This window comes from Rhipicephalus sanguineus, chromosome 1 (genome assembly GCF_013339695.2).
Source record: "Rhipicephalus sanguineus isolate Rsan-2018 chromosome 1, BIME_Rsan_1.4, whole genome shotgun sequence".
Lineage (NCBI taxonomy): Eukaryota > Metazoa > Arthropoda > Arachnida > Ixodida > Ixodidae > Rhipicephalus > Rhipicephalus sanguineus.
The window spans coordinates 229,880,973-230,025,151 of NC_051176.1; the positions used below are offsets into that span (position 1 = coordinate 229,880,973).

The window sequence follows — 144,179 nt, forward strand, 5'->3', positions numbered from 1 at the left end:
TCACTATCTCCTCTCGCAGATGCGCACAGCCCCGGGCGCGATAAGGTCGTCGCCATTCCGCTGGCATCGGATGCCCGGTCTGACCAGGCTCGACGCTTCTTCCCAGGGACGGCTGGCGAGAACGCGCCAGCAGACTGCTGGAAGTTCACAGCCCCGACAAACACAAAGTTTTACAACACGACCGCGGGCGTTCTTATTGCGACCGGAACAGCAAGAGTATTGCCTCGAGGTTGCGCGCGCCACCACGTATTAATGTAAAAAAAAAAAGTGAAATGGCCTCTGTATAGAGGCCATTTTAGATTCCAACGACATTCTTTTTTTTTTCCCTATGTATCCTTCCGGAATCGCAACAACAAATGTCAGATGCCGCAAGCGGTAAGAAACGTCCTGCTCAGGACACACAGGGTGTTATACACCACGCGGCATGCAGCGCGTCGAGAACGCGGCTGATACGATGATTCTAACCTGTTGGAATCTGTTAAAACCCGTTTTCACATGCGGCCGCTGGTATGCGACTATATTATGGTGCTCCGAGTAGCACATACAGTTGCACAGGCTTTACCACGCGCCCAGAAATACTCATGGCTCCGAGTTGGAAATTCAAGGCCAACGTGCATGAAACTGCGCATGCGATGTCGATAATCGATTGAAAGACGTGACGAAATGGTTTGAGGAGTTGTCATTTTTTTTGCTATGTTTCCAGGTGTGGGATGGCGGTTGACATCTTCCGTCGTTAACAGCTTTACAGCGCCGGAGGCATAGGCGGTGCTGGCACTTTGTTACGAAAGAAGTAAAATTGAGTTTGCCGAAGAGAGCCCTAAATTTGAGGAAGTTCTTCTAAGAGGCCTAAATGTCAGATACATATGTAGGCTTCGGCCTGTTCTCGTCCTGCAAGTTTATGACATCTGGTGTACGTCATCTGGTGTACGACACCTGGTGCAGACGGTTTGAGCAAGCTGAACGCACCTGTTCGCAAACAGGGACCGTGTTAAAAAAAAAGAAAAAGAAAGGCCTTTGTTTTTAAATAATTTGTTCTGAAGAAGAAGTTTCAGGCAGTCGTGATGCTGGATATAACATGAGCCAAAGCGGCAGGGCAATGGCAATGCGCACTTACGAACTAACTGAATTCGGCTGCATGATGGCTAGTTCGAATACCTGCTTACCACGCCCTGCAGGAGTTAATTTAGCGCTCCTCGAGTTGCTCCTTACACAATCGATTCATAATTGGCTCTTTCAATATAGGGTGAGAGATTAATACCCCAACTACTGGAAGTAGCAAAGAATCATCCTCGAATGTAAGGCGCACTTCAATATCAGCGAACAAAAACCTCGGACCAAACCAATAAAACTTTATTTCGCAGGTGTTCCTTGCCGCGACAGTTTCTGAGAGTTTTTACGAGGCATAGAGCGCGTATAGCTAACAGAGATCGTCGTCTAACACAAGCAATCATCCACCTCCCTCGATCTCTCCTGTAACGCCGGATATAATTGGAGTTCACAGCAGTCACACATCACGCAAAAACGTTCTAACCAGGACAACATTCGGTCACATCCTCCAGTGAGAGGTCACCCCAAAAGTCCTACTCAACTTTTCGCATAAAAATGTCTATCGAACGACTATCTGGGCCGTTTTCTTATATGTGTTACTTTCATCCGGTTTACAGGTTGTTTCAACAAATGCGTCCGAAAATCCCCCAAAACAAGGGAAATGGAATGCTTGCTCGCTGCCTTCATGATTACTTTTTCTGTTGCGGCAGACACCTTAAGGTGGCTAGCGACATCGATGAAAACTGCAATTAAAGAAACTAAATTAACTAGCTTTATAACTAGTGGAGGCAGGCGGTCTGGTCAAATGGGAGAAATGAATAGATCTGAACGCAAAAAGACGGGACACAAGAAGACAAGACGGCTGAACGAGCGCTCGTTCAGTCGTCTTCTTGTGTCCCGCCTTTTCGCTCTCCAAATCTCTTCCATACTATCAACCAACTCGCCCAGCAAAGCACTTTGTTATGGGAGAAATGAAGTCTTTTCCTGCGAAGAACCTATTGCCGCTTTGAGACTTCCAGTCGGCATAAGAACTGGCTAACCTCCCTGCCCTTCCGTCTTTCTATTCTTCCTCCTCTTCCTCCTCCTAAGTGGCGGCAGGTAATTTTAGCACAGGAACAGTTTTGATGCTCTGTACACATAAGTATCAAGCTCTTTCTCATGGAGCATATGCCGATATTTGAGTGTCGAAGTAATAATTTCCGTTGTCCATATGCAAAAGTACGCGACTTGGTCGTATGGCTATGTATGTGTACTTGGTGCTTAAAGAGACACTAAAGAGAAACAATGAATCAATTTAGATCGATAAATTGTGCTCTGAGAACTCTAATGTCGTTAATTTCGCCATCATAGGTTTATTAATAGAGGAGAAAATCAAGTTCAAAGCTTCATTTTTAAATTTCGCGCCGAAATCTCCCCGCGTGACGCCACGGATTTCAAAGTGTATTTATCGTATTTTGGCAGCATTGGCTCAACGAAATCACCCCAAACTTGGTATGTTAAGTCTATGGCCCCCTCAGAAAACAATGTACTTCATTTTTACCGATTAGGAACTACGTAGACCCTAGTAGGCGCCGTCAAAACATGTGACGTCACGGCGAATGGTGCGGAAACTTCCAAGGTAGCGTCGCCACCCACATTTTGTTTTTGCGCGTTTTCTCGCTTACTAAGCGTCTTCTAGGAGCAAGCGTGGTGTTTTTGGTATCGTGAAAGAGTATTTTACTAATATGAGAAAAATCGTTTTGCTCTTTACTGTCCCTCTAATTCATTGAATTTCGCAGCGCTCAGGACTTTTGGCATATGTAATAAACCTTAATATTTTGGCTTAGTGTATTAATGGCTGCGCGTAATTAAACAAACAATATGCAAAAGATTATTTCAGCTTTCTTTCCACACAGCAAGGTAATTGACCCCTCCTTATAGCGTTTTCCCTTCTTGCTGCTATAGTCTAGGCGTTTGAGAATCTGAAACAAAAAGAAATATATCGCTATATCATTAATATGACATCAACTGGCCATTAAAGAGAACGGCGCGAGAAGTTACTATACAGAGCCGCTTTTCGTAATGCAGTCACGTCCAACGGTTAGCCAGAGGTGAATTTCAGGCTATACAACTGGTGGGCCCGCGGCGCAGACGAGACAAATTATGCGATAAATTAGGGCCCTCGAATTGGCTAGAAAGTAGCTCCGCGGACAACGCGCAGGCAAGCCTCGCGGATGCCGTGCGTGCTGCCTCGATTAATCTTGCTTGTCCGGAAATTGCATGGCCGCCCGTGTGGCGGACGCTCGCAGCGGATCCGCGCCTGAGGCCGGGACACCGACGCAGCAACGTCGTCCAACTGCTCTAGTGCAGGTCAAGGGTTCGGGCGTTGCGTATGCAAATAGCCGAGGCACCTGGCTTCATTATACACACGGCAGCACTCGGCTTCATTCCCTTGGCGACAGACAAGAGGGCGGCGGGAAGCGCCAATTAGAATCGGAGCGAGCGGCCGACGAGCGCAAAAGGGCAGACACCAGCTAAGTGGGCCCTAATCGCATCTCGGCTCGCCCCCCGAGACAGGTGTTTCTGCGCCGAGCACAGCAGGCAGGCTCGCCCGTCCGTCTCGCTCTTGTCTTTTGCATAGCTGTCTGGCATGTTCGGCGCATTATTCATTGCTGCCGCCGACTGGTGAAAGCTCCTGGCGAATCTTGATAGCCGCCGGTAGCCACACCACCTGCTTTTATAGGCCGCTCATGGGGCTCGTCGCGGAGGCTTTCGAACGTCGCTGCGCTGACCGGGATCACTGCCGAGCTGGGCTTGGCAGAAAGATGTGACGCAACAATGCCAAAAAGGAGGGGGGGGGTCTATGGCACGCCCGTTAACATCAGCAGCACGTCGATCGATTTACCAATCCAACGGTGTCGTTGCGTATATGTTACGCTCTGAGGTTATGCGACTGAATCGAAACGCTATCACTATGAATGGACATTGGAGAAAGCGCGGGATATTCCTCTTTCGGTTCTTCTTCACAGAGCTTACAACGTAAATATGAGAATATGGATACATGACAAACGATATACCCACGCGAGTTTTCCAGAAAAAAAGCTTCGATGTCGAACAAAGCTTAACAAGGCTTCGCACTAGTGGTGCCAAGCCTGAAGGAACAGCGGAGCTGGACGGCCTTCCTTGTTTGTCTCTATTTTTCTCTTTCTTTCTCTTTCTCCCTGCTTTTTCTATCTCGTTTTTGTCTCTTTTCCTTTCTATTTCTTTCTTTCTCTGTCTATTTTCTTACTCTCTCTTTCTCGCTCTTTATATATTATTGTCTTTCTTCTTTCTCCCTTCCTGTAGTAGGATTGATAGGCGGGCGAGTTGGAACTTATCCATCTTTGCGCAGCGCACGAAATTGACAAGGACACAAGAGAAGAGGACGGGACAAGCGCTGATCTTCAACTGAAAGATTTTATTTGAAAAGACAAATATATATATACAGAAACACACGTGCCACGCAAGATTACACTCGATCAATGAAACGGATTTCTTGCTCCGATAATGAGACTGATGGCTGACTTATACAAACACTATCGCACTTAGCCATTTGGTACGCCTCTGAAATCTCACGTGTGCGTTGATTATGATGGCGAGTGATGATGGACGTTTGCTCAAAGGAAGGCATGCACCCGCAATCCCGGCAGTGGCTGGCGAGGTGAGACGAAACACCCCCCTTCAAAGAATTCGCATGCTCGCGCAGCCGAACATTTATACATCTGGCAGTCTGTCCGATGTAGACAGACCCGCAGGTACAAGGAATCTTATATACCACCCCTTCTGAACACGCGGTGTACTTCTTAACATGTCTGATTGAACAGGCATTATCACCTGCCCTTGCAACCCCATTTGCGCGTCTTTCAATCTTGCCACACAGGCTGCCCAATTTGATGCCACCCGAAAAAACAACATCAACCTCATACTGACCCGCAAGTTTCTTTAATCTATGCGAAATGGAATGTACATACGGAATCACAGCAAACCGTTTTCGGTCGCATTGTGAAGTTGGTATCTGGTTGTCAGATTGCACATTAGATTTTATTCTGTTTAGCAAACGCTCAGAGGTAGTTGCCAGAAAAGAAGTGGGGAAGCCGGCTGCCATTAGCCGATCACACTGATTCTGGAAGCTTTCGTCTATGGTATGATGACATGATTTTGAGATGGCCGAGAACAAACAGGAGGTGGCAATACCGTTTTTTACAAGTTTTGAATGGGCCGATGTGAAGTTTAGGAGGGGCTTCACCGATCGTGGAGCGTAAATCCAACAAACATGCTCACTTTTAAATCGCACATTTAGGTCAAGAAACTGGAGTTCATTTTTATGGTTGGGAACTTCGCATGTGAAAACAAGACCATTCCCCCTTTCCCTAAATGCTTTGAGAATGTTGACCATACCATGGGTGCCGCCCTCGCTTTCCATGAAGACTAAGTAATCATCTACATACCTAAATATATGTGTGCCCCAACCCTCGAAATCTCGCTCGAGATCGCGGTCTATCCTACTCAACAAAATATCACTGAGAACAGGGGCAACTCTTGAGCCTATGCAGACACCCGAGGCCTGAACAAACGAATCCCCTTGCCATGATACAAATGTAGAATCAAGATAGAAACGGAGAAGTTCAAGAAAACTTTGCACTGATATACCACATTTATCAACCAACCGCGTCTCGTCATTTAGTTCAGTTATGGTTTCCTTAACACACTGCAACAGAAAATTACGCGGTAAAGAATAAAACAAGTCTTGGATATCAACACTGAAGGCAGTCATTTTTTTGTTCTTACTGCCCAGGAAATCAACAACCTTTTGCGAGTTGCTAACCAAGAACGGATCTACAACAGTTAACGAGCTTAGGTGGGTCTGTAGATAGCCCGAGATAACATGCTGCCATGAGCCATGCTCCGACACGATTGCCCGAAAAGGAATTTCAGGTTTGTGTGTCTTGGCAGTGAAGAAATTAAAAAAACTTCCTCGCAATTCAAAAAAACTTCAAACCAGTCGCCTGCAAGCCGGGATCTGTCAAAAAGCAGGCACTTGCTTTGTTGTCGGAACTCAAGCTTGAACGGCTGCGGTCCGTGGTGAAGAATTCCAAAAGCCTGCACTTGCAGGTTTTCTTCACCGCCAAGACACACAAACCTGAAATTCCTTTTCGGGCAATCGTCGGAGCATGGCTCATGGCAGCATGTTATCTCGGGCTATCTACAGACCCACCTAAGCTCGTTAACTGTTGTAGATCCGTTCTTGGTTAGCAACTCGCAAAAGGTTGTTGATTTCCTGGGCAGTAAGAACAAAAAAATGACTGCCTTCAGTGTTGATATCCAAGACTTGTTTTATTCTTTACCGCATAATTTTCTGTTGCAGTGTGTTAAGGAAACCATAACTGAACTAAATGACGAGACGCGGTTGGTTGATAAATGTGGTATATCAGTGCAAAGTTTTCTTGAACTTCTCCGTTTCTATCTTGATTCTACATTTGTATCATGGCAAGGGGATTCGTTTGTTCAGGCCTCGGGTGTCTGCATAGGCTCAAGAGTTGCCCCTGTTCTCAGTGATGTTTTGTTGAGTAGGATAGACCGCGATCTCGAGCGAGATTTCGAGGGTTGGGGCACACATATATTTAGGTATGTAGATGATTACTTAGTCTTCATGGAAAGCGAGGGCGGCACCCATGGTATGGTCAACATTCTCAAAGCATTTAGGGAAAGGGGGAATGGTCTTGTTTTCACGTGCGAAGTTCCCAACCATAAAAATGAACTCCAGTTTCTTGACCTAAATGTGCGATTTAAAAGTGAGCATGTTTGTTGGATTTACGCTCCACGATCGGTGAAGCCCCTCCTAAACTTCACATCGGCCCATTCAAAACTTGTAAAAAACGGTATTGCCACCTCCTGTTTGTTCTCGGCCATCTCAAAATCATGTCATCATACCATAGACGAAAGCTTCCAGAATCAGTGTGATCGGCTAATGGCAGCCGGCTTCCCCACTTCTTTTCTGGCAACTACCTCTGAGCGTTTGCTAAAGAGAATAAAATCTAATGCGCAATCTGACAACCAGATACCAACTTCACAATGCGACCGAAAACGGTTTGCTGTGATTCCGTATGTACATTCCATTTCGCATAGATTAAAGAAACTTGCGGGTCAGTATGAGGTTGATGTTATTTTTTCGGGTGGCATCAAATTGGGCAGCCTGTGTGGCAAGATTGAAAGACGCGCAAATGGGGTTGCAAGGGCAGGTGATAATGCCTGCTCAATCAGACATGTTAAGAAGTACACCGCGTGTTCAGAAGGGGTGGTATATAAGATTCCTTGTACCTGCGGGTCTGTCTACATCGGACAGACTGCCAGATGTATAAATGTTCGGCTGCGCGAGCATGCGAATTCTTTGAAGGGGGGTGTTTCGTCTCACCTCGCCAGCCACTGCCGGGATTGCGGGTGCATGCCTTCCTTTGAGCAAACGTCCATCATCACTCGCCATCATAATCAACGCACACGTGAGATTTCAGAGGCGTACCACATGGCTAAGTGCGATAGTGTTTGTATAAGTCAGCCATCAGTCTCATTATCGGAGCAAGAAATCCGTTTCATTGATCGAGTGTAATCTTGCGTGGCACGTGTGTTTCTGTATATATATATTTGTCTTTTCAAATAAAATCTTTCAGTTGAAGATCAGCGCTTGTCCCGTCCTCTTCTCTTGTGTCCTTGTCAATTTCGTGCGCTGCGCAAAGATGGATAACTCCCTTCCTATTTCTTTCTATCTCTCTTTGATTCTTTCTCTTTCTGGCTTCCTTTCTCTTCCTGTCTTCCCTTTCTTTCTGTGCTACGCTTTACTCTCTCCCCTCCTCACACTCACTTCCCTTTCCCACCACCTTGCTACACTATACTCTACCTAGGCTACGTTACCCTCTGCTAGCGTGCCTGAATAGCCGAGTGGTTGCGATCCTCGCCTTCGGATCGTGGGTTCGAATCCTGCCTCGTCAAGAAATTTTTTTCGCCAAGAATTTCTCTCTTACTCTTTCTTTCTCTCTCTCTCTCTCTCTGTACTCGTTATCTCACCCATCAGAGTTATGAAAATCGTGCGCAGGACAAATCGGCGCACGTGTTCTGTGGACGAAGCAGAAGATGAAGAGGACGAAGAGAGAGCGTGGCGATTCATAATGATGATAATTTGTGTTCACAGATTACAGACTGACGCTCGGCTGAAACAGCTCCGCTGTTAAAATGCGCGGTTCGGTGCTCGAACCCAGGACCAACACCTTTCCGGGGCGGGGCAGAAAAGGCGGGAAAGGTATTGGTCCCGGGTGCACTTTCTTTCCGAGGAACCTGCATGGGCTCCCTTCGCAGTCTTGTCGTCGTCGGGTGGGCGACAGTGTTTTTTTTTTTCCTTTGAGAGAGCGGGACACGTATTCACGAGGTCTTTTTACGTTACAAATGCTCGTAAGAGAAAACATCAACCAGTCCTCATATATATTGTTAGTGAAGCCGACTGGCCAATGGCAGTGAACATTTACGAACGAAAAGCTTTGCGAATTCGGCTGCCGGTTGTGTATCACGGTTTATTGAGGGTTTTCCTTTGGACCCATACGCAACATTGACTATAAAATTGTGGCGTAGTTATCACGAGACGGAGTGTCTGTTTTCACGTCTACATTTAGAGTCGTTACGCATCCATGCGACAACAAATGCGATAAACCGGACGCAGGGCAATATTCCAGAGATATATACAGTTGCGCACACACTTGGGGCCACCCAGCGTATAAACAGCCCGACCTGTTTTGCTTCTTTAGAGAGTTTTAGACTTAGCTCCATAGAGTAACGCGAAGACTATATTATTAGAAAAACCACAATATACGATTCTGAAAGGTGCCGGTATACTAAATGCATGACATAAAATTAGACAGCACTCCAGTCTCCCTTATATTTTCATTTTCTATGTTGTTGTCGTTGTTGTTTATGATCTCGGGATAGCTGCCAATAATTATAATTCTTGCCAAACGTCCCTATATCCCCCCATTTACTAAGGAAGAAAGATCTCTCTTGAAGTGAGCATCATTCTCAATGACGTATGCTGTCGGGCTAGTTGGTGCATAGCTGGTTAGAAAATCGTTGGCGCAAAACAAGAACGTGAACGAAGAAGTAACACGGACAAGCGCACAACATTCCTAGAAAATACGAACTGCGGCGTCAAAAAAAAAATATATAATAATAATAACTTGCGTGTGATCTACCGTTACGTGCATTTATGATCATAGCTTTTGGAGTCTTTGTTCAGTGTCACCGTGTATGTACTTGTACCTTTATGCATGTGTTTTTCTCTCTCTATATTTTTTTTCTGCAGTTATGTGTTCACTTTATGCCAGAATCAGCAGCCTGGCAAACTCAACCCACAGGGGGATACTAACAGTAGCCGGCGTGTGCTGCAGAGTGCTTCTTTCGGTTCCATCGCACAGACAGTCAGCCAGAAAAGTCCGTCTGGTTAGACACTCTCCTGGCGAAGCACCTGCACATATATAGCATACATACTACGCCCTATAGTAACGCGACGACCGGTATATGAAATAATAGGCGTAGGATGCGCCGCATTCACAAACTTGCTAACTCTCACACGCAAAATGGGTAGGATTTTATAAGAAAGTTGAGGCCAGTGTCTTTCAGGAAGAAGCACCTTCGTAGCGTGAGACGCACACGCAGACGACGGTGGTCAACCGCGGTCAAGTATGTTTCAGGTCACGTGTGGTGCTGTGGAACGAGTGGACGCGCAAACGTGGTTGGGTGGCTCATGGGTGGCTCCCGTTCACCGGGGGGAGAGGCAGGCTGTGGACGTCACATGACCGGGCGGCATAATCAACTTGCGCGTAGTGTCTTTTCTGTCTTAATAATAATTGTCGGGGTTTTACGTGCCAAAACCACGATACGATTATGAGAGACACCAAAAAGGAGGGCTCCGAAATTTTTTTTTCTTCTTTTTCTACTCGCTCGTTTACAAGTATAAACCCAAACGGCGTCGCGTTAAACTGTCGTCGGCGTTCCTAGAAATCTACCTCACTCTGAAGGAAAGCTGTTCTGCGTGTATACAGAATGCTGCCCCGAGGCCACGTTCACGGAAGCGTGACCCAAATTGCTGCTTTAACGCGCTCTTATGCTTAGGTGATCGGGTAATTGTCGCCCGCTGTGCCTTTCTTCGCGCTGTCACAAAAGCTCACATTTCAGACAGCTAGTTCACCCAAAAACTGTTCAGTGCCCTCATGCTGCTGAGTAAATGACCTAAGTATTCGGGACATTGTCATATGCAGCGCGCGTTAACAATGTCCTCACCAAAATTATCAACCTATATATGGAGGCACCTTGAGGTCGTTTCTTTAATTGTTGTTTCAGTGGTGCAATCCCTGTAGATTTCACGTCGTCACTGACGCTGGCGGGCTTGTTTATGTCCGCAGAAATTATAATTTTTTCTCATGTCAGAGTCGCATCTTGCAAGTCTGCGGCTGAGGGCACTTAGCTGGGCTCGTTTTAAGCTTATATATTTGCATTCGGTCTATGGCGATCCAACCAAGCATCCACACATTGGTCAGCGTGCCTGCAAGTCGGGTTTCACCGTATTCGCCTTTACCGGAGTCGCATACAAACCGCTGGAAGCGATGAATATGCATATATCAAACTTTTAATGCATTCTTAGCCTGCTTCCTCCACTTGGGCGTGCGGCTGCTGTCTGATATATAGCCCTTTTAAGGTCGCTCTTGTTTGCGAAACAAAAACAAAAATATTATATCCCAGTGATAAAAAATGAGAACGCGCGCTCCTGCATAGCGCAGAGCGAAGGTTGAAGTTTTACGCCTGAAAAACACGTCTATACATGTAATGGTTATTTAAAATCATTAAATATGATGAAGCCCACTTAGACTGCGTTAGGGATTCAAGATTGGCTTCACGGGAGGTTGGGTTCAGCGAAGCATTCTTGGTTCATCCGAAGGTGGAGGCGTGCAACTGCATTGATGAGGTTGTCATTCTTTGCCTGCGGTGTATCGCTGGTTGCTTGAATGCCAATCGCATTAATGTTTGCAGTAGTCGTAAAATGAGCTCCGTCGGCATTTTTTTTGGTCGCGCTCTTATCAGCATTGAGCTGCATTACTATAAAGTAGAACTTTTACTATGGCTGCATTGTCTCTTGAATGTATCCTCGTTCAGAAGTACTGACCGAACCCTATGCTGCTTAGCTAGCTGAATGTCTGGCTGAACTGCATTCAGCTGAACAAGTATTCGGCACATTTACTGACGTAAGGCAGCGCTTTTCGGCGCAGTATAAGATCACTGAAATTATTAGCGCACTGTCAGCCAAATCTGGTTCTATATCAGGACCGTATAGGTCTTGGAAGCTGCAACAAAGCGCGTCCACTGGTTCATTGATAAGTCAGTTAAAGAAGCAACGTGTGCCTCGCGAATGCAAGCGTCACCGTGTGAAGTAAGCTGTTCGCGCAATGAGAAACACGGCTCCGTCCCGCTCGCTGCGAAGAAGCGCGCACAACGACCTCCTTGACAGCGTCCCTCGCGACGGGCACAAAGAACACGTGAGAAATGAACCAACGGACGCTCGAAGCGCTGGCAGCTGAAGAAGCAACAGTCACACGTGATAAACGACCTCCAGGCATCATGCTCCGTCGTCGGCCCCCAGCGCAGAGTCGTCCGCCGGAGGCACATGTGTGTGACGAAAGGGTTGAGCCTGGCGCCCAGATTCGGCGTCCGTGGCTCGACGCCGTTCCCACGAAATCAACCTCGGCGGCATAAGCTTCTTTGCGATGAATCGTAACAACGCTGAACATCGAGATCAAGCAGAAAGAGGAAAGGAAGGCGTCTCCCCCCCTCAACAGCCTGGCCGCCTTTCCCCGCACCACTTTCCCGACATGGTCCCTTAAACGATCGAAATATGCGCGGCATAAAGGAGCCTCACCTGTTTGCCGCGCAAGAGTTTCATCTTGAAAGCCGCACTCCAATAAGCGCGGCTGTCTTTTTTTTTAATGCAGTTTCTGAAAAACGGCGCTCGCATCGTTTTTTATTTATTTATTTTTTTTCGCGCGTGCAATAGCGTACGTTGCTGCTCCTGTGCATGCGTTTAAAAATGCTCTCCCCGTCGCTCATTTTCTGTATGTGTGCGTCACTTTGGGCCAGCGCGAGGGGTTCGGCAACCTTGACCCCGCGCCGACGCTGTGGCAGCGAACGAAGGCGCATCGCCCCGAGCGCCATCTGCCGAAAGAAATAGCTGGCCCCAACCCCACCCAGCTAGCTTACACGCCGCCCATCTGAGACACTCGAATAAGTAAATGAACAAGGCGCACCGCGCTGCCGCGAAGGGGTTCTGCTTTTGAACGGCACGCCGGATTCCCATCGGCGTCTCCCACGAAAGGTGACGAAGAAGACAAAAAAGCACCGAGCAAGAAAAGGTGGAATAAAGCGCCCGCTCTCTCGCAAGGGAGGGCTCTGCATAGAACGTCGTAAGTGTGAGAAGCAAAAGCAAACAACAGACGCAAACGGGAAAGAAAGGCGTACCTGCAACGAAAGCTCCGCGACCCCTCCCGGCCCGGGTTCTCACACAAACCCCAGCAATGATGCAAGGATGCTCTCGTGAGCGCATGCAAAGAAATGGGGAGTGGGCCAAGAAATGATGCCGCCATTCGCTTACTGCGGACAGGAATGGGATAGTTGGGTGAGGGGGAGAGAGAAAGACGAAGGTGGACTATATATTCCACTTGTGCCTACAGGACAGGCCGTAGCTCCAACGGCCGGTGCGCATGGATGCTTGGAATTTCACGACGCTCGCATCGCCGTATTTTCGCGACGACTAGGGAAGTGGCAGCGCAGTGCCTCGCATTTTCCCCACTGACTCTCTGTCCCTTCTTTCCTGCAGCAAGCTTCTCTACAAGCGTGACGCATTAAAAACTGCTATTTTTTGCCATCTGACTCAACAGAAATTTCATCGCACGAGCTCTCCGTGACTTCCTGGAAGCGGAAACCGTTATACGTACAAAGTGGCGCATTTGACGGATCAGCCGTCGACATAAAAAGACAAGCTTTGACGAGCATACAGGCAGGCATACGGGAAAGAGCGCAATTACTCACGGAGGAAGCAAGGTGAATCGGAAGGCAAGCGCAGATAAATAAAAATCAGCGTAAAAGGCATACGTAACATGAGTGGGCATCTGTGCAGTGACCCTTCGCTATACTTACAATTCCCATATAAGAAACGGTACTTGATAAGGTACTCGTTCTAGCAGTTTTATTTATCTAATCCTGGATGTCAGAAAGAAGAGCAGAATTCTGATTCTCGCACCTCTATCCGGCGGCTTACACGGGCACATCGGGCCATTCGGCGAGGGCTAATTAGCTAAATAATAGAGAACATGTGTAGTAAGAAAGGTGACCAAGGTGACAAAATTGCGAAAGGCGACAACGAGTTTTGATTAATTGCATTCAAAATATTTGTCAAAGGGGCCCTGCAACACTTTTCCAAGTAATCATCGAATGGCTTTAGTGAAGTAGTTTATTGCCTCAAGAATCGACTGCCGCCATCTTTTTTTAGAATCCGTCGAGTACGAGCGGAGTTACAGGAATTTGTCGCACGCTTCAAGCGTTTTCTCTCTCCTTTCGTACTAGCGAGCGCTCTGAAAGCTACGCAGGAGGGGGGAAGGGTGCTGACAATGGGCAAGAAGCTACATCCGTTTGTCAGCGCGCGTCATGACCTTGAGCACTTTATTTTCCTTTTTCTTTCTTCGAACACACGGCTTACTTTAAGTGCGATCGCGAGCGAGCGCGCGGGCAAGTGGCGGCATCCCACGGCGCCCACAGTAACTATGCAGCTCACGATGCTCAAATAAACCAATGACCGTGGACTTTGTGTTTATAGCGTGGTCATTTGGGTTTATCGCATCATTTGTCGAGAGAAGAGCGGGCGATTTCTAGCTGACTCTGAGAATCAGTTGTAAGTTCCAGGCCGCGTGCTGCGCTATAAGGTTTGGCTCACATGTTCTCGGGAGCCTCGACTACCGATTGGCAGCGTTTTCTGAGCCCGCTGAAAAAGTGTTGCAGGGCCCCTTTATAGCTCGAGGCCAGCCTGATGCAGCATTTCTTCACAATATATTACGTATATAGGAACAGACGTAATATCACGCCCAAGCAGCTCGAGACAGGTGTACCGGCACTGCTGAGCTTCGTCGCACGCGCTAGTCCATAAGACGACCAAGGTAACACTTCCTGTCGGTCTGTGCAGACGAGGCAGCTCAGCCCATGATCATGCTTTAAAAATGAGCCTTCTAGAGCGTTTGTCTCTGCATAGGTTCGGTCAGAATAACTGTTGACAAGTCTTTTGCGTGGCCTATGCACCTGCATCCACACACAACCGATGCGCTACAGTAGCAGCGCGCTGCCTTTACGCTAGAAGCCGCTCAGCGATGGCCGGCAGTGAAGGGACTTTAGCTGGCAGCAGTTCTGTGGGTTCTAGGGCACAGGTGAAGTAAAATTGTGGATCGCATCACATCCGACTGCGATACACCTCGGCGTGACTTCGGATGAGTGTTGTCAGCTGCCGCTGGCCCCTACGCCACACCTACGTCAGAGGACAAAGCCATCTGCCGCATGCCCTGCCCTGCCTTGCCCTGCCCCGCCACGCCACGCCCTGTCCTGTCCTGCCGTCCTAGCCTTGCCCCACGTCCCTGCCCGGCTGCCAAACCACCTGCTTGCACGGTCTACCAGCCCTGCCCTAACTATCCGCCTGCCTGCCAGCACTTCCCGACTATCCCTATACCCTCTGTACCTACATGCCTGCCTTCCTGCCCCCTACACTTCTCTACCCGGCCTGCCTGCACTTCCTACCTACCCTGCCAACTCTGCCTGCCTGCCAGCACTGCATGCCTCCGTGTCACTTCTTGTGTTCGTCTCGTTCGCGCGTTATTAGATGCGAAGTATCTTAAGGCCGAGCTCAATCCGGTGGTGTGCGGCGTGACCACCCTTACTGCACATGCGCATACCCTCTCCACTCACCCTCTCCCCTTCCCCTCTCCACTTTCCCTCTCCCCTTCCTCTCAATCTAAATTCGGGTACGTTTCAATGTCATTTGACAAGTTGTCTCGCACTGCGTATTGATCGGTCTTCTCAGCGGGCAAATGCCGCTGCTTCTGTTTCTTTATTCAGCGCATTCGTGTCGTTCGGTGCTCACACAAAACGTTAGCAAATGCGATGCCTGTTTTCAATGCTCCTTAATTATCGTTCCCTTTGCATTCCAGTGAACTTGCCGCTCTCTGTCATCAACAAAGTCATAGACCAAAGCTTCACCACTTCGAGATTGCTGGTGGAAGAAGAACCAGTCTACGAGACCGAGCATGTAGCAGCATGCGACGCCTAGAAAAAGGAAGAAAATACAGTAACGTTTGCCGGACTTGTTCTGCAAACGTCGGCTGTGAACTAGGACCCACATGAACTTGAAATAGCGGTGAATAAAATAGAAGTTATTGCAGCAACCAGCAGCCGCAAAACAGGATAGTAATTATTTGGCGTGTACCCCAGCAATTTTGGCAGCAGTGTCGTGTCCAACGCCAACAGGGTGGCATCTTTTCCACGTAAATAAATAAGGCTCCAAGAAAATAGATCGGGTTGGCCGGTGGGCCGATCACGGAGGCAATGCAAAATTTATGTAGCTTATGAAGCAATGCATGCCTCATCAAATGGGAAGGTTGCCCATCGGCGGCGTCAACACAAGTGATGCAAAAAATAATCGTCACGTGATGGTGCCACCATATGACGTCATCATGACGTCACAGATCGCCAAAATATGTAGCGTCATTATGACGTCACATAATGTGACGTCACATGATGACGCATTCATACGTCATGGTCGCTTTGCATTGCCTCCGTGATCGGTCACGGGGGCCGTGCAAAACCGCGTTAGGTGCAGAACGCTTTTGGAGGGGGGCGCGGGAGAATCAGTACATCGACTGACAAGAAGAAGATGGCTTTCGCCTTCTAGTCATCTTTAACGAATGCATAAGGGACCCTGTGAGTTTTTTTGTTTTTTTTTAAATTTAACGTATCTAAACAATGACTTGCGCATCTGCAGCCGATTTTGTGGACGCTGAGCACGGGGTCGACGATCAAGAGGTTGCATTGGAGGGTTCTGAGATGGCATCGCACGTGGTAAAAGGTAGCGCTTTTACCATCCTGTGGCAGATAAGCATCATTTGCCGGCGGGAAGCGCGCGCGAGCCATCGTCTCAGTGCGCGCTGTCTGCTACTCACCGAACATCGAAGGCCCGACGCAGTAACAAGTCTTCGTCGCGGAAGAGCTTGTTGCACACAAGACTCGTAGCAGATGGCTACTTGCCGGTTCTTAGCTTTACAACCGATGCTTCACGCTGTTTCTTGTCCCGCGGGTGCAGGCTGACACTGGGCTCCTTTGCGTAAGCGCGGCACTGCGGCACCGAGCGGTAGAGCCCCATGTTCGTCGCCTTCGGAGGCAGCCACTCGATTACAATGGTTTCAATTGAGTAGAAAATGAGAGAAAACTTCCGAATTTGAACAGACCGCAGCGCATGTGGGACTTGAAACTCGTTTTCAAAGCACGCGGCAGCGCTCCACAAGCAGCCGACGCGGCCGCTGAGACCACGTGATCCTGCCAAGCACGTCACGCCGACGGTGGCGCCGGTATTTCCAGTGGTGGGCCTCGAGGCCAATAGCAACTAACTCGAAAGAACAAGTTCACGAGAGAGCGATAAAACCAGTGGTGATGTATTAAATCAACACGCTTCGAAGTAGACCTTTTGGAAAGTAGCTGATATGACTGAGCTAAGATGAATGTAGTGTCGAGAGAGGAGGCCGTGTCGAGCGCATCTTATATAGGAGCGGTCAAAGTTGCTGGAACGTTTACAACGGCTCAAAAGAGGCAACGGACACGCGTGGGTTTGACCGTGCAAAGAAAAGAGAGGAAAGATACGTCGACACGAACGCAATTACGACTGATTCTTGTGACAAGAGGAAATCGGGTTGGCATGACAGCAGGTGAAAAGATAGTGTCGAAGAAAGTTTTAAACACAAAGACGCTGAAGGGGTAACGTGCGACTTCTACCAAATATTCGTGGAAGAAAATAGAAAGAGCAACCGCATGATGAATGGTACACATCTCACAATAAAAGTAGGCACACACAGGGCGCATCACCCTGTGTGTGTCTTTTTCTTTTGCCCTTTTGTCTAGTCCCTCGCAGCGCGAATACGCCATGAAGTCAATCCTCAAGCGCACGCATATATGTTTTTTGGGTGTTTTATTTTGTTTCTTTTTACAATACGGACATTTTTAAAGATCGCCTGTAACGGTTAACACATTGTAGTCCTTCAGCTCGATTAGTACGAGTGGCAGATATTAATTGCGCCACAAATCCAGATACATAATTGTCTAATTAACAAGACTATTAATTAGGGTTATACTTCTCTACTTTGCGGTGCATATTGCAATTGACGCATTGTAGCCGCTCAGCTTGCAAGGCACATACAAATGACATGAAATCTGGGGGTGGCTTAGGCATGCATATATGCACTGTCAAACTTGTTGTAAGGGTGCAATGCTGTTCCAGTTAATTTTTTTCGCAAAACCTTGTTTGCGCACTGAAGCACGAAAGTTACTGAAACGCCCTTGTATTTTGTCGGCCACTTTGGGATTGAATATATCTAAACTATAGTGTCATCTTCAAAATTCGTTTGAAGTGAATACGCCTTGCGAATTCACGGGCTACAATTCGTAAACTGTAACAAGTACATTAAAGTTATTAATAAACGTTAATTATTTATTCTATAATTAGCCCGTTTGTGTTTGTATTTCTCATGTAACGACCGCAATTATGCTATCTGTCACATGATTTTTTTTCAATTATCTATTGTTAAAAAAATACGTGTTATAGGTGTAAATTCAGATTCTAAAAAACACACTTGTTTCAAGTTTTCGGCCGAGAATCTTCGAGATAAAGTTGCGTTTCTCAACATGCATGGATTTGCTGAAATATCGATAGAGTTTCTAGTAGCGCTTATCTTCGTTCCACTGTACACACACACACACACACACACACACACACACACACACACGCACACACACACACACATATATATATATATATATATATATATATGTGTGTGTGTGTGTGTTGTAGCGGCGCCCTCGTCTGCGTTTCGCAACATGTGACAATATGCATATCCATACTCTTATACCATCGAAGCTTCTTTCTAGGAATCAAGGGGCCCTCATTTGTGCCAGTAGCGTAAAACGTGCGTTCAAGCGTCTGTTTGTTCATTATATTGTTTCACGCAAGTTCGAATGTACTTCAATGCTTCAGTAAGACTTAACTTCTATAGTAGCTGTGTGTTTTGGGTACGGTGCGTAAATTTTCAACAACTGCACGTCCACCACAAAGGAATACGAGCAGCGCTGCCGCCGCCTGGTGATGCTAAAAGGAACTTGCTTCTGCGCGGCCAAACGGAACACGTTTGAAAGCGGTGCGCGAGGCCTTCGTAGCCAGAATCAAGGCGCTTTGGCGACCGGTAGTGATGTTTTGGCTTGTTGAAGTAAGATTACAGCAAAATCATTCAGGCGAACAGGTTCTAATATATTTGAAGTGCAGGTTTAGTAGTACAGGGGGTAATTAAATATTATTCAATTAAACTCTATGCATACACAGGTCCAGCAATCTGGGACATCGACAACTGCGGCAAAGTCGACCCTAAGGGGAAGCACTCGGCGTAATGGGGAGCGTTCTTTAAAAATTGATTACTCAGGAATGCCTTATTTTTCGCAAATTGCACTTAAAGGGACACTAAACAGCAAAACGATTTTTCTCGCATTAGTAAAGTAGTGTTCCACGATACCAAAAACACCACGCTTGCTGCGAGAAGACACTTAATAAGCGAGAAAACGCGCAAAAAGAAAATACAGGTGGCGACGCCACCTTGGAATTCCCGCACCATTTGCCGTGACGTCACATATTTTTGACGGCGCCTGCTTGGCCCTACGTAGTTCCTAATCGGTTAAATCGAAGTACATTGTCCTCTGAGGGGGCCAGAGACTTGACATAACGAGTTTGTGGAAATTTCGTCGAGCCAGTGGCGCCAAAATACGTTAAATGCTCTTTGAAACCGTTTACGTCACGAATTACAAAGTTCGGAGCGAAATTCGAAAATGAAACTTATTTGAACTTGGTTTTCTCCTCTAATAATAAACCTATGGTGGTGAAATAAACTACACAAGAGTTATCCGAGCACACTTTATCAATCTAAACCAATTCATTGTTGTCCCTTTAAGGCACTTAACACTGACAACGTTCTTATGCTGTACATCGCGATTAGTTTTTATTCGCCGGCTGGATTATTTTCCCGAGACACTTTCGTGGATCCATTGAAAATGCATGTGGTGAGTTTTCAAAAGTTAATTGTAGTGCAACGATCATTTATTCGCTAATCGCACTCTAGTGCCGTGTACAGTAGGGCAACCTTTCTATGTGCTTGCAATTTGGTATGATTGCACTGGCTGGAATTTTTTCCCGAAGAGTTTTTCTAAAGCCTACTGCGGAAAAGCAGCCCTACAGGGATAAAAAAATTGCCTGTCGCTAAATCGACGAGAAAGTGCATGTTGGTCACGTTAAAACTCAGGAAAAGTCTACAAATGTGATGCACATTAACACGCTGGCGTATAGGAAATTGGTAATAGTAATAAATCATAATAAACAATCTATTTATTTGATATTTATGGGGGCAAGCTCTTAGTGTATCTTAGTGTATAGTATAGATGTATAGTATAGATGGTATTTCAAGGTATACAGTTACGATAAGACGATAGATCAAATTTCATATAATGGATTTCTATTGTTCATTGGTATCGATGATTACTAATAAAGGTTAATTATCATCAATCAATTATGTACAACCTAGTGTTCAGTGGTGTAAAACGAAAAGTATCCGAAATGGCAATGTAGCTTTTTAATAATAACACAGATATTTATATTTATTTAGTAATCATGGCCATCCTCATCATATCTATCTATCTATCTATCTATCTATCTATCTATCTATCTATCTATCTATCTATCTATCTATCTATCTATCTATCTATCTATCTATCTATCTATCTATCTATCTATCTATCTATCTATCTATCTATCTATCTATCTATCTATCTATCTATCTATCTATCAAGCCGCCAAGACTTTGTGCTCTCCTGGCCGTTTCGTTAATCGGATGTATACCAAAATTGGTGTGGCATCACATGATTGCATGACGAACATACATGACAGGTCATAAGATGAAAATCATGACATGCATATCATGAACGGTATGATTTACATGCCACGGTCTTAGTCCTCTCGCTGTCGTTTCGTTAATTTAATGTATACCAAAATTGGTAAGGTGTGACAAGAGTGTATGAGGAACATAATTGACTGGTCGTAACGCGCAAGTCATGACATGCATGTCATGTACAGCATGATTTACAAGACACGGTGGTGGGGCGCTCGCGGCAGTGTCATTAAATGGATATATGCCAAAATTGGTATGGCGTGGCATGACTGTATGACGAACATAAATGACAGGTCTTAACAAATGTACGGCATGTCTTACATGCCACGCTCATGGTGTGTTCGTCAGCTTGATATATATTAAAAATGATATTGCGCGACGTGACTGTACGACGAACATAAATGACAAGTATTAACATAAAAATTATGACATGTATGCCATGTATGGCAAGATTTACATGCCACACTCATGGTATGCTCACGCCGGTTTCATTCACTGGATATATATAAAATTTGATATGGCGTGACATGACTGTAAGAGGAACATAAATGATAGGTGTTAGCATGCAAATTATGACACGCATGTTATGTACGGCACAGTGGCGTAGCCAGGAATTTTGTTCGGGGGGGCTCACGTTGCAGCGCGACCTCCTCATTGAATTTTTAGAACGACTATGTATATGAATAAGATTTATTTATTTATTTATTTATTTATTTATTTATTTATTTATTTATTTATTTATTTATTTATTTATTTATTAAATGCGAAGCATTTCTTAGCGAACTTCTGCGAGTTTGAGCGTATCTATCTATCTATCTATCTATCTAGCCGCCTACGACTTCGTGCTCTCCTGGCCGTTTAGTTAATCAGATGTATACCAAAATTGGTATGGAATAACATGACCGTATTACGAACATAAATGACAGGTCATAACATGAAAATCATGACATGCATGTCATGAACAGCATGATTTACAATCCACGGCCTTGGGGCTCTTGCGGCCATTCCGTTAATTTCATATATACCAAAACTGGTATGACGTGAAAAGAGTTCATGGCGAACATAATGACAGGTCCTAACGTGCAAATCATTACACGCATGTCATGTGCGGCATGATTTACATGACATGGTCTCGGGGCGCTCGCGGCCGTTTAAATGAATGGATATATACGAAAACTGGTATGACGAGACATTTCGACATGACGAACATAACTGACACATGGTAACATGAAAATCATGACACTTGTGTCATGCACGTCATGATTTACATGCCACGCTCATGACGCACTCGCGGCCGTTTCGCTAGGTTGATACACACCAAAATTGGTATTGCGCGATGTGACTGTATGAAGAACATGAATAACAGGTGGTAACATGAAAACCATGACATGCATGTCATGATTTACATGCCACGCTCATGGTGCACTCGCGGACGTTTCACTAGCTTGATATACACCAAAATTGGTATTGTGCGATGTGACTGTATGACGAACGTAAATGACAGGTCCTAGCATGCGAATTACGTTATGCATGTCATGTACGGTATGATTTCCATGACACTGTTATGGTGCGCTTCCGGCCGTTTAGATAACTGGATATATACCAAAATTGGTATGGCATGACAGGAGTGCGTGATGAACATATTTGACCGGTCATGCAGTGTATATACCAGAATATACGTTTCATTGGCATGGTATATATCACATTGTGCATGCACGCGTACATGGCAAACATGCGATATATGGTGAACTAGATGCCATGGCATGAATGATTTCATTCGGCTCAAAAATAAACAAAGCGATGTATGCAGCTCTTTGCTGGCTGCTTCGCATTACATCGATTCCCACAGTGCGTGGGATCTGCCGGATTTTTTATTTATTATTTATTTATTTATTTATTTATTTATTTATTTATTTATTTATTTATTTATTTATTTATTTATTTATTATATCCTCAAAGGTCCCGTATGGGACTTTACATGAGGGGTGGGCGTCATAAAATGGCGGTATCGATGAAGGTGTATGTTAGGATGTGGTTGAGTCTGCTTACTGGATGGCATTTTTGAAGCGCGCAAAATCGCGGATGACTGCTGCTTCGTTCGGAAGGTCATTCCAGTCTCGGGCGGTGCGCAAAAAGAAGGACTGCTGAAATGAGGTGGTGTGGGCACGTGGCGGAATCACAGCATTCGGATGACTTGTGCGATGACCTCGATGGACCGGCTGGATGAGGTGGTTGTCGCGCGGGGTTGAATAAAAGAATCTGTGAAAAAGGCAGAGACCTGCAATACGACGACGAAGAGGGAGGGTAGAAAGATTTAACTGGGATTTGAGGGCGGAGACGCTCGAGTAGCGGGAATAATCTGAAACAATGAATCTGGTTGCTCTGTTCTGTACTAACTCAAGTATTTCGATATGATTAGTTTGGTGGGGGCCAAAGACAGCAGATGCATACTCAAGTTTTGGTCTGACAATGGTTTTATAAGCGAGTAGTTTAACGGAAGGTGGTGCCATGGAAAGGTTACGGCGTATGTACCCGAGAGCGCGGTTAGCGGAGTGAATTATGTGATTTATATGGTCGCCCCAAGATAGGTCACTCGAAAGATGGACACCCAGGTATTTAATCGAGTCAGTAGCAGCTATATGACAGTTGTTGATTGTGTAAGTAGTCGGCGTGTGGTTTCGGCGACGATGGAAAGAAATTAGTAATGTTTTTTTCGCATTAAGGGACATCAACCAGGTGGTACACCACTGCTGAATACGTGAGAGGTCATGCTGTAGAGGGGAGACATCGGTGGGGTTATTTATAGCGCGGTAGAGGACACAATCATCAGCAAAAAATCCGGCAGATCCCACGCACTGTGGGAATCGATGTAATGCGAAGCAGCCAGCAAAGAGCTGCCTACATATGCGAAGCAGCCAGCAAAGAGCTGCCTACATCGCTTTGTTTATTTTTGAGCCGAATGAAATCATTCATGCCATGGCATCTAGTTCACCATATATCGCATGTTTGCCATGCACGCGTGCATGCACAATGTGATATATACCATGCCAATGAAACGTATATTCTGGTATATACATTGCATGACCGGTCAATTATGTTCATCACGCACTCCTGTCATGCCATACCAATTTTGGTATATATCCAGTTATCTAAACGGCCGGAAGCGCACCATAACAGTGTCATGGAAATCATACCGTACATGACATGCATAACGTAATTCGCATGCTAGGACCTGTCATTTACGTTCGTCATACAGTCACATCGCACAATACCAATTTTGGTGTATATCAAGCTAGTGAAACGTCCGCGAGTGCACCATGAGCGTGGCATGTAAATCATGACATGCATGTCATGGTTTTCATGTTACCACCTGTTACTCATATTCTTGATACAGTCACATCGCGCAATACCAATTTTGGTGCATATCAATCTAGCGAAACGGCCGCGAGCGCACCATGAGCGTGCCATGTAAATCATGTCGTACATGACACGCGTGTCATGATTTTCATGTTACCACCTCTAATTTACGTTCGTCATACAGTCGCGTCGTGCAATACCAATTTTGGTGTATATCGAGCCCGCGAAACGGCCGCGAATGCACCATGATCGTGGCATGTAAATCATGACATACACGACATGCATGTCATGGTTTTCATGTTACCACCTGTTATTAATGTTCTTCATACAGTCACACCGCGCAATACCAATTTTGGTGTATATCAACCTAGCGAAACGGCCGCGAGTGCGTCATGAGCGTGGCATGTAAATTATGTCATGCATGACACGCGTGTCATGATTTTCATGTTACTACCTCTAATTTACGTTCGTCATACAGTCACGTCGCGCAATATCAATTTTGGTGTATATCAAGCCAGCGAAACGGCCGCGAATGCACCATGAGCGTGGCATGTAAATCATGACATACATGACATGCATATCATGGTTTTCATGTTACCACCTGTTATTCATGTTCTTCATGCTGTCACATCGCACAATACCAACTTTGGTGTATATCAAGCCAGCGAAACGGCCGCGAATGCACCATGAGCGTGGCATGTAAATCATGACATACATGACATGCATGTCATGGTTTTCATGTTACCACCTGTTATTCATGTTCTTCATACAGTCACATCGCGCAATACCAATTTTGGTGTGTATCAACCTAGCGAAACGGCCGCGAGTGCGTCATGAGCGTGGCATGTAAATCATGACGTGCATGACACAAGTGTCATGATTTTCATGTTACCATGTGTCAGTTATGTTCGTCATGTCGAAATGTCTCGTCATACCAGTTTTCGTATATATCCATTCATTTAAACGGCCGCGAGCGCCCCGAGACCATGTCATGTAAATCATGCCGCACATGACATGCGTGTAATGATTTGCACGTTAGGACCTGTCATTATGTTCGCCATGAACTCTTTTCACGTCATACCAGTTTTGGTATATATGAAATTAACGGAATGGCCGCAAGAGCCCCAAGGCCGTGGATTGTAAATCATGCTGTTCATGACATGCATGTCATGATTTTCATGTTATGACCTGTCATTTATGTTCGTAATACGGTCATGTTATTCCATACCAATTTTGATATACATCCGATTAACGAAACGGCCAGGAGAGCACGAAGTCGTAGGCGGCTAGATAGATAGATACGCTCAAACTCGCAGAAGTTCGCTAAGAAATGCTTCGCATTTAAAAGACGGATGTTAGATTCAACGGAAAGCGGAATATCGTTAATGTATATTAGGAATATAAGAGGCCCTAGGACGGTACCCTGGGGCACGCCGGACAAGACACGGGAGAGGTCGGAGGAGTGATCATTAACATGCACGAATTGTTTACGGTTTGTTAGGAATGCTTTAATCCAGTTAAAAACATGCCGATGAAGGTTTAGACGCGAGGTTTTTAGAAGGAGACGGGAGTGGGGTACCTTATCGAAGGCTTTTTCGAAATCTAAGAACAGTGTGTCAATTGGGATGTTACAGTCCATATGAAGGTGAATGTCGTGCAGGAATAATGTTAGTTGGGTCTCGCATGAGTGATCTTTACGAAATCCATGTTGGTTTGGGTGAAAGAAGTTTACGGATGATAAAAATGTAGCAACATGAGAAAAGATGACGTGTTTCATGATCTTTGAACAAACACGTGAGCGAGATTGGTCGGTAATTACCTGCAAATGAGCGGTCACCTTTCTTGGCGACCGGAATGACCTTTCCATTTCTCCAGTCTAATGGGACTTCACCTGTGTCGAGTGACTGCTGAAAAATGATTGACAATATGGAACTGCATACATGTTTTGTATTATTCAGAATTTTGGCGTTTATGCCATCTATACCGCATGACGAAGAGTTCTTTAATTGGTTAATAACTTTTACAAAGCAAAATGCGGAAAATCAGGAAGTTCGTTGTTAGGTTCGTTAGTAAAGACGGGACAAAATGCAGAGTTGACGGATGGAACGTCGCAATCGGCAACGGGGGATCCAGAAGTGTCACAAAGAGAGACTATGGTTTTGTCGTCCGGTTTCATAATTTTCCAAAAAAAGGCGTGGGTATGTACATGTATTACCATGCACATACATTGTCACTGGTATTACCATTAACATGTTATACTAGTGACAATTTGTATTAGATGTTGCAAATCACTTCTTGAATGCTGCCCTCTGTTAAGAACGAGTAAGAAATGTGTTTTTTTCGTAAAAATATTATGTTGGCATGCCCGCAAAATCTTTCCAGGAATAACTGTCTTCAACCATTTCAATATTTTTTTTCTGTGTGTAACAGGTACGGCAAATATCACGTAAACTTCGAAACTGCATCAGTTTTGAACTGAAGAAGCGCCTGATAACAAAAAAAAAAATGAACTCCACAAAATAACCAGGACGAGATCAAATATTTTAATGTAGATTGTTTACGCAAAATGTTCATCTTTTTGCACAAATGATGCGGCCAGAGAAAACAAGAATGGGAAAGTACGCCTCGAATATGGGCAAAACATAAGTCACCGGAAACAGTGCGCAGTATGCTTACGCAAAACTTCACAAATGTACATTTAAATATGCAATCAATAAACGGAACTAAGCAATGATCACTATACATAATGCCCAACTGATATGTCCTTGGGCCATGCTGCTGTCTCGGACGCACCATGTGGACAGAACTATAAAGGAAGAGCGCAGAAATAACGAAAGAAACTATTTCAAAACTGTTTTAAAAGTGCGAACCACTATTGTGCACTCAATATAAAAGGAAGGTTGCCGCTTATAGTTTAAAAAGCAATGAAGAACAAAAACGACAAATGAAAGTAACAAACAATGCTGCTAGTACGGCTTCGCAATAGTTGAATTTGTTTGGTAACGCCGCGTATGCCGACCTCTCAGTGAACAAGGTGAAGCTGTCGATTGGCTGGTAATGTCCACCTGATGCTCGTATTCTTATGTTCATATTAGGTCACAGTGTTAACTGCTAAAAGGTACAAAATCCTCACGGCTTTAAAAGGTGGTGAACAATAATATTGAGTCAGAATTACGGGCTCATTGACCTGAACTCTGGAACAGCAGTGCCTTTTCCTTTCGTTTGCGCTGATTTTTGTCCTGCTCGGTATCAAAGGACAACGTTGACCCGGCGAGGTAGCTTAGCGAAACGGTCAATGACTTCCGACACGCTGATGTCGACATTTCTGTGGGCGTACAGAAGTGCCTGGCCAACCATGCGTTCCTCAGACATCGTGGAGCGTAAGTAGTTCTTAAGTAACCTCATGCTTGAAAACGTTCTCTCTGCGCTGGCTGTGGTCACTGGAAGGGTGACTAGAATCCGGAGTAGCTTGTACACAATCGCATAGAACCTGCTGTCGCAATGAGAGAGGGAATCGGTTCCAGTACCGGGGCGCTGGTTTGCTGCTTTGTTCGCCCACTTTGTCCACCATAGTCGCAGTTCTCCAAAACCAGCCCTCGTTTCGACGTCATGCCCAAAAACGGTCAGGAGATTTTCTGCTCCTTTCTCCCGATCATCTTGCATTGGTGGTATTGCGGATGGTACAATTATTGAAAAGTCCTTTAGAAGTGCCCTGTGCTTTTCGAACCGTTGGTTTAACTGGGCTAGTACGTGGTCCATGAACGGAATGAACAGGGTTCTGCGAAAATATTCTTCCGCGCTTTCGAATGCATTGCTCACAAGGTTTTGCTTCCGGACACCGGCTCGACGGCTGGTGATCTCCATATTCAGTTTTTCTGCCAATACCTGCACTTGTGCAAATATTTTTGAGAATGAAGCATTCGTGTTCTTGCGGTCACTTTCAATTGTCTGCTGTACCACTTCTATGTCGTCAACGGCAGCGCTCATGTCGATACTCCTCGTCTGCAGCTTCTTGGACAGTGGCAAAGTAAGTGCTAACACGTGCTCCGCCACATGCAGGCTTACAAGGAACGCTGGTGACAAGAGTGCCAACATTAGACTGTTTGCCTGCACTGGACTTTCGCCATTTTCGTTAAACTTAATCTCCTCTAGTGCTGCGCTCAAAGAGGCTCACAAATGAAAGCACTGCATCGTGCTTCTCGGCCCAGCTCGTTTCGCATAGTCCCAAAAGGTGCTGCCTTGTAGACTCAGGACAGCTCAAACTTATCATTTTTCCCAAAACGTGTGAGCGGCTAGAAGATTTACAGAAAAAGACTGACGTCGCCTTCAGAGCCCCAAAACAGTTTCGGATGTCTGTGATGGAGCATGCCGCACACACAACTGCGCAGTGAGTACATAGAGTGCGGCTGGATGTTTCTCATGAACAGCAGCTTGAACACCATTCGTTTTGCCGGCCATCGAACTTGCACCATCGTAGCCTTGACCACAGAGATGCTGCATGTTAATTCCCATTTCTATAAGAAACCTTATGATGGTGTCGGCGAGGGCCCGGCCATTTGGTCGTGAATTGGCACAAAGCCTATAAGAACACTTCTTCGATTCCGTTCGCATCCTTATTAAGGTACCTTGCACAAACAGTAAGCTGCTTGATACCAGCAACATCCGTCGTTTCGTCAGTAAGTACGGAGAAGCAGCCTGCAGCGTTTACTTTTGCGACTAGGCTTTCCTTGATGATTGCAGCAGAGATTTCTATAATGTGGTTTTGTACATCTGGACTAAAATATGAGGCCTTATTTGGGCAATTTTCCAAATGCTTTTTTAGATCTGTGTCGCCACAATCCGTGCGCATGCGAAGCAGCTCTCTGAAGTTGCTGTATTTGTAGAGGAGGCTGTGCTCGAATCCATGGGACCACTGTCTCTACGTCCACGGAGAGCCACACCTTACCGCCCGCAAAAGAGAACTGTCTCAACAATAGGCTGTAAATTCCTTCGGGCCTCTCTTATTTGAATTTGCCTGCCATGGTCCAGTTGATCAACAACACTGGGCACACATCCTGAGAAGGTTTGAAGAAAACTATCGGCTACCAGATGAGCGTCAGTGTGATATTTAGTGACTTCATGTGCACCGAAGACTTCGAGGGCGTGCTTCCACTTTTGAAATGGCTTGGATACGAGGGCCTTAGTGCGCGGATGTTGGCCCTTGCCAATCTCACTTCTGCTAAAAAGGACACACACTCGGCAAAACGCACCCTCTCGAAGCGCTGAGTAGCTAAGCCATCGGTACCTTCCCAGCCAAGCCACGTAAACCTTCGTTTCTGCTTAAAATCGTTCATAGACTTAAACATATAGCATGGCAGAGGAATTCAAGGAGTAGCTAGCAGTTGATGTTTTGTGTCATCATCCACTTTTGAGCCATCTGTGTAGAGCCCGGTATCAAACTTGCTTCTGCTAGCATTTTGAGGGTCAGAAAAAGATAAATAATTCAACAAATGATAATCAGGCTGAAGCCCAATAAATCCCACCACCCGGGTGACGCCGCTGGTTGATGGTGTATGAGAGCACAAAAAATTTCGGGAAGGGGGGGGGGGGGCTGAAGCGCCATAACCCCCCCCCCCTGGCTACGCCCCTGGTACGGCATGACTTATATGCCACGCTCATCGTGCGCTCGCGGCCGTTTCGCTAGCTTGATATATACCGAAATCGGTATTGCGCGGCGTGACTGTATGATGAGCTTACGTGACAAGTAATATCATAAAAATCACGACATGTATGCCTTATACGGCATGATTTACATGCCACGCTCATGGTGTACTCACGGCCGTTTCAATCACTGGATATATACCAATATTGATGTCGCATGACATGACTGTATAAAGAACATAAACGACAGGTCCTAATATGCAAATTATGACATGCATATCATGTACGCCATGACTTTCATGCCGCGCTTATGATGCACCTGACGAATGTACCGCCCGTCGAAACATCAGCCAATTACTGGTATGAGGCCCTTACTAAGGCGAAAGCCTTAGATGTCTCATCAAACGCGAAAATTGACCGCCGGCGTCTTCGAGATTTGTGACATGTGACGATACTTCGCGAGACCGGCGTCGGCGTCGAAGGATGCAAAAAAAGTAATATAAGTGGGTCCAGAGTCACGTGATACTCATGTGAATATGCGTGTGGACTTGCGTGTCTGTATGTGTACGTGCAGTCGGCGTACCAAAAGTCACATAGTGAATTTACAGCGCGAAAAACGAGAGACAAAAGAAGAAATACTACACAGGACAAGCGCTGTAAATTCACTAGCTGTAAATTCACTATGAACGCTTACCAACTAGCCCGGCTTAGCACTCTTTCAAAAGTCACATGACCTCAGTATAACATGACGTCATCATGAGTCACAGATCGCCAGATTTTGAGACGTCGTAGTGGCGACATCGAAGGACACCGTCGCTTGGTCAAGGCAGGCCGATCACGGAAGCTCTGCAAAACCTTGTGAGGAGCAGAAAGCTTGCAATGCTTCCGATCCTGGAGGCATGTGCAAAACCACCTTAAAGGGAAGCTGAAGTGGTTTTAGAATTCGGTAAAACTTTGTTGTTAACAAGGACCAACATTATTGTCGACGATGGCGTGACTTTTTTCCGCTGCTGTGGCAGCAGGAGCTCTAAAATACACAAAAGAAAAGTTCTTGCTCCGCCCACGCGAACGCGCCGAAAGTGTGGGCGGCGTGAAAACGAACTAACCGGAACTACCTCATGGTCGATAGCTTTGGCGGAGCCGCGCAGCACTGCCCTTTCTTCAACCGTGGCCTACGTGACTAGTTCCGGCTGCGAGCGTTAATGGAACTGATCGCAAGGTCATGCTTTAACAGTTATGATGTTACCGATGACAAGCACGCCGAAGATGACGTCACCGCGTTCACTCAGCATCTCAAGAAGCCCTGCGGTTTCAGCCGCTGTTTTTTTTTTTTGCCAATAAATGCTATTTGCGTTCACTTCTGTGAATGCTTACATTGGTTTTCGAATTCAGCAGGGATCAAACTATGATTACACACTCTAAAGTCATTTTTTTAAGTGCTTCAGCTTCCCTTTAAGTTCGGAAAGCAATTTAATGTGGCGGGGGAAAGGAGGATCAGCATGTCGACTGAGAAGAAAAAGAACAAGAAAATGGCTTTCGCCTTCGAGTCGTCTTAGGCGATCGCGTAAGGGTCCCTCCGAGTTTATCCTGTTCGGACAACCTCTATAGCATATCTATTCGGTGGCTTCGACTACGGTGTCCCTCATTGTCACAAGTTCAGTCATGCGATACTACCAATAAGCATTTCACAAAATTCAGAGGGCAGTACTCACATTTATTAGCCCGAAGTTGCCGACATGGGTAACTGGGGGGGCAAAAAGATACGACCCGTTGAACACAACCACGCATATATGCTTCGTCGTTAATGCGGGGGTGTCACGCACCAAGCTTCGTCGAAACTAAGCTTGTGAATGTTCTATGACAAGCATAACTTAGTTATGAGCATAGCATGCACGCGTGAACTGCAGATTACGGATGCTATTGCTTCGCGATGAGGTATTACAGACATCACGGCGGATGTTTATCCCGCCCCTCTAATCTTGCTTCCGCTCCCTAGGCTGCCTTCTGGCACTGCTGTTGCACGTGAAATGTTTCAATGCAGTGCATTTTACTTCGCCGGATACGAGTGAAGCAATTTATTCTCATGGTATCAGTGATTTAACGCGATAGCGTTAAAGAGCCCGTTTCGCAGAAATTCCGGTGTCGGCGTCGGTGACGGCGCTGCTGGTTGTGAGCGAAAAATCATCATCTTGTCCGTGACCGAAAAATCGAGAGAGACGCAAATAAAATGATAATAAAAAAAATTACGCCATATCCACGAAGTGAACGATGTTAGAGGAGCTTGCTCGGATATGATCGGGTGAACCATGAATCCTCCGTACAAATTCCTCTATCTTCTTATGGGTGATTCCACGAGAGATCGAACATGCCTGTCCGGTCGCATTTTTTGTTTTGCCCGGGTTTTTTATATGTTATGTGGGCACATTCAAAGTGCACGGAACTGAAAATTTTATTTCCAAGAGACGCTCCCAGCGCGCCAAAAAAATATTTGAAGGTGGCGGCGCGGGCCTCCTGTTTTTGCTCACTGCAATGTTTTGGGATTTCACGGCCGAATTTAGCGCGAACTATAAATGATGTGTCGAAAATTTTTTTTGCTGGTTTTAATACGCATTACTGTGAATTACATCCATGCTTTTTTATGCCGTCCTCAAAAACAAAAAAAATGTAAAAAAAAATGGCAAACACGGCCGAAATCAAAAAAGGGTTCTAAGTTCGAGGCGCCTTGGCGCCTTTGCTACTTCAAACAGAAACTTGAAAACAATGTCAACTATAGAAAAGAGCCCTTGCAACGTTTATATGGAATTTCATTTTCCTACGGGCAGCGCAAAAGAAGAAGAAAATAGTTAAAGAAGCGAGTTTTTTTCAAAAAAGTACATTTTCAAAAAATAAAATAAAATAAAAACTCCGGTCTCAATTTTGAATACAATTTTTTATCGAAGAGCGCTTATGTCAGTGAACACACGGTTTTAATATCATATGTCCTCATTTGCTTTGTTTACGAGATATAACTGGCCAAAATGACCCTTGCTGTGTGTGCTCACTTCAGTGCGACTGATGGTTGTTATTAGCTTGCATTGTACGTAAATCCCAGTTTTAATTATTCTGCTGCAGCAAAACCTTGCTCTAGTGGCTTTTCGTCAAGAAAAATGTGTTCTCAGATTTTATTTGTGCCTAGCGTGTGCAAAAGTGGGCTGCTGCCGCCCTCTAAATGGCTAACGTCTAAACAGTTTGCAGCCTACAACCATCGCCTACAATCATCAGAGTAAAGATGGGCGGACCTGTTCAAGATGTCAATCGCATCTTCTTCCTGAAGGAATGCCTGGTCTACCTCATCGCGGTTAGATGTAGACAGGTTTTCCTTGAGGAGCGTAAAGCAATGCAAGCAGACTTCGGAAGTGTCGCGAAGATCCTCAGCCTATGACAGTAGCTTCTGGAGGTAGGCAACAACAAAAAGAGCAAAGAAAAAAAATTGCGCAACGAAAACGTTTTCCTCAGCAATCTTCTTTTTGTGAACGCGTAAATAATCGGCACAGAACAATCGAACGTAGTCATGGGCCGCGCGCATCGCGTGTAGTGAACAGCTAGACATAGAGCAAGTCGAAACGTTTATACTGAACGGCGCCGCACAAATTATCTCACATCTGCGCAGCTGTCATGAGTGCCTTTCCAGAACTGCTCACGGTTTAACATTTTATGGCTATAAGGGTGTCTAACCGCTTTGGGCTGTAATATTAATTTGTAGGCCACACTCATTGTCAAAACTAAGGGTAATGTCGGTCTGCATGGCGCCACCAATGACCTCTGCTGTCCTCGACGTGGGAAAGCACTTTAGTAAAGTGGCAACAAAACATCGTAGATTGGGCAGCCTCGGCCACTCATGGCTTAATCATGCCGTACCTCACGTTTTCTGGCTGTTGAAACGCTGAGGTAAGGTCGAGATGATAAAGGAAGACGTCATCTGCGACGCTGAAAACATGTGATAGCGGGAAGTGAAATAAACGGCTCCGAAATCATTGAGCTAACTTCTTACAAATGTTGTTTAGGCACAGTGTGCGTCGAATGGGGAAGATGGTTAGAGCGTACAATGCACGCAATGGAAGGGAAGCAAGCATGCAGTGAGAAAATTACTGCATAACAGCGCGCCTGCTGATTGTGGCATTTAGTTACAGATTAATTAGCCTTCGCTGCACGCAGATGCTTTATTCTGTGTGCAAGGAGAGTCTTGACAAAGTGACCTAAACCATGTGTTCGCGGAGTCTCGCGTGCTTCTGATTAGCCAATACCGGCGGGGTATAAGTTGAGGTTGTAAGCTGCAAACTGCGTACGCGTTAGGCCTTTAGAGAGCGGCAGCAGCCCACCCCCGCACACGCTAGACACAATTAAAGTTTGAGAATACATTTTTCTTGACGACAAGACACCACAGCAAAGTTTTACTGCAGGAAAATAATTAAAACTAGATTTACGTGCAATGCAAGCTGATGACGCACACACAACAAGGGTAATTTTGGCCCGTTAAATCTCGTGAACAAAGCAAATGAGGACATACATATTAACATGGTGTTTTCACTGACATAAGCGCTCTTCGACAAAAAAATGTCGTCAAAATTGAGGCCTGAGTTTTTTCTTTATGTTTTGAAAATGTACTTTTTTGAAAAAAACTCGCTTCTTTAACTATTTTCTTCTTATTTTACGCTGCCTGTAGGAAAACGATCTTCCGCATAAATGTTGCAAAGGCTCCTTGAAATATTTGACACTGTTTTGAAGTTTCTGTGTGAAATAGGAAAGGCGCCAAGGCGCATCAAACTTAGCAAACTTTGTTGATTTGGACCGGGTTTGCCATTTTTTTTACATTTCTTTTGTTTTTGAGGACGGCATAAAACAGCATGGATGTAATTCACAGTAATGCGTATTAAAACCAGCAAAAAAAATTTTCGACACACCATTTATAGTTCGCGCTAAATTCGGCCGTGAAATCCGAAAACATTGCAGTGAGCAAAAACAGGAGGCCCGCGCCGTCACCTTCAAATATTTTTTTGGCGCGCTGGGAGCGTTTCTTGGAAATAAAATTTTCAGTTCCGTGCACTTTGAATGTGCCCACATAACATATAAAAAACCCAGGCAAAACAAAAATTGCGACCAGACAGGCATGTTCGATCTCTCGTGGAATCACCCAACGTGACCACGTTGTTAGATATATACACATTATATGCACAATGTTTATTAATTTACATTTTGATGCACTATATACACACTTACATTTTGATGGACTATATACACAATTTACACTTTGATGAACCATGTATACATTATATACACAAGTCTTCTGCTTCGCGGTCTCTCACCGCAGGGTATTGGCGGTGAGCCCCCACTCTGAGGCTGCCTTGCGAGCTCTCACCCTCGCTGCCTTCGCTTGTTCGGTGTTCATGCTGAGTAGCAGTAGCGAAGTGCGCGCCGTGAACAAGCGCTGTATAGAGTGCCTCGATGCGCGCGCCCCCGCTTAGAGTGGTGTCAGCTTTTGAAAGGGCAGATGCCGCCTCCTCGGCCTTGGCGGCAGCGTGGCCGCCATTTTGAACCCCGCGCCCGGTCACTTGTGCGTGGCGCGCGCGCTGTTTTTAGGTCGGTGCTCGTTTCCCTCCAGTTTTTATGCAATCGCTACCGTCACCATGACCGGGTGTTGCGTGCCGCAGTGCACCAATCATTCCTGAAACGCTGGGACCTGTATCGTTTTAGAAGATACGCGGTTTCTTTGGACAGTAAAAATCAAACGTTACAAGCGGCATCCGAAGAACACATTATGCACTGGCAGCGTAAGTTTCCCGCCGGTATTTCGAATGCACATGCAAGGATAAATTCTGCCGGTGTTAACCTTGCGTAATAAATGGACAGACTGATATCGGCTACATGCTTAAAATGCTTTGGTTCACGTGTGCATGAATCCTGCATTTTTCTTCGCAAACATTCTTTACTGCACTTGGTTGGTCCTTATCTGCCTTTGATTTTTGCTTTCGCTATTTTTGCGATTTAAAATGTATCGTGGAATATATTATGCGTGTTTGTCTGCAGATCAGATCCTTCTTTTTTCCTAATAATTATTATTTGTGAGAATTTACGTCCCAAGAACCCCGATATTATTATGAGAGGCGCCGTATATAGTGGAAAGCTCCCGAAATTTTGACCATATGTTGTACTTCAACGTACACCTAAATCTAAGTACGTGGGCCTCTGTCATTTCACCTCCATCGAAATGTGGCCGCTGCGGCCGGGATTCGATCCCGCAACCTTCGGGTCACCAGTCAAGCGCCATAACTAAAAGCACGCCGGGTTCTTGTTTTTTATATTCCTTTCCGTGTTTCAAGTACGCCTTCTGTGCTGCACATGTATGTATGTGTGCAGTTAAATGTTTTTTATCCTTCCCTGTTTCTGTGTTTCAAGGTTACATTTTTGCCCTGTCCTAAATAATTACGCAGTGCCTGTTTTTTTTAATCATTTACGATCACTTTGAATCGACCAGTGACAGTTGTGTTTTATTGTGTAATTTGAGTCTTATTTGTGTAATTGCTTCTGTCAGCGCAGCTTTAATGCACACAAATAAATGGCCGGTACACTGGATATTAACGCGCGCACGCACGCACGCACGCACGCACGCACGCACACACACGCACACACACACACACACACACACACACATTCAGTATTTTATTTCTTTGAGCAAGCATAATTTATTTATTAATAATGTAAGCCCTGAAGGCTCATACAGGGATGCGCATACAAACAGTTCTCGCGAAGCGTCTATACAAAGAAGACGCATGAAAACAACAAGAAGACGGGGAAGCATTGTGTACAGCAGACACGCCATGTCAGTAAAAAAATACAAGAAACAAAGTCAAGTTGTACAATGAGTACGTCATGGAAAACCAGTTAATGAAATAAAAACTCACAGGCTCCCTTATGCGTTCGCTTAAGACGGCTCGAAAGCGAAAGCCATCTTCTTCTCAGTTTTTTGCGCCCAAAGCGCGGTTTTGCATTGCCTCCAAGATCGGAGGCACCTCACCTAGTTGTGCACTGCCTCCGTGATCTGCCCACTTTTGACCAAGCTACGATGTCATGTGATAACGTCATCATATGACGTCACGTCAAAATTTGCGAAGCCGTGATGACGTCATATGGTGACGTCATCACGTGGCGATAATTTTTTGCATCCCTCGTCCCCGACGTCGTGGTATGCTGACGCCGTAGACGCGGGACGCCGACGGTGAAATTTCGCGTTTGATGAGGCATTTAAGGCTTTCGCCTTAAAAAATACGTCCTCGACTACTGACCCGAAAGTCACGGGTTCGATCCCGGCCGCGGCGGTTGCATTTAGGTGGAGGCGAAATGCTAGAGGCCCGTGTACTGTGCGATGTCAGTGCAGGTTAATGAACACCAGTTGGTCAAAATTCATGCAGCCCTCCACTACGGCGTGCCTCATAATCATATCATGGTTCTGGCAAGTAAAACCCCAGATTTTATTATGAATAAAATAGACAAATAAACGACGCCGTGCATATGCCGCACAAAGTGTAAAACAGTATTGGAAACACTCAATAATTTGGGCATGCGAGAAAACCTGCAGATACAGAGAAAGAAACTGCAGATACAAAAAGAAGAAGGAAAAACGCACTGATACTGCGCGCATGCAAAGTTTTACGGCATACTACTCAACAACGTATTCATCGTTTCGATAAGGACTCAAGGTGCAACTTGAGTGCCGATACAGTAGCGGTTACAGATTAAGAGCAAGAAATGTCAGCAATAATAATGATAAAGAAGCTTTCGTTTCATTTTAGCAGGATATTCGCACCATACTGACCCTCGGCCCTTTGTTCAATATATGTATGATGCCATTTATAATAAACGAGTAAATTGTTTGCAAACTTAGCAAAATGAGCCACCTTAATCGCGCTTAGGTAGCTTCGCAACACTTAATTGTGTGTATTCAGATACATATACTGCTGCTGCTGACACGTATACAAATACTTTAAACGATTATTTGTGTATTTGGAATGCAGAGCTTACGAGAAAATTAAGTAAGGCTTTAGAGTTTTTCGTTTCCGGCGTAAGGAAGAGGATTCGTTTTCAACATAACAGTCTACGTCTACATCCAATGCATAAGACATGCACAGGCCGTCAGCTTACATGAATTACATGCTTCCTTAATAAACATTTAGGCAAGAACAGCAATAAAAGCTGCCCAAGCTTCAAAAAAGAAAAGAAAAAGAGAAAGCTTACTAGCGTGCACTTATTTCCGGACGTATCCGCTCACCGCAAGCGCTTTGTGTAGCGCTTTTCGCATGCTGCCGAGCTGCGGCGGGATTCGCAATGGCGGCCGTCGTAGCAGACGACGCGCCTGTCCTCACCCTCAGCGGAGCGCGCGGGCATCAAGGCACCCTAGCGCTGTATATGGGCGCGGCCCTCTAGCGGTCACCTATCTAACTATAGCACGCGCCGAGTGTGCAGCGGAGTGTGCGACGACGCCTTAGCGGCGGCGCGCTTGAACCACCGGAGGTAGAGTGCCTTGATGCCCGCGCACTCCGCGCTCTAGCCAATCGAGTTTTTAAGCCGCCCCTATAGCTGCTGCTGCGTGTTACAAGCCGGGGATTCGGGACGTTTGACGCGTTAGCCGAGATGCACAGCAATATTGTTATTTTATTTGATGTGATTTATTCACGTGCGACGACGAGTGTATACCCGGTTACTCGAATGTTCCATGGAACACCACACATAGAATGCTACTGGAACAGGATATCAACTTTAATAGCGAAGCTGTTTAAGCTCGGAGCAAGGACGGTGTCGTAGACAGAAAACTCGGCGGGTATGCACCACAGAAAGCGGTCCTTCTAGAAAACTCTATGCTTCTCAGTACAATCTTTTTAGCGAAGGCAGATAGGGCTATCGAAAAAAAACCTTTTTGGCATAGCAGCTAAGGTTTTCCAACATGTAGACGTAGATAAACGACATTTCAACAGCAAAATTATTGAAATTATACTGAAGGTGTTCAGGGACCAAGATAAGCGACTTACCTTCACGTGTGACGACACCCAAGGACGACACTGCACAGCAGCGTGTCGGAACGGAACGAAAACCGAAAACGAAAAACGAAAAAAAAAAACGGTACCTTTGACCGGAACGAAAACGTAACTGAAACTTTATATATTATTTCGTTCCGGAGTGAAACCGAAATTGTTTCAATCGTTTTTTCGGTTCACGAGAAAACTTCGCAATCCGGAACAACTGAGCTCGTGCAATATGAGCATATCTCAGGGTACAGTATTAGTGGGTACCTCAGGCAGGAATTCCAAAGCAAAGATATGTTGAAATTGTGCGAAAAATGAGAACAGTGGCAACCATAGATGTTTATATTAACGCAAGTGGACTTTTGCGCGCCTGTCACGCAGGCCAAAGTGGAGAGGGCATTGTCGGCGCTGAAGTTTGTTACAGCTGATTTTGGCGCCAGAGTTGTCCGCTGCCGTCGGTGTCCGTGACCGCTATCGCGTGAAATAAGAAAAAAAAATTGAATGAGAAACAAATTTCTAGGATGGGATGGGATTTTAACGTGCGCTCTCTGCGTGGCAGTCGGGTCTTCCACCATAGTGCCACGCTGGTGCTTGTAACTCCTTCGCAAAAATACTCTATACAGGCGTCATGTCGGACAAGGAATCGTGTTAACATATGTAATATAGCGTAGCAGAAGAGCAAAATAACAACCAGTCATCACAGAATGCTAATAGCGCACAGTGTGCGGTTTAATGCTTCCCACTGCAGAGTTGCGGAGTTGCACCCCAGAATTGAAATGACTCCGAAATCATTCCACATTTTCAGAACCCGGAATGGAATGGGGACAACGCTTTGAGGAATGGAATGGGAATGGAATTAAGCGCCTTCTGCGCGCAATGTAATGGGAATGAAATAACGTCTTTTTCCGAAAATAGAGCACCTTTTCGTCTACATGCTGTTTTTCAAACTCCAAACGTTAGTAAGTCAGAGCCTCGAATTTAACAATAAAGCAGTATTTTTAAAATGGCTTGGCTGATTACAAGCACGGTACATTTATAAGCTACGCGCCTACTACAAACCGAGGCATAAGTTACAAACAAATGCACTACCCAGCAGTGTACAAACAAATGCATTATCCCAGCAGATACTGAAGGGAGAAGCATACTACCGCTGCGCGTTGGTTCGTACTGAACCCCCCCACGCACACACACGAAAGTGGCGGATACTCTATGCACAGTCTGATCTTTATCACATGAGCAGTTTGGTACCTGACACACGTAAATAACCTTTGTGACAAGGAAGACACTGCATACCTGCGCACAGGCGAACACAGAAAGTTCTCCTCACCCCATCCATGCTTGCGAGGCGCTCGACAAACGTCAGTGCTGACAAGCTGTGCGGCCCAGTGTTCCGTATTCGATGTAAAGGCCCAAGGTGCCAGAGAGGTACACTGTTCCAACTAATACCAGCAGATCTAGAGGGTTTTGTTCCCCATTAACCAAAGCTTAATTTTCTCCATATTCACGAACACTCCAGACGTGTAGCAAAACTGCTTAGTCTTCTTGAATACTACTTTTTTCATCATAAAAATACGCTATACCGTCATTGTAGCATTAAAACATTTGAGCTTAAACATTATTAAAACATCACCATTCCTTCAAACATGCTGACCATGCAAATACTATAGGTAGCGGAAGAACTGACCCTATGGGACTTAGTAGGGTGGTTGCATGAGATGTGTCACCAAGCTACTATCCCTCGACCTTGGTAACGTGTTTTGCCTACTTTTGCAGTTCTTAATGCGTCTGGTAGCATCAGCTTTATGGGGCGTTCATTCTTAACTCGATAAAACTATCAAAATGCCTTTCCTACGTTGAGGAATTACAGGAATGTAATTGAACTACCCGGCCATTCCGGGAGTGGGAATAGGCTAAGTTTTTTTTTTCATTCCGAGAAATTGAGAGGAATGGAACTGCGGCAAGTCCTAATTCCCCGGAATGGAACTGGAATGGTATGGAGGCTCCCATTCTGCAACACTGCTTCCCACCCACTGCAAAGTGCTCAGCCATAATTCTTCATCATCATCAGCCACAGGTCAAGGTGCTTATGCCTTACAGATGTGTAGCGAGTACAACGATTCTCCGAAAAATTACGAAAGATTGTATAGTGGGAACTTCTCTACTTCAGAAAAATTACGATGATTTATAGCGTAGTGGGCACCTTGCATGTGTACTTGTATTAGTTGCCCCAAGAGACTTTACAATGGACTCTACAAAGTCCACTCTTCCAGCTTTCGCTGTGACTGTGCCGCGTGTTCCGCGCAGGCCTGGCGATCCTTTTATCAGAACAGCGGTCTCGGACATCAGAGAATATACTCAATGACGTGCTGCTTCTGAGATCGTGCTCACTCCCTTGACACAAAGCACTGAGCCCACTAAAAACGTATTTATCTTTTGAGAAAATAAATACTATGACTTTAAAATTAATACTGCTTTGTGCAAGTAGGAATTCGTGGTACAGTTACTTCCGCTCCTCTGAAGAACATGTATTACCCTTGTCCCACTTTCCTAAGAGAAGGGCAAGTAACTACATCACAAATCCAATGTTTTTTATGATTACCTTAACTTCAAATTTTTGCATAAAAAACCATTATGAACCGTTACGGAACATTTTTTTTTCGTTCCGGAACAGAAACGGAACGGAACTTTTTGCGGTGGAACGAAACTAAAACCGAAACGAAAAACATTCCGTTCCGACACCCTGCTGTACAGTACCTGGACCTTTAATCATAGGCGTGCGCACGGAAGGAGGGGGGGTGAGAACAGGGGGGGGGGGGCAGTCCCTCCTAATCACCTGGGGGGGGGGGGGGAAAGGTCTGCCCCATATACGTTTACTCAGTGGACTCAGTCGGTCATGGCTACGCAGGTTTTTGACAATAATGGTGCCCGAAGGCCCCTAATGTTTCATTGCAAGTGCTGTTTACTTCCCAGCGTCATTCCCGGAAAGCCAGGGACCAAAGGCAGGACATCGTGAAAAGCATGTCATCGCTTCATTTTCATTTTTGTCGGGAATGAAAGCCAGGGACCAAAGGCAGGACATCGTGAAAAGCACGTCATCGCTTCATTTTCATTTTTGTCGGGAATGAAAGCCAGGGACCAAAGGCAGGACATCGTGAAAAGCATGTCATCGCTTCATTTTCATTTTTGTCGGGAATGAAGCCAGGGACCAAAGGCAGGACATCGTGAAAAGCACGTCATCGCTTCATTATCATTTTTGTCGGGAATGAAAGCCAGGGACCAAAGGCAGGACATCGTGAAAAGCATGTCATCGCTTCATTTTCATTTTTGTCGGGAATGAAAGCCAGGGACCAAAGGCAGGACATCGTGAAAAGCACGTCATCGCTTCATTTTCATTTTTGTCGGGAATGAAAGCCAGGGACCAAAGGCAGGACATCGTGAAAAGCATGTCATCGCTTCATTTTCATTTTTGTCGGGAATGAAAGCCAGGGACCAAAGGCAGGACATCGTGAAAAGCACGTCATCGCTTCATTTTCATTTTTGTCGGGAATGAAAGCCAGGGACCAAAGGCAGGACATCGTGAAAAGCATGTCATCCCTTCATTTTCATTTTTGTAGCGTTAGGTATACACTGGCCTAGCCGAGCCAGTTTCGCGCGGCTCCTCAAGAGCCGTGCTGCGCATGCACGAGGATCAGTGATGTCACACATCTGGCGCATCGGAGCCAGCACCTCCCGCGCACGACTCGCTGTCTCCGGTCTGCGCTTTCCTGAGGAGTGACGTCGTAGCCGAGGTATAGACATACTGGCGCCGGCGCGCGCGCAGCTATTCGCCTTCGCTGTGCAGTCGCCGTCTGACACTGCGCTGGAGCCGCTTGAAAGCGCCTCTGACTAGCGTTTGCCAGTGTGGTTTAGCCATGGAGAAGGAGAGCGCAAATGCTGCTCAACGGCGCAGAAGAGCGGAGAAGCTTAACTCATCGGATCCCGAAGAAGTAGCCTGGCAAAATAAATATACATGTGCCACATAATATGGATACCATGCGTGTGTGATTGAAGCAGCAGTAAGCATGATAATCAAGCTAATCCTAGACAATCAGGAAAGCTAACAACAATCAGCTGAACCTTTGCTAACGCTACGTTATCCTGGCATAGCCGAGCTAAGCCACTGCAATACTTTTCATCCATTGTGAAGCATGTTGTCTGTTGGACTCGACCAAAGGGTAGAGGGTGGGGGGCGCTGCGAAGAAACTTTGACCCCCCCCCCCCCCGATGGGGAACCCTGCGCACGCATATGCGTTAAGTTTCAGTTTATTTATTTTCGTAAAAAACATACATGCTTATTACATAAGTATACAGAAGAAGGCCAGGAGCACTTGGCTAAAGGGGGACCTCCATGTGTGCTAATGTACTAGTGTGTGTTATATGTACTCGTTTATGTACGTCTCAACTGACGTTTAGCCCCCCCCCCCCCCTGCTAAGGTACACTAACAGTATAAACCAAAATCGGCAAAAGCGTTGCTTATCTAATATTGGTCTGACCGTTCTAAGCAGCTCAAAAACGGTATCGTAAGTTCGTGTGTGAATCGTAGCGTCCATGAACAAGAAAGACTGCGAGAGTCAGATTACACTGACGCAGCGATAGTGACAACCAGAGAAACAGTGCTGGAAATTGTAAGAGCGGATGGGAAATTAGAGCTCACAGGAAAAAGCGACAGTAGGCAGTTTTAGAATAGGGTACGCAAAGCTTTGCGTTAGCGTTTGTCGCCTCTGCGCATGCGTCGTACGCTGTCCTCTTGGGAACCACGTTAAGTGACGAACATAGCGTATCGTACCCAACGAACGCTTTCTCTGCGTACCCTATTCTAAAACCGCCGAACAGACCGTTTGCAGAGACATCCCTATATTCCTAACGTGTCCCACCGATTTAAGAAAGTGGAGGCACGGCACAATGGAAATGTTTTTGTTTTTTTCTGCCATGAGCAAGCTAAAGCAAATTTGGACAAGAATTCAATCTCGCAAAAAAAAAAAAAAGGAAGAATAGAAAGCACGAGGGAATGCACCACGAAACGTGGCCTTCAGCTTGTGTCTTGTGTCAAGAGGGTTTAGTGCACCAGATCATTTTACTTGTGGGAAAGTTTACGAGGACGAGACTGGCCGATTTTTGAACATTAGACTGCGCTAGCGCCATATTTTACTTAAAGGGCCCCTCACCAGGTGACATAACGAATTTTAGTTAGACATTGCAAGTTGTTGCGAGCCCAATAAGGAGCATTATGCCACAAGAATTTTTCTAATCGGTCCGTTAGAAGCCGAGAAAAACAATAATTTGTAGCGGTGCGAAACCATGATGCGAGGAGGCGCGCTGCAAACCCTTGCCGCTAGCCCCGTGTAGCCTTCGCAAGCCAAATCCCTTCCCTGCCCTCCTCGGCACGCGAGCAGGAGGATCATATAACGCCTACGCATGAACACGTCATGCGCACACAATGTCACGAGCGCATGACGTGCCCGAACCAGCCCGAGCCCCCGAGACGCGAGCGGTGTTGTGGCGGCGTTCTTTGCGCTTCATCTCTGCAAGTTATGCCGAATGCGCCCTCGCCGATTACTTGGCTTACAACCTATTACTAAGCACGAAAGCTCAGTTGTACGGACGCGAGACTAGCAGTGTGCCACATGAACATCTAGTTAGACGTGGGAGGATAAGTGAGCCTAATGAGCGCTGGAACGCGGTGGAAAATTAGTTTCGTTGTAAGGGGTGGCGTCTGCACGATGCGCAAAGCGCGAGAACACGAACGCGTGCGAAACGGAGGTAGATTAGTCTCGAATCTCGCTGCGATTCGCAGTAAAAATTAAAAAAGACAACGCACACATTCCGTTTGTGTGTTTTATTATTACTCTCAAGTTTTATATTCATCTATTCAAGCAACAAATTACACAAACCATACGTCGTGTCAAACATTTGTCGCAGTGTCACGTGCTACTGTTGGCGACGTCAGAGCACAGTCGTCTACGTAGAGGACCGACGTCACAGCACTACCATCTACGTAGGGCCATTCTCTCATGTACGTCATCCCCTCATTCTCTGGGCGCGCGGCCGCGAGAAGGGCAAGCAGCGTTCAGCTTGAAATTTGACCCATTTCTGCGGCGCGTAGCGTTGCAAATTTTGGCAGACGTGATCGTGAACGCTTAGTGTATACATTGCACTCGCCAGCTCAAAATTGTCAAACCTGGTGAGGGGCCCTTTAAAATATAAGTGGTCCGTCATCCAATTTAGCTTTGCATTGCCGGCAGTGTGGTGGTAAGCCTCTGCTGGAGCAAACGACTGTTCTATACCGCCACAAGGAACAATTATCATGTGAGATAACAAAAGCTGGCTGTGTCCAGATAAGAACGAACACGAGCTTTTGGTCACCGTTCCCGATATTGATGAAATTTGCTCTAGGCGCAACTTATACACCCAAAGCAATGATTTCGCAGTTAATTGGCGAAAAAAAAATTCGTGCGCTTAAAATTATATAAAAATTCTGGCCACAAAAAACACTTTTTCGCCAGTTTTGCCATTTCTAAACTTCAATCGCACCGAGTGAAAAAAAAAAAAAGCGGTGCACTCCTTGGTCACAATATTTATTCCTATCAAAGGAAGAAGTGAAATTCAACCTTATGCTTCATATATACATTCTGTCTCAACACTTTTGAGGGACAAAATCACTAACATAATAATCTGCGCAAAATATTTGTATTTCAGAAATCTATGGCTCTGGACAAGTTAAAGACATGATATTACTCGGTACATATTGACTTCGATGCCTGAGCTTTCTTTTCTTAAAAAAAAAAAAGAACTTACCTCAAGTGCTACATCAGCAAGAAACAGTGGAGCAGCGGTTCTCTTGTGTTTCCCTTGTGATTTTCTGAGACGTCTTGTGATTTTTGTAGGTGCGTGTGTGCGCTTTCGTTATTTGTAGATTATAGATGCACGGGAAAAGGACGTGTGACAGCCCCTGCCACGCGCCCTCCTGCTACAGTCACTTTAGGCCCTGTTCACGCTCGAGCCGCCTTTCCCCGCTTCACTGTGCGACTACCACTTCGTCGGTTATGATGATGATGATGATGATTTGATGTTCCCTTTTTAACGGACGGGTGTAGTGGCACTGGCAACCGAGGCAGTTACGCCATCTATGGGTGTATCTGGGAACCGACTTTTGCGGCACGACTCTAGGCCCTATTCATGCTCGAGCCGCGCCCTTCCCCGTATCACTGTGCGACTACCGCTTCGTCGGTTGATGATGATGATGATGATGATTTGATGCTGTTCCCTTCTTAACGGACGGGTGTAGTGGCACCCTGGCAACCGAGGCAGTTACGCCATCTACGGGTGTATCTGGGAACCAGTTTTTTGTGGGACGACTCTAGGCCCTACTCACGCTTAAAGTCCCTAGATTTTTCCCTGTTCTTTCTTAAGTACCGACAACCATTGAAGCGCCGTCAACGAATCTCATTGGCTAACGCTCGTTTTCGGTAGCCATGTTCTTCCTAACGCTTTTCCAGCACCCTGTCAAACGCGATCCCCCATTCACTAATGACAGGGGGTTGATGGGAGGAGAAAGGCGCGTCGCGTTAGCATATTGTCCGCTGAAAGATACGTGGCTAATGTACTTAGATGCGCATGGCTTTGTAAATCTTCCAAGTTAGGAAGAAAATGGCGTCGAACGCCAGCTGCGCGTGAAAGAGGGCCGGGAAAGGAGGCAGTTGTCGGTACTTAAGTAAAAAGGAAAAATCTAGGGACTTTACTCACGCTCGAGCCGCCCTTCCCCGTTTCATTGTGCGGCTACCGCTTCGTCCGCGACCGAAGCAGTTACGCCATCTCTGGGTGTATCTGGGAACCGGTTTTTTCGTGACGACTCTAGGCCCTATTCACGCTCGAGCCGCCCTTCCCCGTCTCACTGTGCGACTACCGCTTCGTCGGTTGATGATGATGATGATTTGATGCTGTTCCCTTCTTAACGGACGGGTGTAGTGGCACCCTGGCAACCTAGAGTCACTGGAAAATTTTTCCAGTGACTCTATGGCAACCGAGGCAGTTACGCCATCTATGAGTGTATCTGGGAACCAGTTTTTGCGGGACGACTCTACCGGGGGGTCCAAGAGGCCCTGGTGGCCCGCGCAAGGACCGGGGCGCAAGCCAATGGGATCCCGGACTAGGGACTCCACCCATTCAGCAATATGTATAATAAAGTTTTTCATCATCATCATCATCTAGGCCCTACTCACGCTCGAGCCGCCCTTCCCCGTTTCATTGTGCGGCTACCGCTTCGTCCGCGACCGAAGCAGTTACGCCATCTGTGGGTGTATCTGGGAACCGTTTTTTGCGGGACGACTCTGGGCCCTATTCACGCTTGAGCCGCCCTTCCCCGCCTCACTGTGCGACTACCGCTTCGTCGGTTGATGATTATGATGATGATTTGATGCTGTTCCCTCTTTAACGGACGGGTGTAGTGGCGCCCTGACAACGGAGGCAGTTACGCCATCTACGGGTGTATCTGGGAACCGGTTTGTGCGGGACGACTCTAGGCCCTATTCACGCTCGAGCCGCCCTTCCCCGTTTCATTGTGTGGCTAGCGCTTCGTCCGCGACCAATGAAGTTACGCCATCTATGGGTGCATCTGGGAACCGGAGCGTGACATGCGACGCGGGCACTGATCTGTCGTCAGGCCCAGCGCTAAAACAGCTCCGTTGTTAAAATTTCGCAGTTTTCACGCCCATCGTTATACTTCAAGATTGTGCTGAAACGTGTGGCTTGCCAAAAACGCCGAAGTTTGAATATAGTTTTCTCAGAAGGAAAGGTCATTTTTAATCATCTTTTAAAATCTCTCTGCTTGAATTCAGTGACGCTGTCTACGATTCTGCGTTAAAAAAAAGAAAACGTTGCATTCTTTGAATTTAGTTGAGCTAATGCGGCCAAAATACGAAATAAGACTGTGAAATTCGTGACGTCACCTGCGGAGATTGTGGCGCTAGATTTGAGACTTTGACTTTGATTTGCTCTCGTATTAATAAACATATATGAAGGTTAAATTAACGGCAGCGGAGTTCTCAGAGTATAATTTATCGGTTAAACTGATTCATTGTTTCAAGAAACGCCATGGCGAATCATCAGGCTATATTCAGTGAATGAGGTTTAAAAACGACTCGATTTATTCAAAAATGTGTCTAATATTTTTTACTCCCACTGATGCACTGTGCTAATGTCGTTAAAGGCCAACTCCGGCGATTTTTTGGCCATGTCAAAGTAATGGTGCTTTTATGTTCCTGAGACGCTCCTGTTACGGGCCCGATAGCAGAAATACACGGCAAATTGGAGAATAATTTTAAATAAGGAAAAAAGCGCAACGCCGAAACCGAAACCCAACCGAGTGTACTGTCTACGTATGACGTAGACGTTGTTACGAACGAACCGGAAGTCGTGCAAGGCATGCCGGTCACGCCGGCGCGGAGTATGAAAACTGTGACAGCCGGGACGACCAGCGAAGCGCCGGCCAAACCAACGCTGTCTGTCGCCTTGTGCACAGCAGACGCTCGCTGTAGCGGCCTAAGCGCCGAAGTTAGCGGTGCCCTCGGCTGCGTCACTTCCGCCGCCTTGCCAACACCGACGTCACAGACGCAATGTTGCCAATAATTGTGGGAAGCCAGGAGGGCGTTTGCAGACAATCTTTAAAATTCATTTGCAAACAATCTGCGCATGTCTCAAGCCTGTAATTTGGCATAAATGACGGAAACGTGCAAAGGAACGTACCCAGCGAATTTCACTGAGATCCATCGACCTCGAAAAATCGCCGGAGTTGGCCTTTAAGCTGTTGGTACTTGAGTTTAACGGCGCTCCGCACGTACGTTGCTTCCTTATCATCGCATTTGATGGAACTGTAGACGCTAAATCGACAATTCCCTTTTGTCGTCCTGTTTGTGTTTTGCTGCGTACTGAGGCTATTATCATGTGCTCTTCAAAGTTTCTTTGCCTATAGCTACAGCCGCCGAACATTTTTTTTATTAATCCGTGTTTTCTTTTGCGGTCAATACATCGACAGAGAAGGAAAAGAAGATGGCTTTCGCCTTCTAGTCGTATTAGGCGAATGCATAAGGGACCCTGTGAGTTCTTTTTTTTTTTTTTCTGCGAACATGTTCGTATAGTTCCTGCATAATGACGAGTGCGCCGAGAGGCTGGTTGATGCATCGAAAAGTACTGTCGTAGCGGCTTCAGTACTAAGCAGTGTTGCGGAATGGGCGCCTCCATTCCATTCCAATTCCATTCCGGGGAATTATAACTTGCCGCAATTCCATTCCTTTCAATTCCTCGGAATGAAAAAACTTAGCCCATTCCCACTCCGGGAATGGCCGTGCAGTCCAATTCTATTCCTGTAATTCCTCAACGTAGGGAATCTTGATAGTTTTATCGAGCCCCATAAAGCTGGTGTCATCAGATGCATTAAGAACTGCAAAAGCACGCACAACACGTTACCGAGGTCGAGGGGCAGTAGCTTGGTGACATATATCTCGTGCAGTACAACTTTTACTATTTCCCATAGGGGCCGTTCTCCCGCTACCTATAGTATTTGCATGGTCAGCATGTTTGAACGAATGGTGATGTTTTAATATTGTTTAAGCTTAAATGTGTTAATGCTAAAATGACGACATAGCGTATTTTTTTGCTGACGAAAGTAGTGTTCAAGAAGACTAGGCGGTTTTGCCACGCGTCTGGAGCGGTCGTGAATATGGAGAAAACCAAGATGTGATTTATGAGGAACAAAACCCTCTAGATCTGCTTGTATTGGTTGGAACAGTGCACCGATCGGGCACCTTGTGCCTTTGCATCGAATACGGAACACTGGGCCGCACTGCTCGTCAGCACTCACGCCTGTCAAGCGCGATGCGGTACGCGCGCTTCGGCGCATGTGACGGACTTGTGCCCTACCAGTGGAGTGGATTGCTCGCCGATGGACACCTCTCGTGCTCTCGTTCTTCACACTGCCGGTCGGTAAGCTTACCCTATTCTTGCCGAGTGTTTGCGCCGCCGATCGGCGTGAGTCGCGACGCGGGGACGCGGTCCTTCGAGCGTACCATACGCCAGTGTTCTGTGACTGAGTGCGTGCAGTGCATCTGCATTTTCCCATTTTCCCCTGACAGCCCCCTTTTTTTTCACTGTTTTTTTTATTATCCCCGCTGTCAGGGAGCCACCCCAGCCGCGCAGCACCGCGCCGTGTGTACCGTGCGCGTAACATTACCGTGAACACTAGCTCGCACTTGTGCGATACTCGGGCGTTTGTTTTTGAGGTGCCACGCGTTTTTTTTTTTAACACTGTTTTTTTATATTCCGTGGCATTTCTGTTCGCCTGAGCTTCGCGAGAACTTGTCTAGTGCAGTGACTGAACCTTTGAGCAGCAGAGCGCCATGAGTGCTATGCGCGCATCCGACAGCCCGGCCGCCGAACCGCAGTTTTCGGCGCCCTCCAAGCCTGCCCCACGCGCCGGGCATCGCCGTTCGCACAGCCTGACAACAAACAGTCTCGTGCGGCACACCCTGCAAGTCACCCCAGAACAGCAGGCATACGTCAATGGGCTCATAGACAAGTGGGAAGCCAAGAATCCCCCCAAGCCCTTCAAGCCCTTCGAACTTCCCGCGGAGTTCGCAGTTCGCTTCAGCGCTCTATCCAACGCTGCTGCTGAACCACTGCTACCTCAGCGAGACGACCCTGGAGCTCCCGAACGAGCCGGCCCCTCGGAGGAGCACCGAAGCGTCGCACTGCCCCCCACCAACAGGGAAGAGCAGATGGACTCAACTGCTTCTCGCAAGCGCAGCCGCGAGGAGGTCAGCAGCGACGACGAGGAGGACGGACCTCGCAAGCAGTCGGCCACCTCTCCTGCCGATCCCGCGCCTTCCGACGAGGACAACGACCCCACACAGTGCACTGAGGAGACAGGGACAGAGGCCACAACACCTGCGAGCCTCGACGAAGCTGCCGCTGCTACAGTGACCTCCTCGGCGGCCCAAACTACTTCGGCGATCCCCTCCCCCGCCCTCTTCCCGTCAGGAGACACGCTGGTGGCCGATGCTGCTGGCCAGGGCAGCGGTAGCCCTCCTCCCGCTCCTGCGGCAGCTGAGACGCCGACAACCCCTCTCGATTCACTCTCGGCTGAAGCAGAGGCCATGGACGAGGCTACAGTTGACAACTGCACGCAGGAAACAACTCGGAAGACCACCCCAGCGACCGCAATGGCCTTTCTGAGGTCCCCAACGACAGGAGAACAGCCAGCATCCCGCAAGAGGAAGAAGGGCAGGAAGACAGCTCGGAAACAGCACACCCCTGCTGCTCCCCTGAGCACCTCGGCTGTCTCTTCCTCTGCGGGACCAAGTGCCCCTCCTGCTGATCCTGTCACCACTGGGAGACCACCAGCCCTGACCCCTGCGGTTACCAGCCCCCCTGAGAGCCAGCCAGACGAGGTGAGCTTCCAGGAGGTGAAGTCAAAGGCTGCACTGCGGCGCGCCAGGAAAATCACCACCGCTGCCCTGCCGGTGGACCCTGCTGTCGTGGGGACAGTGCTGTTCCGGCCCTCTGCTCCTGGCGGCTCATTTCGCGGCACTCCACGCCTGAGTATCGCGCAGGCGCTCCCATCGCACCCGGGTGTTGCTGACATCCGGGTGAATCACCACCGCAACATCGTGGCGGTGGACGCGACCTCTCAGGAGTGCCTCACTCTGCTCCTGGCCCTCACGGAGCTGCGGGGCATACCGGTCACTGCCAGGGAGCCCGCGGACCGCCACACCAGCATGGGGTTCATTCATGGCGTGGATGGAGACCCTGCAGAGGACACCCTGCTTCCTGGCCTCCAGTCTGCTGTTCCCGTGCTAGCAGCCACCAGGGAGGGCCACACGGTCACGCTGCGTTTTGGGGGCCCAGTTCCGCCGGAGCGGGTGGCGCTCTTCCGCGTACGCTACCCCGTGCGGCCAGCCAGGCCCCGACCGCTGCAGTGCAAGCAGTGTGGGCGGTATGGCCACGTACGGGAGGCGTGCCGCTGGCCGGACAGCTGCATCCGCTGCGGCCGGACCCACACAGCTGACGCGGACTGCCAGCGGCCCCGGTGCGTCAACTCTGGCGGCCCCCACTCGGCTGACACCCCACACTGTCCCAGGTGGCAGGAACAACGCCAGGTGGCCTCCATCATGGCGTCCTCCACCACTGCCCTCTCTAGGCGACTGGTTGCAGCGGCAGTGCGGGAGGAGACCAGGGAGGCTCGCACATATGCGAGTGCTGTGAAGGGGCACACCCTTCCTGCCCGGCCTGTTCCTGCTCCCCGCAACCGCCGTAAACCACCCCCTGTGGACCTGACTGCTGCAGCCGCCTTGGAGGCCCCACCTGCTGATGCTGCTCCCACGGCCCAGCCTGCTGTTGCTGCTGCTCTCGCAACACCCCCTACTGGGGCCACTGCTCCTGAGGCCCAGGCTGCTGTGGACCACGTCACCCAGATCGTCACTAGTCTGCTACTCACCCTGCAGGATGCGGAAGCCAAGCTTCCACACGATCACCCCTTCCGAGCCATCTGCCAGCTGGCAGCGGCCTTGCAGCAGCCCACGAGCCACCATGGCTAGTCCTCCTGCCAGGGCCCACCTCCGCCGCTGCCCGAGCATTCTACAGTGGAATGTAAACTCGCTGCGGGGGCGGAGAGACGATTTCTCCCTGCATCTCCAGCGGGAGGGCTTCGACGTGCTGGCTTTGCAGGAGGTCTACGCCCAGGCTGAGGAGGTGCGCCTGCCGGGGTACGTGGGCTACAGCAGCAGGACCAGGTGCACCCTGGATGCCTGCCACGCTGCCCCCTGCCTGGATGACTGCCACCCGCAGGGTACAGCCCGGTGCGCCGTCTACGTGAAGCGTGAGCTCCTACAGGCTGAGGTTCCGGTGGCCGACCTGGTCGGTGGTCCCTTCGAGTGCTGTGCCGTCCGTGTACGCCTCGAGGGGGGAGACACCACTGTGGCCAGTGTGTACGTCCGGCCAAACCAGCCTTGGGACCCCAGGTGCCTTCGGCAGCTGGCGAACAGGCTGGGGAAGGAGTTCGTGCTTTGCGGGGACGTCAACGCGCATCACCCGGCATGGGGCAGCCACCGGACCTGCCCAAGGGGCAGGGCACTCAGGGACACCTTGCAGCAGCTGGGCCTGCAGATTCTGAACACAGGGGTCAGTACTTTCATCCGTGGTGGGGGCCGGGCAGTCCAATCGGCCATCGACATCAGCGCCGCCACGGAGGGATGCCGCTACTCGTGGGCGCCGGCTCCGGACACCTGGGGTTCGGACCACCTGCCCCTCCTGCTGTCCCCCTTCCGAGGCAAGGCCCCCAGGGATCGGGAATACCAGGTGGTGGACTGGCGAGCCTACCGGCAGCTATTCAAGGAGGACACGAGTGGCAGGGACCTTATGCAGTTGGTGGTCGACAGCGCCAGGGCAGCAACCGTCGTCACCAAGGTCTCACAGGGGCAGCCCGTTCCGGACATCAGGCACCTGGCACTGAGGGCGGCGCGGCGGCGTGCAGAACGGCAGGCCTTGAGCAAGGGCCTATCCGAACTCTGAACCTGTTTCCGGAGGGTCGACGCCGTCTGCAGTCGCCACGCTCGCAGGCGCAGGAAGCAGGGATGGGTGAGCGTCTGCGTCACCATCGACAGCTCAAAGGATGGAGCCCGTGCCTGGCGCCTGCTGAAGTGCCTGCTGATGGTGCCCAGGGCTTACAACCAGGTGCTGTCCGTGGCTGTCCTCCTTGCCATTCCGGCCTCCGAGCTGGCCGAACGTCTGGCCGACCAGTTCGCCAGCAGACAGGTCGCCCAGCTAGCCACAACACCTCCTCCAGCCGCTCTCCCGTGTCCAGCCTCCTGCCATCATCCCGGATGGGTGGTTGCACAGGTCCAGGAACTGTGCAACGAACCCATCCGGATGCACGAGCTCGTGGCAGCCCTCGATCGATGCAAGCGACGCAGCGCCCCAGGAGCAGACGGCATTACCTTCCAAATGCTCCGCAACCTGGAGGAAGGAGGGCGTCAACGTCTCCTGGGGCTCTACAACGACGTCTGGAATACCGGGGAGCTCCCGGAGTCCTGGCGAACTGCGGTGGTGGCACCCATCCTGAAGCCCCGGAGGAAGGCCACGGCGCTCTCCTCATACAGGCCAGTATCGCTCACCTCAGCAGCGTGCAAGGTGCTGGAGAAGGTGGCACTGGAGAGAATGCAGTGGATCGCCGACCAACTGGATTTCTTCCCGGAGCAACAGACTGGCTTCAGGAGACACCGGTGCACTGCCGACTCCATTGCAGACGTCGTCGCCACCCTGGAGGATGCCAAGAGCTGCGGGGACGTGGCAATGCTGCTGCTGCTGGACGTGGAGAGCGCCTTCGACGGTCTCCCGCACGTTGTCGTCGAGGCGGCCATGGACCGGCTTGGCATCAGCGGGTGCCTCCGAGGCTTCGTGTGCGCCTTCCTGTCCGGGAGGACCTTCTGCGTCCGTGTTGGAGGGGTGACCAGCCAGCCTAGGGACATCACTACCGGTGTCCCACAAGGTTCTGTGCTAAGTCCATTTCTCTTCAACATGGCGCTGGCAGGACTTCCTGCCTCCCTCCCGACAGACACCAGGTTCCCGGCCCGCTGCTCCGTCTACGCTGATGACGTGGCACTGTGGGCAAGGGGACCAAGGCGGTCCATTCCTGCCATCAGGAGGTCACTGCAGGCAGCCCTGGATGCAGTGATCTCCTTCCTCGGAGGCATCGGCCTCAAAGTCTCTGCCACCAAGACCGAGGCCCTGCTGATCCATCCACTCGCTGCGGCACGGGTCTACGTGAAGCCACTGAGGGTCGGCAACCGCAGTCTCCCCTGGAGAAAGGAGGTGAGGTACCTGGGCCTCACTGTCGACCACCGGCTCACCTGGATCCCCGCTGCGAAGGCCGCCGCCACCAAGGTCCGACGAGTTCAAGGGGCCATCGGCAAACTTCAGCAGCGTGGCCGTGGATGCTCCACGAAGTGGGCGCTGCGGCTCAACCAGGCCGCGGCGTCCTCCGTGCTGCTGTATGCCCTGCCGCTGGTGAACCTGACGCCAGCCAGGAGATCCCTGCTGGAGGGACTGCACAGAGGAGCCGTGAGGACCATCCTAGGGCTCCCCAGGTGCTCCCCTGTTGCAGCGACGCTTGCCGAGGCGAGAGAGTGGCCCCTGACGCTACGCATGCTCCAGCGAGCGTTGGGGCACATCGACCGCCTCCACCGTGCCGCGGACGGTGCAGCCCTTCTGGAACGCTTGCGCAGCCTGCCAGGATCCAGGATGGGAGGCCTCCTCCCACTGTACCACCAGATGGTACCGGATCCACCAGCCCCTGTTGCCTCTCCGCCGCCACACCACCGGCCCCCTGAGGTGCACCTCCACCTGGCCGGGGCAACGAAGCGACGAACTCCTGCAGCAGCACTGCAGCAGGCAGCCTCCTGCAAGCTCCAGGAGCACTAGAGGGTCGGCTGCAGGTCTTCACGGATGGATCCGTGATGCCAGATGGGACTGCAGCGGCGGCTTGCGTCGTCCCTGCGCGGACCAGCAGCAGGCAGTGTAAGCTGCCTTTTCCGGCCAGTTCAACGGCGGCAGAGCTGGCCGGACTCCACCTGGCAGCTGACCTACTGGCAGAGGACATCCCATCAGAGCCTGTCGCCGTCCTCTGTGATAGCAAGGCAGCACTACAGATCCTGGCCAACCATCGAGACACCGGACTGACCGGAAGCCTCCCGGCGGCCAAGTACCGTGCCCTTGCTGCATCTGGTGCGTCCGTCTCCTTCCACTGGCTGCCCTCCCATGTGGGCATCGCTGGTAACGAGGAGGCAGACGCGCTTGCCAAGGCAGCACACCAGCCTGGCACCCCCATCACCCGGGCCGTCGCGGCTAGGGACTACACGCAGGCCCGTCTCAAGAAGCTCCTGGTCACGGTCCACCCAGACTCAAGGGTGGCCAGTGGACGAGGGCCAAAGCTGCTACCAGAGACGGGCCTCACCAGGAGAGATAGGTCTGCCCTGCTGTGCCTGCGGACCGGCTGTGTGTGGACCGCTGCCCGCCGACATGCGAAGGGTCTCTGCGCCTCCCCAGCCTGCAGCCGCTGCGGCGATCCTGAGACCCTCGAGCACCTCCTCTGTGCCTGTCCTGGCTTGGCACAGGAACGCTCGAGGGTCACTACGGCCTACCGGAGCCAGGGCCTACCTGCCTTCACACTCGAACACCTGCACTTCCCGTCGCGTCCCCACCTGCCAGCACTCCGGAGCCTGGTGGAGTTCCTGGACGAGACGGGAATAGCCGCCTACAGATGAGCCGGGAACTTGCCGCCCCTGCCCTTGCTGCCGTCTTCCCTGCTGCTCCGGCCACGGCGAACGAGACACAATCACATCCTACACACCACTATCCTCTTTCATTTCCCTTCCCCCCTCCCCCCAGACGCTGCGCCGTGCTCCCGACTGGGTTGCAGAAATAAGCGTCTCTTCCTCTACATAACCACAAACAACAACATTTCTTGTCGCAAAGGTTATTTACGTGTGTCAGGTACTAAACTGCTCGTGAGATAAATATCAGGCTGTGCATAGAGTATTCGCCATATTCGTGTGGGGGTATCGATGGGAACCAACGCGCAGGGATAATTGATCCCACCCCGGAGCAGTGGGAGTGCGGGCTGACCAGCTCTCGGCTCGAGACTCAGGAACGCCTGATCTCCAGGGCTAGAGCAGCAGCGGTCGCTCGCAGCTTTCTGAACTTAGAAGATGCCACCCACCTTTATTTTATTTTTATCAACTCAAACAAACGTTTCTACAACAACAACACGTCCGGCAAATGGTCACTAGCCTTTGGCAATCACGTCGTCATAAAAAGTGCCTAGGTGTGCTCGTGGTTCTTAAATGCTGCAATGAAGGTTGCAAACAGTGCAAGGTGCAAAAAGAAGCTTTATTTTGGTTTTATTCATCGTGCGTATTTCCGCACGACGGATACCAACAGCATAGAGCCGCGGTTACGCGAAGAATAGAGCAACACAGTCTATATAAGGACAGCATTGTTGTAGGCGCGTGGCCTATAAATGTACCGTGCTTGCAATCAGCCGAGCCATTTTTTTAAATACTGCTTTACTGTTAAATTTGAGGCTCTGACTTACTAATGTTTGAAGTTTGAAAAACAGCGCGTAAACGAAAACGTGCTCTATTTTCGGAAAAAGACGTAATTCCATTCCCATTCCATTCCGTGCAAAATGCGATTAATTCCATTCCCATTCCATTCCTCCAAGCATTTCCCCATTCCATTCCCATTCCATTCCGGGGTCTTGAAAATGTGGAATGATTCCGGAGTGGCAACTCCGCAACACTGGTACTAAGATAACTTTTTTTTTTAGTTGACTGCCTTTAAGCGCTTATCCCTTCTTGTGAAGCTTCATCCCCTCACAGGCTTCAGGAGCAAATGTGGAGGGGGGGAGCCGAAGACGTGAGGTGTGACAATGGGCTGGAGGAATGCACCCATGTTGTGTTGGGGCTTCAAAGCATTGGAACTCGACTAGTGACTACAGGAATGTACCTCACCTGGACGATCTTTGGATATCAGCGGAGTTTTTGTTTTCTTTCTTTTCTCTTTTTTCTTTTATTCAGGAAACACGTGTGTTTCGTAGGCCAAAGTATGTGCACGTGGGGTGTTGACGATTTTTTTTTCTTTTTTTATTTTTTTCTTTTTTCAAGAAACACGTGTTATTCTTATGTCAGTCAAAGTATGTGCACAAGCGTATTCGCGACTTTCGTAGGCCAAAGTATGCGCACGTGCGGTGTTGACGTTTTTTTTTTTTTCTCTCTCTCTCTCAAGAAACACGTCTTATTTATTCTTATGTCAGTCAAAGTATGTGCACAAGCGTATTCGCGACTTATTTCGGCAAATTTCTTACCTCTCTCCTTTTTTTTTTCTTTTCTTCTTTTTTTTCTTTTTTTTCTTTCTTTCTTCTGTATGTACTTTTCCTTAGCCTTTTTCTCTTTCTCTCGGCTCGGAGAACGATGATATAAAAGCGCACCGAAGCCTGGTAAATTTCATCCTGATGAAGATCGGTCTCCGATCGAAACGTCGACAAATAAACAGTTTTTTAGAAGCGTATACCTTTTTCCTAATATATATATATATATATATATATATATATATATATATATATATATATATATATATATATAATATATATATATATATATATATATATATATATATATATATATATATATATATATATATATATGGGTCATTCTATGCCAAATCATCCAGCGTTCTTCCGACCATCACAAATATGGCTGAAAAAATTTCCACGTTTTTCTTGAAGTTTGAAACTCTTCCTGCTCGTTTATTTCTGTTGCCAAAAATTTTCCCACCTATTTGTGAGAGTCTGTAGCTTTGCGCCGACTGAGCTAAAGGGCATCAAACAACAGTTTTTTTAAAGAACGTTTATGGGATGCACTCGATAAAATGGTATTTCCGGCAAGCTAGTGAAGTGATGTAACTGTAAAAATAATGACTTATTTATGTATATCGATTCTTCGAGGGCTTTTCGCACGAGCAAAATTGAATAAAGTTGCAAAGTTTGATGTTCTTTTCCAGCAACAAGGCAAACTCAAAGGGTAGAAATGAATTATATACTGGTAGCCTGTTCAACATATTACAAAAGAAAAATAATTTAGTCGCTGAAGGTATAGCAGATCGTCTGAAAAAAAATTGCGAATTTCACTTTTTTTTAGAAAAGCTCTGTATTCAGCGTCAAAAAACTTGCCTTGATGATCGGACTAAAAATATGCACGACACCTCATTTGAAAGCTCTATGTATTAGCTGAACATAGGCAAAGTTACAAAAGGGTATTATTTTTTTAAATTGAGAAATATTTTTTTGAAATTTTGTATCTCCACCAGCTTTTCGCCGACGTAACTCAAGCGGCATGAAGCACTCGCAAAGGCAATCTTTAGCCCATGCCCACTGGCCTGGGATGCAGACGTCAAACATGGTGCTGTCTGTAAAGCAACCCCATTTCCTTTTCCATTACTTTATAGACAGCAACATGTTTGACGTCTGCATCCCAGGTCAGTGGGCATGGGCTAAAGATTGCCTTTGCGAGTGCCGCGTGTGTTTTGCGCGCTCGTGAAAGTCGCTCTGACAGAAAGTTAGACGAAATGCCGCATGCATGTGATATTGCTGGATGCCCGAACGGTGCACAACGCCAGTGCTGCAGCAAGGAAACCGATGTGTCTTTTCACTGGGTGCCGCGGAATGAACCCTCTCGCTGAATTGTAGCCCAGCGTCGCGAGCCAATGTCTCGTTGTCAAGTTCTCCGTCCACATCCATCAGGGGCGTAGCCAGAATTTTTTTTCGGGGGGGGGGGGGGGGGGGGGGTTCAACCATACTTTATGTACGTTCGTGCGTGCGTTTGTATGTGTGCGTGTATATATACGCAAGCAAAACTGAAAAATTTCGGGGGGGGGGGGGGGTTGAACCCCCCCAACCCCCCCCTTGGCTACGCCCCTGACATCCATTGCGGCGATTGCGGCAAGCTTCGATGGCCGTTGTTGCTGCTGTGGGTCCCGCTACTTTCGCTCTGCTGCTACTAGTGTCAACGGCCGCGCAGTAAAGGCGGGCAACGTTGGGCACGGCAGCAGTGACGTATGAAAGTCGGATTTCAGGCGGGTGATTTGAAGTGCGCTAACGCGATGCGGACCACTAAAACGTGATTTTATTTCAAAATAAGCACTTCCTTGGCATAAACGTAGCACTACCAGGTTTCTGGACCGCTATTTCAACAATCAACGTCGACTTAATATTTGCCTTTAGTATCCCTTTAACCGATTAGGAACTACGTAGGCCCAAGCAGGCGCCGTCAAAAATATGTGACGTCACGGCAAATGGTGCGGGAACTCCAAGGTGGCGTCGCCACCTGAATTTTCTTTTTGCGCGTTTTCTCGCTTATTAAGCGTCTTCTCGCAGCAAGCGTGGTGTTTTTGGTATCGTGAGAGACTACTTTACTAATGCTAGAAAAATCGTTTTGCTCTTTAGTGTCCCTTTAAGAAGCTCAAAGAACCTTTATGCATACCCTTGACAGACAGCAAGTGGTGGCAAGTAACCGCATCCAGAGACTATTATGAAGCACGGCAAATTGCAATAAGCAACAGAGCTGTAGGTATGACCACTGCTGCAATCCCACACAACAGAATACAGAAACTTCAATTTCTAAAATTTTTATTAAATATTTTACACTTGTATAATTTTCTGATCAGTGAAAAGCATAAAAGGAAAGACCAGAGCAATTGCAATCAAGCTGAAAATGGTACAGAGCCTAATAAGGACTGTATCAGTCCTTTAAACATGAATAATTTTATTGAGCAAACAAAATATAGAACACCCACACATAAATCCAAACTACAAGTTACATTCCTTTTTTCATACAAGTAACATAACAACAACCCAGTGTTCTTCCAAACATCCCGCATTGCAAATTTTCTGCGCCCCATTCAGACAAAACTCACACAAATTTTTTAAAGCTCTATCTGAAACGAAGCACTAAGCTAAAATATAGTGCTTACAACATACAGGAACACAAAAAGCAACAATACACTTGAATGTGCCCCATGCTTAAAAATATGTAAAAAAAACATCACAATCCACTTGCACATCCAAAAAACTTTGCATTATCAAAAACATAGTAAAAGTTAAAGGATGCCTATGGTAAAACATGGGTGCTCTGATTGCAACAAAAACTGTTATAAAAAAATTGAGTATCACAGCACTACAAAATGGCATTTGGGTTGTAAAAACTCAAAGATCAGCACAATGTACAAATAACAGCAACAGATCCACATTGCTAGTTATGCAAAAGGTATTAGAAAGGTGTCCTCGTCCTCCCTTTTCTAATACATTCGTTCACAACGTTTCTACACAAAATGCTGCAACCTCAGTCAGCCACATAATTGTTTGCGAAGACTTCGCTTTGGCCACAGTTAACTCACACAATTCCACACTATAGGAAACAATGACCATGAGAGAGCTAATGACAGCAACCTTGTACTCAAACAGGAACCTCACAGACTGCAGCAAACAAAAGGGTGCTCTAAAATACCCACACATCTTGTCATTTCAAGAGGTACAAAATGCTCTTTCACATCATTTGATTTTCCTCTTACTTTTGTACTATTTGCATTTTCTCCTCTTCTTTTCTTTTATTGATAATGTGTGCTAAAGTAACTGTGGACATATATAACTATGCATCATAGAGATAAAATCCTAAATGTCCTCTAAATCTTCCCATTCCTTAACTTCAGTGTCTCATGGCAAAATACTTTACATACATTACCAAAGCTGCATGTTTTTTTTTACCAAACATGTTTACGTTTGTTTTATATAAAAAGTCAATTCAATGCCCCTTCAGTACCTGTATTTGAGCCCCAATGTTAGTAAATGTTCACAGCTAATTATGCACATTCAAAAGCACTGATTCACATATTTAAGTGCAGCAGCGCTAGGTGCAAGCATGTGTTCAGGTCAATATTGGTCTGCACAACTCCAATCCCACAGATGCACATAAAACTGGCAATTTACAGGCTGTGATGGAAACATCTATGAAATGGCATTATGCTCAAAAAGCCTCTTTATAAGCACATGGTACCACATGCAAATTGTTTTTAGATGTAGAAAGTTATATCAAGCTTGAAGGTGCTGGTTAATGTCACTTGACACTGCCTGGCTGAAGTGTTCTGTACGAGTGTGACTGGAGTTGCAAGCATAAAACCACAGTCATTAAAGTCTTCCTTGTTCTGTGCATTCACTCACAATACCAACAATAAAAAGAAAGAACATGGCTAGACGTTGCAAGAGATCATAAACATCACGCTATACGGCTGATCACAACATGCCACAAAAAATATATGTATATATATGTGTATATAATATATAATACGTATGTACACATTCTTTGATCTTTTCTCCTGATAAACACAGGCCTGCAAGAGCAGACAACCCATGAACAACACTTTACACAAACTACCACAAGGCTTCTAGTAACATAAGTTCACCACATCAATTTTTGTGTCATGCATGCTCACATATCACTTGTGAAAGAAGCAAAGGTAAGAATTAGTAAAACCAGGAGTCAACGAATGGCCCAGTGCTCTATACCAACCTCTGTTTTCTTAAAAAATGCACATAGTATAGCAACAGTGGGCTACTGCTCCTGATGGCTATCTCCCAGATCTCACACACTGAAAAAAGCACAAACAAGAAAAGCATGTAGTGCTCACAAATGCACTTCCCACAAAGTATTGTCTGAATGGCACTACCCACCACAGTTAGAACTTGCGGGTGAAATCAACAGATGACCAGAGTTCAATTAAACACACTTGTAATGTGTGGCGTTGCACACATGAACATGGTAATCAGTAAGGCAGTGCCATTGCTTTCTGAGCACTACATTTAACACTTGACCTTTCCATAGTAAGGCAAGAACTGCCCTCTGAATGCACCCCTCTGAACAATCTTAACAAATCTCTGCCACCAAGCTGTGCGGCCTTCCCTGATGTTCAATACACCTGCGTTGCATGGCCTCATAACATTCTTCCCAATGACAGCTTTGGTAGCGCCGCTTTGGCTCCCATTCCTTAGCTGCTTTAGCAAGAATGCCGCAGCCCAATTCCAACACAGATCATTCCAGTCGTATCTCAAGGGAGGGGAGTTTTAGGCAAGGTCCTCCTTAACTCTGTGGTACATGCTTAATGAAAGCAGCTCCAGCCAGAGGAAGCCAAAGAGGTCCTCACTGAAGACAACCCAGTGACCTCGTGAGAAAGATGGGTTTGTGTAACCATGACCAGCCACTTGGCCCAAGCCGTGGTACCTGCACGAACAGCGAGTTACACGTGAGAACCTGGCACGCCTTGCAAGAAACAAATGACATAATTAATTCCGAAATGTTAATTACTTACCGTGTTAAACACATGTTTTTTTTATTTTAAACTACCAATATTAATTAAAAACAAACAATTTCCATGTCCCACACGTGAGCCTTGTTCGTAAAGGCTTGCACATGGTAGCCAGAATTGCCTTTTAATTTTTTCACTAAATGCTTTCCTTTTATGGTTCTTGGTTGTTGTTCTCTTCCATTCATTATGCCTCTTCCTTACCAGACAGGAATCTGTCACACTGAATTTTCTGGGCAAAGCATACTCATTTGCTATCATACTTTAGTTTTTCTTAAGGTGGCGGTTCTACGGTCGCCATCTTGCGAGTAGTTCTTCCTGAGACACCAAATGACACCACTCAGTCATGTTTCAAAAAAAGGGAGGAAAATGTGCCCTTCACCCTTCTAATCCCTTCTTTTCAGGGGTGCAGCTGTTGCCATAAGCTCTGTTGGGGTTGCAAATGTGCCTGACCCCCCCCCCCAACCTTTCTCCCGGTCCTCAAGAAAAAAAGATGCACTGCCCAGAGAGCCTTTGTACTCCTGTGCAACTGTCCAGAAAAGAGGTGCCCCCTCTCTCTCGTGGAAAGGCAGAACTATTTACAATAGAGCGGTTAGGCGCTGAGCCATGCTGCCGAAAGGGTTGCTGGAAATAGTGATTCAGTTTCTGAAACAACTCTTTCTCTCTCTCTCTAAAAAAAAAAAGAGAAGAAGACCGTTCGTTTGTTCAGGGACTGCTCGAGAAATTTGACATTGCCCCTGAACACCGGCAGTGTTGGTTTGCGTGGAACAGCCCAGACCATGCGTACGTGCATAGTAATTAGAGATGCCTCTGCTGTCACCAGTTTTGGTACGACTGCAAATGTAGTGCGGGTGTCGCGCATGTGCCGCTTGACCTCATACTTATGTCCCTACATTCAGAAGCTCTTCAGAAAGCCTTCATTGAAAAGGTCCATAGGAGGGACACGCTTGAGCGTGTCTATGTGTTCTGTGAACGTCTCATTTTCTAGGTGTTTATGGTCGCCGATGCCGGCGATAATGAGACAGTAAATAAGAGCTACGTCCAGCGCTTTGGTCAGTGAGGGGTGCCTATAAAATAAGATACCACATGATCTGCATGTGCAAACAGATTTGCTAAATTCAGTTTTTGTGGAGGTTATTAGTTCATAGAGCGTAAATTGTGCACGTGTTGTCTAACTATTTCGCACTGTTCAAGCTTTATTTCTGCTACCTCTCTGCTATATTGTTTGCCGTGCACTGCAACAAGCAAATAGCAGACACATCAGTGATTTTCGAGGGTACGATGATCATTCGAAAAAAAGATGACGAAAGTGGATGTGTTACCATTACGTGAGTGCAATTATTACGCTGGTAAATACAGTACATATTTCGACGACAAGACAATTTACTGAAAATCATGCGTTTCAAAACTTGCGTCAGCACACGTGACATTTGGTTTGTTGCTCGTGTCTGGGAGCTCCAGAGCTCGCGCAGCCATCTGCACTTTTCGCTGCAGTCGGGGCAATTAGACTCGCTATAATTGACAACTTGGGGGCAAAATAGTTACAGAGCGTGCGCGAGCAAGTTTGTTTTCCTCAGGAAAGCCTCTACCAGATGGGCAGACAAACATTTTTTTTCCATTCACCACTGATCCCTGTCTTTCCTTTCTTTTGTTTCCCCCTTTTTCTCAGTGCAAGAGGGAACTTACAGTGAGGCGTGACATTCCTGCAGTATGTTTTGAAAAGCCTTGGTGCTGAGCCCGCGCTTGAATGTGGAGGGGTGAACAAGCTTAGAGGGAGAAAACAGTCAGGGAACGAAGAGTTCTGTATGAAAATTTTCTTGCTGGAAAGCCAGCTTACAGGTGTTTGCAAAGTGTACGCCAGGGGGCGCTCACTATTTTGCCAAGTTTCAATTGTTTGGCTGCTAATCCTATCGCTCAACCAGGCTCAACCAGCGTCACTTGAAATAGTCAAACAGACATACACTGCCAAACACTCCTCACCTCACCGCATGGTTTCCGGAAAGCAAGTTTCTAGGTATTGTCATACCAGCCTCAAAAATATGAGGAGGCAAGGTCAAGTTCTTTGTGTCCTTCAAAAATGCTTCTACAGTCACCTGAGTACAAAGGCAAGAAACCAAGCAATTCCTGGAATCCTCGGCACAATAGCCTAACCTGCTGGCTATGCATTCATGATGTACAGTGCAACACGCTTTATTCCCTTCCTTCCTTCTTTCTTTCTTTCAGCAGCCCCATGGGGTTACATTGTGCATTGAAGACATGGTGACTAGATTTAGCCACTGGGCTATACACTGAAGTCTGGAGAAATAAGCCATCCGTGTTTTGGCAGCTTAGTAATGTTTAGAGGCGCCACTTCTGATGAACGTCGAAACTGACATGAAACAACTTGATATTTTTTTTCGCAGATGGTGCCACCACCAAAAAATGTTTGTGAGGTTTATTATTTCTTGAAAATCTTTTGTTTCAAGCACTGCTTCGTAAGGTTAGTGAGTGCTGGTAATTACGAGACACTACATGGTCCTCCTAATGTGCAATACTTGTTGTGAATTAGCTTGTAAGAGAAAAAAAAGTAAATTTGCTACAACCTGGCAAGCAGAAAAATGAGCTAAATTCACTGCTGTCCTACAAATTTTCTAATTACCTTCCGACAATTTTCTCTTCACAGAAACCTAGAGAAAGGCTTGCTGCTTGAATATTGAAGATTTCAGAGTTTTAAGTTTTGTCTCTTCATTGGTAATGCCTGACCAAGTAGAGCCATAAATTGCCGAATTGAAATAGTAATAATTCATGAACTGTTCATCAGAACAAAAAACAATTTCGCGTAGACATAAAGTACATTGTAGCCTGGAAACCCATTCAATGTTGTTCTACACAGAACAGAAAAAAAAGTTATTTACTCATAAACTTTCATTGCTTCGCCCATTTTCATTGGAACCTGCATCAATTTCTAATTGCTTTACTGGCAATATCTCTTCATAGAAACCTTGCATAACGCTTCATTAAACGGCTCAGCAAATTTCATTTCGTTATGTTGAACAGTTTTGCCACACTGGCAGTAGAACGGAGGCTTGTACAGCGAAAACACTGTTTTTTGCTCACACTGTTTTCATTGCCATGATATAACGCTCCAGACTAGGCGACAATACTAGCTGTCATTAGAAAGCGGAGAACGTAAACTTTCTAATGCAATACAACTCATATTTGTCCATTGAGCAGAGCAAGCACAGTGCGCCAGTGAACAATGCCTAAAATGTCGAGCACTTGCCACTGGACGCTCCAGACTAGGCGACAATACTAGCTGTCATTAGAAAGCAGAGAATGTAAACTTTCTAATGAAATGCAACTCATATTTGTCTACTGAGCAGAGCAAGCACAGTGCACCAGTGAACAATGCCTAAAATGTCGAGCACTTGCCACTGGACGCTCCAGACTAGGCGACAATACTAGCTGTCATTAGAAAGCAGAGAACGTAAACTTTCTAATGAAATACAACTCATATTTGTCCACTGAGCAGAGCAAGCACAGTGCACCAGTGAACAATGCCTAAAATGTCGAGCGCGTGCCACTGGAGTGGGACCGCCACCTTAAAGAGGGGGAATCCACAGAACCAATGCAATGACTGAGAGAAAAGCATGTAAAGTTTTCATTGTTACATTATCGCACACAACAACCTGTAGGAAAAAGTGCCACTTGGTTATTATCATGAGTTGCCCATGTGGCAATAACATTTGCTGGGGTTTTACGTGCCAAAACCACTATCTGATTAAGAGGCAGGCCGCAGTGTAGGGCTACAGAAATTTCGACGACCTGGGGTTCTTTAATGTGCATATAAATCTAAGTACAAGGGCCTCTAGCATTTGAGTTGCCCATGCAAGAACTAATTGCAGTCCAGCAGTAATCAAGTAATAATTGCAGCAATTCTGGCTTCTGGTAGCCATTTCACTTTTTCAGGTGTGATGTGATAATTGTTTGTGTATTCGCTCCAAGTACGCCACACTACAGAGGCACAGCCAGTGACGTGTGCTTCAAGGTGTTTAGGATATCACGTAAAAGTTACAAAAAACAATGACAGTAACCCAGCGACATTTCCAGCTAACTTTTTGACATTTTCCTGGAGGATAAGCCTATGACAGCTTAGGCACAGGAAGTGAATTATAAATGCCAGTTTCCTATGCCTAAGAGGAGCACTCGTTCAAGTTTATTCTACAGTTGAAACTCGATTTAACGAAGTGATGACTGCACCCAAATTATTTCTTTCAATAGAGAAATTCTTAAAATTAAGAAGATTTTTTTGGTCCTTCGAAATCTAAAACTGTCCGAAAGCTACCGTGGCCCTTTATTTGTCACTAACACACGCCTGTGCGTGTAAAAGTCTGCAAGGATAGCCTTGACTAGCAGCTTCGCATATCCGGACCATACAGGCGAGGTGGACGGTCACAAGAAGCTATCACAAGCTGTCAATATGCAAAGACACGGAGAACAAACGTCGTTTTATGAAAGCAGGCAGAGCAAGAAAGATGCAAGGAGACAACCAGTGCCATCTGTCGCATAAAACATTAAATAACGAAAGCAACTACTGTGTTCCTGAGGGAGAATTTACAGGGACAACAAACTACCACCACCCCTAGCACAATATGATGCGTAAAAGCACTACCGAGTGTTGAGTCCATTGTTCCGTGCATGGGCGTGCGGTGCAGCCTTATCAAAATAAAACTAACGTTGTCACTAGGGCGGCTACATGTTTTAACGTGATAGCGGTACAGCGCACATCTGAACAAAATCGCGTTTGATGACGAAATTGGAAAAAAATCACTGCCTTATTAACTCATTTATCCCTGAAAAACTTCGTTAAATCGGGTTCCGTGCAATGGTAGCTTCGTTAATTCGAGTTGATGACAACATTGGACCCTATGGGCACGACAGGGAATGGAGATTTCTTTGTTAGATTGAAAAATTCGTAAAATCGGATTTAAGTGTTAAGGTTTTTTACGGTTTAAGCTTTTTTTTTAAAGATCGGGATCAAGTTTTAACTGTACTGGAATGTTCTGCTACTAAAATTTAGCTTGCAGAAATTTATTGAGATTCAGTTTTCTTTTTTTGCTCTTGGCTAACAATGATCCGCATTTGCACAAGTATGGCCCGGTAACATAACATCTTACAATACCCAACACACAGTTCCAGATTTCAAAATTCCCAACAGAGAACTAAATCAGCAGTACTCAATAATATGGAGATTCTGTGCACCACTAAAACACTGATGATATAGGAACTCAACTCTTGTCTGCTGGATTTTACATATGTGCCCATACTTGATTATGTCAGGACTGAGCAGGAGAGGCACACTTGCATCTCCCAACTAAATTTCAGCAAACACACCAGCAGCCATTCTGAAAATGTCGTCACCGCCAGCGTCTCTGACCACAAGCTGTTCTTACTCGTCAAGTTTCATTTCTAGGCTTTAAAATTGAAATAAATTCCTTTTCAGCAGTCTGCTGTCAATTACACTAAGGGAAAGTGGTCCTTGAAAGCGTACAAAACCTCCGCTACAGCCAATGCAGCCTCCAAGTTGCCATCCACAATGCCGATAGCAACAGAGTTGCGGATGCTGGATTTTCTACAACCAATATACATTCGAACCTCATTGTAACAAAGTTGAAGGAAGAGCCAAAATGACTTCTGTTATACCGATGTCTACCGATATGGCGCAAAAATTTAAACGTGCAAAGACGCCGGCAGCGCGGTCAGCAGTCGTGCTACACAGCCACGTGGACGATGAAATTTTATCAAAAAGAAACCTACACCATCAGCATCGTATGACTAGGCACCTGGCACGACAGCATTTATGATAGCCGCGTTCTGTTCAAATGTGGTGGTCTTTTGCTTCCGTATTGCACTTGGCTACACTTGGTTACTGTCACTCCATTCGAATGTTCAGTGGTCACTACAATGTCATACTAATTGTTTATTCTATAAAAGGATGGCGTCACTGAGCCCCACCCACTCTCACAGTGAGATGTGCTCATGTTTGCCTCCACACTTGAAATCATGCTTATTAATTGAGTGAGCCAGCGAATGTCTACTGCAATATACCGTATTGGCTCGAGTAAGGGCCACACTTTGTGTTTTTCATGATTTTGACGATGTGTGGCCTTTACATGGTCAAATCTTTTTTCATTACGAGCATAGGCATGCGCATGAGGGGGGCAGGGGGGGGGGGGGAAGGCGCCCCATCTAATCCTCTGGAGGGGGTCGCCAAGTCTGCCCCATACTTTACTCAGTCATACCTGTCCCGTCATTCTTCAATGTGCAAGATTATGGCCATGCAGGTTTACGACAATAATGGCAGCCGAGGACCACTGATGTTGCAGTCAAAGAGCTGTTTGCTTCCAATTTTTACCCCTGGAAAGCTGGCGACCAAAAGGAGGCTGTTGTGGGAAGCTCATCATTCATTGATTTTCATTTTTGCATACTTTCTTTTTTTTTTTAATTGGACCAATGGGGTGGGGGAGGGGGAGGCGCTGCGGTGAGACTGCACCACCCCTAATGGGGAATCCTCAGCATGCCTATGACTACGAGTGCGAAACCCACCCTAATCCTCTGTGCATGTTCACCACCACAAAATGAATGTTTCCTTTTCAGAGTGCAGTAAAAGCTCGTCAATTCGGAAAATATGATATTTCAGACCTGTTCTCTGGTCCTGGCAAGCATACGCATTGTTTAATAGCATCAAACTCTCATTGATTCGGTCATATTTAGCTGCAAACTGGTTAATTCGAATGATCCTTGAAGCACAGCAAGCACGAAGCACTTGAAATGTGCGAGGCAAAGGAGCGAAAAGGCATTCGCAGACAACCAAAACGAGGTGGCGAAGTCCGCATCGCCATCGTCGTCAGCGTGAACCGTATGGTAATGAGAGGAAAGAGCACTTCGCACCTATTTGCGATTACCACAGCGTGCGACAAAACGTTGGTCGAGGGCCTTCAGAAAAACGCAATCACCATTCAGAATCACGTTGTTGGTGATAAAGGCTTCAGCGGCGCACATGCATGGGCACTTCATGTACGATAGCATTAATAGCAAATGCGGTTCCATCCGCAGTGACCGCGACAAGCGGTAGTTTCGTTTTCATTGCGTGCTTTCAGTAGTGCATAGTCGTCATCCATGATTGTGCATTAGCGAGCCAGGTGAGGGCCAGGTTTCTTTCACAGCGGTTGCGGCACTACAGTACAATCTCGTTACTACGAACATCAGATTAACGAAATTTTCAGATTAACGAATTTTTTTTAAGTCCCCGCCAGAATGCCTATATTGCCAATGTAAAAAACTTTCAGTACTACGAATTTCAGTATACCGAATATTCCAGATTAACGTACGTAATTTAACCCCGAAATCAACAAGATGCTTCGTTATTACGAAGTTCCGTGAATGTTTCGGTACGGAAATCACTGAAGCTTACACCTATCATCATCTGCAGCAGATATGCGCCGGGAAACCCGCTTCAACGGGTGCAGCCCCATCAGCGTCGACATCAACGTGAGCATCACCAACCGGTCAAACTGGTCAAACCAAATCAAACAACGTCATAGGCTTAGTCCCGCTAATGAGCTTTTACTGTAGCTTTGTTCATTCATTTATGCACATCGTGCACTTGGCTATTCATTATTTCTCTAGCTGCCACTGCTGCTTACACTCGGTTTGCAAGCACAATCATGGACCGCATGATCTTTGGTGCCAGCCATGGCATTAGAACTCGGCAAACGAGAAATTTTGACCGTCAGCTGCGGAGTCATTACGAGTCACTCAAAAAAACATCATCACGTGATGGCATCGCCATACGACATCATCATGACGTCACAGATTGCCAAAATTTGTGATGTCACCATGGAGTCACTATGAAGGAAACTCCTGTTGAATTAAATGTATTCACAATCACTTCAGACACCATGTGTCGCATCAGGGCACCAAATGCAATTGTTTTTAAGTTCGATTATTTTTTTCCCCCTCTATTTGGGCTGCCAAGCTGGGCATGCAGCCCTTACACTAGTCTATACAGCATACAGCCAATAAAGCTGTAAACCCTACTTGGAATGTCGCTGAAGCTAAATGTCGAGAAATGCCGCTGGAGCCAAATCCAGCAATATTCCTTGTTCAACAAATTCTCATCACTTTACAGGCACTCCAGTTATCTTGGTGCTTCAATGCACAAAAATGCATTTTGTTACACAAGTAACTGGAACAGTGCATTTTTACCACAAGTTTGATCGCATCTATCTTAATATCCACACCACCCTCAGATTTCATTTCAAGTGGAAATGCTTTGTGAACTGAACAGCTACTACTATTCATCAATTACAATATGTACCACAAAGTAATTAATATTTTTGATTGTGAATCAATTAACTGCTAATTAGTGTAATACAGTAAAACCTCGGTGATACGATCATGGCTCGTACGAATTTCGGGGTGATACGAATTTTTCTGTGGTCCCGGCCAAGGCCTACTAGTCTGCAATGTATTGGAGTACGGTTGTTGCGAACCGATTTGCACCCCGCGACGTTTGATACGAACGTACGCTAGCGCACAGGTACGAACAGGTGCTGCCTGCGCTGTCGCGGAAGACACGGCAGTCACGCGCGGGTGCGCGCATGCGCGCTGCTCGACCATCAACGGTGCATCGTTGCGTCCGAGATAGTGCGCGCGAATCTTGGAGGTCTCTAGGCGCCTTCGCATTTAGATTACAGATGACATTGACGTCGCGCTTTTTTTTCCGACGCATTGACACGTGCTCCTGTGCTCGAGGCAGCAGCGTCTTTGTACTGTGTTAACACGCGTGCCTGCCACGTCGACGCAGGCGTTCAGGCGTTCTATGAAACAAGACTGAAACTTGGGCTGCGGGTCCATCATGAAGTCCAATTAAAGGTGGACGAAGATGCCAAGAGACGAAGCGGACCGTCTTGGCGAAGGAGCTTGACCTCTATCTATCGTTTACAAAGCGCTTCTTAAGTCACTCTCGCCGCAGTACTCTGGTGTCATGCAGAAAAGCATAGTAAGATTAGGAAGGGGCTACAAGCGGTCACGGGGCACAACACATCTGGTTCATTAATTACACACGCGCGCATGCACCGTATATTTACGAGTACAAGTATGATCGATGACGTCTAAAAACTTTACTGGCAATCATTCAGAGCTGTTCATGACGTCGTTGCGGCCCTGAGAAACACTAAACCAAAACGTATGCCAACTTTCTTTTGTCGCATACTAAATTTCCATGTTTTCTGGTGACACGAATTTCGGATGATACGAATATTTTTGATAACCCCGCGAGATTCGTATCATCGAGGTTTTAATGTATTAGCATTTATGAACATTCTCTACATCAGCCAGTTTACTACTGAGGAAATTTTCTTTGGAAGCCACTTGTTAAGAATCTCTGAAAGAGTTATATGAAACACCCCACATAGGCTCTAGGTGTACAAGCAACAAATGCATGTCATAGCCACACTGACCTTGCAATGCAAGTCCTGGGAATCTCAAGGAAGCGTTCATGACATCCCAGTGGGACACGGAATGGCTGGGGTGTGGTTGGCACATTGTTGTATGGGGTGTCACTTGCACGCACTTCGATGGCATCCAAAGCCGAGATGGATGCTTGCTGCTGTGCTGTTAAAACCATCGAGTACTGCAGGACCACCTCAAAAGTCACCTGGCCAGATGGCACGTTGGGGTCACCCTGCAGAGAGAGCAGCACCATCATGAAATTCAGTTGTGCTAAAGTTCTTGCACATGGTCCTTGTACTTGCCTACAGCAATAAACACGTTTTTAATGACTATGATCTCTTTATGTTAGACGAGGTGCAAGTTTGGGCCAGTAAGTATAATACAACTAAAACCATACAAAAAAATTAATAAACAAGTAGTGCAGCACTGTACTATTGTATTGTAATGTACAGTGACTGGCAGACAGTGCAGTTGAAGACAAAGAGGCCATATGTTTCTGTCTCTTGTGTCGTTATTCACGCCATTTCTTCGTTTCGTCTCGTAAACACCAACCAACAAGCCCAACTTCACACAAGGGCACTAGTGCTTCATTCACCCTTTTATTTGTTTACCGTTATTTCACTCCCATGCTACAAGCCTCACGCCTCCTTAGGTCCAACTCTTCCACCTAATCAGTGAATTTACAAACAAAGAGGGGTCCCAAATAAAACGGTCAACATAGTTTCAATGCACTTAGGTAGCATATGGGGGTTTATTAATCAGCCACCTGCTCCTAACGTTCAAATACTATGTGACGCCATCACGTAAAAAGAGTGCTTGGCATTTACCTGGAGTATTAACCAGTGTGCATGCCCATATAGTCATCAATGTGTACGTGAGCACGTGAAAGAAAACTCTGTAGTTCTGCACCCATCACGAAACTTAAACAAGTGAAAAACTATCTGCAGGGACCTTTCATGTTATTGCCACCGAAAAACTGTCAATTATCCTGGTTCTCAAAAGAGAAAACATGGAGACATGGTAGCATTGTTCACATACGGAGGCACGTTCGTACATACTAGTGCCCACCTGCGAACAGCTAAAATCACACCCCTGTGCGCAATAAATAAGCTAGCATCAAGCGGTCACCTTTTGAGAAATCAGGTAACTGGATAGATATCAGTTTTTGTGAATGCAACAAATGGAAACCATATGCGAGACAAACCATGTACGAGGCACACAGTGATGCTACCGAGGACTTCTGATTTGGAGCAATTTTTGGAGCAGCAAAATTTCAGTTTTGGAGCACTTTGGAGCAGCAAAATTTTCATCTTGGAGCACTTTGGAGCAGATAATTTTGCATCTGGGAGCACTCTGGAGCAGAGAATTTTACATCCTGGAGTGCACTACAGAAGCATATTGCAATAACATTCAAGCACCGGAATATTACTATGGGGCTCTTATGAAGGCTAGAAATATTTCGGTTCATTGCAAATCTCATGGAAAAAATCATCTCAGGAGAACTCCATACTTCACTCGCTAATGAAAAAATAAGGGCTCATGCAGTTGAGTGTTCTGAATTAACCTCTTCGGCGATTATTTTGGACACTAGCAAATAAACAGAATACCAGATCAATGAAATTGCACTTTATGAAATAACACTCTAAATACATCTATGTGGTTATCAGCAGACAATGTAGACAAACGCCGTGATGTACAGCAGTGTCTCAATGGCAAAGAGCCACACTGTCCCTAATGCATTCCCCTAAGAAAACTCCAAGGCGAAAGCCAGGTTCTTTTTCTTCTCGATCGACGGGTTGATCCTCCCCCTCCTTCTCTGCAAGCTATCTGCACCTCACCTGGTTTTGCGCTAGCTCCATGATCGGCGCACCGATTACGGAAGCAGTGTAAAGCGACGATGTCGTGATGGCGTCATCACGTGCCATGATGACGTCACAAGTTTTGACGATCTACGACGTGATGATGACGCCATCACATGATTATTTTTGCATCAATCGATTGACGCCGCCGACGGTCAATTTTTGTGTTTGATAAAGCATCTGATGCTTTCGCATTAATATTGCGTATTGAACGTTAACAACCTGGCGTTACATACCAAACTGTCCTCCATCATGTCACCTCCTTGCCATGCGCGAAACAGCTTCGCTTATCATCCACTTCACAGAGTGAAGTGGCTCCTCAACTTTTTTAAAATATTTATTGTGATAACAATTATATGGACGCTCTCCGCGGATTTTTGCCGCCGCAATTGCCGTAATTTTCTGTATAAAGACCAAGTTAATAACATCACCACGCGCATTCTAGCCGCGGGTAAAAGCTTGCGAGCGCTGGCGACGAACGCGGCTGAAGCGGAGATTAAGCTAGCTAGCCGGCCGTCTGTCTCCGTCGCACGGGCAGCGCATGAGATACCATCTTCCCGCGTGCGGGCCTGCCGTCGATTGCTCATCAGAGAGGAAACGCCCCGCCCGTCTTTCGTAAGGAGCATGAAAGTACGCCAGGGGAGCGGGGGGCGAGGGGACCGCATCGTTCGAAGGGCGCAGTCGCTTGCGCACGCGCCATCTCGAGGCATCAGGGGACGGCTCGTAAACTTGCTGTGCTCTCAACGCTTACTTCGTGTTTAGAGAACTCAGAGCAAGAAAACGCTTCGGTTCCTGGAGCGGCCATATTCCCTTAAACCAGTGTTTTGTTGAGTTACACGAGATCGAATCCAAAAGCGTTAGCTACTAGCCTTACTTCGTTTAACAATGCAATTTGTTGGTATTGCATTCATTGCTTCGCCCTTAAGCGAAACTGAGTTTTTTTACCCGTCAGCTATTGACCACCGAAAGCGAGGGGCGGACGTGTAACATGGGGCAGCCGCTTCACTGTGGGCCGTCAGCGACGGGCCCGCTATTGACAGCTGCGTATTTGCGGCTGCTCCGACCAGGATATATGCTTTTATTAATGAGATGACATTTTTAAAAAGCAAGCAAAAATTCGAACTGGAACCCTAGCACGTGAGCTCGAAAGGGCAGGGCCTTTTAGGGGGTATTTACGGCAGAGTGATTAAACTCGGACGTGCTGGTATAAGCAATTACGAAAAAAGCTCTTCCGAATGAAGATCCATAGATAAAGTATATCTGAGGAAAAGTGTGAACGCATTTCCACCGTTCGCGTGCTCTTCCATAAACGCGAAGCACAGAAAATTCGATATTGTTCCATATATATACTGCTAGCGATCCCAGATTTCATTCCCCGATGTCCGGAAACAGAAGTGACAGACATTTTAGCAGCACACATGTAGTTATTACTGAACATTGCTTTCCTTACGTGCCGTGCGACGCTTGAAACGAGCTATCAGCAGCGTTTCTAGAACAGACGACGTCCGCCGATGAATCGCCGTCGCACTTTCTCGCTACCGAGAGGCCTAGACGTCACGAGCCTCTGCGGAGAGCGCGTTTTGCTGTCGAGCCGACTTGCAGAACAGAAGCTGCGTCGGCACCGTGCATGGCATCGTGGCTTATTCGGGACGCACGCGCGAGCGCTATTTATTCAGCGGAATAATTCTTGGTCCATGGTTGCGACTTTGGCAGCCCCAAGATCAAGCTGCACATGTTCTGACGCGCCGGCCGTGCGATTGCCGGTGATAGACGCCCCCAAACCCGACACTTTGGCGCAGTTTGGCGCAATTTTCGTCGATATTATCAGGATGGCGCATGTAAGTACAATTTGGCGCACTTTGGCGCAGTTGGCGCAGGAGTGGAATCACTGGGCACATGCACATGTGTGGATGTGCTAGTGATAGTCAACGCATCAGCCTAGACAAACCTTGAAATGGAAACCAAAGATAAATAATACAAAAAAAAAATATTCCCTGCACCCTCCCAGGATGACAGCACTTGCTGGAAAGCAAAGAGTTGAAAAACTGGCGCGCTTCTCAAGCATACAGATGGTGCTGTAAATGCACAGCATCGACTATTTGGGACTTGCTTGCGGCGCTGTATATTTACGTCAGTGATCCTCAAAGGGTTAATAAGCCAATTACAAACCTTAGCAACAGCACACTTAGCACGCTTCACCGCATAACACAGTACAACGGTGAAGCTAACTTTGCTTGCAATGCGTGTCATGTTACCAAGAGTTCCTCGTCAAGATACAGATAAGATGCCAAGCCATAAATAACCAAGGCCAAGCACAAATACGGTGGCCTCCCCTCCCCTTACATCAGTGGGAGCAAGGCCACAAAATTTTTAGAACCGTTGTCATTTGTTATTTTCATATCGGGTGGCTGTTTATTGGGAGATTTGTGGCTGCACCCGTACAATCGGGAGAACTAGTCAGAAATTCAGAGTCTCCCGGGAAATCTGGGAGAGTTAGCAGGTATGCATGGGTGTACACAAACATGCATACAAAATGAGAAGTTTATTTGAATAAACTTTACCGAGAGCTTGGAGGCCCGGAGCTTTGTGCAGTTGTCAACGTATTCCAACTGGATCAACTCGAGACCATGCGTGCCATAGGTACCCTTGAAAATGCCAGGCTGAATGGGCACACCAGTCAATGGGGCTTGCAGCGTAACTCGCTTATACTGAAATGCATAACTGTGCACAACAAAGAAAAAAGATAAAAGGCATCATAAGATACACTCCACGCAAGCATCCAGTAATCAAAAGGATAGCACAGTCACACTTAGAGGGTACACACAAGCATGTGGCCGATGCTCAATGCCGCACACAATGTGGGCATAAAAAAAAATGTTATTTATCTGACACACAGGCAAACAATGCACCAGAACAGTTACCTCTAACATGGAGACCTCCGTGATCTTGAAATTGCCAGCTCCACATGTGGCCAAACTTCTCTTAAATTTTCACATTTAATAAAAAGAGAAACTACTGCCACCATTGTGCCACAACTGGCAGTAGTGCCACCATGGTGCCACTACTGCCACCAAATGAAAACGGGAACTAACTCGTGCAATGCAGCTGCAACATAGTAAAAACTTTACAGAATCAAGACTAACACAGCAATAGATACATATAAATAAAAATATAGAAAAAAAACATGCAAGTGCCTGTTAATGAAAATGCAAAACAAAATAAATTTAAATATGAGGGAGTACCCAAAAGTAACCGGAATAGCACTGCGCTGGGCGGTTTGAGCTCAGTATACAATTTTCTTGCTAGGCGAGCGTCCCAAAACTCCTTTTGAGGGAATTTCATCCAGTGGCTTCTTTCAGGAAAGTTTTCTCGGGGTACACAGATTTTTTTCGTGAAATTAGTTTCGCGCGCTTGGAGTTTTTTCGTGATAGCTGATTGAAGTGAACAGCGGGTGGCTGTGAAATTTTGCATCATGCTCCAGCAAAATGACTCGGAAACTACTGCGATATTAAACAGTATTTACAAGGATGCTGCGATAGGAAAAACTTAAGGGTATGAGTGATTTTCTCTTTTTAAAAAAGGGGGAAATGTCGATTCATGACAAACCTCGTTCTGGACATCAGTGAACTTCACGAACGAATGAAAATGTCGAAAGATTTCGTGCACTTGTGCTTGAAGACTGACGGCGGACAATAGAAAAGTAGAAGTTATCTGGTATAGCTTGGAGCTTGGTTCAACGAATTTTAACAGAAGATTTAGGGATGCGAAGGGTCATTAAGAAATTTCTGCCTTAAATTTCTACAACTGAGCAAAAAGACAGTCAAGTAAAGACAGACCGTGCTGTGAAAGAACAGCTCCGAAGCAACCCAGGCTTCTGCTCCAAGGTTGTTACTCACGACTTTTCAAAGCGTTATTCTCACCAGCCTGAAACCGATTTTCACATCCGTACACAGTTCACTTAAAGCGGCCATCACAAATGTGCCCCAGCGTGCGAAACTGATTTCACAAAAAAAAAAAAATCACTACTCACACAAAAGCTTCCTGGGTGAATCTACCGGATGCAATGAACTCGAAGGGTGTCGCATGATGCTCGCCTAGCGGGATAATTGCGGACTACAGTAGCTCCGCCCAACGCAGCACTATTCCGATTACTTTTGGGTACCTCCCCCCTCATATGACCCGCAGAATGTTTCAACACATCAGCAAGAGCCCGGCAAAGAAAACCACCAAGCTCATGATGATCACAGTGGATTGAAGGCACTTTTCCTTCAGCGACACTGGAGTTTTAAACAAGAACACCTCCATCTGGTGATCAACTTAGCGTCGATAATCGCGCGAAAGTTTGCGCTATATGCATCTAGGAAATTCAGTGGTTAAGACAACAAAAGTGACCCCTCACTGTTCCAACGGTTCATTCCTTTGGGGTTTTCCTGTCAGTGCTCATTATTAGAAAAATATTTGCCATTTCAAATAAGTACTATTCAATATGAATACCAAATTAAATAGAACCCTATTGAATTCGTTATTCGAAATTTTGCAAGTATTCGCACACTCCTAGAGGAAAGGTCAACTCAGCCTTCAGTGGTGCATGACGATGCTCTTCATATAAGTCATAATAGGAAGAATTTTTTTAAGACACATTGGGATAATCCTTTCCCTGATACTACTTAAACAGTCCCCTTATATGTAGTTTTCAACTAATGCTTATGTTGTAAGATATCTTTACAGCTGCCTCTCCTGGTGATAATTGTGTATAGTGTATGACATCAGTTCACTGCAAAATGACTACTCACAATAGTGAAGATGGGCAAAGGGCAGGTATGGCATAAATTTGTTGAGCTACTTTCTCAGTTCTCAACTGTTCACTTGTAAACAATTACAGCCATAGATAAGTAAGGCAGTGAGTGCCTCAGCTGCAGACGTGATAAAATGCAGCAATGGACAGGCAACCATCCTACCTTTAGATCCAGCATGATGCAGCAACACAGTTTCCAACAGCATAGGCAGCCAATATATAAACTACTAAGTAAGCTTCAGTTCAATTAAAAAGGCCCCTCGTCTGGTGTCACTGCGAATTTTTGCTGAACATTGGCATTTGTAAGGCCATTCAAGGGAGTGTTTTACCGAGAATTTTTCAAATAAGCTCAGTACTGGACAAGAAGAGACTGAACTGTCCTGTACCCACGCTGCCAGGAGGGGAGAGCCACTGTTAGCAGAGACGCTCTCACGTTTTGCCTCGGCTAGTATCTACAAGCAGCCTAGCTTCCCTGCATTTTCTTCCATGTGCTGGAGCCAAAAGAACATCTGTGACAAGCCCTGCCCAGTGGCGTAGGCAGAAATTCTTTTCGGAGGGGGGGCGGGGCACACCCCTGATCCTACGTGGGGTCGGGACAGGTAAGTGTGGCCGAGTGCCATTTTGTGCTCTGTATACCACGGCAGAAAAAATTTCGCGGGGGGGGGGCACGGGCCCAGTGTGCCGACCCCCCCCCTGTCTACGCCACTGGCCCTGCCTCCTTTTAAAGCGATAGTGTTAAAGAGCTCATTTCACAGAAATTCCAGTGTCGTTGGTTGTGAGCGAAAAATGATCATCTTGTCTGTGACCGAAAAATCAAGAAAGATGCAAATAAAATAAATAAAAAATATTTGGTTCGAGTGAGAATCAAACCCAGACCGTCTGTGTGGCAAGCAGGTGTTCTACCACAGAGCCACACCATTGTTTGAAGCTGCTTTGGAAAAAAACACTATATGAATGTCATGTAGTGGAAGGAGTCTCCTTAACGCATGTAATATTACGTGGCAGAAGCATAGAATCGCGCCAGGAGTAAAAAAATGTGAATTATGCAATGAGTGGGTGTTTTAAAGGCCCAACCATTACAAAGTGCTCATACATATTTAATCATCAGCTGCAAAAACATACACAAAGTGAGCAGCTGCGTAGGTTCGCTTGTTGCCTTAAGGGTATTCACACGAGGGAGAAATCGGCGGGAAACACAGGGGGATTGCAGATCACGTGACCACGTTGTCACAGATTAGTGAGCGGGCGCGACCCCCCCGCGACTCCTCGGAGGAGACGAAGACCTTTTCCCCAACAGGACAAACAATCCCCCGGCGGTGGGGGTTATGACGGAATTTCGGGCTCTTGTTTGGCCACATTGTCGCACTTGCTCCTGCAGAGAGCGGCAGTGGTTGTCCAGTCTGCAGCTGCATGGTCGTCTGCAGCTCGCCGTCAGTAGGTCGTCAAACGGGTGGTACAAGTCACCAGACTAGTCTAGTAACACTGGTCTCCCCCTCCGTTCGCCTCGTCCGTGTGAGTGGGGGACATTTGTGGAGACTTCTCGCGAGCTGACGTCACTAGGCTCCGCCTTTATCCCCCGAGGATTTGTCCCCTGTCTGAATACCCCTTTACAGATGCATAGCGGGCCCTTCGTTGAGTCGCAAAAGGAAGAATTATGGCACAGTGGGCACTTAACAACTTTACTTGCAGTAGGCACTCAAGGATAGTTTGAAACGGCCAATGTTACGCGCACAGTCGTTCGTTTCCTTACGGCACGGTTGAGGCATTTACCGAGAACCGAAGCCAGGCTAGCAATAGAGAAGGCGATGAGCACGAGGCCCGATTATGATATCGCATTCTACTCTTGAAGGCAAAGCTCAAGCGTCCTCCAAGTTTTTTTTCTTCTCTTCTCTATCTACTTTGCTTCACCGGACATCTCCAGTGGTGGCTTTGCACACCCCTCATTGAACCACAGTCAGCGATGTTCTAGGCGGGGACTGCTGCATAGTGCGCGCATGTGTACACGCAAGCAGCAGAATAGTTTCACGGCCAAGTGAGAGGAAAATGCATTTTTCACCACAGCACTACAGATGACAAGTCCAGAGTAGTCCCATCATTTACACGCTCTTCTATGAATGCAACGCACGGAAAGTTCTAATGTCGTCCCCTATATTGTAAATTTTACCAGCTTTCATTCAGTACCACCGAGAAACAGAAGTGATTGACATTTACGCGGCAACTGTTAGTGACTATTGCCATTACTACATGCTGTGCTGCCCTTCAAATGAGCTACCAGCAGCGACTCCAGGGCAGACAATGTCTGCCAAGGAATCGCTACCCAATTTTCTTGAACTAGAGCCTTCGCAGAAAGTGAGCCTTTCACACTTTGCCGCCCATGCTAGCAGACTCACACAACAAAGAGCGCATCAGTGCTGGGCCTGGCATTGTGATATTATTGGGAAATCTGGGTGAGCGTTGTTTCTCCACCTGACTAATTCTTGCTCTTTGTCTAAGTCCTCTAAGGCCCAGAAAAAATATTGGCAAATGTCAGAACCACCCTCAATAATTTATTACAACACCTATTTCTACAAACCAGTTTCAGGACTCATTAGGTCGCTGAGTCATGACACACTGACCTGGCCCATTCACACGATGGGAGCGGCCGTCACATGCAAGCAGTCTCAATAAATGCCAGCAGCACTCATTTTTTATATGAGTAACATCACTATGCCTAGCCTTATTACTAAGCATCAACATTCTGTTATGTCATGGTGTGACAGCAATGTTCATGATGCCAGGACCAGTCATTTGAGCCCAACCTGTCAGTTTAAAATACATACCATGTGTTTGCTAACCTGGTAAGTGTAGTTCTTTTATGTGCAAAAAGAAGATCTAGTAGAGTTCCTGCAGATTCAAAATTACTTCTTAATACTTCTTCAACTTACCCAAAAAATAAAGCATGCCCTATTTAATGCATGCAGCTCCGAGGAAAAAGCAAGGATAGAGAAAAGAAAAGAAAAATGAGTGCAGAGATGATGGCAATGATTGATTAGCTGTTTAACATCCCAAAGTAACACTGGTGCTATAGTAGTTTCTGCTGTAGTGGTAGGCTATGGATTAACTTTGACCATCTGGCATGCTTTCATGTGCACCTAAATCTGAAAACATGACAGTTTTTGCATTTCAACGCAACAAGATATGGCCATAGAGGCCTGGAAATAAAACATACAACCTTGTGCTCAGCAACAGGACACCGCAACCACTGAGCCGCCACAGTGGGTGGGATGGTGGCACCTGTCTGCATGCTCACAAAATTCTCACATTTCAAGCGTGAATGAAGTTTGCAAACCTTCAGTCAAACAAGGTTTGGGGAAATCTGCATATACAGTCGGGCTCACTTATAACAATACTCAAGTACTACAAAAATTTCATTGTGATAACCGATAATTGCTATAAACGGTTTGCCCGAAAAAAAGCAAAATAGGGGTACGGCAGGCTGTTGTGAGAAAACTATGATATTGGATGGGACATGCCAACAGACATCAGCGAAAAGGATGACAAAGCTGCCGATTTTTCAGACATGCTTGAAAATTCGGACGCCTTCACGGGACCACCACAAGCCCCATTGAGCCAATGTATGACAATGCCTGAAGTTTTGGACGCTGAAACTCTTCAAAGTCTCAACTTTTTACTCAAACTGCATTTCCGAAAGTGCATTAAAGGGGTCATGAAGCACCTCTTGGGCTTGTTGAAAAAGCACATCCTGCAGAAAGCTGACACGGCTATGAACTGCTCAGCCAAATATTGCAGTCGTGCGCGCCGCGTAAAGGCTACAAGCGGAACACGAAGTTGCTGTTTTCTCAGGCGCCCTCATTTCAAACAGAGGCCGGTTCTCACTCTCGTCGGTGGGCGGGGCGTCTGCCTGTTGACGTCGTGATCTGCATCTCCACGTCGCAAAAGACATAGCATCCTCGTTGGCCGATAGCAGACATAAATCGAGAGCGGCGTTCGGATCAGATGCGCTTCTTGCCACGGGGTGCCGACACTTGCCGGCGCCGCACTCCTCAGTACACGGTAGCCGCACTCGCGCATGCGAATCACAGCGGGAGAGCGATCGCGTTTCATGACGCGCGCTGACGTAGCTTCTTTTCCCCCGTGCCATCCCTCCCTATGTAGCTTCCAGTGCGCTCGTCGGCATGAGAAAAGAGAGAAAGCGCTGAGAGAGTGCGCCAAACCCCTGTAACTCCGCTCATTCTTGACGGATTCGAGAAATTTTTGCGGCAATCGATTCGGGAGGCAGTAAACTCTGATACTGAGGTCATTAGATCATTACTTGGAAAAGTGGTTCATGACCCCTTTAAGAGAAGCCACCGCTGCTCCCGCGTCGTAGTGGATTTCAAAAGCCAGCTTTGCCGCGATGCCATAATGCTATGCAGTGAAGCATACCGTGAATCTGAAGGGGTGCTGGGGGACGTTGGGATTGGGGGTTCAGCAGCTTGAATTTTTCGTTTTCTTCTTTTTTTTTCAAGGATTTCACGTTCCATTACCTTTCAGCATGGACACCCAACAGCCAGAATTCATTGTTATAACCGATAATGCGGCATGCAGGCACTGCTGTAAGCGGGTTATTTCACCATAGAAAACATACAAAAGTTGACGGTGCCGCAGCTTCTCATTGTTATAACCGATATATCGTTACAACAGGTATCATTATAAGTGGGTTCGACTGTACCACTTTCATAGTGTCTATTCAAAAATTGCAATATGTGGAGAAAAGCTTCCTTTTTCTTTCTTTGCTTCCTCCCCCCGCCCCCAACGCATAACATTTAAGATATATAAACACCACATGTCAAAACAGTTTCGAATTTTATGGGCGAGTTCTAGAAGTTTGAACAGAACAAGAAAGTCACATTTAGTTATAGGAATACTGCAGAACTCATCACAGAGCTTCTATTAACACTTTCGTGACCGCGGAAAAACCGGTTGTTTTTGGCTAGTCTAGGAAATATTTTTCCCTGCCAAAGAATTATAATTCATGCTAAAGTGTAGGGTATCAAATGATAGAGGAAGAATTGTTCTTTCTAACAGTATTAATTTCAAACATTGGTTTTATTCCTAATAAAATAAAAAAATTATCAAACAAAGAAAAATGCATCAAAAAGAAAGAAAGGTTCATAAAAACATCAATGCTACTCTGCAAAGGTTAAACATTAAAAAAAAATCGAAATATACGTTTTGAACACAAAGCTTTCGTAGATTAATAGTGGAAATATAAGCTCTGTAAGTACAAAGATTATTTACATAAATACAAGAATATAGGCACTATAGTGCCTATCATGCCACCGCGCGATGCAGGGTCTCGACTCGGTGAAACAAAGGCTGGCTGCGCATGTTTCCAAAAAAAAATTTTTTTTTTTTCTGTTCAGCTTTCCTGGCATAGTTTGCAGTTCTGGTATTTTTCAATTTTCCTTTGTATTTGTTGAAATGAACAGTGTAGACTGTTCCAAATCTGCAAAAATCCATAATTGTACTCTCATTTGACCTCTTTCTCGCTCATATACTGCCGAATACCATACCGACCTTCACATTTCACCATTTTCTCATTCACTGAAAGGTTCCGACGGGGTTAAAAGATAGCGTAGAAAAATCGTTCATGTGTTGCAATAGAGAAGACACGTGGTGAAGATTCTAGTGGGATGCGACGGTCGTCTTCTTCAGATCAGAGACACTCAAGAAGCCTTGAACCTTTTCCGTGGCATCACTGACGGTAGACGAAGGCCTGGAAATACATGTCGTCGACCCCAACACCAATGCAAGCACGGGACTTCAACGATTGCCATGTACACATGGAGTGAGACGAACTTGCTCATCTTCTCTTCAATAACCTCCCTCCATGGATCCGTCCCTCTCACTGTATGTTGGCTTTTCGAAAGTATGCATCCGCGCATACTTATCTGTGTGGTTGCATGTCTCTCTTACGACTTCAGCGGTAAAAAACAACACAAAGACGCCGCCGCGCAGCACACCGGAGTGTTGGGTCAAAGTCCGCTCCGCGCCGTCTTCGCGAAGAGAACTGCGCTCTTTCTGCAGCCGGCGCCAAATGCTCCTGCCCGAGTGAAGTTAACACCTTGCAGATAAGAGCTGTTATGTTTAGAACACACCGGATACGTTTACATCGACGCGTGGCAGCGATAAAACGACCCGAAGAGAAGACGAAACTTACAGGCGGATAGCTGCTGATGTTCCGGGGAGGTTTGACGCACTTTCGCCGTCCGTACGACTTCGCATGGCGAATCGAAGTCGTCTTTCGTGTCTGTGCTGCTACCATCATCCAGAGATTCCCGCTCATATTAATCGGAATCCGTTGAAATTCGCCGTTTCTGTGGAGCACCCGCGAGCGGCGTCGACGCGAAGTCTGAAACAACGAGCGCTCACCTACCCGACTGCGAACGAGCTTTAAAAACCTCCCCGCGGTGGAAAAAACAAACTCGCAAACAAAACTGATAAAAAACATGTTATTTTATGCTTTTTATTGCGTTAGCTGTCTAGAACCGCTCAGAGAGTGCGAAAACTTGATCTTGAAGTCATCGATAACATACTATCGATGGGAATAGGCGCGGTCACGAAAGTGTTAAACTACAAGAGAAGCTGGTGACCACTGGAGCCTGCATTCTCCCAAATAAAGCAACTGCTGTCAAGTGACTTTCAGGAGTAGCCATGCAGAAAAATTTTTCACTGTCTCCAGAAGTACAGAGAGACGGACATTCCATGCATCAAAGTCCTATGTGCAATGCTAGTTGCAGAGGAGCACACGGGGGCATGCAGGCCCTCAATTTAATACCACTGTCACTTTCTACACCTGCAGTAATGCAGTATAATGTCCCGATACCAGGTGCATGCTGCTGTTATACTGCCTACCAAGTAGCATGATTGGACAGGAGTACGTGTGTGGCCTTGAGGGCTGGCTGCCTGCAAGTTTACGGTGCTGTGCGCTTTACCGCTTGCACGTTGCCTCGTCTAGCAATTTTCAAGGGCCCTATACTCTGCTCCCCCATTGATGTTTACACCCCTTACAATGGAAACAACACTAAAGCAAACAAAAGATGCTCTCTACCAACACATTAAAAGCAATAACATTACTCACTACCATGCTCACATCATAAACTCCCTACATCTCAGGCAGGAACACACACCAAAGAACTGAGAGGCAGCAAGCACAAATGGTGAAGTGACATAGCTATTGATTCTGCATCGGGATGCATTAAAATCATGACAACATATATAAAAACTTTCAGAAGTCAGAACTCTTCTGTCCAAGCATTATATTCATGGCCATGTCTTAAAAAGGTGCAAACTCCCACTGTGGAAGTAGCAGATAAGGTGTCATGCCACTAAGCTCATGGAGGTGTGTTTTATTATAAGCCACAGCAATCGCACTTAGATTGGGGCGAAATACAAGAGCATTTGCGTACTTAGATTTAGGTGCGTGTGAAAGAACCCCAGGTGGTCAAAACCAATGGAAAGCCCCCCACAACAGTGTGCCTCACAATCACATCGTGATTTTGGCATGTAAAACCTCAGAAATAATATTATTGCAGATGCAAAACTGATGCCCTCACAATGTTGTTTTTCTTATAAGGTACAACTTCAGTACAACAATTACTACCCTAAGTGCAAAAAAAATTATTTTGTAATCAACTTTCACTCATGACACTTTCCAAACGTTATCTCTACCCACAGGGGAAACAAAACTGTGCCACTTATTCGACAGACAAAAAAAAAATGTTTAGCATAGCACACAGACTTTTTTTACATTTCAAGCAATTCTAGAGGACATACCAAGATAAAACACAAGTAAACATAATTTGCACTTACTCTAATTGCCTCAAGATCAAAAATTTCATAAGCAGCAGCTCCTGGCTGTGTGGAAACTGATGCATATCCAGAGGCACCGAAGTCTCCTCATGAATCCAGTCACGAAGTTCCTGAAAAAAAAAAGGCATTGCAATGCTAAATGAAAGCATCTAGAACAATCACCGTGGCACATTTGACAACAGAATGGACACTTTTAATAGCTCAGTGCATGTCCAAAAATATGGCTGATTCCTCCATCATAGGAATTGGTATAACAGGCAAGTGAAATGTGTCTTCACAGAAGTAGTGCTTATTGTGCAGTGATACATGAGAGCTTGTAAAATGTCTATCCGTGTTTGGCAGCTATAGCACCGTTTGGCGTGGATGCACCCATATTGACGCCTAGTTCGTAGAGGTTCGTAGCTTGAGACGCAAACGCGTACGTCCTGCTGGCCTCTGTCTCGTTCCACCAAGGCACGACAGTCGCCCGTCGAAATCGTGTCCTTTCTGCAACGCATATTGCAACAGTTTTGTTAGTCGGTGCTCTCTCATTCGAAGCAGTCGGCAGCGGAGAAATCCCGTTCGTGCATGTGGAAGCTGCACTACTCTGATGAGCTGGCACACGTTAACACCAAGCGAAACGCAAAGAATGTAACTGCGTCTAGGGTGCCTCGGCTACGCCAGCGCGGCCAGTGTCCCTCACTGGTATCGAGATACTGTAACCATGACCTCCGATATCGCGCCCAATCTCGGAGTAAGCGCTAGTAAGTGTCAATCATGACGCATTACTTCTTTTTACCTCTCACAAAAGACGACACCGCCTCGCTCCGCCTACCTAAACCACCAACAGAGAGCACCGTGCGACAATGTGTGAAAGATATAAGGCATGATCGTGAACTGTCCAGCTCTGCCAAGGTAGCTTAGTTGGTTTAGCGTCTGGCGCTATCCGTCGCGGCTGCAACGTCATGGGTTCGATTCCCAGCAGCGGATCTTTTTCTTGGTTTTTTCTTTCTCACCCGTTGGCGTCCATTTTATCAACGTCATATCCGTAACGGATGTACTTGGTGGAACCCAGCATAAAATACTTTTGTGTTAAAAGAAAAAGCAAGACTCTGTCTATATATTCTTGCAAATGTCAATCTGTTCTGCAAACAACAGTGTTCATGCATGTATGCCACAGAGGGTTGCGTTTCTGAGCAATCCTAAACACCACCTGGGGTTTGAGAAAAATAAAGATTGTTGTCACTAGTAGCGCTCTGTGTGCGTCTTCTTTGTGCATTGTTTTGTCTTTGTGTCGAGTTCACATTGCCACCAGTTGCTTCTAATGATCTACCAACAAGCCCACTCAGCGATTCTCGTTGAATCTCTAAGGCACACCTTCCCTTAAAATAAAAATTAATACCTGGTGTTTTCCATTTGGGTGACGATGGTGGTTTGAGTCGCAACATTTAAACACAAACTCATCCTTGGAAATCTGAAATGGAAATATAACGACAGTTTAAGTCATGGCACTTGACTAATTGTTAAGTTATGCAAACTTTGTTAAAGAAGGTGGTCACCCAATGCAGAATTAGTGTACATCCCAACAGTGATAGCCGTTACAAAGGCTTTCCAGCTGCACTTGTTAGTATCCCAGTATGCAGAACCCTTAGAGCCCTTTCAGAAGGAATTAAGGATTTAGTAAAGCAGCAGCAGTTGAAACGCTTACTTTCTTTTCTTTTTTGGTCCGTTACAGCTTTAGCAAAGTTTTATGCACAGATCATACAAACTTATGGTCTGTACAGACAAGTGCAACAAAAAGAAACAGCACAGCCTTCTTCATACTCAAAAGCTTTATTTAACATGCATCTGCAGTAAAACCACGTTAATTAATAAAATTGGATAATCCCGACTTATTCAGTGGTTCTGGTGAGCATATGCATTATTTATTGGTGCAAAACTCATAAAACTAAACTTTTGTGGCTGCACCATGGTCTAATCTCCAGCGCTTTGAGCACATTGTGACACATATATGAGACATGAACGAGCGTCAAACTTAGACGAAGTGGCGGAAAGTGCATCAGACAATTTATTCTTGTGTTTACCATTGCATGAGACACTGTGTACATTGTACACACCTTTGCCCCCCCCACACACACAGGTGGGTAGGGTGTAAAACGCCTGGTGGTACACAAGCATAAAGTATAATAGATATATAGAATAAGCAGTTTTTTTTTTAATTATCACTGCCACCACAAGTCTAGCCTTCGCTACGACTTGCTGGCCAAATTGGTTTATAATCAACATAGGATTTCAAACATCTCCGACATCTTTCGGCACCTGCTATATGAATATCCCCTACCTTCTCCCCAAAATAAAATCCTGGCTACAGGGCACGAGCGCTACCCTGTCCCATCTTCCTTCTACTCCCTTGAGTCATTCTGCTTGCTTTAATGCCTTAACTACATCTTACACACAAAAAGAATGAAGAAATACAGTAAACCTTAATTCAACCCTCATTAGTTAAAAAAAAATTATATTTATTTAGACTTGTTCTCTGGTCCCAGCAGGCATTTACATTATTCATTTCCATCAAGCTCTCATTAATTTAGACACAGTATTTAACCACACTTTAACTCGGGAAACCCTCTGAGTGCGGCAAGCCCAATGCCCCCCAAGTGTGCTGTGTAAAAGAATGAAACTGGTGTTAGTGTACAATGGAAGGAAAGAGTCAAGGCTACATCGCCATCATCATCAGCGAGAACCCTATGGCAACAACAGAATTGCTGGACTTCTACATGCCTGTATGGGCCTTTATTGCCATTATTCTTGCATTAATCCCTGCACATGACACCATCTTGACCACGTGCCTTCAAAACTGAGCAATCACCATCTATGATGGCATTGACAACGACCACAATTTTGTCCGCAGCACTTGTGGCAAACCGTAGTTTTATCCGGACATGGTACTCATTGGCAGCATGCTTTTACAAATGCATGACATAAGGGGTGGGATTTTTTTATTTATATTAACAAACAGGCAGCAAAGACTGTCGCACAACAGTCCTGTCTTTCAGGAATGCAATGTGGTACTTACTATGATCAATGACCATGTGTTACTTGATAGCAAGAGTGCACTGCCATGCAAAAGCAGAAATGTGCTCAATCTGTGTAGCGAATGCAAATGAATCTAATGTGGTACTCAGAACAGCAACAGCATTAAAGAAATTCTGAATATCATAGGTATGTCTTGCACCTACACATAATGGTGAAAATCCAGTGAAAACAGACACCAGCAAAATTTGAAGCAATGATGCGCTGCCCACAGAACACTGCAGCTTCACAGGAAGCACAAAGGACCTTCTACCAACTGAAGCCACTGCCTCGCTGGCTTCTGAGAATGCCCACCAAGTGCTTCCAACAATGGTGGCAGAACACCTCTTCATCTTGAAAAAAGCATCCCACAACACCAGCCACCAAGGCTGGGCGAGCAACGTTAGAAAATTATGAGAGGTGTGGCCATTAATTCTTAAGCAGATGGCCTTGCCAACCTTTATGGTGCATTCAGACGTGAACCGAATCCAGATTTGTTATGGATGCGGATGACTATTCCACGGATTATTGCCTGCAGGGGCATTCATGAGACGGACGGGGTCCTAGCGGACAACAGCACCAGATAGCCAGATTACTCTCCACTGCATCTTCTGCGTTGGCTGCCAGCAGACCGGCTCGAGAGTATTCAACAACATGGAGGCCGACAGAAAACGATGCTTACTTTGTCGAGCACTGAAGAAGACTAATTTGTTTAGCTGAAAACAGCGTTGTTGGCGGAAATGCTGGATGGGAAGAAAAACCTACGGTACAAAGAGCTGCTAAAGACTAATAATAACTGTCGGGGTTTAACGCCTCAAAACCACAATATGATTATGAGAGACACCATAATGGAGGGCTCCGGAAATTTCGACCACCTGGGGTTCTTTAACATGCACCTAAATCTAAGTACACGGGCCTCAATCATTTTCACCTCCATCAAAAATGTGGCAGCCGCGGCCGGGATTCGATTCCGCGACCTTCGGGTCACCACTTGAGCACCATAACCACTAGACCACCGTGGCGGGTTAGCTGCTAAAGACTGATTTTGCTGCTGTTGCTCGTGGGGCCCCACATACGAAGGGAGGATACAGTAATGTGCAGATCTACAGTATAACTGCGTCACAACAGATCTGTTTACAACAGACATTCGGATATTACATACCAATTTGCGGCGTTATGCCGACCTCCGTATTTGTTCCATTGATTGAGCTTCGTTTACAACGGATTCTGGTACAACGGACATTCGGATATAATTGAGTAAAATGTCAGGCCAGCAAGGTGGTCAGGACTCCTTTAGAGTGGACTTTTCTACCACGGACATACCAAATTCAATAACTTCTGACTTCAAACATCGCTTAGCATACTTTCAGGACGGGAACAGCGCGCCGCGGATATCGACGTACCGATTTAAGAACGAAGGCCGCCGATCTCCGGTCTGTCAATGATCAGCAGCTATGCCTAGCTGTAGCGACAAAACATCGGCGCGCAGCGTGCTTAGTGTTGCATTTTGGGACGCTGACTAGCGAAATTGCTAGCCGCTGCCACCGCTTCTCCGAGCGGTCGCTGCACGGCGAGCTGGGGGGGTCCGCTGCCGATGCGCTAAATGCCCATCCGCTGTTCTGAGGAGCCAGCAGGCGATGCGATTCGTTGCTTGCGACGAAGGACATTGCGGCTTCTTCACTCTCTCATGTCCGCTAGCGCGATGTTCTTGCCCGCAAAGTTAGAATTTGTCTCGTACATCGGCACCGTGAGCGGCGTTAGGCCTAGCCACAACATCAAGTAGAAAGCTCGGTTGCGATGTGCGCGTGGCCGCGGTGCCCGATGTTTCAAAGTACGTGATGCTCGATTGCGAGTACAAAGCGTTGTCCCGCGGTGGCCTTCGTCATAAGCTCCGAAGTGCTGATAAGAGGACGTCTGCGGTGTTCTACGCACGTATGCGATGTTTGCGACGAGTGCGGCGCACTATCGTAATCTGATGATTGAGCTTCCGCTTGCAGCTGCCAAACTAGAGCGTTCTAAATTATCGTCGACCCGTGAACACAGAACGAGTGCGAACGCGTCACTAAGCGCAATTTTCGACAGCCACAACCTCGCGACACAAAAACAGCAGACGACAATCCTGAAGCGCGCATCACGGCAGAAGCAGCCAATCGGAGGCCTTGAATTGAACTTCAAACATGTGCTTTTTGTATGCTTGTTACTGAATGGAGGAGCTAGCTGAAACGGAGAACTTGAACACGTAGAAATGCTCTTTACGACGAGCCCAAAATGGTGGCGCCCGGCTGCGCCGTTGCCGAGCTATAATTTTGAAAAACGCTTTTTTTTGTTTTTTGCTATTTCCGCAATTTTCGCCAAGTCGGCAGAAGCAAAAAAAAATTTTATAGCACTTCTACGTAGTTTTCAGTGAAGATATTTTGGAATCAGATAGGAAATGGGCTACAGAAACTGAATATGTGATTTTCCAAAAATCGCGTCCCCCGTTAAAAATAAGACCATGTTTGTGACTCATGATTCTATCCGGTTATAACAGACCCATTCAGCGTTTACATAAAAGTCTGTTGTAACAGTACTTGGATTTTACGTACTCCCTTTACAACAGACCAAAATCCTCTTCACTATGAAGGTCTGTTGTAATGAGGTTATACTGTATATAGGTAGCTTTTACTTTTGCGGACAACAGGTACTGACCACGCACATTGCACTGCTTCACATTGTGTTTCTATCTCTTTGTTCCCATCTTTACCTTAAGTGCAGTGTTGAAACACGAGGCATATTCTGAGAGGGAAAAAAATGCTCTCGGCAAAACCACCACTTTGCCTTCCATAGAGTCCTGCATGTGCAATGACTGAAGTGACAACTTACCCGCTGTTCTCCAACCCGTCAATCAGCGCGCACTGAAAGTAATAGATTATCTCAAAGGTGATCGTCTTAGAACACGGCCCCATAAATAAACTGAATCATGCTTCAGCAAACAATGAACTCATGTCGACTGTGAGGACAGCCATATGGATCGAGCATTAGAAAAGTGTGCTGGTTTGTCCGCTAAAGCTACAGCGTTCCGCCGCCAGAATCCCGACGTGAAAAATAGGTTGGCATTATCCATCCGCGAGCCAGGCGGACGAGGGGCGGAAGAGGAGAATCGCTGATGTGAGGTCATGTGACATGCCGTCCACCCCTCCAAATCCTGATTTGGTCTTGTCATCTGAATGCACCATTATACTTTTACAGACAGCATGTTCGCTCTGAGATTGACTGGAAGGAAAGTGACATGGGTAGAACCTGCAGTCCTGCCCCACTGCACTCGCAGCTGCTGACACAAGCGCACTGCCTGGCAAATCACAAGAAGGCAAACAAATGTTTGGAACAGCAAGCTACTAGCATGACAACGCCTCTTGACAGAGAAAACAAGTAAAAATTGTAGCTGAGCAGAAAAATGTACTTTCTGCCAAGGGTAACATGCAGTATGTATAAGAGGAAGCATGCTAAACAAGAGGTGAACACATGTGCACTATACCTCCAATATGACAGCTTTGTGGGGTCCCTTGTAACCACCAACACAGACAACATCATCTTCATTCTCCCGGTCAAGTGAAACGGTAAAGAGCAATTTCTTGCGAAGTGGCTCAGTGATGAATGGGTCCCGTGGAGGTAGCAACTCCTGCCCCACTATGGCAGCATGTCCAGGGTCAAACTGAAAACAGCAGAGCCATCTCACTGAATATCAGTATTTTCCCTTAAAAACACTAACATTTTTGATCCCCCCTCCCCCCATAGCACCACCTCACAAACACACTTTCTATTTTTCAGTGGCACCAACCACTTCAGCTTCAAAATATTCGGCCACTAGTGGCCCCAAACCTAAATGGATGTGGCATATACAGTGAAACCTCGGTGATACGAATCTCACGGGACCACCAAAAATATTCGTATCATTTGAAATTCGTATCAGCAGAAAGCATGGAAAATTAGCATGCGACAAAAGAAAGCTGCCGTACATTTTCATTTATTGTTTTTCAGGGCCGCAGAAACGTCTACAAGAACCCTGAATGATTGTCAGTTAAGTTTTTAGAAGGCAGCAATCATACCAGCACTGATAAATATATGGCCCGTACGCATGTATTTAATTAATGAACCAGGTGCGTTGTGACCCGCGACAGCAGTAGCCCCTTTAAAATTCTCGTATGTTTTTTTTTTTGCATGACACCGGAGTACTGCAGCAAAAGTAACAAAAGAAGCGCTTTGACGCGATGGATCAAGGCCACAAAATTACAGAACCACGGTCTTGTGTTATGATTTTGTTATCGCGGAGGTGTTGGGATGTTTTGGGGATATTTACGGCCATGCCTGCACAAGTGCGAGCTCAACGGTCGTGCATGTTGACATTGTGAGGCGTGACTCCTTCACAAAGACCGTCATGATCTTCTTTCGGTCCTCGTCCACCTTTTATAGGATGTCTGATGCACGAGGCACGCACGTGTAAACACAGTACAACGACAGGAGCCCGCATCGACGCGTTAGAAAAAGAAGCATGGCGCAAATATCCTCTGTAATCTAAACGCGAAGGCACACGAAGGCACTTAAGAGCTTCAAAGATTGGCGCACACAATCTCGGAGGCTGTGACGCGTCTCTGTGAAGGTTTATTCTGACCATAAGAAAAGTGTTTTTCTGACACCGTGATTCTGACAATTTGGCGGTGCGGCGCGCATGCCCACGCTTGCGTTCCCGCGCTCACACGTGCTTGGCGCGTCTTCCGGGACAGCACGGACAGCACCTCTTCGTACCTGTGCGGTAGCGTACGTTCGTATCAAACGTCACTGGGTGAAAATTGGTTCGCAACAACCGTACTCCATTGCACTGCAGGCTAATGGGCCTTGGCCGGGACCAATGAAAAATTCGTATCACCCCGAAATTCGTATGAGCTGTGATCGTATCACCGAGGTTTCACTGTATACCATATTTTCTTGCGTATAACCTGCACAAAATATACACAAAATTCGGAGCTAAGGTTGAGGTACAGGTTATACGCGAATTTTGGTGTGTTGGTGTGCAAGGTGGCTCCATGGCATCGCTTCAAGGAAATGTAAGGAAAGTGGCTTCACAGCAATACGCAGGGATTTTTCTTCTTTTATTTTCCCGCGGGTTATTGTTGGAGGTGCGGGTTACATATAAGAGCTGGTTGTATGCGAGAAAACACGGTAACCAGAGTGGTTGAAAGCCTAATCTATAGGGCTCTTGCGAATAGTGAGTTGGTCGAATAATTTCTAATCGAATTCGAATAGTATATATCACGTATTATAAAGAAAAATGAGAATATTTGTCATGACCCAACTAACCTGTGCAATGCTTTTTTTTTTAATTGAAACAAGGCATGTGCAAATGTCATTCTTTTTGGCTCAAAGGAAGTGGAAGCAACTTTGAATAGTAGCAGGATTTGACATTCGGTAGAATGCAAGTGATACCCTGTAAAATATGTTAAGTTCTAAAATTTACTATACGTAAAGCATATAAGCCAGTATAACAAGCTTTAAAACTAAAAATTATGAATCGATGTGAAGGTAATATGCTCATTTAACCTTGTGGGACTTCGCAGCAGTGTGAATTTTTTCTGGAAAGGTGTACTCACAGTACAGCACCCCTCCACTGCAGTGAAACCACTTTTACAGGGGGGTTACATGGAGACTAATATGCACCTATTCGCTCATTTCGAATACTTAGAAATTTCCAATAATTTAAATTCGAATCGAAGTGAATTCCAATACTGTAATATTCGTTTGAATAATCAAAATGCTCGAATATTTGCACAAAATTACTAAACTTGCCATGCAGCAAAAGAGAAAGACAGCACTGCTTTGTAAATGATGTGCAAGGCCCACACTTTCCTTTAAAGGGGTACTGACACATAATTTCACGGCCGAAACAGCCTGCTGGATCGATTCCCGTGTACGTGTGTGTACCATCTGCAAAATATCGACAGCGAATAAAGCTTGGAAGGTATTTTATATGAATATTGAAGTTCGCGAGCGCAATCCAGCATTATAGGCCGCACCTGGTGCATTGACACCCTCAAAGGTGACCTGAGGTGACCCCCCTACATCCCCTACGTAATCGTTGCAGCCGGTACAAGTTATGATGACGTCGTAGCCGCCATTTCTGTTTTGACGTGCTTCCCGACGAATCACTCCTCGCCAGCGGGTCAAACTTGAAGTGATTCGCCACGTCAAAAATTTCTTCCATCCCCGCCGCAAGAAAATTGTCGCCATCAGACGACGATGAGCCCGGCGACGACAGACCGCGCGGAAATGCGTCACTGTTCTGTGTGCTCACGTGACCAAGCGTTTCACTCGCTAGGTGGTGATAGTTGCACCCGGCGGCTTGTCATTTTTGGAGCTCTGTAAAACCAAAACTGAGGCTGTGTCGGTAATGAGGAGCTTGTAATTAATTATCTGTCACGCGCTGCAGCAAACGATGTGCCATGTTATTACTAACAGGCCCCCAGCAACACATTGCAGCAAAAAAACACGGGGCGGAAGTTTTTGTGTCAGGACTCCTTTAAGGGCCACCTGAGGCTAAATGCAGGCTCGGGCAAGTGCAGAGAAAATCAAACATACACAAGACATGGAGAAAATGCCATTGCAGCACATGTTTGTTGCTCTACTGAACATTACTCTGAGTGTGTGCTTGTTTGGACATCTTCAATGGTCCCCTCACAGGATACAGGCAATAATAATAGCTGGGGTCTTACGTGTCAAAACCAGTGTGTCATAACGGAAGGAAAACCAAAAACCAAAAATGAAAAAAAAAAACGATATCACTGACCAGAGCAAAAACATAACCAAAATGTTATCTGTTATTTTGCTCCGGAGTGAAACCGAAATATTTTTTTTACCGGTTTCTGGTTCAAGGAATAATGCTGGCAGTCCGGAACAACCGAGATGATGCAACGTGAGCATTAATGCATATCTCAGGGTGAGTAGGGTACACGGTGAGTAGGGTACACGGTGAGTACTACCACGGTGAGTAGGGTACAGGCAAAGCAGAAGCATTGCAGCAGAAAAGATAAGCATTGTGAATAATTTACTCGGGCACAGTATTAGTGGATATCTCAGGCAGGGATTCCAAAGCAAAGATGTGTTGAAATTTTGCAAAAAGCGTGGCAACCGGAGCAGTTTATATTAAAGCAAGTGGACATTGCAGTGCCATTCACACAGGCCAGCATGGAGAGGGCACTCTTGGCACTGAAATTTGTTTTATGAGAGCAGGGGGCTTGGATATCACAGACTAAACTAGATGACGTGCTGCTTCAGAGACCATGCTCACTCCCTTGACGCAAAGCATTCAGCCTGCTCAGAGAATTCGTAATTCAGTTATGAGAAAATTAAATGCGATGTTTTATCGTTGATTTAATTTCAACATTTTGCATGCAAATAAAAACCATTACGAACCATTACAGAACATTTTTTTTTTCGTTCCGGAACAGAAATGGAGTAGAACTTTTTCCGGTGGAACAAAACTAAAACCGAAACAAAAGACATTTCGTTCCAACACCCTGGCCCAATACCATTATATAATGATGAGACATGCTGCAGTGGGGAGCTCTGGATTAATTTAGTAACAATTGTTGGGTTTAACATCCCAAAACAACGATCCAGGTTAATTTCAACTACCTGGGGCTCTCTAACACGTACCTAACTCTGAGCACATGGGTGCTACTTGCATTACACCCTCATCGAAATGCGGCTGCCGTGGCCGGGAACTAAACCCGCATTTTCAAGCTTAGCAGCGTGACACCCAACGTGCTAAGCTACCACGGTGAGTAGGGTACAGGCAAAGCAGAAGCATTGCAGCAGAAAAGATAAGCATTGTGAATAATTTACTCGGGCACGGTGAACACACCTGCAAAGTATTGCACCAATGTCTGCCACAACACAGAAAAGTCGAACAAAGGTCATGCGCCCTTTTCCTTGAAGGAGCCACTCGAACAGTGGGCGATGGCATCACATACGTGGCACTACTGCATTACGTGCATGCCCCTTGCAGCACGAAAACAGCCAGCAGCAGAGGCACGAACCAATCATCATGAAATGGACAGCATACAGTGCTTGGAGGTGTCCAATCAAGCAGGAAAGGCAAGGGACATGACAAAGGCGGAGGATGTGGGCCTTTGGTTGGGGCGAGATAGGGAAGAAGGCAGGAACGTCACTTGCGAGTGTAGACTGAGGCAACGAGAGCATGCCTCCACTATAAAGAGGGCAGTTTACCCTCACATACTATGGCTTCGTTTGCCTGTACCTAAACAACCAATAAAGCTTACGTAACAGTTCTTGCAGTAGAATGCTGTCAAGATAGTCACACTTCAAAATTTTCACCTCAGCAGCGCATGGTGAGGGTGGTTACCTTATATGAGAATTTGCGGCTTTTCTTGGCACCCATGCCATTAAAAAAGTTAAGTGAAAAGTCACCAGTTTCTAAAGAAAGGCACCAATCAGATTATCCATGCCATTAAAAAAAGTTAAGTGAAAAGTCACCAGTTTCTAAAGAAAGGCACCAATCAGATTATAAGGGGGTGGAAGTGCTGGGGCCATATTTTTGACTGACCACTTCCAAGGGAATAATTTTCACTTTTGTGCAACGCAGAATGACTCACAACACCTGACTGGAGGCCAACACCCTGCTAGCTGGCTCAGCCAAATTGCATCCGCTCAAAGTTAGGTAACCAAAGGTGATCAAACAAGAATTTGGTCACTGCTTTGTTTTCAAAATGTGAGAACGTGAAACCATTTTGTTTCCAAAATGTGAGAATTATGAATACTTACCAAGACTTGGAAAAGGCCCCCATAAGAAGACACCTGTGGCTGCCAGAGGCCCAGGTAAAACCGGTACTTGTGGAGTACTGTTACACGATAAAGAAAAACAGTTTATGCGCACAGCAAGAATAAATAAATGAGATAGAGGTCTGCCTCAGCTGAACGCATTCAAGTGAATACATACTCCAATAAATTACTTGATTCCTAAGACAATAGGGCTGTAACTGCTACACTATGTCTAAAAAAGAACGTGCAGAACCAATTTATAAGGATACATACAAAAGGAAAGTACTTTATCTATATAAACACACTGATATTTTTTTTCTCCCTGCATTGCACATATGCAATGACGTTCTGAATTGCAGGTATAGCACCAGGGGCGGCGCCAGCGGGGGCACGGGGGGGGGCTGAGCCGGGAAACGCAAGAGCGGGGAAACAGGTAAAACGAAAAAACATTTAGTGGCACAGAATTTTTATTTTACTGATTACGCTTGCAAAAACCAAGCAACATTGCCTGGTGTGTTCACTCGAGCCTAAGCAGCACGAAAAGTTTTTCGAGCGCCTGCAGTGTCATATCCTTTTCATAAATCTAGTGCCACCATGGACGACATCTGGCAAGCGATCACTTTTGGCGATACCTTCGCGAGATTGTCGCTAGATGCATCGGCGTCTCCGAGCGATAATGTAGCACTGTCGCCACCGTGGCTTGCAGTAGACAGTCGAACACCTCGCAAAAGTGAAAGTACCCCTGAAAGCAATCGTCGAAGAAAATGACCCTTGCTCCCTCCTAAACTTTGTCACAGGTGCATGCATGTCACTCGAAGGCTATGTTTTTGTTCGCAGCAACCGAAAGTACGTTATACGTGTCACTTGGTCGCATGCGCCACTCTTGCGGCTAATATTATGGTCAAGCCAGGCCAAACTGCGTGAAAAGCCAACATGGCCGCTCTCTTTCGTGGTCACTCGGCCGGCTCGGAGCACACTTCGCTACATATCATAGAGAAACGGTCCCACTGTTGCGACGTAACAGCGGGGTTCCCAATACATTGGATCCTATGGGAGCTATGCTGGGACCGGCGGAAAACTACATAACAGCCAGGAAAACGCAGCAGTGAGGAACGTAACAGTGGCGTTCTACTGTATTACTTAGTGGTTTCTGGAACAAATACAGTGCGTTTACGAATACAGGAGTGTACAAAATTCGTAAAAAAAAAAAAAGAGTAAGCTACAAAAAATGGATATAACTACTTACATGTACATGAAAAACACAAACGTAATAACTCATGCTGATAGTTGAAAGAAAAAGCAAAGAACAAATAAAAGTACAGAGTTAAGTAATAAAAATAGTACAGAGCCAAAGTTTAATATACAGTAAATTGAATAAAAGTGCAAAATATCAATGCACAGAACAAACCATTGGAACATTAATCACAGGTGGTTATTTGATCGTGATCATGAATGAGGCCTTGAAATGTGCTGGCGCTAGCGATGTGCTATGGCAACTTGTTTGCCTGTGATGTGCACATTATGAAAGATTCAGAATGGTGTTTAGAACGGCACATTATCTGTTTTACTTTGTTAGGATGGTCCCGGTGAGGAAGGATAGCAGCTGGTTGCAGGAAAAAGTCATCATGGACGAATGGGTGATGATACAGCATATCAAAAAGTGATAAGCAAGCAAGTTTACAGCAGTAGGAAAGTTCATGCAATTAAAAGCAAGTTTTAAAGCACTCACACTAGCAAAAGGTGAGTTTTTAGAGTAAATGAAGCGAACAGCATAGTTTTGCAGGGCTTCAATGTAATTAATGATGCAGTGTTTATAAGAGTCCTAGATTGCATATGCATTTTCAACTTGAGGTCGGATTGACATAGTATAAGCAAATTTACAAAGGTAAATAGGTGATTGTTTAATGTTGCGTTTGAAACAGCCAAAAAGAATGACTAGCAGAAGCACGGGTAGCGTTAAAAAGCACTGACGCCAATTTTTGAAGCTGAGTTTACTCCACCATACCAATCTCCTGTAAAGAGAGATGGCTCTGAGAAAGTGTGAGGCTCACGAAATGCTTATAAGATATTTTATTTGAACATTACCATCAATTTTCACATGGCGCACCTACTGACATCGACACTAGCGTGACATCAGGCTATGGTATCAATTCTGGTGACTTCATGCACAAGTATGGCTAGTTGTGATGATACCAGGTACCAAAACATACAAAATGGCCAGTTGTGACCAAAGGAGCCACGGAGTAGAGCAGCTGCGAAAACATCCTGATATCGTGCGGAAATATACGATGAAGAGCTCATACCGCATCATGACGTCAAGGTACAGTAGGAAACTAAACTAGCTTTTGCAAATACATTGTAATGAATTTTCAGGGCGTGTGTGCTGTGTCGTGCTATCTTTTTATCTTTCTCTCTCTCTTTCCTCTTCATCTTTAAATCTCCCCCACCCTGTCCCCATGTGTAGGGTAGCAAACCGGTTGTCCTATACTGGTTAACCTCCCTGCCTTTCCTTCTCTACTATTTCTTCTCTCTCTCTTCAGGGCGCACTCATGCTTGCCAGTACATTTTCTATTGGCTTTTCATTCGACACAAAAAAATTACAACTGAAAGTTTTCACCAGTACCCCTTTAATATGATAACCGCATGATAAGTATGATCAGAAATGAATGATAAGCCACCTGTACGATAGTATGAGTTCAACAAAGCTATCGTTTAATGTGTAAGATGATGGGATACGGCAAGCATAGTTAGTGAAAGACAGAGCCTTTGTTTAGCTATAGTTTATTTGACAGAAGTGCACTTGCCGGTTTTTTTGCTGAGAAGTGAGCTAAGTAGGAGCACTAGCACGAATTAAGCTACATTTCATAAGTCATATTCCGTATTTCACAATTCATGTTTCTGTATCTGTACATGCACAGTACTGGGTAGCAGTGCCTTGTGGTTTCCTCATTTGTTTGTCTTGCAGGATTTAACAACAAAGACAATGTGACAGTTCTGTATAGCAGCCAATTAGCCACGAGATACATCAACGAAGGCACCAAATTAGCCATTATTCTTGTCGTGCACAACATTAAGGCATTTGGCCAAATGGGTGGGTGGATCGACAGGAGTAGCAACGCATGAGATGACATAAGGAGCTAAGAATGTATTTTGAACACCTAGGATTTTTCAATGTGGGCCCAAAGCATGGCACACAAATGTTCTTGTATTGTATTTCGTCTCCATCACAACGTAACTGCCATGACTAAATATTTAACCAGACACCTCACATTTTGTGGCAGAAGACCATGTACAGTTAGATCCATGGGCGTAGGCAGGGGGGTGCAAAAGGGGCACTTGCCCCCCTCAAGCCACACCGGCACTTTCCCTCCACCCAAGCTATGCCAGCTCTCTCTGTCTGCCCCCCCTCCCCCAGCTGCGATGTAACACGGGTTTGCACCCCCCAAGGCAAAATCCTGCCGACACCCATGGTTAGATCCAACCAGTAACGTAGCCCGAAATTTTCTTCGAGGGGGCAGGGGGGTACAACCATACTATATGTATGTTTGTATGTGTATGTGTATATATATATATATATACATGCAAAATCAACAAATTTAGGGTGGGGGGGGTATTGAACCACCCCAACCCCCTCTGGCTACGCCCCTGAACCTGACTATATCGAACTTGGGTAAATCGAATTATCCTTTATATCAAACTACTCTCAAACATGACACTGTTTTGACGCCAATGCAGAGGAAAAATTACAGCTACATCAAACAAAAATAGCCGGAACACTTCCTACATCAAACGACGGGCAGCATGAAACACCCGAAGAAGTTGGCTTTCCTCCACAAGAAGTTCAATTTTCCTCACGAAAGGGGGTTTTTCCGCACGCATTTGGGAGAGCGAGTGGTGTGATTAACGCCACGTGAAGCGAGTAGAAAGTACCACTTGCCATCACGTGGAGAGATGCACAATATGAGATGCGCAAATAAGGAGAGATGCACAAGGCACTACAACACAGTACAAATCAAAGACAGATAAAGCAATGTGCACTATAAAGCAGAAAAGAAAGGCATATGTTTTTATTCATTTTTTTTCTCAGGGACGCAGCAACGTCATAGACAGCTCTGAATGGTTGCCAGTAACCTTTTTAGACATCAGCAATCATACTGGTACTCCTAATTATAGTCGCACGCATGCATGTGTAATTAAGGGACAAAATGTACTGTGTCACGCTACAACTAGTAGCCCCTTCCCTATTTTCGTATGTTTTTCCACAAGACAACAATGTGCTGCGGCAAAAGTGATGTAAAAAGCATTCTGCACATGAGAGAACAAGGCCAGAAAATTTTACAACTGATGTCCTGAGTTATTTTCTTTTCGAGGCGGGGCTAGGGCTGCTTTTCAGGAAGTTACTGGTGGTGCCCATAAAAATGGGAGGATTGTTCAGAATGTAGGAATCTTTCAGGGAAATCAGGAGAGCTGGCAGGTACGTAATTTAAGGGGTAAGTGCTTCTCAAAGTCTGATTCCAACAGTGCAAAATTGCAGCAAAACAGAGCAGGAACAGAATACAGCCCAAACTCAGATTGAATAGTATATTCAGGCAACTTACGCTTTGTGTAGATGTCCTTGAAGACAAAATTGCCAACGTGTCTCACTTTCACAGCAAATTCTAGAAGGAATTATAAATAAAGAAGAGAAAGAATCACAAGCCATCAGCAAACTACAACTTCCACATGTGCAACAAGCTGAAACACTGCAACAGCGACAATGTCACAGGCCATTCGCAGCTAGCACACCTCTACTCTACTGTGCCAAATAAATCAATCAATTTGACTGTTCAACACACTGCCAAACACTGGCTTCTGAATTTTTCTGCCACCCCCGTAAGAGAGCGAAATTTCAGTTTGACTTTTGATCGCATCTGTAATTCTTCCCTTTCAGACTCTCCAAGAATAAGTATTTACAAGAGATAAACTCACCTTCAGTACATGCCACACCTTCCCAAATTAAACCAAAAAAAATTAAGGCAGCTACACACTAGTGATGCCCAAGCCTGAACGAAGCGTGGACCTGGGTGGTCTTTTCTGTTTCTTTATTTTTATCTTGCTTTCTTTTTCTCTCATTTCTGTTATTTTTATGTCTTTATTTCTATTCCTTTCTTTATCTATTTCTTTCTTTCTCTCCCTATTACTAGCTTCCCCTTTCTTTCTACCCTTTTTTATGATATGATTTCCTCTCCCCTCCTCCTCACCCTCACTTCCCTTCCCAACCACCCCTGCTATACTATAATATACTATACAAGGCTATGCTATGCTCTGCTAGCATGCCTGGATAGCTGAGTGGTTGCAATTCTTGCCTTTGGACCGTGGGTACGAATCCCACCTCGCCAAGAAATTGTTTTGCCAAGAATTTCTCTCTCTTTCTTTCTTTCTATCTTTCTGTACTCGTTCTCTCACCCGAGTTATTGCATCCCATGGCGGCCGGACAAATCAGCGCACGTTTTCTGGGAGCGAAGCAGAAGATGAAGAGAACGAAGAGAGCACGTGCCAGTTCATGATGATGGTGATAATTTCTGTCTGCACTACCTTGCGCAACAAAAAGCTTAAACAGCTCAGCTGTTGAAAATAGGCTTTTTTGCATGATCAATGTTTAGCAGCACAAAAAAGATGAAGGACAAAATGAGTATGCTACACACTTGGCAAATTTTGTCATGTTGCCCAACAGACTGCTTATATGCCCTAGGCTGCCTCTAGCACTGGCACACGCTCAGCAGTTCACATTGCTCAGATTCTTTTATTCTGGTAATACACAGTGCAATTTAATCTATCCATTGCCACTATATTCATTAGTATTTGAACCGTACATATTACGAAAAACACAGCTCATCACATGTATAGTCCAATACAACTACAGAAGTCCGCGGCATATCCTCCTCGAAGGCGGATGCACACAAGCCTGCACCAATGGGTGCGCACTCCAGACTGACGTCATGAGCCGGACTGCCAGTTACCCCGTCTTCGGAGAACACTGCTGAGTGCATGTGCGGGACTGTTTCTTTAGTCGTGGAGGCGATCGGCTGCCATGCTTCTGCCATCTAGATGGGGCCTTTCCGGACCTCTTAGTCGTATCTGACTATAGTTTTTAATCAGACAAGAGCACACAGTCAATTTTGGCATGCAGAGGTGCAGTTAATGTCAGCATTTCTCACAGTCACTGTTCTCGAAACTAGGGGTGTGCGAATAGTGAAATTTCATCTCGAATCGAATAGTTCCGAATAGTGGCCAAAAATGTCAAATATCGAATCGAATACGAAAGAATTTATTGAAAATTGAAAGAAATAACAAAGAAATGAAATTTGCTCATGCCCTCGAGTACATAACGCGGTGAGTGACTTTTACCAAAACACAAATGTCATGCAGATATACAAGCTGTTTCACATGACCTCCATGGCTTCAGGCTTTGTCAACGTGGTGTTACGGTGTTTACTGCAGTTGAAAACCGTAGCAGGGCCCGTTACTATCTTGTTTACACGAAACGTGTAAATAAGATAGACGGTGACAGCTGCATTGCGCGCTTGTTTGGGCGTTTTTTTTTTTTTTTTGTCAGTTTTTACAGGCGCGCAGGCATGTGCATAGAAGAGCCACCATTTCAGTCTGCCGCGGCACTCCTAACCTTTTAACGGCTAACAGATGGACGGTACAGTAGCTAGTTTGTTTTGTTTTTTTACCCCAACAGTCGCGCAATATGGCTCGCCTGACAACGGTAATGCGGTGCTTCATTGTCATGAGTGCTCTGGGACCAAAAAACTTCAGGCACCAGTTCACAGCAGCATTTTAAATACGCGCCAGAACGATGGGAGTTTCTGAATGAGTGGTACGGTGCAGGCAGTGGCGACTGCACAGCGTGAACAAGTTTTCACAAGTGAAACCAGTCACACAAGGTTTCATGGGCCAAAGTCGGGACGTTTTACGGCGCTTGTGGGGTACGCAAAAATTCTTGCCTTTGTTTCGGAAGCGAAGTTGTGAAGGGCCGCACAGTTTTCTCATGTGTTTGTTTTTTACGTGAAGTAATTACATAATCATCTTTAAAATAAATGTGCACTCATTTTTGAACTAGGATATCGGTGAAAGTTTCAAAAACAAGCCTACTGTAACGACATTGGCGTTAGTTTTAGCCACCCCACCCTAACCAAGTTGCACCATTGACCTTCGTCGTGTTTCAGAAATTCGTCCTGTCGAATTATTCGAAACTTCGAATGCTTGCTATTCGAAACTCGAATATTCGCACACCCCTACTAGAAACACAATAGAGTGCAGCAAGAAAGGAACCTGCAGCTCGCTACCAGCAGTGAAAACAAATGTTTTCTGCATAATTAGTGACAGTTTTCCTGCATGTGATGAACATCTAAAAAAAATATACATGAATTATTTAAATGTCTAATCTAACTTTAAGAGAAAAAAACAAAGCTAGGCATGCTATATATCTTGTATATTTCAGACTTATTTTGGTACTTTTTAGCCAAATAACAGATTGTGCGGGTACTGCCTTACAATTAAAGAACAAATAAATTTTCAGAAAATTTCTGAATGACTTTTACTTTATTTGAAATCGAAGTGTTAATAATTAGGCTATGATTTGATGCAGTCCAGTGTACTTTTCAGGTAATATTTTTGTAAACAACGATAAAATATTAAATTGCTGACGCTGAATCTCGTACTTGCTTTTTATAACAAAATTCGTGTGCGCGTGTCCAACGTGTACAAAAGACATTTCAAAATACAAAATTTCTTAACGCCATCCCCGTTAAGCGATTGCTAGTGACGCTGTTTGCACAGCTGTTGCTACACTGTACAAATACGTCCCAACTCAGGCACAGTGATCGACCTATTGCAAGTAACAAAGAACGAAACTACAGATGCTAGAAGGGCTACCGAAATTGAATTGGAACAGGCAGGTGTTGTTAAGCAAAAATACAACACTATGGGGTTTCCTGCTTCAGGTAAATCAGCAAGAGGTCCCAGTACAATAAAAACAGCCGTGTGCAGGAATAACACCGCTCACTAGAAACTACGCACTGCATTTACGTGGAGAGATTCGTGTTTGTCAATACAAACTGTCATTTTAAGAAAGAAACAAAATTGCGCCATTAGCGTCGGAACAGTGGCAAGCTCTGAAACCGCCTGTATCTTCTACCGTGAGGATTTTTCGCACAGCATTGAGTTTTCAGTGTGCTGTAACGTCGTTTCAACGGCCCACGTCGGCTACGGGCAAAGCCTGCGAAACCTGACAACTTCGTGATGACCGACGTGCGACAAGCGCATGTCACGGCGGGAAAACTTACCTAGGGCACATCGTGTTCGCCAGACGTTTTCTATAAGACTCGCTTCATAAAAGGAACGGCACACTTGAGCGACGGAGGCGATGTCTTTACCATTTAGAAAACTGAAGATTTTCGCCAAGAGCTCAGGCGGGAAGGACTCCATGGCGAATCTATTGATAGCACTAACGCTAACGCTACGTTGCTGAACAAAAGACATACATTTTTGGTTTCGGTCTTTCGGTCAAGGGTTTTCATTCTGCACGATGCAAACGTTATTTATTCGTATTTTTAGCTGTATTTTGCGTACAGTGCCATTACTGTCTTTAGACAGGTAATAATTATTCATATGTGTTTTCTGCTTTTTCTTTTTTTCAGACGAAAATGTGTTTTGTTCTAAACGAATGTGAGAACCCGGGACCTTGTCAGTACAGGAGAGACATGTCAGTGCAGGACCATGTCAGTACAGTACTGTCTAACAAAGGCAATGCCTACGAGTTGCTCAGCATACAACGTGGCATAAAACACTTCCGAGAAACTCCACAAGAACTCATGAACCACGTTCATCACATCATGCAGTTTTAATTTCACCTAAAGTGTGGTGGACTCTTTTATGATTGGCCCCTTCTAGAAAACACAGTCGGAAAGTTCAACCATGAAGCTTTTTTTTTTTTTTTCGTCGTTCAACGCGCAGTTTCTCCTTTTTTTCCTTTATTATGAACATCGTTGGCAATAGTGTTGTTGACATAATGTTTATTAGTAGCATATGAGTATTTGTGCTTGTTATTTACGTTAGCCAAGCGTACAAAATTATTTTTTCGACGTAAGAACACATGTACAAGCGCTTCGATATGCGATACAAGAACCTGTGATTTTTAATAATGAAACAGATCGTTTCCCGTGTATTTAGAGTTATATTTAATGACCTACGAAGCACTCACATTTAGCAAGCTGAACTCTACCATTCACACAGCTGCGTGTTATTTTCTGTGCCGAAACATGCAGAAACTCCATGAGTAACTCCACGGTGTTTTGTGATGTGTGCACTCTGCTGTTCGTTGTAGCAACTATATAAACAACCGGTTGCTAATGACATGGGTTCGAGACTATTCTTGGTTGCTCTGTGTTTCGGCGGTTTCGGTACGCATGCGTGTGTGATTGAAGGTGGTGGCAGGGTATCCTCACTCGACATGCAAAAGACAGGTGAGCATTCGTTGTTCTAGCTCTTCGCTTGACTCCCGTGCGTGTACGAACGCATAGCACACCGGTGGTTTAAATATTTTTTGTCGCAAGCGCTATTCGGGTGTATGCGCGATTTTGAAAGATGCATCCGAGAGACGATTAGGCTTAGTTTCTTTATCAAGTCAGAGTAGGTGCGAAGTGCGCACACTTTGAAGCTTCTCAATGAGGTGTCGCGCCGGTGGTTGCATGAAAGTAAGTGCACCGCAAGCGTCAGCTGCATTTAGAATGTATCTTAACAATTTGCTGTCGTGAAGCGCCCTTTAGGTGTGGTTCAGCAAGGTGCAAGACCCCGGCTATTGTTTGAAATCCGGGCTTTTCCACTGAACACTGCGCCGCCGCCGAGTTTTGTTGCTTGATATTTATTTGATTTTAGCCACTTCATTTTGTAATGCATTTCTGCTTGTTACGTCGCTCTGAAAATCATTCGACGCGTAGTCGGAGAGTTTCAAATTCCTGCTTTTTCTGTGCGAATTGCCGTTCTTTGCGGTTCCATGGAGCGGTTTGCAGCCATAGAACCCGGTGCATTGAACGTTGGACGAGGCTCATCGCTTGCCGCGCTCTGCGGCTCTCTTTCGTAACCAGTAATCTGGAGGAGCGGTGTGCTGTGTGTTTGGCAAATGAAGTTCGCTCCTTCTAATGAACCTTACCTTGCATTCGTTAATTAGCTTGCGCTCACTCGCTTTTTTTTTTTCGTACATTTGTTCGCGAGGTCGACTGGTGAGCTTCGCTCACTGTGAAATTCGACGATGTCGAAAAGTGGTAGAAGATTTTTGCGAATGTTGGACAACTAAAAGGAAATGATGGGAAGAGAGAGAAAAGAACGAGCTGTAATAAGCGTCGGAGGAATTTAGTAGCGGAAGGAGCCTTATCGGCGCGTTGCCGGCGAAGCAAATCTGTTGGGCCGGACGTTGCCAGAGACCGGATGGGTACCATAAGCAAAAGGCGCCGATGTCTTATTGTTTACGGAGTCGAGGAAAGACCGCGAGAGCGGATACTGCTTAGGGGCGAGGCAGTGCCCACGTCGGTGACTCGGTGCGTGCTCTTCGCTCGGCCGGGGCGATGGTAGCCTAGTTGCCATGGCAACGAGCGTCGGTTGCACACCGACTGCTCGAGCATGATTCACGCACCCTTGTCCTGTGAACGATAATAATGAGGATGGGAGCGTGTCGTCGCAGAGGAAACTGGTAGCTGTGAGCACCCAGTATCTGCAGGGGAAACGGGGACGAAATCGCGGCGACTACGTTGTGACAGCATATCCTCCGCGGCGACGCGCGTCTCAGTACCGTGAAAACGAGACCGAGAGCCGGCTCTCCTGTCGCCTCCCGCGCGAGTACCCATGCGAACGAGCTTGATGTGCATTTAACCGTATACTTCCTGTCGCGCTGGCTTATGTTCTTACGCAATATAGTTTTTCTTATTGCAACTCGTCGCAATCCGTGTCAGCTTGCTTGAATGCATTTTCATATTTCACGTTGGAAAGCTGCAAACGTCATTCTTCGCTCGCGAAACTGTGCAGTTTGCAGTTCATCGGTTTCAGGCGTGAGCTTTGGTCGATGTTCACCGCGCTAAAGTCGATAGTCGTGTGTAGCCTTCTAACTGTATGGGACATCGTTTTGTAAGTGAATTGCCTAACGGCTGTTTTCTTTAGATCACAGGCGTAATGCTTCGCGATACTTGATGCATTGTCAGCGCTTTCGGAGAATAAGAAAATTCAGAAAGGGAAAATAAAAACAGTACACGAAGTTGAAGGAGAGTGTCCCACCTGTTGTTGGTTTTCTCTTTTTGAATATCTCTTTGAGAACACTGGAAATGCATCAAGTATTACAAATTCAACTAGCCCAGCATTTTGCCATAAGTGATGTTTTTGCTTGTATAAAACACAAAATTTCAATATGTCCATGTTTTGTTTGTGCAAAACCTGTCACAGCTAACCACTGTGACAAGTAAGATGCAAAGAAAGAATGAAATCAAGTTTACTGCTTAGCAGCTAGCATTCACACCTTGCATTAAAAGCACCCTTTTCACCGTAATTTGTTTAATAATTTTGAAACTAGCCCTTGAGGCGACTTTTGATGAAATCACAATGCTGGTGTACTTGTGTGCATCGAAAAAATCGAGTTTGTCAAAATTGTCTTCCACTAAAGTGTCTCAACAGAATGTATTTTTAACATTTAAAACTTGTTTTTTTTTTTTAACTAAAGTCTTTGGAATGACTGTTGATGTAATATGAAAGTGACTGTTGTCTGCTATATTGGAACTGGGGAAACTGGAACCATTTTAGTGTGCCGAGTGCACTGACCTTGCAAAGTCAGTTACTAGCCTGTGGAGCCCATACTACTATTTTACCTCTTGTGTCTGTATTTGCATGCCTTACCCTCTTTTATGATCAGTGCACTTATCTGGCTGAACACCTTTCCTCTGACACCATGGCTTGAGGTGACAGTACTCCTTTATTTATACCAGATGAAGGAAGAACAAACTAGTGATAAGTAGCTGAGCTTATAATTACTATCGGGGCTGTGGAAATAATTTGGTGTGATACGTCTCATCTCCAATAATTAATCATTTAAGGAAATTATATACATATATATTGTGCTGTATGCTGCTGAGCTCATAGTGCCAAGTTTCATTCCCAGCCTTACTCTTAATGTCTTCACTACGTTATTCGTAGCCTATGTGCTGCTTTGGGATGTGTAAATTCGGCAGTCTGTTTTTGTATAGAGATGCCATAGTGTACAGCCGCTGCCAGCATTTGCCGGAAAAGGCTGTCACTGTCGCTGAGAAGACATGAGATGTCTAAGAACTTGTAAAATGGACTGTTTCATGGGGATTTACACAGTGCCAGTCTGGTCAATGTAACTAAAATATTGTGCTTTGAATCATTGCTTTTGTTGATTTTTTAAAAATTTATTGTTCCTGTACTCTGTCTTACATATGCTCAAAAGTTGGAGATGGAATTGAAGCAGCTTTGAAGTGAAAATGTCCCGATTTAGACTTTTTGCCTGTATTAAAAATTCATTTGAAATAATATTGGGGTCAACAAAGGAGAGTGCTTAATACATAAATTTTTTAGGGTATTGACTCGAAATTTCCGCCTCCATTGAAAGATTCACTCTTTGGGATATTTTTAGTGAATTATGTATAGCGAGCTGGTTGGTTACAGTGGTCAGTCGCCGACAAGAAAACGTCGGTTCGATCCCGGCCAAGCTGTCGCATTTTGATAGAGGCATGTAATGCTAAAGGTCCATGTACTGTGCAATGTTGTTGCGCTCTAAAGAATGCCAGGTGGTCGAAATTGTCGGGAGCCCCCCACTATGGAGTCTCTCTCAGCCTGAGTCGCTTTGGGACGTTTAACCCCATAAACCAACGGACAGCATGATGTATTGCTCTTATAAGAGAGTTACTATCTATACAAGAGAACAGCACAGTTTCTTTTGTCGGCAACGACATCATCAACTTTCATGAGGTTTTGTAACATTTCTCGGAAAAAGTGAAAATATTTTCAAAGCGACAAGAAAGCTATTCGAATAGCTGTCGAGTATTAAGGCAACTATTTTCAAAGCAGCCCTGGAATTGTAATGTTACCATTTCAGAAACAGCCCAAGAATTCCGCAACATTTTATTTGAAACAAATATTCACAAGCTTTAACAAAGGAACATCACAATCACTTTTAACCGACCAAAAAATACCACATTTATGTAAACTGTGACAAGCTCGTATGCAGCAGCGACTAGAGCCTTAGAAATATTTCGTAACTGCAGGTTGAAATACAGCAGTGACTTAAGTCACAGCTTTTAAATAAAAGTGATATATAAATATTAAACAATATCCATGAGCCAACATCATGATGCAGATAGTGGACTAATCACTCTGTCCCTTCAGCGACACTGGAGTTTTAAGGAAAAACGCCTTCACCCTGTGATCAATGTAGCGTCGATAGTCCCGTAAAACCTTGGGCTGCATGCATCTAGGTAATTCTATGATTACAGCAAGAAACGTTACCCCTATCTGTTCCAACCTTTCGTTACTTTTCTTCATCGGTGCTTATTATTAGAAAAATATTCAGTATTTCTAATGTGCACTATTTGATTAGAGTACCGAATCAAATGGAACGCTATTCAATTTGTTATTCGAAATTTTCGAATATTCGCACACCTTTACGATGCAGCAATTCTATAAACAGCGCTTAACAGTAATCAGCCGTGTTGGCTTTACATATACGAATGACGTTGATCTGCTATGTGCCATGTCGCGGGCTTGATTCCCGGTTCGCGCCAGTCGTGTTTCTACGGAAGCAAAATATAGAAAAAATAATAATAACAACGCTTATGTATGCAGTTATGTGCATTTAAAGAACTGTAGATAGCGAAAAATCCGGAGATTTCACTGCGGCATGCCTTTTAATCGTGTTGCGGGTTTGCCACGTGAAAAAAACAAAAACAAAAAACGAGCAGCAACATTAAAGTGGGCAAAATTGATTTATTATGCGCCTGTGCGAAGTATATAACTAACTTTTTTAGTGTCGACTTTTCTGTAAACCTCGTAAAAAGTTCTTGTGATCAATAAAAAAAATGCATGGGAGCTGTAAATTAACGTATCAATTTTCCACTTAGGGGCTCTAAAGGATGCAGTTTACAAAACTATGATGTTTGCGTTGATGCAGAGTTTGGGATTTGCAAGTGTTGCGCTTACCTTTCTTTATTTGTAGTTTATCAATTACTATTATTAAAAGTATTTCGACATTGTGAAGTTATTTGTAATATATTTCCACACAACACTGCTTTTTGTTGCCTCGTTATCACTTTGTTTGATATGGCCGTTAAAAGTAGACTAAAGTGAAACAGTAAATTAGTTTATACTGTTAAATTGTACTGTGAAAGCTCTAGTGTCGTTAATTTTACCCCCATAAGTTTCTTAATAGGAAAATCGCTGTCAAAAGCTTCAATTTCAAATTTCCCGCGGAAATCTCCATTGGTGACGTCACGGATTTCAGTGTTTTTTCGTATTTTGGCCGCATTGGGTCAACGTAATTTCCTGGAACTTGGTATATGAAGTCTCTGGCTTCCTAAGAATATAATGCGCATCATCTTTACCGATTAGGAACTGCGTAGGCCGTAGTAGGCGCAGTCGAAATGTCGGGAACTTCAATATGGCGTCGCCCCCCGTATTTTCTTTTTGCGCGTTTTCTCGCTTACCAAGCGTCTTCTCGCAGCAAGCGTGGTGTTTTGGTATCGTGAAAGAGTAGTTTATTAATATGATTAAACTCATTTCTCTCTTAGTGTCCCTTTAAGATGAGGATTGTCATTTCTTTAGGCAGGCAGAAAAACCTTTTCTTTTTTGTCACAAAATATTTTAGATCATCTGTACGTGTCTCCGGGCCATTAAATCCCCACAGCTTCTAAAATGAAATATGAAATCTAAGGGAGTTACACTTTCACTGTGGCGGTTCCATGATGGCGTGGGTTGACCGAACATCGGGACGGGCGTTTCCGCAAGGTTCCCGTTAAGTTTCACAGCATCAGCTGCGGTTCAGTTGTTTATCAATAATGAAAAGTCATATAATATTATGAATTTAACGAATACGCAGTGTGGAAAGTTTGATAACTAACTTTTTATGGCGCTAAAGCAGGCGGCCGTAATGCGCGAAAGCAACTTAGAGAGCAGAAGCGTAGCCAGAAATTTGTTTCGGGGAGGGGGGGGGGGGTTCAACCATCCTTTTTTGTTCTTGCGTGCGTTTGTATGTGTGCGTTTATATATACGCATGCAAAATCGAAAAATTTCTGTTCCCCCCGGCTACGCCCCTGTTAGAGTTTACGCTGACGTTCCAGTGCTGTGTTGCACGGCGCGGAATTCATGAACGAGAAACTCAATTGGTTGAGATAAATTGGCGCAAATTAAAAAGCAAGGAAAACAAGGAAGGTGACGAGGACAGGTGCTCCTTTTTTTCTGTCCCCCTTCGTTATTTATTTATTTATTTATTTATTTATTTATTTATTTATTTATTTATTGCGCTAATTTATCTGAACCACTTATGCACGACCAACTAGCCCAAGTGTTCATACTTTTAGAGAAACTCAATGCCTTCGTTGTATCTGCCTTTAACCGACATCTTATATCATACGAAAGGGAACACTTCCGAAAGAACACCCTAGGGACCAAAGCTATTTTTTAACAATGTTTCCTTTTATTGTGCCTTTATAGCGTTTTTTTTTTTTTTTTTTCCTTGGGGGAGTGGGGGGGGGGGGGTGACACGTATTGGAAAAAAATGCACGAACTGCGCGTCCAACCAATTGTACCGATTGCATCGCGCCGTACCCGCTGCCAAAGAATTCCCCGCTGCAGCGGTCGGCGAGGTGACGCATTTCTGGAGCAGATTAAAATACTCGCAAACTCTGACGTCGGAGCGGGCCCGTGGCAGTTGAGACACCGCCAAGAGCAAATCTATGCCAGCGGCGAACGAAAATTAAAAATAAATAAATGAATAAACGTTACGGGGTGACGGAAATAATTTCGTGCATCTGACGCCAAGCCAGCAAAATTGACCTGCGAACGGTCGTTGGCCGCTCGATATGGGTATTCTAAAAATTAACGCAAAGATGCTTTTGGAAAGTCAGCTCCTCAGGTAATCTGAGCCGATGTCGGTCGCTAAACGTTAGGCTCGTCGCAATTACCTTGTTCATGTTCCCGCGATCGGTGGATGTGTGACGAAAGTCGAGTAATTCGCTGGAATTCTGACTTAGAATCGAGCACTTTTTTATCCCGTGCGTTGTCTGACACAAGAAGTGGAACTCGGTCGTGAGCGGCCATTATCTGTAGTGTGTACCTGCTTAAAGTGGCAGTCAGCCAAGGTCGATAAGGTTGCCTGCCGCCCCTCAGCGCATTGACCTCGAGGTTGTCAACTGGTTGAGTACCGTGCGCTAAAGAAGAAAATCGCGAACAGGTACTGGGGCAGTACAGTGGCGCATATTCTTTGCGCTTCTTGCGTGCGATGAACATGCGCCTGGTAATTCACAATTTTAACTTTTTATTACTGCTGCGTAACTCGTGACTGAGAGACCCTCACAATAGAAAGCTGGCGGTTGTATGAGGGTCATTACTGCTTAGGTTACACCTCGCGGAGATGCAAATATGTAGCTGTGTTTTTATATTTTGTTGTATTTGCAATGCAGTTGCAGTAATAAGAGTAATACTGCAGTTCTACGAACTTCTGGTTCAAACTTCAAGGCAACACTAAATTAATCATTGTTTCACACTAGCAAGCAACATCCCTTTCTTGTAAATTACAGGTAACTTTTATTTAAGGAAGTGACATGCCTGTTTAGAACAAACACGCAAGCGCGCACCGTAATGCGGCTGCAAATAGCGATAAAGTGTTCGCAATAACGTGTTATGACACCGCGGTGTGTTCACCACGTGCCGGCCGGCAGAAAATATTTCTTGTGTTTGTGTTTAGGTATGTATAATACATGTATCTATAGTCGGTGACAACCTAAGAATAAATATAAGCTCCGCCCACGAGGCCACATTGCCCATATTTTGCATGCCTCCGCGCTACAAACGAAGTAGTTCCTAAACAATGGCAATAATTTTCACTCATATAAACCTTATTTTGCAATACTGCGCTGATATTGAAATAAAGAAAGCAACGCTAGATAAAATAAATTGTGAAGGCACGGAGTTCAGCGTCAGCATAACAATATATGTGTTGTTTAAATCGCACCCCCCGCCGCGTTCATCTCGGAGTCTATGCGGAAAAGGAATGTACATCTCAAAGGCGATGTTTCTGAGCAGTACCTAATATGATATTAAAACAAAGAATGCCAGATTTAACATAAAACTTAAAATAAAGGAATCGTTATTTTACGGTTTCACAGAACAAAACGGGGACCTTAATCACGTTTAATGAGGTCGTTTGTAATTTTTTTGCGAAACTCTCGCCGCTAGCTTTCTTCACTGCCTGCTGTAACTGTGGCAACTGTGACTCTAAAGGAAGCATGGCGAAGTGGTGTGAGGTTGCCTCTGTGAATTTCGACTCTTGTGTTGCCGTTAGTACCGCATTTGCGTCTGTTGTCGCCGTGCTTGTAATCGTGTTTGAGGAAGACGCCAAAGCTTCATTTGACGTCTTGTTTCATCGAAATAAAAGCGTGTTGCACACATGGCGTTTAACTGTCGGGGCCTTTGCGTGCGTTGCCGTTCACGCCAAGGAGGTGCACGCGGCTAAATTGGCATTGACTAAAAGCTTTACGTGGGATTGTTTCTCGCTTCGACAACTTGCACTGACACCGCCATTGCCCCTTAAGCCCTTGAACGTTCAAGTTTTTAGTAAGTTTATTATTTCTTTATTACATACCTGCGTCACCCCCATGGGAATTACAGCAGGGGGGCCCACTTTTGCTAGAAGAGGGGCCCCTACCTTCTATATATGTGTGTATCTGTGCGAAGGTATATATATTTATACGTAGATTGTGAAGAGGCTGTCATTGGTTACCTTAAGACAAATAGGAAAAGGATAGACGCTTCTCAAAAAGAGTTTATTTGTCAACGTTTTGATTGGAGACTGATCTTTATCAAGGGAAAATTTACGAGGCTTCGATGCGCTTTTATAGCATCGTCCTCCGTGCAGGTAGAGCGACAAAAAAATAAATAAGAAAAAATGTAGGAATGAAAAAATCAGGAGCCAAAAGATGACAAATATTCACTCGGACATCCTCGAAGAAAAAAAAAAGGAAATCATATCGATGTCTATATAGATAATCTCGGTGGACACAATCAGTAAGTACATTCCTTTCGCAGATTGTCAAGCTCCACCTCTCCGGCTCCCCCCTCCTCATTTGTTCGTGAAGCATAGTGATGGGGCGAGGCTTCACAAGAAGGGATAAGCGCTTAAAAAAAAGGGTCTATGCACTATAGGCTTCACGAGTTTAATATAAACACATTATCACTGCGTAATACATGCACACAATACACGCGAAATGCTAAAAAAACGCACGTTAGACAAAAACAAGAATTCCAAATATGATATCGTGTCGTACGACGCAACGCCTTTAAAAACATAAAACATAAAATACGAGAATACGCATACAAAACCACTACTTTTGCCAACTCCTTCTTCTTAAAAACAATTAGAGACTGGAATGAACTTCCCGAAGGTATAGTGAACTTGAGTGACAACAGTGCTTTTTTGTCATCGTTGTGAAATTGTGACATAGGTATTTCTCTTTTTGTACCTGTTTGTCATGTGCAATATTGTACTAAAATATTTTTTATTTTAATTGTTATATGTTGTTATAATTGAATTTTTCACTATGTTTGGCGTCTTATCGCAGAAATGTTACCAACAATATTGACTTCCTATGTATACCCCCCTGCAGTAATGCCACTACGGCGTTGCAGGAACTATGTAAATAAAAACAAAAGCTTTTATTTTTTCACTCAATAATAGTTTTAGCGGCGTCACTTCAGTTACGATCACGATCCATGCAATTGACGTGTAACAGCGAGCACATCCTTTGACAGTTTGTAGACAACGATTACCTCGCACGGCGTTTCTCATCGCAAGGCGTTCGTGCATCGAGCGCAATACTTACGCGACGAGCACTTCAACCTAGCACATCATTATGGGCTGGTGGAACTGAATTCCATTAAGACGACGCAACTGCGCCAATAGGCACACGTCACGTAATCACACACGCACCAGATGACCACAATTATCTTCTTATAATGCACACACCACTGCATATTTTCCACACGCGGTTTGTTTACTTTCGCATTGTGTTGCGCTAACGCGCTATGTCGGTCGCTTTCTTTCTCTCACGCTTCGTCCGCACATACGTCACTTATATAGGCACACAGCCCGGCGCATACCACAATAGATCACCAAGATTCCCACGTTGCGAGCTCCAAGTAACATACACACACACACGCGCACATGTGGCAACGCTAATGCCATGCCTTTTGCGGACGGTGAATCGTACACAGACGCGCACATTCCGACTTCACTTTCAGCTCACTGCACACGAATGAACGCGATGACAATCGCCGATGTAGTGACCCTAAGGCGATGTGCTTGGCATATCCCAGCGATGGAGGGAACACACGCCGTGTTGCAACTTGACGCTGCCGAAACGACGGAACGCGCTAAAGCGTTGTAAAACACTCCGAGCTGCTGCCGCTTCGGTGAACTCCAGATGCGGCACTCACAAGCTTCCACTGCATCGGATGACGACCGGCGAGGATGATGGTGGGTACGTGCGGATAACAGTAGGAAATAGCTTCTTCTGGAAGAAACCAACACCGCAGGAAATCCGAATTGATGGATCTCGGTCTCGGTGCAGCGGTACCTCGCCTCTCGTCGCGAACGGCGCCATGTTGCGTTTTTCATTGGTTCATCTTAACCGTTACGTCATGGTAAAGAGGGGCCGTAGTTGGACGCGCATAATACAAATGGACAGTGGTACAGTTTACTTTTTATTCTTAGCTTGTCACCGACTATAAGTGCGTTTTTTCTTTTCCTTCCCCCCCCCCCCCCCCCCCCCCCCCCCCCCCCCCCCCCATAAAATGCACGTTATTCCCGTATGGTGCTGCATTTGTGTAGGTACACCAACGAGAGGCACACCCACTTGCCACGGTGGCTCAGTAGTAGCTGAATCGTTTAGCAGCTGAGCATGATGTCGCGGGTTCAAATCCATCTCGACCGCATTTCGGTTTATGTACAATTACTACTGAGAATTAATATTCTATATAAGAGTGCAGTTTGTGGGTGCACTGCTTCATTATATGGGGTGCTCCAACTAACGTTAGCCAAGGTGTTTGTTTAATGTTCAGTTATCTATCTCTATAGTTAGCGAAGTCACTGATCTAAAACAGTATTGTTGGCGAAAGTGTACAGATGGCCAAACAACGTGTACCTATGATAACCGTATGTTGTGCGAGTTTTTGCTTGGCGGTTCTTTAATCTTGGATAAGTTTAGCTGGGTAAATTTTACCCTCCCTAGAGTTTTCGTGCAGCTTGCAGGATTCCAGTTTTGTGGCTTTCTGTTACAAGGTGATGCCAGAATTCGTTGCAAATTTGACGCCTTTTTCAGTTTTAATTGTAAACAAATGTCTTTAAAGGGTCAGTAAACAGGCTGCGACTTTTTCTTTCACACCCCCCAAGCAAGCTCACATTTTCCGAATATTACAGCGCTGCGCGCCGCGCAGACCCTCCATTTCGAAAAACAATTCCCGCGCCTCTTCGCCTGTCCATTCCCCCTCGTACGCGCAGTGACGCAAACTTGCCCATGGGCAACTTCACGTGCCGCTAAGCTCGTCGATTGGTATAAACTAGGTCTCAACAAACAGTTGTCAAGGTAACGTCAATTCCTGTTCCCACCCACCGCTACGAAACTGGGCCTTGTTTCTTGGCCCTTCGGTGATGCTGTTTTGGCCACGCAGCATTGCATAGCACCTGCGCGCACTTCGCCTTCGACATGAGCAAAGGTTTAAAAATACCGAAGAGCCGAAAACTGCCCTTCAAGTTACGGAACACGTGCGACAATGTAAACAATGAAGAACCAGGAGCCGCAGCAAGCGGAAGTGCATTGCGACTGATCGAGCTCGCCGATGACATCAATTGCTGACGTCGTGTCACGTTGCCGAAGTGGGTGGAGTCACGACGACGGGCTACGCCTTCCCCTCCCTGTGGCGGAGAAGGGTGGCGAGGCCGCGCGAAAATTTGAAACCAGCTGAAACGGATTTTCTAACCCCTGTAACGTCCTTACTCGCAAAATTCTTGCGGCAGCATGTTCACATAGCAAAAGTGCGCATATTTCTCTTCATTACAATTTTGGGACCTCCGGGTTGTTTACTGGCCCTTTAATAATAAGTTCACTTGCCCCTTTTACGGATCCTTTCTCTCTTTTTTGACGTATTTTCTTTTTTATGTGTAGTATGGTATGTTCAATGAAGTTCGCTCGGCGGCATTACTCATGGAAACGTGTTCGCATTTGTTCATTCAGTGGCCTCTCTTAGCTCCGGTTGTTGGGGGAGTGCTTTCAAGCTCTCTGCAAATTGAATCTGCGCGTCAAGCAGGCACGCGTCCGCTGACAGGGAGGAGCCCCCTTGACGGACGATTGGTGGTTGCGCGCTTTTGTATAAAGGGACTCTGTCATGCATGTCGCGTTTCTCTTTTGGCAGCGTGCCAGGCGCTTTCTTTATTTTTCCTCGCTGGGAAATACGTACCGGTATGTGTGCATATACGTGGGCGCCGCTTGGTCTGCATTGAGGTTGGAGGAGGAGGGAGGGGCCTTTATGCGGCCACGCTCTGTTTGCGGAGTAATTTCACGCCGCGTACATTCGACCCGGGCGCTGCGAGATCCGGCGGTGGTAATCTGGGCCCCCGGTTGCGCCAAGCCGTGGTGCTGCTCTTAGCCGAACAAAGCCGCAGCCATCTTTCTCGGTTTCATTTTGCTTTTCTTTATTTTTTTTCTTAGTAAGAGCCTCCCACGCCATTTTATTTGCACAAAGGTCAAGCATTTAGCGAAGCTATGCCCGAGCCCAGAAATGAATGGGTGTTTTCAGTTTCGAAAAACATTTGTTGCTCGCATCGTGAGAACATATTTTTAAGACCTTGTGGAGGCGCGGGCGCCAGTTTCGTGATCAGCGTGTCGAAGCGGCCGCTGTTGCCCGTGGGTTTTGTTCCGAGAGGCGTCGGATCGCGACGCGATGCTTCGTTTTTAGAGAGTTTTAGTTTAGCGCGCGCAACGGCCTTGCGCACGCAACGGGTGAGAGAGAGCAAGACTGCGCATGCGCTGAACCTAAGAGATATGCTTGCGTTTGCGTGCGCAAGAGATGCGCACGCTAGATCTCGGCGCTTACGTTGCGCCCGCTACGGCCGTTGCGTACCTTACGGGCGCTTCTCTCGCGAGATCTCGACCGTTCGGGACAAGCAAAATGGCTGCGTCCGACAGCAGCACAAGCGGCACGGCGACGGCGGTCATGGCAGCGAATAAATCCCGCGTCCATTTCGGAATTGCCCTTGATTTGGAGCTCCTTGCTTACGTGAGTAGCTTGAATCTGTTCGCGGACCTAGTGCAGTGGACAGTGATCGCTGCAAAGATGCAGGAGATATTCGATGTCGTCGAGACTGCAGTCGCCCTTCAAAAGCCACCGCTCTCGGTTTGTGAGCATCAAATCGTCTATCTCTTCCCATGAAATAGTGGCCAAAAGGCGCTGATTCGAAAGTATGCTGGAAGGCATTTTTCCTCCCTTGCTGCTGCTCGCCTCGTAGAAGTCGTACCAACCGTCCCCGTTCACCACAGATTACCTCAACAAAATTTGCGCCATGGTAAAATCTTGCCTTGTCTCGTGCCTTGACTTGTGTCAGCTATGAACGGATATTGTAGTTTATTTCTTAGCCACTAGATGACGCAGAAAAACACGCCGAGACGAAGGCGCTGACGCCTAGACGCAGTCCACGTTTCGGTTGTTGCGTACGGTAAACTAAAAATGTAGGAGACAGCCTCTAACGTACGCAGCGCGCAGGCCGTTGCGTACGTACAGGTTTGCGCGCGCTAAACTAAAACTCTCTCTTATCTGCAGTCCCCTGCACTTCAAGACCCTCAAGAGTGAATTACTGTCCAGTCCGTTTGAGTTGGGACACGTGTCATGCGGGAATGCAAGCTTGCTTGGTGCACCATTCGCTGAAATTTATTGCAATGACATTGATATCAGTAAATCTTCCTTTTTTGATACTCGTGAACAGTTTAGTCGGCTAGAAATTTGAACGCTAACATGCGTCCGTCGAAAGCACCTCTGCAGCGTTTAGTATAGACCAGAATTTCGGTCGCTGGTAGTGGGCGGTCGTGGCTACCCTATTGAAAATCGTGGGTTGGTGGATGCTGGAAATCTTGGTGGACATGGTGGAAACAATAGTGGACAAGGTGGAAAGAATAGTGGATGTGGTGGGAGCTGTGGTGGTCATGATGGCTGATGATGGCGAGAGTGGAAAAAATGGTGGCAGATGGTGGTGGTGGTGGCGAGCTTCGTTTGGTGTTAAGTGGAAAATGCTGGCTGATGGTGGCGAGCAAAACATGTTTTGGTGGATGACTTGGTGAACAAGCTGGATGACGGTGGAAGGATGGAAGCATGGTGGATGACGGTGGCATGATGGAAGTGAACGTGACATTATGTGAAGTTGCTGTCAGTTCTAATGTTTTCCTCTTGAATGTGCAGAAATATATGCGGTTCAAAGCAGCCAACACCGATCATTAAGCTTTCCAGCACTATTTTTTTTATTCATGCGGCGCCCAATAACCGCCGCAAGTTTTCTGGAGCACAGCAGCCGTGAATGTTTACATTTTACGCACGTACTTATCAGGTTTACATCCGCGATCTGCTGCTGCATTTTGATGTTTACAAGTCTAGAAATGTCGGTGTGAACAGCGACAGTAACTGTGTTACATCGCCGCGCATTTGCCGAGAAGTAAATGAGTCCTTCCAGCGGGGAGACCAGAAAACAGCCTCCGCTTGATACCGCCACGCTTGAAACGCAACTCTGGCAATTCTTGCACACTCACTTACCTTAGCGGCACTTTAAGGTAATAGTGAAAATGCATGCAAAGCTAAAATGCACACACTTTCACCTTCGGCCTGCGTCGAGATAAGCCCCACGAAGTATGACTACCACCATCATATTCTACCACCATGATTGCCACCAAAGGTTAGGCATAGCGTAGCGACGAGTCCGTCTACGTGTTATCGGCGCTTCTGGTTGCAGTATACACAATTCCGGTGAGTACGAATGACTTTACAGCCACCTGTAGCATCGGCCAACCTAAATAAAGCATTTTTTCTTGTGACGGTGTCCGCACAAGAAAGCGATGAGCATAGATGCGACGCGCTTCCAGCAAACTCCTACGGTCACCAACCGCCGGCCGGTCGCACTCGCCGGCGCTTCTCTGACACGTATGCGAGAACATAGACTTGTCAATTCCGTACGCCTTACTGAACCACTATGATGGCATATTTTTCACCGCGCACTGCACTTGTTTTGGCCCAGCTGTTATGCAGTTGTAGCAAATGATACAGCGTCAGATCAGTGCGCTGGCACGGCCTGCGCTGTACGTTGGCGAAACGAAAAAACATCACAATACTCAATCAATTGTACGCGCGTATTTATTGAATGAGATTAGAGTCGACAGAAAGCTCTGCACATGTCGCACTTTGGAAAAAGCGAGAACGGCTATTAAAACTTCCCAGTAACAGCCGGTTGACTACGCTCCTCGGTCCGCTTGACATATTTCTTTGGAGTTACGTTGTGAATTCTAAAAGAAAGTTAGCGCTGTTGCCATTATCGAACGTGCATTCGTTACCGGCAGCAGTTTGTTTGCGTTTAATAATACGCAAATTTTAGTAGGATGTGAAGAGCGCGTCTGTCTCCAGTATGAGACATACAGAGCTGAAGCAAACAGTGTATTAGTATGTTGACTAGTCATTTTGCAAGTCGCTAAGGAAGTGTCAGCGTGGCGTAGTGGTAAAGTACTCGGCTCGGGATCCGCAGGCGGACGTTCGATTCACGGTGGCGGAAGATTTTTTTTTTTTTGCGTACGTTTTTTTTTTTCTTTTTTTTTTTGTACTAGTGCTTTCTACATTGCCTTCTATACCAATTATTTATGTGTGACGGCTAGGCACGATGTAGCCGACGCTGTAGAGCCGTGTTTACGTTCGTCGTTCTCCAGCATCCATCATACGCCAGCATCCAGCATTACACCACGTGCCACATCTTCCAGCCCAAATCCACCATAATGGTGGATGGTGGAATCCACCATTCCTCATGGTGGATGAATTTTCAATAGGGTATGAGTGTACTAGAATATGGGAGTGCCCGGAACGAGCTTCGAAAAGTGAAGCCCAAGCAGGGTCAATCCGCTTGCAGCGCTGCGGTCGGTAGTCTGCAGTGTGTCGTCGGTAGTCTGCAGTGTGCCGGAGCGCGCGGCCCGGCAAATGGTGCATGGGTAGAATGCCCGCTTCCCACTCAAAAGGCCCGGGTTCGAATCGCAGCTTTAGATGGGGGTTTTTATTCTTAGTGTCATCTTTGTAGCTGTATTGGTTATCCTTGTTTCTTAAAACTAGCTTAAGTTGCTACGTGTTGGTTCAAAAAGTAACGCAAATGTGAAGTAAAATAGAAGAAATTTGAGAGCGAGCGCAGTTATTTGCAGCGCCACCGTCCGGGTTTGAACAAAAACGTTAAGTATGGCCTCCGAGATTTTCGCGAAGACGAGACGAAACGAAGTTTCACATTTTACGTTACTTTTTTGTAGCAATACGTAGCAACAGAAGCTAAATTTAAGAAACAAAGGAAAACCAACACAGCTACAAAAGATGACACTAAGAATAAAAACCAACCATCTACAGCTGCGATTCGAACCCGGGCCTTTTGAGTTGGAAGCGGGCATTCTACCCCTGCACCACTTTGCCGGAGCCGCGCGCAGCTCTTAAACGACGACACATTGCAGACTACCGATCGCAGCGCTGCAGGTGGATTGACCCTGTTTGGGCTTCACATTCTGTACATTCGTGTGTACGTTGGTGCTGCGGCCGTTCCGAGCACTCCCCTGTTCTAGTACACTCTAGTCGTGGCCTTGTCCAGGGGCTGGGTCGGGTGGTATGAACGACCACACTATAGCTTCCGACCTGATGTTATCGCTTGCTTAGCGCATCCGTTTTCGCTCGCCATCAGCTATGGGGTGACCAAACCCGCGGTCCCAGTGCTGAGCTCACCTAGAGGTGATAAGTTGGGTCAAGATTGTGTATTTTTGCCCTGAACGCGGTTGCAATAGTACCGTAGTGTCGCGGGATCGAATCCCGGCTGTGGCGGCTGCATTTCGATGGAGGCGAAATGCTTGGGGCCGCGTACTTAATTTAGGTGCACGTTAAAGGACACCAAATGGCGAAAATTTTCGGAGCCCTCCACTACGGCATCCTTCATCGTCATATCGTGGTTTTGGGACGTGAAACCCCAACGATATTATTATATTATTATTATTGGCGGTTGTACTATAGCCATTACAGTTACGTCATAAGCTTGCCCTTTTATTTCCGGAAAAGGCGGGCAGCCCTCTCATCGGTTGGTTGTAATCATTGGCAGGAGTGTACAGTCAACCGCTTGAATTTATAAACCACACCAGCGCGTGCCCGAGCTACCTATAACCGCGCCACCTACCGTCAACCGTAGCGCTAAGCCGGAAATGTATCAGCTTGTTATTTGCAGGCATATCTATAGAGTTTTATAATAATACACTAGAGGGACCTCTGGCGCTAGTGTCCATGGGAGCTGCAGCGCACGGCGCTTCAGCCAGTATGGGAATGATGGGTAGTACACGGTTCCTAAGCTTCGTTCTTTTCGGCTCCGTTTGGCTCCGTGTCCCTTACAAAAAATATTTACAGTCTATAGACACTAAAAATGGTTTTAGACAGTCTATAGACTGTCTAAATGAATTTTGTAAGGGTCACCTGCGGCCTCCTTATCGCAAGACGAAGTTCAGCAGACGTCCACTTCACACCTTGACCATTTAGGCTCGCAAATCGGATCACGAAGCGCTCAACGCTCCATTCTTTTATCCGAAACGAACGTCAAAACACAGCAATAAACGACGCCACAAGTGCGTTCGAAGCCGTAAGCACGAAGATTGGGCAAATGCGCGTACTACCCGTCATTCTTGTGGTGGCTGAACGATCGCAGCGCCAGAGTTCCCTCTAGTAAATATTGTAGGAAACTCTATGGGCGTATCAATTTATGTACTCCGCAGTTCGTTGTTTTCACACGAAGTGCTCATGTAGTAAGGTAGCCACACTTGTACCACCACTAGTACCTGATAACAGTATCATAGCAATTACGTACGACGTGCCTCGAGCGGTGTGCCGTTGTGTAGATGTCAGTTTGTGCGAAGGGTTGCGACCGATACAGTGGTATTGAAATACTGCTCTCAACAGAATCACATGACCAAAGCTGCCGAAGGAAAATTTGTGCCCAGTGAAAAAATGGACTGACCATCGATTAAGGGAGGGGTGCGTCTTGGACGTAGCGCTGCTCTCGATCGTCGCTGACGTATAGCGGAATTATCGCGAAGAGGCTCTTGGCCATCGTTCGAGTGGTCCGTAAACTTTTGCGGCCCACTGTGCAAAACAAGTCGAGTGGTTCTCGAATTGTGTTACATATCAGCCACATATCTTTACTCAGTCGGACCTGTTCCGTCATTGTTTAATGTCCAGAGTTATGGATGCACGTTTTTGACGATAGTGTGGCCGAGTACTCCTGATGTTGCATTCCAGAGCGGTTTACTTCCCACATTGTTCGCGAAAATCCGGGAAGCATAGAGTTTCATACAGTAACATAGAGAGGAAACTGGCGCTGCGATCGTTCAACCACATGGGAATGACGGGAAGTGCAGCTTCGGATTGGATAGCCTTTGCTAGCAAACTGATACGGATCTTTTTCTGCAGTTTCAGTTTCGTTCTTCGCGAGGCGTGGGTAGTGGGGTGTGTTGTTAACTCAAGTTGCAGCTTTACAGGTTATATTGACAGTTTTAGCAAAGCGTCGCACAACACGTCGCTCCGCATAGATGTAGCGTCCCATGCAGTGCAGGAAATCGCATAGTTCACGTGTGGGTTTTTTTTTTTTTTTTTTTTTTTTTAACGAGCGCTACTCGTTCAAATCGGCTGCAAAAGGACGGCGAAGCTAAGTAGACGCACCGTCACGCTCTCTGATGGACTTCACAACAAAACGAAAGAAGCGTTGGGGGCAGGCACTTGGACAGACGCACCTGGCATCGCAGCAGATGATACGTTAAAATGTTTCGCACTTAATACAGAACTGTATTTCTATAAATAGATAATGCGTACTTTCGAGAGAAAAACAAGCGTGTTTGTTTTAAGCGTTGTAAAAGATAATTCATCATATCGTGATGCCAGAGCGAACAAAATTGCGAGCATGACCCTGGTAGTTGAATTTGTCCAGTTTCACTTCCATCTCACGGTCACGCAAACTTCTTGCAATAGATTTACGTACAAAGAATGAAGCAAGATTTAATTGAAATAATTTCATATCGCTTTGTTTTACACTCGGCAAACAGCGTCGCAAATCTCAGAACTAAAGCCATCCGAAGACATCCGAAGCCAGTATTCCCATCATTCCCATGGTGGCTCATGCGTCGCTGAAGGAGCCCGCATAGACACTAGGCCAGATTCCCCTCTAGGTATTATAGTAAGAAACTCTGTGCCGGGAAGCAAAGACAGGCCGCCGTGAGCAGCACACGTTGCTTCATCTTCATTTCTGCATGCATTCCAAATCTTGTTTTCTTTCGGACGACGCGCACTTCAACCTACGCACAAAGAGGTTCTAGCATTTCGCCCTAGAGTTACTGTAATGCTACCTTAGGTAGCAGAGTTGCGCATAGGTCCGGTAGCAACCACAGCTAGCGGTGAAGTCGCACTTCGTTTTCGCAGGCGGCATGCCTACCGTGTCGCCGATTAACATGTAAGGTGTGTCGAAGACCGGCGATAAACATGGCTGTGTCGATGACATGTGTTAATTCAGTTCGCTGCCGCGGCGCCGTCGTGAAATACAGAAATTAGCCCCGAGCGCAGCTTCTCCGAAAGCGTGGTTGCTAGCGGCGTTTGGAAGACAGATGCGCAACTCTGCTACTTAAAAGGTAGCATATACAGTAAACTATTCGCCCCCATCGGGACGCGGCCTCCGTGGCGGGAATACGCATCCGTATCGTCGTGCTTAGGCAGCGCGAACGCCTTATCTATAAGCTATACACGGGGGAGCGCGATAATAGGAGCTTCCGCGTCCGCACTAATCGGGGCTCATTTTTCGCAAACTGCCGGGGTCACTGAGTCGGAATTCATATCTTGCATAGTGACGCCTTTTGACATGCTTATCAGTTTCAGTTTATCGCATAGGCGTCCGCCCCTACCTCCGTTTTTTCGCGATGTATGTTGTATGCATAGGCAGACCCAACTTGATTTTGCTATTCCTGGGCAATTGCGCCAGGGAATGCTTTAAAAGATTGACGCCCTCTGCTCGCGAAAATCTGCGACGTATGACGTTTGTGCTGATACCAAACACTTGTATTTAAGAGGTACCGCCGCGGTTGTTGCTTGCCGGCGGTGCCGCTAATGAGCAGCTTGCGAACGGCTTTCTGCGAAGATTTTCTTTTTATCGTTAAACATGACACGTCAATGACGGCGTGATAGCACGATTTATCAATTGCTTTTGATAAGAGTAGGCCCCAGAAATTGCGTTAGGTACATGTAGCGCTTTTTCTGGCGGTTCGTCCTCCCTTGATATTGAATGCAGGAACGAAATATTTATCAACATTTCCTGCAGTTATCCTTACTTTTTCCTATGGCTAAGGGGGCTTCTTCCCTACCAATTAATTGACTGCGCTGGATAATTTCGCATTTTCTAGTAATTTTACCCATGGACTCTTACTCGAGTCCAGACCCTCCGCAGTCTGAGCTCGGTGGCCACGAGCTCAATCCCGGCCGCGGAGAACCCTCTCGCAAAGTCCCTAAATTTTAATTTGAAATCGTGTTCTACTTGCACACAGCTTGCAGCAGGCTTTGAAAGGAGATGTTTAAGTACTGACTGAAACAGCAGGGACGTCTTGGAAGTACAAGGATGCCGGTAGTGTGCGAAAGCTCCCGCTTTATTCTTTAACCCTCCCCCTCCCCCTTTCCCCATGCGGTTCTCTTTCTAACTTCATAGTGTGTGTCAGCATATGGACTCGGTGGACACTTTTTTTGTAACTGTTCCTAATTTTCTTGCTCACTGAATTTCTATTGTAACCGTACTAAGTGATGATAAAGAGTCAGAAGATTTCTTGGCTGCTGGATTAGTAAAGCAGTATCCAACTTGGCCTGTTGGAAACAAGGTTATTTGTCCGTTGATATTGTGCTCTTCATTGATAATGTAGCAAGGAGTCTGGAAGTCGTGTTTTATCTCTTCCTGAAATGTGTTCATCGAGCGCATTTTTCTTCTTTCCTAAATTGTATTGGTATTGTACTGGAGTTCCTATTTGTGTGCAGCACGAAAAAAAAATGTACCACTAATTCTGCTCTAATCCAGCGCTAATGTAGTTCTTGTGAAGGCCCTGGTGTAGTTCTAAATCCTGCCCTTAAAGGGACACTTAAGGCAAATATTAAGTCGCCGTTTATTGTTGAAATAGCGTTCCAGAAACCCCGTAGTGCTTGTTTCGTATCAAGCAGGAAATGCTTATTTGAAAGAAAAACACGTTTTAGTGGTCCGCACGGCGTTAGCGCACTTCAAATCACCCGCCTGAACGGTCCTGACGTAGCAGTTGCCGTGTCCAACGTTGCCCGCCTTTACTGCCCGGCCGCCGACGCTACAGTTTCTTGCGCAACAGCGGCCGTCAGCCTTGCCAAGACGAAGCCACGGCCGTGCCCTCCGAAACTGTATAGTTAACTGTAACGGAGCTTAGCTTGGCTATCAGCAGCAGTAGAGTATCACAGTGCGAAAATAGCGAGAGCCAAGCACAAGCAGCAGTACGCGATACCGAAACTCACTGAGACGCGACCGCGTGAGCGAAGCGCGCTCGGCGAAAACGGAACTTGCGAACCACTCGCGCCGTTCCCCATGGTAACGCCGAGAGGTTATTTTTTCCATGAATCAAACAGAAACGAACAAGCAGAATTTTATTACGTCTTGTGATGCACGGAAGGTTCTTCTTTTATCGCGACTAGCTTGCTTGCTAGTGGTTAATTGTGCTCGGGGCTCTTGACGTCATCGGGATCATTTCCAATATGTCCCGCTGATGGCGCATATCGTCTCCTACGTTTACCTTAATTCCTCGATTAGTAGCACTGCTGTTGATAATAATGACGTTTTAGAGGTTCTTACACATTGGCATTTTACTCTGACATTATTTATTTGCTTTTAGTGTCCCTTTAATACAGCTCCACTGCCGTGAAACCTGAGGGAGTGCGTAGCACGGGCAACCCAGCGATTCCCTTGGCAATCGCGCGCTTGCCGCCGCCTCGGCAGTCGGCGTTTACCAAGGCGGTGGCGCCTTGGCAAACGTTTTTTTGCAGAAGCGTTGCAAATGCAGAAGCGTTTTTTTTTTTGCGAATTTAGGTAAACTATAGCGATTAATTCTTGGTTATTTCTGTAGTTTATATTATTTTAGACCTTTTGTTTATTTACACTGGTTTTGAGCACTGTTAGCCTTGTTTTAGGCATGCATTGACCACTGCGTGACCGTGCGGCATGAGACGATGGACAAGCCGGGCTCCTGAAGTGCTAATCACTTACTAATGTGAAATCGTTGCGTTATTCGCGTGGGTGGACGACTGCCTGCGATTTAAGCAACACGTGGAGCGCTGTCCGAGGCTGATCAGTGTTAGTAACATTGTAATCCCGTTTTAATGATCCCTCGCAAGTGGGTTGTACGTTCCTGCGGGTTCGGTGCATCGTCATCCGAACACTGCAAACCATAGGTCGGCAGCGTTAGCGGGTGCTCTTACTCACTTTTTTTTTTTTTGTCTGGACGTGTACTCACTTACGCTCGAATGCACTCGCGCACATTCCTGCTATCATTCACGATCACTTCCATTCACGCATACCGGCGCCCGCCCACTCACGCTCATACCTGCGTCCACTCCCACTCACTCACGTAACCTGCGGTGGTCTAGTGGTTATGGTGCTCGACTGCTGATCCGCAGGATCGAATGGAGGCGAAATGCGGAGGCCCGTGTACTTCAATTTAGGTGCTCGTTAAGTAACCCCAAGTGGTCGAAATTTCCGGAGCCCACCACTGCGACATCCCTCATAATCATATCGTGGTTTTGAAACGTAAAACTCAGTGATGAGAAAGCTTTAGTGCCGGGGCTCCCAAGCGGCTCACGCACGCACGCACGCTCTTGCGTTCCTTTGTACGACCAGCCACCCGTGGAGAATACAAAGAACGCAAGTGCTTACGTACGCAAGCCGCTTTGGGGCTTCGGCACTAAAACTCTCTATTTAGTAACACTCATGCACGTACTCACCTCCATCTCACCATCTGCGACTCATTCATGCTCACGACCACGCAAAACTCACCTGCCCGCGCACTCCCGTTTGTATACGTTTACTCACACCCTACGTCACTACTGACGTTCTGCGTGATAGCTCTGAAGTGAGTCTAGAGGGGGGGGGGGGGGGGGTCAATGGTTACTAGTGAGTGCATATGCTGACCTATGCTGCGAACCCGCAGCGAGTGCCCCCGGTTTGTGTGTGTGATTAACGGCGTGTTTCTTCCCTTCGGGGCGTTCTGTCCCTCCCGCCCTGCTCGCCCGCCATCCTGCCCGGACTCGATACATGTACCCCCGCTCGTTACCCTGGCCTGTAGATTACCCCAGTTATAACTCCAGTCGCAGACACGGGGTGAGTGCCACTCAATGTGGACGCACGTCTTGGCCGCATCGGCTGCCCTGGTTTGGTCTCGAGGTGCCTGCGAGTGTTTGCCTGGTCTGGTCTGCATGCCTGGTTGTCTTGGTGCATGCGCGGGTGTGGTGGTGCACGACACCTAGCGTTTTATTTTTGTTTTATTTCTTTGTTATGGAAATGAAATTGTGTGCGAGTTTTTTCGCTGTGTGCTGAACGCCTAGTTAACGTGGTGAGAACGGTCGAGTTCTCACCTGTAACTTGCATTTATGTTGTGAAAAAAACAACAACAACAAAGCAAACAGTAAATTGGTAGTGCCTTGTGCTGCAACATAGTGATGTTTACGGTGCTGGCGACGCTGTTATATTGCTCTGACCCCTAGGCTAAAAAGGTCAGTGTCGCATTTTTTAGGTTGCGAAGTGTTGACAGACGAATCAGGAACAAGTGTAGAAAGGTTTTTCTCTCGCCAAGACGCTCATATTTAATTATTCGTAACCTTAACACCACGTTACACGAACTTATAAAGAACCTATCTGCAAATTAAACGAAAGAAACGTAAATGCTGCATTGATGTGGTCCAGTCTGGTTACAATGCAGTAAGTGCCTAAACGGGTTACTCGAAGTACCTCCCGTCATAGGAAAACATATATAAGGAATAAGGCGGCAATAGGGGCTAGTTGGTGCGTATTCATGCTTGTGATGGCGCTGCAGGTGGACACGGACCAGAAAAACGTGGGACACACACACGGTGATGAGCATCACCGTGTTTGTTTCCTCTTTTTTCTGTTCCGTGTCCACCTGCAGCGCATCACAAGCATGAAGAATATATAACGAAATTCGGCCAGGATTACGGACTAGTCATCGCGCACAGTGCAGTGGACTTGCTGGAGCTTGGAGGTGGCGCACCGAAGGAGGACGTCGGAGGTGCTTGGGAAGTACGTCCGATTTACCCGTAGTTTGCTCATGGAGCGACATTCTCGAGATGGTTACTGTCATAAACTTATAGGTCATCCAGAGTATAGCCGGCTGGCGAAGTCCGAGTGCTCGTGGGAATTGTTTTGTGAGCTGCCTTCCGTTGTCACAGACTGCGTGGCCGAAGGAGCGCTTCGGGGGCGCCAGCCCGTGCGCGCGGTAGCAGCACGTTGCATAGCACGCGAATTCCTAAAATCGCTGAATCGCGTGAAGCAAGGAAGTGGCGTTGCGTTCTGCGCGTGCGTAAGTGTAATATATGCGGCTGCAAGGATGTCACAGTACACGCAGTAAAATAAAATGCTCGGCTAGCTCATTGGATACTGTACTCCTTCGACCTTGTTACGGATGACAGCAGAAGGAGCGTACAGAACGTCATCTAGCTGACCCTATGCGGGGCGTTGTTGCCTTGTGCAGCCGTTAAGCTTCCTTCGTCTACTGTTTTCTTCTCTCCTCCTTCAAAACGCATTTTCGCGAAGCTCAAATAGCCTTTCGGCGTAGGAAAGTTAATTTTGCAGTAACATTACAGGGAAGATGCCAGTTATTTGTAGTGTAAGTGAAAAGAAAGCGAGGTCTTTACGTTTAAACTGCCATTACCATTTGAGGACCGCAGTAATCGCAGCGCTCGAGCATCGTGAAGGTGAAATTGAAGCGAATAAGAAGCGGGACATCATGTGTGGCCTCGACGAGAGAGCTTTTTTGCTCATTACGGTGCGCGTCTGCCGTGCACGTTAATTAATGTGACCACGAACAATGTGACCTTCGCAGAATTCCTCAAATGCAGTAGACTTTCAAAAATGTCACATGCATAGATGCGATCATCACCGTGCATGATTTCATTGAAATAGGTGTAAGCGATGCGTCGAGGTGTAACCGCGGTTTCGGTCGAACCAAACGTGTGACATCGTGTACATTTCCCGCACAATTAGTATTCGGAGAAGCGTGTCCGTTCGACGAGGAAAACGAAAACTCCAGTACGATTCGTGTTCTAGGTGCTTTTTTTCCTTCTCGTGTTGTTCATGTATTGTCCGTGTGAAACTATGCGTACAGGGTCTTGGCGACTAAATGGTTCAGTGCCTAAGAAGGAAGCGTTATGGAGGATCCCACTGGCGACGTGGAAGACAGGACTCGGGATGGTTTCAAGCGCGTACTACCTCTGCCATATGGGAACCTGCGAACTCCCTTAACTCCGTAATATAAAACTCCATAGCGTGAAAAGTCTCGGTCTTTGACTACAGGCGTTTTCTGGCTCGGTTTTAAGCTGGATCGGCGCACAACGAATGTTGGCCGTTTCGAATGAATAAGTGAATAAGCGTATGTGCAAATTAAGATCGTGCCTCGGCAACGTTTGTCGTAAGTGCTAATTCTCTCGGGCTTTAGAAAAAAAAAACTATTTTCGACGCTTAGATGATTGAGATATCCGCGCTTGCATTCAAAGGTACACTGAAGTGAAACAATGAACCTCGAAATACATGTACGCGAATGCGAGCATGCACGCCTTGTTCGAACGTAGGCTATCAGTGTGTTCAGGCTAATTTCTTGGCGAAGCCTGGAAAAGCGCCATTATACACACACGCTCAACGACCTAAAAGCAGCAGTGGCAGCGGGTGCGCATGGCCGCTCGGAGAAAAGGGGGGGGAGGTGCTGAGAGCGATAAACTTTGTGTCTGAAACACCGGAGGTGTCTGAAGGCGAGCAAAGAATATTTTTGCTTCATAATGTATTTGAGCTGTAGTGTGACTTTCTCGGTGTGATCTCCGAAGAAAGCGGAAGTTATTTCGAGCATTATGATTCCTCTTGTCTTCGCGCGCCTTCACTGCGAACGCGTCCTTCTTGGGCTCTGCATCTGCAACCTCGGTGTTTCAGCTTTCATACTTTGCTGGTTACAGCGGTCATCTTTTTCGTTTTTTTTTTTCCTCTTCTTCTAACGGCATGTGCGTGACCATAAAATAGAGCACTGACACTGAACTGACTATAAAATTGCAACAAACAGCTATCTAGGAAACAAACGAAAAACGTTTCTGCCCCTGAGGCGAGCAATCATGACTCTCTCTGAAACTGCAAGAGTATCGACTTGTAGGCACTCGTAGCGCCTGCACACAATCGCGCATCGAACCATCTCGCGAGTAGTTTGAGAGCAGTCATTTCGCAAGGATGAAATAACTCTTTATAAACCATGCGCGAAATATTCATGTCACTATTTGAACTCGACTGATTGTGCGGTCAATTATACGAAATAATGGATTAGTGTTTTGGGGGGTAAGAGAGAGAAAAAAAAACCGTGAACGAAAACGAACCGTTCAGTTAACGAGTCTTTGCCTTCCCTGGAAAGTTTCATTGGAGCGTGTTTCGTAAGCGAAAGCAAGGATGCTCCGGGAAGAACAAAACTTCATGGCCAGAGGACGTTCGTAGCTAAGCCCAGAATCGACATCGAACCATACAAGCAGAAGCAGCTGGACGAGACGATATGTGCGAGGCGGGCGGCCGTCGTTTCGAGGGGCCGCCATGTTTAGCCATTTTAGCGTGTGCGTTGTGCCACTTAGGCTGTACTAAAACTGAAGGGTCATTCCCACCACTGTCATGTTCATAGCGCGTGTTCAGCCCACGGCGAAGCGCCGCACCCACACTTTGGCCGCGTTTCCGCGTATACGTTTAGCCGGGCTCAGAACCTGCCTGCGGTCAGCGCCCAAACAGCGGCCGTGGCACAAACACCGCAACGGTCGGAGTAGCCCCCAACTGCAGCGGAGACAGAAGATGCGCCGATGCACGTAGGAACGACGCGCGGGCGGCCATACGAGCCAGCGGGCGGGCGGGTGCTTTGGTGGGTCGCGTTTTATGGCACATCTCCTTGAAGAAGATTTGGAGATGCCCGAATGGCGAAAGACCGTTTGGGCAAGAGCAGCAGCTCTAGGAAGAGAAAACATTGTCCTTGACACTCGTCGTTTATAGTGTGTTATAGATGCGTGGTGTCTGAAGGGATCCATGTAAGGAGGAGAGTCGCGATACCGTTGAGAAATTGACGCGCTAGTTGCCGCGGAGAATGGCGACACGGGTGCTGCATCGAGCGAGGGCTACACTGCGTGCATCGTATGCGGTTGACCGCAATGAGCAGCGCCGAACACGCGTTCTTGTGCCCCGAACATTATGCATTTGTCGCATCGGTTACGTGAATCGTCAATACCTTGGAAGGAGCAAATCTCATTGGATGATTTCGCACCAGAGATGCTGTCATGTTCTGCTGCCGCGAGATTGCAGATTGTTCCAGTAGTTATTTCACGACGCATGCGCGCCGTGACAGGTGAGAGGTGAATATACGAAAATAACAGCAGGCGTCGGACTGCATTGTTTATCTGTGCACTATTTTCATGAATCTCGTATCGACACTCTGCTTTATTTGAACCTGAAGGCGAAACTTGCATCCCTGCGGCTAACAGTGGAATCAGAAAAGCTTCAGGAAAAGAGGACTGTATTTTCTTTGCTCGTGCCACGGTGTAGCTAAATGATAATTCAGTAACTGCGCACCTTTTTGTTCCAGGATGTTCTGTCCTTCGTGTTTACTTCCGTCTGACCTTGTTTTCGCGCCGAATTCGTTATTGAGAATTTTTAAGCGAACCCGTGTCACCACGGCGGGTATTCGAAGTGTTTAATCCTCCTTCCGAATGGCGTGCTTGAAATAAGCAACGTCACGCGCCCCAGAAATCATACGAATGGTTCTTGCACTGCGGCCTACTGGTATTGAGCAATAAATTATTTAACGCATGCGGGTGCTTCCTGTAGAAAACGTCGGAATGAATCTTATGGAATTCCCGAGGTTAACGCTGAGGTTAGACGAATTGTCTGCGGGAAGAAGAGAAAATGGAGAGAAGAAAAGGGAACGGAAACGACGTGCTTATTGGCTGCCGCTTATAATAATAATGGAATTTGTGTGTCTGGCGCTCACCCGAAGGTCGCGGGTTTGATCCCGCGGCCGCGGTGGTCGCATTTCGATATTTCGATGGAGGCGAAATGCTAGAGGCCCGTGCACTGTGCGATGTCAGTGGACGTTAAAGAACACCAGGTGGTCAATTTCCAGAGCCCTCCACTACGGCGTCATCTAATCATATCGTGGTTTTGGGGCGTAAAACCCCAGATATTATATATATGCGAGGCGCGCTGTTTTACAAATGAATTATGGATTTCATTTAGTTTGTCTTCAACCGATGACATTTTTTTTTTTATTGAAACGTAATTTATTCAAATCGACACGGCGTGGTTGCTTAATTAACGAGAGCGCGTGTGTCATTCCGTATTACTCTTAGCCAATCCACGGGCCGTCTTTTCTAACGATCCATTTCCCTTGTCATTCTTTTCGCCCTTGGCCATCGCTAGAGTCGGACACGAATAAAGGAAGTAAATGCGGTCCTGAACGAAGCGTTGTAGTTTAGTACTGGCGGCGCTCACCGATGGCAGCATTCGAAGTCCAGCGTGTTTCGTTATTGCCGACAGAAACAGCGCGTCTGGCCCGACCTTGTCAGCAGAACGAAACACAGGCCGCCGTCGTATACCCGCTGTAACCTAACTAAATGCTCGACCATGCTAGACATCCGCCTTGTGACACATCTTGGCGCTTATGCTGTATTTGCGATCGATATCTCCCGATTACTTTTGCATGACGTAGCGCTCCTCGGCGCCACGCCTCACCGGAGGGGCCGGACATCCTGTCGGTGCGCTCAAGGACTGTTTGACGCGAAAGTAACGACGAGAGGCGTTCCTTTCATATTTTCTATTCCCGCTAGCCTATAGCCAATCAAAGTAGGCTGAAGGGCGATCGATCGATGATGCTCCCATGTATTCCAACGTCCATTTACTTCATCGCTTCTAGAGATTCTTCCGTATACCTGACAGTCTCCAATCTCCGCCTTTTAATTGCCCTATATCGCTTTGCCCGTTTTTCTTTCCTTCATAATTTACTTTTATACAACCAGTGCTTAGAATGCAACACTAAAAAAAAAAAAAAAAACTAGCAGTTGCCTTGTACGAATGCAACCAATGAACGAAGCTCCTTAGAAATGGGACGCAAGCGACTATGCGCTAATCTAGCTGCTGGCTTTCATGAAAGCGGTAGGGTGGGGAAGAGCGTCTGCTGCGCTCGATGGCGGGAACGACTGAGCGAGTGAGTGTGCGGTGCGCGCAGCGCAGGGAGAGGGGTGCGAGTGGTGATGTGGCGGGGACCTTCGACGGCGGCGACGGAACGCCGCGCGCGGCGTTCGGCGCGCGCAGCGTTTCATTGTCTTTTTGCGCCGGCGCCGGGTGGGAGACCGTCTACTACTACCTTCGACAGAGCGCCCGTAGTGCGCTAGAATGATTGTTGTCATTTCACAATCCACGATAAAGGTGGTGAAAGTGAAGACACCATTATAACCAGTTGTGCACAGAGCTTATTTCTTTTAACCTCGAATTTCTGGTGCGCTGGAACCAAACCGCTCGAGGCCTAAACATCCCCGCATAAATCACCGGCCACTGCAACCTAAAGCGATGCTTAAGAGAAGGGAGCTTTGACGGCGCGGAGTGCGGGCCTAAGGAGCTTCGCTCCTGAAAAAAAAAGGGGGGGGGGGGGGCGGACGAGGCCTTTTGCGTAACGATCTCATTTGGAGGCGATGCGTTGGTCTCACACCGGCCTTCGGGTTCTCGTGTTCTTGCCGAAACCATGAAACCACGATCCTTTTTGTAGAAAGGATCGTGAACCTTGTCATTTTTTATCGGCATCTGAGCTGTGTTCACTTTTGCTTTACAGCTCGAAGTCATTCCCAGCTTAACGTTACCTTGGGAACTTTACCAAGCCTATTTCGAGCTATAGAGCAGCGAAGCGTCGTCAACGCTGTAAGCGCGTCGCTGTCGGTGTGCCTGCGCGTCGTGTCTGTTTACCGAGGAAGAAATGGGATTCCTCGCGCAAGCAGCGCATGTTGCCTCTGCGGTGCCGTACGGACTGCACCTGAGTCACTTGCATCGCTCGGTGACTGGTTTCACGGGGCGTGAGCTGCGCCGGCGCCACACCTGTGTTGAATCATGTGGGTAGGTGTTCGGGTTGTGGCTTACTCGCTTACACCACCAAGTAATCCACAAGCAGCAGCAAGTAGTGAATTGCTGCAGTTTTTTTTTTCTTCTTCTTCTTTAACGAGACAGTAACTTTTATCGACGCCGGCGATGTTATGGGAGGAAAAGACCGCGATACAGCCCTATCAAAGGGACACTTCAGGGAAGTGCAGGGAAACAAAGTATTTATAATTTCATTTGAACGGAGAATCCACCGTCTGCTCCCACTACAGCGACACACTACGGTGATTTTCGGCATCGAAAGAGACGTTTCGTCATATGACAGTGACGCCAGTGGCTCTGATTGGCTTGACACGCCAAGTCGCACGTAGCATTCGCGTGTTCCCTCTATAGGCAACAATATTGTGAGCAAAAACATAATGTAAGACCATCTCTGTACTTTAAGATACACAAGAATTTGTTTTAAATATATTGAAAACAATTGCAACACTACGCTAAGTACGCTGTGCAAAGGCCACCACAGTGCGAGGCTTCTGGTGCGCGGTGATTGGCAGCAACCGGTGACGTCACTGGAAGTGAAATGCGAAAAGGAATTCTTCTCTCGTCTGGTCGGGTTTTGAACGTTGAAGACTGATACCTTCAGTTCCAGAGCACCAATTTTTACAGCTTTTGAACCCGGCAATGCTTTTTCGACTGCCTTCTATAGCACTGGGCCGTGTGTAGTATTGAACACTGTGATGAACGCAAAATGAGTTGTAAAGGTTGGTGCGCTAGAACTGAAGTTATTATTCTTTGAAGTTCAAAACCCGAGCAGGCCACGAAAAAAAGCAAAAATAAATGCGAGATATGGAACAACAAAGATCATTTTATATCTGGTAAAATGTTTTATATATATATATATATATATATATATATATTAATATATATATATATATATATATATATATATATTTCTTAGCGCACAATAGTGTGTGGCCTGCTGGGACCACACTAGGGTGCTTAGACCACACGAATGTTACGGGCGACTAGCCTGTCAAGCCCACTCGCGTCACTATCGCATGACCAAACGTCATTTCTGATGCCGAAAATCGCAGTTGGATGTCGCAGTAGTCTGAGCAGAAGGTGGTTTCTCCGTTCAAATGAAGTCATGACCACTGCTTGCGCTGCCATGTCGCCGCGTTCCACAGCACCCGAAGATGCGATGAACGTTTAAACACACATCCCCCATATTAGAATGTACCGACGCTGGAGTGAAAGCAGACCCATTCCGGCCGGGATTGTCCTTGAAGTGAAAGCAGGGACTGACACACGATCACCCGGCGTATTATAAGACAGCCGTAGGCAGGCCTCGTTAACGTTATGCCGTTCCGCTTCGATGCTCTTGGCGTTCTATCAAAGGGGCGGTGCGCCACCCTTGTTAAGCCGTAGCTGTCTGTCTTGAAAGCGGCTTTCTCGTAGGTGATCGACACTGGTGGAAGGTGTGAATCGACTTGCAGTGACGTAATGGTATGCTGCATTCCGTCTTCCTCTTCTGTCTGAGGTTTTGCTGGTGCCTCGAACAGTTTTTTTTTTTCCTTCTTCCTTTCCAACTGGCGAGTCGGCGCAGCTGCTTAGCGTAGCGTAATAGTAGAGGCAGCGGCGACTTTTGCTTTGCGTCATTCTCCATGTATACCTCGGTATGCCCATTCTTTGGGATGGGCGCTACCGAGATTCTCGTTCAATTCTCCTTGGGAGATTTCTACCAATTGCTCTCCACCATTACGAAGGTGTTATGTGGCCTTATGCGTAGCGAAGCTCCCTCTGTGAGATCATTACGGTTTATCTCAATTTATCATTGGAAAAATTGTCATTTGAAGCGTGCTCTGAAGGCGGGGAAGGAGTGCAGTGTCATTATATTCAGTGTTTAGAATTGAGTGCGCAAAACGTCAATGTCTAACGGATCCGCCGAGAACTCGAGAAATTCCGCTCGTTGATGTGCTGGGCGAAACTCTGTGCACCGAAATAAAAGTACTTTGTTCGTTGATCTAACGTGATACAGCGCCGCTACCAAGGGAGGCCATGAATTGGGCGGAATGCGAAGAATTTGGAAAGGTCCATTTAGTATATTCTCATTTTCGAGAAGTCCTTGTCAGACGGACAAATGAATGTCACTTTCGAGCGAGTGTCACTGGGCCGTTTCGTCATTCGGAGGCTGTCACATGAGTAGGTGCTATTCGATGTGAGTTCGACGAACAGCCGCCTAGTGGTGTAGGGCTGCTTAGCTCGAGGCGACGGGTTCGATTCCCGGTCTCATTTCCGTTGGAAATAAATTCAAAACATTCGTCTACTTAAATGTAGGTGCACGTTAACGAGCCCCGGATGATCAGAATTATTCTGGAGCGCCACACTATACGGCGTGCCTCATAATTAGATCGTGGTTTTCATACGTAAAACCTCAGAATTTGTTTTATTGCTATCGCAGCAGCCCCATGTGTATTTCAACGAATTATAAAATGTATGCTATGTGGTTGTATTCCAGGCAGTTTCCCGAGGTGGTTTCATGTCAGAAAGCAGCAATGCTCGCTCTCTTTGATAAGTTCGAGCGCTTTTTATATAGTAAACAGTTGTCATTCTACAAAGACCAGGGCGTGCAAACACGGACACAAGAAAGAAGTCAGGACACCACAAACTCCGACTAACAACTGAAGAGACGCACAACGGCTGAAAAGAAAGAAGGCACGAAAACTTATCTGGTATGCCCGTGCAACAGGCGAAACTATCAATCCGGCACGCGTGGCGGTCTACGTGGAAGATAACTGTTAAGGCATTTGATTTCATCTTGTGCAAGTTAATCGACGGTTGGCTCACGCATGCGCTACCACCTATTCTCGATATGCCATGCTTCAATCATCAGGCGCGTTTCTTCATTTCTAATACGGTACAACACTGCGCATTCATCGAATTTTGGCGTGCACTTACAATATCGACAATGTAAAGATAGATTAGAATGTGAGCCTCATGTTAGCGATCTCTTATGTTCCAACAATCTCTGGTTAAGGGGTCATGAAGCACCCCTTGGGCTGATTGAAAAAACACATCCTGCGGAAAGCTGACACGGCTATGAACTGCTCTGCCAAATATTACAGTCGTGCGCGCCGCGTAATGGCCACAAGCGGAGCGCGAAGTTGCCGTTTCCCCAGGCACCCTCTTTTCAAACAGAGGCCGGTTCTCACTCTCGTCGGTGGGCGGGGCGTCTGTCCGCTGTACGTCGCAAGAGACATAGCATGCTTATTGGCCGATAGCCGACGTAAATCGAGAGCGGCGTTCGGATCAGATGCGCTTCTTGCCGCGGGGTGCCGCCACTTGCCGGCGCCGCACTCCTCAGTACACTGTAGCCGCACTCGCGCAAGCGAATCACAGCGGGAGAGCGATCGCGTTTCATGACGCGCGCTGGCGTAACTTCTTTCCCCCATGCCATCCCTCCCTGTCTAGCTACCAGTGCGCTCGCCGGCACGAGAAAAGAGAGAAAGCGCTGGGAGCGGGCGCCAAACCCCCGTAACTCCGCTGATTCTTGACGGATTCGAGAAATTTTTGCGGCAATCGATTCGGGAGGCAGTACACTCCGATACTGAGGCCAATTAGATCATTACTTGGAAAAGTGGTTCATGACCCCTTTAATGCATCGGCCCGTTTGTCCTACGTAGAAGCGGCCGCAAGGAAGGGTCGTTACGCGCTCGTGTCGTCGCATTCTTGGCCTGTGTCCTCGTCGTTTTTGCGCTGTAAGCTGATCGAAGATAATGATCTTTGTCTGTTTTGATCTGATACTTCACCTTCTACACTTAGTCGCCGAAATGGCACTCAGGTAAAGGCACACTCATTTCTTTGGTAAATCATAGAGCGCTCGCTCAGTGTCACACCAGTGTGATCGGGGGGTATTAATCGTCCATGGCGTCGTTGTGTGCGGTCAGTGGGGAAAGCGCCTTTGGTTGGCGATGTCGTGAGCTGTAAACAGCCACCATCAGCCGCGTAATATGACCTTCCAGCAGCCCATGAGCACGCCGCCGCTTGCCCATCGGAAGGGTCGTTCAGGCGTGCTCCGCCGCTCGAATCTGGGCGTGGCCGCGAAGGCAGCCTGATCGGTGCGCGCGAGCATTTCGTTCACGGTCGCTGAGAGATCAGCTCGCGATGCCGCTGGCCATGTATGTGCGCCCGCTTTTGCGCTTGACTAGACAGCGCGTGTTTTCGAATCACTGACCGTGTGGCGCTAGATTATAAACTTACCGGAGCCAGCAGCGTACCGTAAGCGCATGCCACTTAGCTGGTCGCCGATCTTTTTCTTCTCCCTACAGGCTTGGGAAATGTATGGAAGCCATGACCGGGGGGACGCTCTAGATGCTATGGTGTTTTCCTTTCCTTTTTTTTTTTTCGCTGACGTCCTTGGGATGGCGGTGGTGTCTGTCCTCGCCATTTGCTCTTTGGCTTTGCTTTTTCTTTCCCACTGCATTTTCTATCGCCCTGTTTCGCTGCCCGCCCTACATTCTCGTTTATTGGCGGCGGCTAATGAACGCAAATCACGCCCTGTCTGAAGTATGTGAGAAAGTATTGCGCGTCGCTGACTGCTGCTGGGAGACTGCGTGCTTGGTTAGTGCTATGTAGAGCGGCGCGGTGTTGCAGTCTTCGTCATTTTTGAGGACTTCGCGAAATCCCCAGCCGAATCACTGTGGCCCCGGTCGTGTCCCTGCAGAGAATCGGGTGGCGGGGCGTGCTTCTGCCAGGATGCATTGGCCGATGCCAGCTGGGTGACTCCGCCCTCAAAGATCACTCCCAGCAGCGCTTAGTGCTTTCTTCGCGTCGTGAGTGGAGGGGGGCGTCGGCCGCTCGCATGCGTCGTTTGCCCTTCGTGGTACGCGGTTTCATGCAAATGGCGTTCGCTCGCTCTCGTGATCTTTCAGGGTCCCCCCCACATCGCTTGTCGAAGGTTTCGAATATGCGTGGGGCGAGATTGACATTGACAGCGGCGAAACGCAACCAAGGCGCGCTCAAAGGGTTAAATCAATCGAGCCCTCGCTGCGACGGTTCTTGGCAGCTTCGTGCGCATATTTCTTCAAGAGCGAAATACCGAAGCTTACAGTGGCACCCAGTATGATAGGGAACACCTATAGGCGTATTCACATGGAGAGTGCAGTGGAAACGCGAGTTACAGCATCTCTAGCTTGGTACATGGTTCTCGCGTTCAGTAATCGCTCCGCGATATTTTCTTCGTTACAGTGCGTGGCTCAATTCGGCTTCTTTCGTGCCTTAACTCGCTGTCTGCTAGCTGCAGTTCAGAACATCTGGCTTCTTGGTGGGCTAAAGAAACTCGCTCTCGACCATGCGGAAGACATCGGCAACCCGCGGCGGGAGCATATTGACTTTGGCGTTTCTTCTGCTGAGCACGAGCTTGCGGGTTCGATTCCCGGCCCCCGTAGGGCCGCGTTTCAATGGGGCAGAGCGCCAAAGCGTGGTATTTTTATCTGCGTTATACTGTTTCAGGTGGTCAGAGGTTATCCGGTGCACACTCTACTGTGGCTTCTGTCACAGCTTCAAAGCTGCTTTTGGACGCCAAGCTCTGTAAATGATTTAATTGGAGCAATGCAACCTTTGAGAACTCTTTTGAGTTCTTATTGAGAACCTAAATAACTCATGGACGACGATACAATATTCAGAAGCATAACAGCCGCACGCCTGCAACATTTTGTTTTCCTTCTGTGCTTCTTCTGGTTCTCATTTCATTTTTGTACATTCTGTCATGAAACCGTTCTATCGAATGCAGCACGGGCAGAACAGTGCGAGCGCCGGTGGTATACAAAGAGCGCGCAACAGTTGTCAGTAGGTCCATTTTATGGGTCTATCCCTTGAGCAGTGAACGTTCCGTCGTCTTCCCCTGGCTCCCCACG

At 46.4% G+C, this 144,179-nt stretch overlaps 1 protein-coding gene across 2 annotated transcripts; it reads right to left on the minus strand.

Annotated features, from left to right (window-relative positions):
- Window positions 1–59,680: 59,680 nt before the first annotated feature.
- Window positions 59,681–106,787, minus strand: LOC119373866 (F-box only protein 31). 2 transcript variants are annotated; one of them, XM_037643933.2, is made up of 9 exons: window positions 106,619–106,787; window positions 102,887–102,946; window positions 98,292–98,368; window positions 92,992–93,168; window positions 87,808–87,879; window positions 86,427–86,536; window positions 76,339–76,498; window positions 71,927–72,150; window positions 59,681–62,341 (listed from the first exon to the last, which is right to left on the minus strand). In XM_037643933.2, exons 1-9 carry the CDS (start codon window positions 106,758–106,760, stop codon window positions 62,185–62,187), a joined length of 1,179 nt encoding a protein of 392 aa, XP_037499861.1. In that variant the 5' UTR covers window positions 106,761–106,787; the 3' UTR covers window positions 59,681–62,184. The 2 variants fall into 2 exon arrangements, with proteins under 2 accessions (XP_037499861.1, XP_049276035.1); XM_049420078.1 differs by lacking the exon at window positions 92,992–93,168.
- Between the last annotated feature and the right edge of the window lie 37,392 nt (window positions 106,788–144,179).

What these genes read in the sequence shown, in the direction of transcription:
- LOC119373866 (XM_037643933.2), bottom strand. Translation starts at nt 106,760, where the DNA reads ATGGAGTCCTTCCCGCCTGAGCTCTTGGCGAAAATCTTCAGTTTTCTA. An exon ending in TTGATCTTGAGGCAATTAGA is followed by an intron (nt 76,499 to 86,426) that starts GTAAGTGCAAAT and finishes TGTTGTGCACAG; the next exon opens with TTATGCATTTCAGTATAAGC. An exon ending in CCCAGGACTTGCATTGCAAG is followed by an intron (nt 62,342 to 71,926) that starts GTCAGTGTGGCT and finishes CTGTTCGTGCAG; the next exon opens with GTACCACGGCTTGGGCCAAG.